At 40.7% G+C, this 144,179-nt stretch overlaps 2 protein-coding genes across 2 annotated transcripts in view; both read left to right on the top strand.

The window, feature by feature from the left end:
* The window catches only part of ABCA6 (ATP binding cassette subfamily A member 6), a 58,668-nt gene extending 2,841 nt beyond the window's left edge, over nt 1-55,827 (top strand). The window contains exons 3-39 of the mRNA XM_042915860.1: nt 245-446; nt 1,456-1,617; nt 3,337-3,440; nt 3,845-4,071; nt 7,309-7,450; nt 8,242-8,427; nt 12,697-12,844; nt 14,418-14,583; nt 18,675-18,733; nt 22,062-22,172; nt 22,575-22,750; nt 22,966-23,085; nt 23,342-23,480; nt 24,006-24,096; nt 25,017-25,156; nt 28,584-28,700; nt 29,639-29,822; nt 30,210-30,376; nt 32,562-32,695; nt 33,465-33,602; nt 36,224-36,331; nt 37,240-37,413; nt 37,633-37,746; nt 41,307-41,426; nt 43,061-43,138; nt 44,654-44,745; nt 45,450-45,570; nt 46,652-46,769; nt 48,079-48,170; nt 48,654-48,820; nt 49,287-49,362; nt 49,440-49,534; nt 50,189-50,308; nt 50,687-50,827; nt 52,460-52,539; nt 54,546-54,601; nt 54,733-55,827. Of these exons, the coding sequence (XP_042771794.1) occupies nt 245-446; nt 1,456-1,617; nt 3,337-3,440; nt 3,845-4,071; nt 7,309-7,450; nt 8,242-8,427; nt 12,697-12,844; nt 14,418-14,583; nt 18,675-18,733; nt 22,062-22,172; nt 22,575-22,750; nt 22,966-23,085; nt 23,342-23,480; nt 24,006-24,096; nt 25,017-25,156; nt 28,584-28,700; nt 29,639-29,822; nt 30,210-30,376; nt 32,562-32,695; nt 33,465-33,602; nt 36,224-36,331; nt 37,240-37,413; nt 37,633-37,746; nt 41,307-41,426; nt 43,061-43,138; nt 44,654-44,745; nt 45,450-45,570; nt 46,652-46,769; nt 48,079-48,170; nt 48,654-48,820; nt 49,287-49,362; nt 49,440-49,534; nt 50,189-50,308; nt 50,687-50,827; nt 52,460-52,539; nt 54,546-54,601; nt 54,733-54,834 (4,767 nt within the window). The 3' untranslated portion in view covers nt 54,835-55,827. The remainder of the gene's footprint in view (nt 1-244; nt 447-1,455; nt 1,618-3,336; nt 3,441-3,844; nt 4,072-7,308; nt 7,451-8,241; nt 8,428-12,696; nt 12,845-14,417; nt 14,584-18,674; nt 18,734-22,061; nt 22,173-22,574; nt 22,751-22,965; nt 23,086-23,341; nt 23,481-24,005; nt 24,097-25,016; nt 25,157-28,583; nt 28,701-29,638; nt 29,823-30,209; nt 30,377-32,561; nt 32,696-33,464; nt 33,603-36,223; nt 36,332-37,239; nt 37,414-37,632; nt 37,747-41,306; nt 41,427-43,060; nt 43,139-44,653; nt 44,746-45,449; nt 45,571-46,651; nt 46,770-48,078; nt 48,171-48,653; nt 48,821-49,286; nt 49,363-49,439; nt 49,535-50,188; nt 50,309-50,686; nt 50,828-52,459; nt 52,540-54,545; nt 54,602-54,732) is intronic.
* A 21,956-nt stretch (nt 55,828-77,783) lies between these two features.
* On the top strand, nt 77,784-140,156 carry ABCA9 (ATP binding cassette subfamily A member 9). The gene is made up of 39 exons (XM_042916227.1): nt 77,784-77,900; nt 83,227-83,328; nt 85,197-85,404; nt 86,873-87,037; nt 87,880-87,983; nt 88,577-88,803; nt 93,104-93,245; nt 93,518-93,703; nt 94,549-94,696; nt 95,321-95,489; nt 96,256-96,317; nt 97,471-97,581; nt 98,210-98,385; nt 99,411-99,530; nt 99,744-99,882; nt 100,516-100,606; nt 103,333-103,472; nt 106,213-106,332; nt 108,442-108,640; nt 110,440-110,606; nt 111,249-111,382; nt 114,004-114,141; nt 118,684-118,791; nt 121,668-121,841; nt 122,029-122,142; nt 124,932-125,051; nt 127,256-127,324; nt 127,806-127,897; nt 129,122-129,242; nt 129,858-129,975; nt 130,718-130,809; nt 132,979-133,139; nt 133,961-134,036; nt 134,111-134,205; nt 134,763-134,882; nt 135,084-135,224; nt 136,067-136,146; nt 138,933-138,988; nt 139,120-140,156. The coding sequence occupies exons 2-39, from the start codon at nt 83,233-83,235 to the stop codon at nt 139,216-139,218; spliced, it is 4,878 nt and encodes a 1,625-aa protein (XP_042772161.1). The 5' UTR covers nt 77,784-77,900; nt 83,227-83,232; the 3' UTR covers nt 139,219-140,156.
* The last annotated feature ends 4,023 nt before the right edge of the window (nt 140,157-144,179 follow it).

Raw genomic sequence — 144,179 nt, 5'->3', positions numbered from 1 at the left:
TTTTATGATGGCCTCTGCAGTAGTTCATGATTTAATACAAAAGTTTAGTTCTAGTGTTGGAGAATGATCTATGTGGCAACTATCTCGGTGTGCATCTTTTGTTGGGTTCCCTTTGCTCTGAAGAGTTGAGAGCAAAGAGAAGCCAACTATGTGGCAAAATCAGAATTTATCTTCAACCGTTCTTTGGTATTGGCTGAACCTTTTAAGGGAATATAATCTAAATTCGTTCTTCCTCCTGTTATAGGAATGGATATTCCCAATACTTCTGGCACTGTACATGGGACTGTTTTCACATTTCAGAGAAAAGACATATTTTCCTGAAATTCCTCCCCAAGCTCTGGGAAGGGCAGATAACTTTAATAACTCTATAGGTGTTGTGTATACACCCGTCTCTGATATAACACAGCAGATAGTGAATAAAACGACATTTGCTCCATTTGTGAAAGGTAGGTGTACTAATCTTTTTGAATTGATGTATACATGTTGAATTCGAACTGACAGTGATCTATCATGCTAATTATTTAGGTTATCAAGATAGCCTACAAATTTGGTTAGTTTTTTCTTTCTCTCGCAACAATTAGCTTTTTAAAGACTTTCAGCTTGATGGGGGTCCAATTAGGGAGGTCTGCATTTCTATTGGAATTTACTTAAAACAATAAATTTATAATTTCAGATTTGCAGAATAGTGTCTAGGAGAATATGCCATTTGTGGGAGCGGGTGCCCTTAACATGGAAATACAGTGATTAAGATTTACAACACAGGGAAAAAAAACATCGAAATAAAAGAAATTAAATCTAGCTATTAAATTATAATGTCAGAACTATGAAAAGTAAGGATGGCTAATCTAAAGATACTCTGTCTGCATATGGTATACTTTGTACACATCTTTAAAGGCCTTCACTCTAAATGAAATCACTATGTAACTGAGATAACTAAGATCAAATGTGTATTTCACTCATGGGCAAGGTGGGTGCAGTTTGGTAGTCTGCTCTTTAACCCTCGATTTCTCACAGGTGACTTTGCTGGCTGTGAGAAATACACTTACCTGGCAATCTTAGTTCCCACATAAGGCAAAAATCAGATGAGGTGTCTTTGCTTCAGTAAATCTGAAATCTGGAATCCCCTGACTCTACAGTTACTACTCCCATTTACTTCTATTTTTGTATCCTCGTTCTCTTATGCATACTTACCCTAGTATAATATTTCTCTATACCTAAAATTTGCCATAATACTTGTCATTACTAAAAGAAAACACTCAGTTCTCACGCATGTCTCCTGAGTCTAGAATCTAAACCATTTTTTTCAAAAGGCCCTCCCTGCCTTTTGGGATAAGTTTCATTTAAGTGGAAAATGATTTTAGTTTCATTCCAATCTGATGACACCGTTGGATATCACATTCCGTTGCGGTGAAAGTGTGCAACCCTCTATGTCTATTTTTACCTTGTCATCCACAGAAAGAAGAATCATCGGAGTGCCAAATCGAAAATCCATGGATAAACTACTTTTAGACAGTTTTGCAGACCTGGTGGGAATCATCTTTAATGACGCTTTCTCTTATAAGCTAAAATTTGTTCAGGGATATAACATTCCATTTTTGAAGGAAGATCTTTTCACAGGTGACTTTCCATATAAAATATCATTGTGGTATTTTTCATGTTTTCCACATAAGGAATAGGTTGGGATTGGCAACAGAGATGCTTTTGATAGAACATGATAAAGTAGATAGAGCACATTGTATCGCCGAACTTATTCCGAGGGCAATCATATCTTCTCACGATAAAACATGATGGAGTCATCCAATGGAGATAAAGTGAGCACACAGGGGCATGTTGCAAAGGATGCGGGGTGATCCAGACGGAGAGGTCCTGGCCTCAGGTGAGGTTCCAGGTCAGCAGGAAAGGCAGACATTGATGAGTTCATGACAAGTGCAAAGAGAGGTGCTGAGCGGGTGGGAGACTTAGACCAGGGGTTCCTAATAAGCTGTGAGATGAGAGAAGTCTTACGGGGCGAAGTGATGTTTAAAATGAGAAGGACTGGCACATGGGGGTGGGAAAAGCGTTGCATTTCAGACAGAGGAAGGGCAGGTGTGAAAGTCCTGAGGTGCCAAGGGCATCCGTTTGTATCCATGGAAGAAGATGAGTATAGCTGAACAGAAGACATGGAAAGGAATGTGACAGGAGACTGAGGCTGAAGTTAACCCAAGGGCTGGACCCCGTGACGTCCTACAAACCTAGGGTGTTGGGGAGCCATTGAGGTACTTTAATTAGGGCAGAGAAGAGATTAGACCCCCAAGCCTAAGGGAGCTCTCTGGATATGGCCCAGGGCATGGGTTGCAGAGCGGTGGGGGAGAACACAGCCAAACATACCAGGGAGCCAAAGGCAGCTCGGACACGACTGGCGGCAGCTGAGAAGGAGAGTGAATGGGTCCGAGGGCCTTTCAGGAAGCAGAATTGATGTGACTAAGAGAATCGGTTCTTTCCCATTCATTCTCTGAGTGTCTTCTTTGTGTCCTGCACTGTTCTGGCCCTGGGGATGAAAGTGAGCAAAACACAGAGGGAAGCCTGTTTGCACGAGTCATTCCAGTCGGGGACAGGGGATGGGACAAAAATGATGCACTCTGCCAAGTGGTGATAAAACAACAAAGTAAAATAGAGCAGGCTTGCAAGATAGAGCCCGAATGCTCTTCCGGATATTTTTATTTATGGTGGCCAGGGGAGGCCTCTGTGCTGAGATCACTTTTGAGAAGAGATCAAGATAGAGGGGAGGAATGAGCCATGGATCCATGGAGCCATGGATAATGGATCCATGATCATATGGAGCATATGAGCATATGAGCAAAAAAAAGTTCTAGCACAAGAGCGCATTTAGCATTTTGAGGCACGGCAGGGAACCCAGCATGGTGGGAGTGGCATGTTTGTTTCATCTTCTTTCAAGTATTTATTTATTTTCAAGAGAGGGGAGGAGGGAGGGGGACAGAGGATCCGAAGCGGACTCTTCGCTGACAGCCGCGAGCCCGATGGGGGGAGGGTCGAACTCTTGAACTGTGAGATCATGACCTGAGCTGAAGTCAGACGCTCAACTGACTGAGCCACCCGGGGGGCCCCAGCTTTCACCTTCTTTTCATGTCTAACACTTCCTACGCATACTACAGTCTCGGAGAATAAAATTTGCCTCATTAAGAACTTTATTTGGTTTTTTTTTTTTCCTATGTGGTTATAAGTTCTGACTGGTGGAGACTCCTCTAGATTGTTTTCCCTTGGGTTCTCATTTCTTATTCTCTAATGACGTCCATCTGTTAACGTCGCTTATGGTATCGCCTCCCTTTGTGCTTGTAGCTCATTGTTGGAATATGCATGGTGACTTTTCCTGTTCTCTGGCCAAATACTGGAATAGAGGATTTGTGACTTTACAAACTGCCATTGACGCTGCTATCATACAAGTAAGAAAAGTTCTAATAATTCACGTAAACTCGTTCCACAGGTATCGAGATTTGGGTGAAAGGTGATATATGCTCAGGTTTTCATACGTTTGTACAATGAAGTAGGGATACAAAGGCTGAGATTGGATTTAGGCGAAGGAACACATTGCTTTTGTTTTTAACTTTAATTTTCAAGGAGTTTCAGAGTGATGGGAAAGGAAATGGCAAAAACCAATGTACATGGAGGTCCACGTACCCACCACCCAGTTACTCCTAACGGTAATATCTTTCATAACTGCAGAACAATATTAAAATCAGGGAATTGATGTTGGTATAGCCCTCACAAGCTTGTGTGGATTTCACCATAGCCTGTTCAGTTCCTATTTTTTCAAATAATGATTTTCCTTGTTTAAACCCCACTTTAGATCGCAACAAACCGCTCTGTGACAGAAGAGTTGATGTCAGTTACTGCTATAAATATGAAGACTTTACCTTTTATTCATAAAAACATTCTTCAAAAGGAGATGTTTATTTTCTACTGCCTTCTTTACTTTTTTCCATTGATACACTTTATATCGCTCAACGTTACAAAAGAGAGGAAAAAATGGAAGGAGTTGATGAAAATGATGGGTCTACAAGATTCAGCCTTCTGGTGAGTAACTGATTCAAGCAGTGTGACGAATAATCAGAAATTAGGAAGCGGTAAAAACGTGTCATTATTTCCAGAACTGTGTGCCACCGCTGAGACTCCAATGCAGCGGTCCCGATGGCACCCCTCCTACTTGGTCTGCCCATGGTTATCATTTGACTTCTCCGCACTTCCTCATACTTGAAGAAAGTATGATCCTATAATGGCTAGCTTGTGTTCAGAGGTTTGATCAGCAGGGATATATTTTTTTGCAGCACTAAAGTACCATGTGTTGGACTTGAGATGTCCTATAAAATATGCCCAGTGCATATAGCACTTAGGGTGACATGTTGGAAGGGCTCAATAAGGACATTTGTTCATATATTGATACCTTTGTATCTTGACTCATTCAGAAATGATTTAGATGTTTTTAAATACATATATTTAAACACACGTATATTTAGGTATGTGTCTGTCTATGTGTGTGTGTGTTTGTATTATAATAAAAACAAATGACTGAAGAATAGAAACAAGGATCTCACAGAATGATAACGGGTAAGACTAGAAGAAAAAAACACAAATCATACAAGCTCTAAGCTTCCAAGAGGTCGCCTGGATGGCTCAGCTGGTTAAGCATCCGACTCTTGATTTCAGCTCTGGTCATGATCGCACCATTCATGAGTTTGAGCCCCGTGAGTTCTGTGCTGACAGTGCAGAGCCTGCTTGGGATTCTCTCTCTCTCTCTCTCTCTCTCTCTCTCTCTCTGCCCCTCCCTGTCTCTCTCTCTCTCTCTCTCTCTCTCTCTCACACACACACAAAATAAATAAATAAACTTAAAAAAAAAACCTAACATTTTTCAATACTGAATCCTGGGAAATGTGTCTTTGTATAGTCCCCACAGCAAGAAAATTACTCTTTGTGGCTATGCAACTATTTGGAATGGGTGAGGAATTATTTACTGAACAATCATCTGTAAGTCACATGTTCCCTAAAATAACATTATGGTCTAGGAAATTTTAAATTTTCTATCAAGTATATTTGATTAACAGAGAGAGTTTTGATTCTAACATACCTTAATTGTGAAACAGAAAAAGAGGAAAATGTGTTTCTGAAATGAAAAAAAAAAAAAAGAGTGGTTTGCAGTGAAACTTTGGCAAATGCAAAGAAATGAATGGAGTCTGTTAGGAGGGTAGTGAGGGGGACTCTGTGTAAATAGGACTGTTTTTTAGTTCAGAGGATGTCCTGTGGGGCAGTATCCCTGTAGTCACCTGAGAATGGGGGGGCACAAGTCAATTCTGGATTAAAATCAGAAAGGTGTTGGATATTTACATGTGGATTCATCCTCAGGGTAAATGCTTCTTAGTATGCATGTAATGTAAAGTTAGCAAAACGAATATATATATATATATATATATATTTTTTTTTTAAGGAATATATATATATATATATATATATATATATATATCTCCTTAAAACTAAAAAGGAAAAAACAAATCTGAAATGTTTTTGCCAAGTACAGGGTGTGTATTGGAAATAAGTTGTATCACAACCTTTTTTTTTAAGTAATGTGAAATAACTGTGAAATGTCATCAGCATTTATTATTTAAGTGTGATGACTGAATTGCTTTGTTTTTATCATGAAGGCTTTCACAGCTTTATTAACATCCTCCCCATGCCCCCCCCGCCCCATCGCCAAACTCCCTGCAATGAGTTCCCTTTTCTAGGTAATGTTTTAAGTTCCTTCATTTGTAATTCTCCTACTGTATAGACTTTTAATTCCCACCTGTAGCAGTTCCCTTCTGTACTCAGGAAGTGGATTCTGCAGAATGCCATATGCTTTCCAAAAATGCTGATGTTTCCAACAAAGGCTGAATCACTGTAATGCCACGACCTTTAAAAAGAAGTCGAATAAGCAGTAATTAAACCAGTTGTTCTGGGGCATATTGATGCAAGTTCCTGGTTTTAATACTCTCACTATTTTTTTCAGCTGTTGAATTTTTTTTTTAATTTTTTCTTTAAACATTTATTCATTTGAGAGAGACAGAGTGTGAGCAGGGAAGGGGCAGAGACAGAGGGAGGCACAGAATCTGAAGCAGGTTCCAGGCTCCGAGCGGTCAGCGAAGAGCCCAAAGCAGGGCTCCAACCCACAAACCGCAAGATCATGACCTGGGCCAAAGTCGGACACTTAACCGACTGAGCCACCCGGGCGCCCCGGTTTCTTATTCCGTTGGGCAATTTCGTGTAGAGGCAAGAGGACTGAGCAGAGTGCGCACTGTCGTCTGGGCTTGGCTATTGATTTACTCGGTGGGTCTTGAATAGGCCCATGAAGTAACAGTAGGACCTACAGTTTACTTATCTGTAAAACAGGAAGCCCGGACTCAAACACCTTGTGTGGTCCTCTTAGATCTAAGACTGAATACTATTTCTTACTAACCACCTGATAAAAATGCGAACCCCAGCACATCTAAAACAACACAGAATGAGCACTTAAGGCTGTACCCTCATTTATATCAGCTTTCAAAAAAGGAAACATGAACAGGAATAGCAAGAAAAGAAAGGGCCTGGAGGAATTATGAAATTTCAGTTTTCTACTACTAGGGAGCGTGGAGGTCCGGCCGGCTGAAATCCTCAAGAACGGTCCAATTCTCCTCTGCCCCCGGGGCTTCTGTGGTTCCCTGATTGATCAGCAGCTTAGTTATATTCCCTCCCATTTCTACGGTCAGAACACCTCGGTAATATGTTATAACGCTGACGGCACAAAGAGCTTAATCTCTTTACTTCAGCAGTTACCCCTTTGAGACACTTTTGTGCATTTTCCCAAAAAAGACAAGTACGAGAGTGGTCTCAGCAGCAGCAAATAAATAAAAACTGGAAGTAAAATTGGAGACAAAAATTGGAACAACCTAGAAGTCCATGGGCAGGAGAACATTAGGATATAGTCATACGATGAAATATTATTATACAACAGTGAATAATATCATATATGTCCATTGATGTAGACGAGCAACAGCAGAACACATACAAGATGATGCTATGTATGCAGGTGTTTATTCTATTTATACAATAAGTGGGTGCAGAGCTGATGCTTAGCCAGGAGTCAGCAGCACAGCCCTACCAATGTAATATTAATAACATTTTCATTACTAACCTAAGTAGGCAGATAGAACGGTAAACATTGTATCATTCTTTAGATTTTTGGTAGGTTTTAACTATTTCCTAATGAAGTTAAAATAATTGAAATAACTTTTTGTCTTCTTTTAGGCTCTCCTGGGGCTTAATCTATGCTGGCTTCTTCTTCATTATTTCCATAATCATCACAGTTGTCATAACATCTACCCAAATTATAGTCATGACAGGCTTCATGGTCATATGTACACTCTTTTTCTTATACGGCTTGTCCTTGGTAAGTGCATACATTTATTACCACGTTCTCTGCTTTAGGTCGTAGCTAGATGTAGTAAAAATGAAGTTCTCTGGAGGTCATTACAGTTCGTTATTTCCTTCGTGTCTGCTTTGTGTGCAGGTGTGTGCGTACTTGCTTGAGAAAGTCTCTAGGAGTTGTTGAGAAGTTGATCTAGTATGAAATACAATTGGACCTCTCTTTTGCATAAAGTCTGCATTAATGCAACGATGCCTCAAAAAGAAAAAAAAAAACCTTGACTCTAAAAATATTTTGACTCTAAGACTTTTCTAGACAGTTCATGAGGATGCGCTTGAGGGGCGGACCTGTCTCTTCGTCCCAAAGGTTCCCCATAACATGGTGGCTTGCACAGTATCTCCCTCTGACACTCCATCTTGCCCTCTCTTCCCATGTCACCCCTCTTCCTTCATAAAGCAAGAGCCTCTACACCGCCCCCCCCACCCGCCTCCCAGGGTGTTTCCTGGAGAGGGTACATAGGTGTTCTTTCTTAAGACATTAATGTGGTTTCTTTGGGTGTTTCCAAGTGTGCACGTGTATCCTTGTCCTCGGCACGCACAGCTTGCCCCCTGCCCTTTCTTCAGCAACTAATGCCTAGCAGTTGAGGAGAGCAAATAAGGATCCTCTTTACAAAGGGGTTGAGGGAAGGACTGAGCATTGTGATGCCTTGATATCTTCATCATCGTCTCGCTGATAAATATTTATGTTATGATCTAGACATCTCTATTTATTGTGTAATGGCTGTTTAACGGCTAGACGTCTTCTCTCTCTTTCAGATAGCTTTAGTGTTCCTGATGAGTGTGTTGCTAAAGAAAACAGTCCTCACCAATTTGGTTATGTTTCTCCTCATTGTCTTCTGGGGGGGCGTGGGATTCGCCGCATATTACAGACAACTCCCTTCCTCTCTGGAGTGGATTTTGAGTATCTGCAGCCCATTTACCTTTACTGCTGGATTGAGTAAGGTAGGAGCCTAGTTAATTGCTTTATTATTGAACTTTCAAAAGAACTTGGTACTTCATAACTCTTCATGGTTGCAAGCACTCTTTCTCTTTTTTTAATGTTTACTTATTTTTGAGAGAGAGAGAGAAAGAGACAGAGTGTGAGCAAGGGAGGGGCAGAGAGAGCTGTCAGCACAGAGCCCGACGTGGGGTTCAAACCCACGAGCTGTGGGATCATAACCTGAGCCAAAGTCGGATGCTTAACCAACGGAGCCAACCAGGCGCCCCTAAGTGCTCTTTCAAATTAGGAGCATTTATGCTAAACAATTCTAGCCTAAGACTAGATTTGAGAATGTTATTATTCCAGTGTAGAAAAATCATCATCACATAAGGAAGTTTGAATAAGAACATCTTGAATAAGACAGAGTTTCCCCTCTCGGATGTATTTTCATTCGGAAGCATTTTCTTCTTGTTTCTCATATGCAGCTATTCACCTTTCTTTTTTTCATTATTTATTTAAATTCAAGTGAGTTCACACACAGTGTAGTATTGGTTTCAGGAGTAGAACCCAGAGATTCATCACTTACATATGACACCCTGTGCTCATCCCAGCAAGTGTCCTCCTTAACGCCCATCCCCCATTGAGCGCACCCCGCCCTTCCACTTCCCCTCGGGCACCCTTCAGTTTGCTCTCGGTATTTAAGAGTCTCTTACGGTTGGCCTCCCTCTCTGTTTTTATCTTATTTTTCCTTCCTTTTCCCTATGCGCGTCTGTCGCGTTCCTTAAATTCCACATACGAATGAAATCATACGATATTCGTTTTTACTTTATATAATGAAGGCATTCTCTATTAAAAATTGTGTAAACCGCTTTTGGAAACCTCAAATCTGCAAAGCTGTCAAGACTATAAATACAGAGCGTAACAAATAGGTACTAAGTATCAAAACGCTCATGAGCTAGATCAAGAAATAGAAGGATGCCACAACTCCACTCTTTGCTCCTGAAGGTAAAAGTTTTGTGATCTTCACTTCCTCATCCCCACCTAATGTGTGTTCCTAAGCCTAATTTTTTAGTGTTGCCTGGAAATCTTTTCCAGTTTTTGACTACTATTAACGCTGCAAAAAATCCTTATGCATCTACCCTAGTGAATATAGGCATTCAGTTCTGTTCGGTATAGACCTCGGAGTTGGATAGTAGGATCTAGGATACATATATCTTAATCTTCATAGCTACTACCAGTATTTTTCCAAAGTGGTTGAAACAATTTACTTTTGCCCCAGATGTTTCGAGTTACAGTCGTCCCGAATCTTTACCAGCATTTGGTATTATTAGTCTGCCAAATTTTAGCCATTCTGGTGGATCTGCAATAAAAATCCTTGGGGTATTAATTTGCATTTTCCTGATGTTTGATGAAATTTCATTCTTTTTCGTACGCTTAGTGGCATTTTGGATTTTCTCTTTTATAAAGTGTCTATCCAGGTTTCCCCCCACTTTTTTTTAACTGACTTTTAGTCTTTTCCTTATTGCTTTGTAGGAATTTCTTATATACGCAAGCTATGAGACATTTGTTGCTGACATTTTTACTTGCTCAATGGTGCTTTTAATGAGCATTTTCTTTTCTGTAGAGTGCTTTTGTATCTTTAAGAAATCATTGCATTCCCCCAAGGTCATAAAGATATTCTCCCAGGGGTGCCCAGGTGGCTCAGTCAGTTAAGCCTCCGACTCTTGATTTTGGCTCAGGTCATGATCTCTCGGTTCACGGGATCGAGCCCTGCATCCGGCTCTGAGCTGACAGCACAGAGCCTACTTAGGATTCTCTCTGTCGCCTCTCGCTGCTCCTACCCAGCTCACCGGTGTACATATGCGCATGTGCTTTGTCTCCCCAAATAAATAAATAAGCTTAAAAAAAATTTTTTTTGAAGTTTGTCTCCCATGTTCTTTTCTGGAAGCTCAATTGATTCTACTTTTACATTTGGATATAAAATCCATTTCAAAATAACTTTTGGATATCTATATGTAGAAGCAATATTAATTTTTCTACATGAATATCCAATTTCTTCCACTTAATTTGTTGAAAAGACCATCCTTTCCCTGAACAGACTGCTATATTTCCTTTGTCAGAGCTCAACCAATCCTGTATTAACCCATCTGTGTACTCTTGAACTGTTGCTACATTATCTTAAAATTGTTTTTGCTTTATGTGTCTTGATATGTGGTGGTAACAGTTTGACCACTTGATTTTCTTCTCCAAAGAGAGACTTTTCTATTCTAGGTTCTTTGAATGGTGTAAATTTTAGAATTAACTTATTGAGTGATACACACGCCTATGTATGTGTGTACAAAGCTGTTCATGTTGGGATGCAGTTTGATTTTTTCAATCAGTTTCAGGGAAATTGACACTTTTCTTTTGATCATGAATAGTATGTCTTCACATTCATTTGCTCTTTGTAATTCGTTTTAAGTATTGAGAGCCTTGCACATTTTTTTATTTATTCCAAATTTTAAATCCCTTTTTTAATACGTTTGATGCCATTATAAATAGCATCTGTGTTTAGATTCTTATTTTTAAATGTTTGTCATAAATGTAGAGAGATACAACTGATTTCTGTATATTGGCACTGTATCCAGTTTCCTTTTTATATTCTTTAAAACTAAGAGCGCCTGGGTGGCTCAGTTGGTTAAGCAGCCAACTCCTGATTTTGGCTCAGGTCACGATCTCATGGGTTCGTGAGGTCAAGCCTCACATTGGGCTCTGTGCTGACAGCACAAAGTCTGCTTGGGATTCTCTGTCTCCATCTCTCTGCCCCTCCCATGCTCTCTCTCTCTCTCTCTCTCTCTCTGTCTCTCTCAAAAATAAATAAATAAATAAATAAACTTTAAAAGCTAGTATTTTTCTAGGTTTTATCTTGGGATTTGCTTATGCATAATCATGTTGTCTACAAATAAAATAAATAAATAAATAAATAAATAAACTTTAAAAGCTAGTATTTTTCTAGGTTTTATCTTGGGATTTGCTTATGCATAATCATGTTGTCTACAAATAATGATAGTTTTTTTTTTCCTTTTGCAGTTTTTAATGCTAGTTACTTATTTTTCTTGCCTTATCGAGGAGACTGGGACCTCCAGTACAATGTTGAATAGAAATGCAGGCAAAGGAAAAGCTTTCGACATTTCACAAAAAGATGATTTTTGGTATTGGTATGTGTACATCTATTTTGCCAGGTTTAGGAAGATCGCTTATCTTCTCAGTTTGCGAAGAGACTTTCTTTATTATATGTGGGTATTGAATTTTATCAAATGCTTTTTTCTGCACCTATCTTACCAACCAGTTCACTTTCTCCCTCAATCTGGTTTATGTTGAATTGCATAGAGTGATCTTCAAATGTCAACCCAGACTCGCATTTCCGGAATAAACTCAACTTTGTCGTGAAACAACATTTTACACAAGTGGAGTTTATGTCGTCCAGTGTGAGGAACTGGGCTTGGGAGCTGGACTTCATGTGTTGAATTCAGCTTTGCCACTCCTATGTGATTTTGACTTTGCTTGGTTAAGCCACTCAGTTTCTCTGTGCTTCAGTTTCACCATATGTAAAATGCACATAAAAATAACACAGCCTAGGGGCACCTGCGTGGCTCAGCCAGTTGAGCGTCTGACTTTTGATTTCAGTTCAGGTCATGATCTCATGGTTTGTGAGTTGGAGTCCCGCGTTAGGCTCTGCGTTGACAACGTGCAGCCTGCTTGGGAATCTCTCTCCTCCTCTCTCTCAGCCCCTTCCTCTTTCCCTCTCTCTCAAAATAAGTAAATAAACATTTAAAAAAATAATAAGGCCTACCTTATGAGGTTATGATAAGGATTAAATGAGATATTATAAAAAGCCTTAGAATAACATCTAGAACATTATACCTATTGTCACATGGCAAAATTATAAACATCTTTATTTGTAGTAATAACTAGAAAAAGTTCTCGTATCATTATCCAACTAAGATGCTTCAAATAATTTTTCATATTCTTTCAAAAACTTGTGTTCTCTTTGCTGCCTAGAACAGATATTTTGCAAAATTGCAGTGACTTTATGAAAACAAGAAAATGTCCTATTCTTAGAACATTTTTTTAAATTGGTATTTCCTTCCAGTATTCCTTTGTTGTCAGATACAAATAGTTTCACCAATCACTTCATTATAAGGGCTTCTTGAAAAACCTGTTTAATAAAATGATAAATCTTGCTGTCACACTGGATTATTTTTGGGTTTAATTTAAATAATTATTAATTATTGTTTTTGCTTGAATCTTAGATTATCCACTTGGATAGTACTATGAATGGTGTAATTTTTCCTGACCCTTCAGGAGACTCCTATGTACTGATAGCAACTTTTTCTGTGTTGGCTTTTGATGCGCTTTTCTACCTGGCATTGGCATTATATTTTGACAAAACCTTACCCTGTAAGTAAAAATGGCTTTTCTTCGACCTCTGCACATGTTGATCACACTGTAGGTTTTTACTTAAGGTTATGTAAATGTACTTAAAGAAGTAAAGAATAACAGGGGCGCCTGGGTGGCTCAGTCGGTTAAGCATCCGACTTTGGCTCAGATCGTGATCTTGCGGTCCATGAGTTCGAGCCCTGCATCGGGATCTGTGCTGATGGCTCGGAGCCTGGAGCCTGCTTCGGATTCTGTGTCTCCCTCTCTCTCTGCCCCTCCCCACTCACCCTCTGTCTCTCTCTCTCAAAAATAAATAAACATTAAAAATTTAAAAAAAAGAAGTAAAGAATAACAAATATTTCCTATCACAAACTGAATGAGTTCTTTATTCCTGCTTCATAGTTTTAGCAGTTTGAAGGAATTTTCATGGGAAAACAATTAGTCTTCTGCTTTTAATAATATACATTATGAATACTCAGTGATTAAATAATGGTACTTTTTTCAAGAATCCCTGAAAGTGTTTTCAAAGAATGATATGTAAGACTTGTTTCAAAATGAGCTGCAATAAATTAATTCCCCACATGGTTTTGGCAAGTGTCGATCTATCATATGGTGGAAGGTGTTTAGTAAGTAGTTCTTACAAGAATGTGGGGCAGATTGTGAATTGAACATCCAGAAAGGGCCCCGGGTCTGGAACAATCAGGTTCTCCCCTACTCCCTCTTCTTCTTGGAGGACCACTTCACAAGGTGACATGTCCATCCTTTAAGGAAGTAACAAAATAAAAATGAAAGAGGACGTTTTCAGCCTTATTCTGAAAATTTTTTAATCAGTTGTTCATATTTACAGAACAATATTACCCAGTTAAATCTTCTCTATCTTACCAACAACCAAAAATTTCACAAGTGCAGACTTCCTGCCCACATGCTAGAATCAGAACACTTTTTTTTCTTGCACAATCTTATTTATTTACCTTACTTTGTATGTTCTTTCCACTTTGTATTTAACCCTGTCTTCTACGCTTCTATGCAATTATTTTATATATTCCTATCTTTCTGTCACTTCTGGTTCAATATCTGAAAGCCCTTAGCAACAAATACTACTTCTGTGTTTTACATTTGGAAAATGACAGTGTATTTATCCTGAACAAATATAATTTCTTCCTGTACTTTACATACACATTCCATAGGGACTTCAGTAGTATGTCCAGTCGTATTGTTGCGATCAAGGGATTTCTGAAGTCCACAAACATGTTTCCAGTTATTTTTATGTGCCATATTAAGGCCTTCCCCCCTAAGTGTTCGGTTTCATTCATTCTAAATATATTTTGGACCACATTTTATTTAAGCCTTTGTATATGTATATTTATTGAAAGTTCTATGGTACTGTTTGGCTTTTGTGATGATATGTTATTTCCTTTGAATTTTCATTGTTTACTTCATGACCAGTTTTCTTTTCAATAATAAGAAGTTATAATGAAAACAATTTCTCTATGATGCTTAAGTCTAAGACACTCTGCACTATTTTGAATAAGGCTTCTTTGCTCTTGGTTCTAATGTTAATGATCCAATATCGTATCGCCTCTTGATGAATTAGGTGGAAATGAGCGCCATTACTCTCCATTATTTTTCCTGAACTCGTCTTGTTTCCAACACCAAAGGACTAATAATAAGGTCACTGAGAAAGAAATAGATCCTGAGCATCCTTCTGATGATTGTTTCGAACCCGTAGCTCCAGAATTCCAAGGAAAACAAGCCATCAGGTAATCACACTTATATGGGTGCAAGGCAAACTTGAACAAAATATTGAAGAAGAAATTTGTCTTTGTGAATGTCACTTTGAATTCTTGCACATGACCACCAACGGCTCTTGATTGCTCCTTGAAAGGAAAATTCTCTTTGCTTCGCTCCATATAATGTTGCCACATCACCCGCCATCTTGTCTCCCTCCTTATTTCTAACTTTTGTCTCATGCCTCTCTTTCATGCTTCTTACTCTTTTCTTTCTCCAAATTCCTTCCTCTATAGTTTGTCTGGCTTATGTGATATAATGGAAGAAGTAAGAAACTTGGACTCAAAAACTTTTAGACTTCAATACCACAATTCCCTCTCATCTGATGTGTAATCTGAGAAAAAAAATGTGTAAGTTTCTCTGGATCTCCCGCCCTGTAATGAACAAGAGTAATATTTACTTTGTAGGATTGTTTGAAATTCATATAAGGAGTTCTGAAAATATCTCTGCCATCAGATCCTACCTCAAGCGATTCTAATTCAGGGAGTATGGGCTTACGCCCAAGAATTTGCAGATTTTAAGAAGCCCGATAGGTTTTTCTAATGTGCCCTAAAATTGAAGAACCAGAGGGTTCTAAATATAAACCACTTATTTAGCCGATATTCACATAGTGCCTACTAGGAACCAGACACGTACTTAATACTCAACCAAAGCTTGTAAGGTGGGCACTTCTATTTGGCCCATTTTATAAATGAGAAAGGTGAGGTTCTGAAAAGTGAAGTCTCTTGTCCAATGTCATGCATTCATAAATGGGGAGCCAGGATGGGAATCCAGAGTCTGTCTATTCTCTTAGCGTCTGGCTACTGTAGAGATGTCAGGAGGTGAAGGAAGAGGAATAAAGTGGCACTATAGCTAGGAAGTGATCTATTTCTGCCTAAGACAAAGAGCATAAGGTGAACTTACATACCTCAACTTCATCCTTCTAATTCAGACCCTATTTTCTGTTAAGCTTCCTGAAGGGCCACAGCCCCTACCGACCTCAGCTCTATGAAAACATCTATCTGAAAGAGAAAGGCCAAGTGAGGAATAATCCCCCAAAACTCAATGTCCTCAGTTCCTCTTCACTGGTTGAGAACACAAAAAATAAAATTCTATTACTGTTCAAATTATAATAACTTTCAGATGTAATCTTCCAAAAAAGTCTTGAGGTTAGTTATGTAGATCAAAAGATGTTTGTTTTTCTACTTCTGCAAAATAGAGAAGAGTAAAATGTCCTCACCCGCCATCTTTGTTCCCCTTACCTCCCAAACCTGACCCATCTATGCAATGTTAACTCTGGAGGTCCCTGTCTCTTGGTCTGGATTCTTTACTAAAGTGGAGGAAGGAGCCACTAACAAATCAGGAAAGAAAAGTCATCTGATCCAAGACCTATAAAGTGTTTGACTCCATTGCAGGCCAACTCACCCCAGATCCACACCAAAGTAGCAAACCAGGCTTAGGTGCCCAACCTTGTAGCTCTTCAGTGACAAGGTTCTGTACATTTCAGTCACCAGTGAAGCAGGTTCTGGGGCTTCAAGACGGCCTAAAGTTGACTGTTTACCACCCAACATTAGACACTGTTCCCAGTGCATAAGTCTTAACTCTTCTTTCCTCATAGTGACCCTTTCTTAGGGAAACCCTTGCCTTCCCCACCACTAGACAAGTGTCAACACTATCACAATCAATCCCAATATGTTGTATGGATCTAGAAGGTACTACTGTAATGATTCCCTTTTTCCCAGGTGGTCTCCCCTTTATATGCCAATGGACACTTCCTCTTTCCCTAGCAGCCTGGAAGCTATACATATTTGAAAGTATAGAGCAATTCATGCAGAGCTCTAACCAGAATCAAGATCATGGCTATGTAAAAATATCTATATTTTATTCAAAACTGGCTCCCTCTCACCCATTACTGCCTCCTCCCAATTTTTCCTCCTCTGGGATCACTTGTATGCACAACTGTCCATTCCTATAACATTAGCCCATTCGTGCAACATTCCCAGAGCGTAGACAGGATGTCTGCCCCAAATGGCTATCTTCATCTCTGAAATCCAAAAACAACTGGCTACTCCTAAAGGGACGTTTCTTTAGTAAAATAAAACATTAAGGGGCACCTGGGTGGCTCAGTTGGTTGAGCATCTGACTCATGATTTTGGTTCAGGTCATGATCCCAGAGTTGTGGAATCAAGCCCCATGCAGAGCCTGCTTAAGATTCTCTCTCTCCCTTCGCCCCTCTCCCCTGCTCATGGATGATCTCTCTCTCTCTCTCTCTCTCTCTCTCTCTCTCTCTCTCTCAAAAAAAAAAAAAAAAAACCCACACACACATTAAAACCCCACTTCAATGGGTGTCCCACTGTGGTCCGATTCAGCACCATTTTAAGCCTTTCTCTTTTATATTTCCTGACTCTTTGGTGTAACCCCACCCACTGCCAGTGTCCTGGTTGAATAATTGTCCTTACTTTAATTTTGATCCATGCTCAGAAAAGCGGTTGACCAAATTATTTCCCTTTGAATTAAAGATGCCACCGTACATGATCTTATGTAGTCATGACATCTCTAACTTGTCGGAGCCTGGTTCCTGCCTCTTCCTGCATTAGTTCCCTTTGGGATTCTAATGTTCATTCAAGTTTGGTCATTACCCATTTAGAGGGGTGTGTGTGTGCGTGTGTGATATTCGAATGAAACCTTTAGATGTGGTAGCCTAATGCTGGGAGGAAAGGATAGGGTTAGCATTAGGTTGGTGTAAAAACCATGAGAATCAATGAGATCACCCATCAAGAGAGTCAAGAATGGGAAGACCATCATGTACCTGGAGAACACTGTGGAACACCAAGATAATGTGTCTGGCAAAAGAAGAGGACCTTACAAGGAAACCGAGATGAAACATTTAGGAAAATAGGAAGAAAGCCAGTAAATCCAATGTTACCTTGAACGTAGACACTTTCAACCAGCACACCGACACCAATAGCGACCCATAATCCAATAAGTAAGGAAAGAGAAGTCTTTGTTGCATTTAATAATTAGGGGCCACTAATGATTTCAGTATGAGGAAGTTCACTAGAATAGTGGGTTCAGAGTGATCGAGGAGGAAGTGAGAAAATGGACATGGAAAGAATTTGCTCCTATTTTTAAAAAAATTTTAAAACATTTTTTCATGTTTATTTTTAGGGGGGGTGGGGGGCGGGTCCAGAGAGAGAGAGGGAAACAACAGAATCCAAAGCAGGCTCCAGGCTCTGAGCGGTCAGCACAGAGCCCACTGCGGGGCTCGAAGGGGCTCAAACTCACAAACCAGGAGATCATGACCTGAGCCGAAGTCAGGCACTTAACCAACTGAGCCACCCAGGTGCCCGGAAAATATTGTTTTTAATAAGACGAGGAGAGGAACGCCTGGGTGGCTCAGTCGGTTAAGCGTCCGACTTCGGCTCAGGTCACGATCTCACAGTTCGTGGGTTCGAGCCCCATGTCAGGCTCTGTGCTGACCGCTCAGAGCCTAGAGCCTGCTTCTGATTCTGTGTTTCCCTTCTCTGTTCCCCCCTGCTCGCACTCTGTCTCTCTTTCTCAAAAATAAATAAAGATTTAAAAAAAAATTTTTTTTAAAGAGGAGAGAAATCTGATTGTATCCAAAGCAAAGTACAGGCCAAAGAGAAGCTATCAGAGAGGAAACTATAGAAAATGCAGGTGACAGAGGGTCTGATTAATGAACAAGTTTGAAAGGGGTGGGAGGGGATGGGAGGGCATGGGAGAGGGTGAGAGGGGAGAGTTAAAGAGTGCAGATTAACGAGCTGATTGTGTACAGAGTAGAAAACATCCAAAGACAGAAGGTGAGAAACATTCTAAAGTGTTCTGCTTCTCTAAGCAAAACATTAATAATTTAACTGTAACTTTCTAAAGCGACTTTTATTTTCTCTCTTGGGGAAAATGCTTACTCAAAAGCAAGTCTCTGTCTTTCTGAGCAGACTGGTTATAGCATCCCTTATTTCACATAAGGGGGTTGGTGTATCTGTCACCGTGACTGGGGTTGTTCCTGACCTCTGCTACTTCCGCTTCTGCGTTGGCTGAGTAAACACCACTTCTGTCATTGCAGAATCAAAAACGTCAAAAAAGAATATACAGGAAAGTCTGGAAAAACAGAAGCACTGAAAGGTAAAGAGAAACGTTTCATTGTTTCATTGACTTCTTTATTGCAAAAAATGGGGAGAATTCCACGTGAAAAATTAGCGCATGCACACGAGCAAAACAGAAAAAGAAAACAATACAAACAAGCTAACTCCCACCATTTGGAGATTAACTGTGATTGAGAACTGGCTATAAAATCCTTCTAGGTGTTTCATGGATTCAATAATTTACAGGAATAGGGTCATGCAATGAAAGGTATGATTTCATTTTGTTTTTAAAGACGGCTTGCTAAAAACAATATTGTATTTTATTTGCACTGTGAGGAAAGACCATCTAGACTTAAAATTGATATATATTTTTTTATACTAGCCAGGGAATTTATATAGTTTCTAAGTACTGGTGAGATTAACTAAAACAAGGTGAGTACAAACTGGGGATTGCTGGAGGGGAGGTGGGCGGGGGGATGAGTTAAACGCGTGATGGCCATTAAGGAGGGCACTTTTGGGGAGGAACAATGGGTGTCATATGTAAGCGATGAATCACTGGGATCTACTCCTGAAAGCAAGACTACACTTTATGTTAATTAACTTGAGTTTAAATAAATAAATAAATAAATATTAAAAATAAATACAACAAGGTGAGTAACCCCATTGACCATGAATGAAATTTCACAAGTGACCATCTCCACGGCAAACACAGAAGTTTGAATGAACCAATGTATCTGATACTAAATTCCGACAAATAGTTTTCTGTAACAAATACTTAAGTAAGATCCAAGTCAGTGGCCTCATTTTATAGAGGACAGCCTGTGTTTGGTAGTAATGATTTTTAGGAAGAATGTAACTGATGTTTACAAGAGACGGAAACCTGAGAAGTTACAAAAAGAAGAGCCAGAGACCTTCCCTAAGGTTCGTGGTTCTCTGTCCAGTGCTTTAGTATTGAGTTTACTTTTTAGTCCATAGTGTGCCTTAACTCAGTCTCACTTATCCCTCTGAGGTCATTTCTCACTTTGAGAATTTTCTGTACCCGTGTCAGCAAATTTGTTCTCCACCCCGTCGCCTACCCCCAGGTTTTTCCCATCCAAAACCATCTCGATCTGTGGTTTCTTAATTGAATTTTCGCCAAGGATACATTGAAGTCTTTTTTAAATTTGTCATTTCAGTTTTCCAGCGTGCATTATGAACCACTTTTGTACTCGTCAATAACCATGAACGACTTTTTACAACACCTTCAAAAAAAATTACAAAATTAGAAGTGATGAAAATCACTGCGTAGAGACACTATATGAAATCAACAGTTCCAGGGGCTCTTGGGGAAGTGATGGGGAGTTGCACGCTCTCGACCTTCTCCCCTCGCAGTTACTTCCTGTAGCAACTTTGGAACACCTTTGGGAACACGCTTTGAAGTCCTTACCTGCAGCCCGGCTGTCAGTGGCTAAATGCGATTCCCATGTGTGGACACCTCAATTGACTGACGCTAGTGAATGAAATTTGGCTTGTTTCCAATTTTGTCCTTATCATAAAAAAAAAAAAAAAACAAACAAAACACTAGGGGGTGACTGAGTGGCTCAGCAGGGGCTCAGGTCCTGATCTCAGTTCTATGAGCCTCACATTGAACTCTATGCTGTCAGCACAGAGTGGCTTTGGATCCTCTGTCTCCCTTTCTCTTTGCCCCTGCCCCACTCGCTTTCTCTTTCTCTGTCTAAAAAACAAATAAATTAACATTAAAAAAACCCCACCATAATGAGCCTTCTTATTTAATCATTGTGAATATAATTGTGGATACAAATTTCTAAAAGCAGATAACTCAAAGGGACTATATTTTTAAGATTTTTATACATATTTCAAATAATTTCCCTCCAAGGTTATAAAAATGTATACACTTGTGGGAAGAAGCAATAATTAAAAGCAACAGCAGTAATAATAGGAACACTTAAAGTTTATTGACTTCCATGGAAACAATGATAAGTGAGTTACACTGACTTTTTCACTGAATCCTGTCAGATAAATAGTATCTCTCGCATTTTGCAGATGAGGAACTGAGGCTTGTATTTCTTTTTTTCCAGTTAATATGGGTCAGTTCCAGGACAGAGATCATCAGTTTTCTCTTACTTTTGAAAACGTCATTTTTTCCATTTAAAAACAGTAAATGTAAAACTTGTTAATGTGCTTGTTTAGTTCTCCCAATATTATTTATTAATTAATTCATCTTTTTGATGAATTTAAAAGCCTGTTTCATTAATCTTTATTTTTTCTGTTTACTTTGGTCCATCTTAGGCCTCTTTTACATTCCATAGTCAGTGTGTCCTAAAGCAGTAACATATTATTTTAATTATTTATCCCACTGGTGTTACTATATTACTAACATATTACTTTAATTATTATAGTTCTCCAATACTAACATATTATTTTAATCATCAATAATTTTAATATCATGTGGCCAAGACTAATTTCTTACCATTCTTTCATTTTTCTTAATTATGGAGCTTATTTTTCCAATGATTTTTAGAATCTTTGAAGCGAATTATAAGTGAGGGTTTTAATGGATTGGATTACAGTAGGAAGAATTTTCCCTTTACGTGTCATTATTATTCCTAGTACATTTAATGGTTGAGTAAAGTGAACCTCATAGTGTTTAGTTCATCCAAGGTCATCCAGATAGAAAATGAACGAACTGGAATTCATCCCAGTTGTTAATTAATTTCAGTAAGGTCTGAAAGTAGGTCACAAATTTAACTGAAGGAACCTGATCTTTTAGACTTAATGTATTACAAAATTCTTAAGAATTTCATCCAACGACTTTCCAAAACAGAATGTAGTTTTCACTTGGTGGTAGAGAAAACAAACAAAAAATAATAATGGAAAGGATTCTTAGGTGAATGACTTTCTTCTACTGACCTGTAAGTGCAAAAGGTTTGTAATAAAAGAATAGAAAATTTCTAACAGGGGAAAATATAATTTTTGGTTGATATATTTTAAAAGGTAATTAATGTCATGAGAAATGTGTATCATTTAATAAAGATTAAATAAAAAGATTAAATAAAAAGAATACAGAATATGATCAAAATCTGTATATAGATTTACATGTTCACATAGGCACATGCATATACAATGGAAGTAATTGTGTTCCAATGTTAATATTTGAAATTGTAATTAATTTGGTCTTCTTTGGTGGTTGTATGTATTTCCAAATACTGTACAGGAAGCATGTTATTTTAGCAGCCAGGAGAATATTGGATAAACTATTGACAGACTTGAGAATATCCAACTAAAATTAATTTTTTGTTCTATGTTTAGAACCAAGCCCTTTCTAACGCCCTCTTATTTATAATGTTAATATTCTATTCTAAAAACAGACTTACTCCTTGACATATATGAAGGGCAAATCACAGCAATTCTGGGTCATAATGGAGCTGGCAAATCTTCATTACTAAACATCCTTACTGGATCGTCTGTTCCAACAGAAGGTGAGCAAAAAGAAATTTCTCAAAGGCAAGATGTGCAGTGATAGAATGAGGTCATATGTTGCCTTTCTTATTTTAAGGTTAAATCTGACTGTGTAAGAGCAAATAATGTTTGTTTATCTAACATTGCTTGCCAGACTCCATGATTTTGAATATATCTCATGTTTCCCAGGTTTTCATGAAAAGCATTATCCTTATTCCATTGCTATGTGATATTCCAGGGAAAATATAGACCACCCTGAACATATATTTATGTTAAGGTTAATCCAGAGTTGTTGATAACTTACAAAGTCATTATTTTAGATATTTGTGGACATAATGCCAATGTTTTCCTGTAGAAGATCTTAAGCATTAATAAACACTCTCTCTTCCCAATGTTAAATTATTTTTAACTTCTGTGTTTAGGATCAGTTACCATCTATAATAGAAATCCCTCTGAGACACAAGACTTGGAGGAAATCAGAAAGATGACTGGCGTGTGTCCTCAATTCAATGTTCAATTTGACATACTCACGGTGAAGGAAAACCTCAGGCTGTTTGCTAAAATAAAAGGGATTCGGCCACAGGACGTAGAACGAGAGGTAAAGGAGCATGCCTTGGATTAACGGGGTAAATAAATTTGCCAAGCTAAATCGTGACCACAGAATTCCCCTCAGGGATTTACTTACCCTGTCAGGAACAAAATTTAGGCAAAGAAGTCCTAGTAAAAAATACAGATGTACTGCTGTCGTGGACGGTTAAAATCGTATAGTCTGCATCATCTTGGATTTTAAGTGTTGTGTGTTTTCTTGCGTAGGTACAAAGGATTTTATTAGAATTGGACATACAAAACATTCAGGACAACCTCGCTGAACATTTAAGCGAAGGACAGAAAAGAAAGCTGACCTTTGGGATTGCCATTTTAGGAGATCCTCAAGTAAGTGTGGCGATGCGTGCCGTGGAATGTGGACTGAATATTAGTAAAAAGTCAGGGTCTCCTTTGACCCCTAAAAGTAGCAGAGGTGTCATTGTAATGTGTCAAGAGAGACTCCGCTGGTAAACTACGATTGCAAGCATTCTGGAACATAAACGCTGGGTAGTTATTATTATTTGCTGTTTACTGTTCTCCATGCTACCATGTGGAAATAGTTACCGCGGGAGAGAGAGATTTTATACGTTGTCATCCTCTGTAGATTTTGCTCTTAGATGAGCCAACTGCTGGGTTGGATCCCTTTTCAAGGCATCGAATGTGGAGCTTCCTCAAGGAGCACAAAGCAGGCCGTGTGATCCTCTTGAGTACCAATCTCATGGATGAGGCTGACATCCTGGCTGGTAATTGTTGGTGTTATCTCAGTATTACGATAAAGAATTGGGGAAATGTGTATCTCTAGGGCAAGCGTTGTGCTCCCGTGACCTCGGCGAACCTTCCATGTCATGGCCGTCTGGGGAGTCTAATACCCTATAGAACTCCACACCGACTGGATTGTGACCGCTCATGAAAAAAACCGTGATTGTTTTAGCTTTCAATGAGTCCAAACGTTGAAATCAATATACGTGGGGTTGAAACATATCCACTTATTGTTTGGCCTCCAGAATAGAAAATGGGCCAATGTAATTTCTGGGAATTGTTTTTTCAAGAATTATTGGAGGGCACAGACATAGACTAGAATTCAGAATCTCATTTTAAATGCATCAATTTTAATGGGTATTTCAAATTTTTAAAGGCGTATTCAATATATTCATTTCCTGTGGAACACTTTTCCTTTGGAAATCTGAGCTTTGGTTCCTCGCCTGTATTTTCTAGTGAGGGAAGAAATGACTCCCAACATCCTTTCTTTCTTGCTTCTTTTTAATCAGATAGAAAAGTGATCATGTCCAATGGGAGACTGAAGTGTGCAGGATCTTCTGTCTTTTTGAAGAGAAAATGGGGTCTTGGATATCACTTAAGGTAAAGACTTTGGGGTAGATTGGATGTACGCATATCTATGTTTTCAATGCTGGTATATCAAAAAGGCAGACCATTATGAGAGCCAACTGTCCTTGTGCTCCGTATTTGCCAAACTAGTGACTAGTGCTCCCCAAATGCTTTTCTTGTCTCCTTGTATCTCCAGTAATGCTAATAATATGCAAAATTGCAAGATTAGAAGCCCAGGCTGACAGCTCCCAGGAGGGCTGGGCCACTTTCCAGGTACCTGCTCTGTGCATCCTAAAGGCATCCTCAGCCTCTGTCTTCTTCCCACCCTCCACTTCCCCCCGGCTGATTCATACAATCCTGGAACATATTTTCATTCTTTCATTGGGCACAAAATGAAATAGTTTCAGAAGCTAGTATCAAACGTGGGAATAAATCTGGTGGCAGAGAGGAAGAGTACCGTGTCTAACCAGAAAGTGTGTCTAGGTAAAAAGAATTAAAAAAAAAACAACAAAAAAAAACCCAAACCTAAAAACCTTATGCCCAAACAAAACACACACATAGGCCAAACCTCTCTGTTAGTCACTAATTCCCAATACCTGCACAGTCTGGTGTAGTAATTATTTTCCCTAAGCAATTCCTTCTGCCTAATGTTCTCACCTGTCTCTGCTTATCTTCCTACTGGAAGTATAGTTTCAATTACAGCATGTATTTGTTTGTCTATCTGTAGTTGTTCTGAATTTTTACGCCTTCTCTGTATAGGTCATAAGACTTGTCAAACTGATGGTATTGTTGTTATTATTACTTTTGTTGTGGTTATTATTATTTTACTCATTTCGTTTGTCCCCTAAAGCCAAGTAAAGCAGTACTCAAAGGCTAGGTATTCAATAAAAGCTCTTCTTTTGTGACAGCAATAGAGAAAACACAAATCAATGATCTTTTCTTTTAAATATTAGTTTGTACAGAAATGAAATATGTGATCCAGAAAAAATAACATCCTTCATTAATCATTACATCCCTGATGCTAAATTAAAAACAGAAAACAAAGAAAAGCTTGTGTATACCTTGCCTGTGGAAAGGACAAATAAATTTCCAGGTAACTTTAGTACGATTATAGTGGAATGAAATTTGGGAACAAGTCTTTACCCCATTCTTACAGTTTTCATTATTTAAGTGGATTTGGATTTGGTTTCTCTGAAAAGCAGAACTCGAGATGAAGACTTTAGTGCAATACGCTTGGTAATTGATGTCTAGAAACACCAGCAGGAAATGGGACGTGAGAGAGGGAATGGAAGGAAGCTAGGGAAGTTTGCATTATTGAGTAGGTGTTTGCAATAAGAATGTGAGATATAATATCACTGGCATAAATAAATGAATCGACGAGCAAGGGGCTAGGAGTTATGTCACCAGAGGGGTGACAAAGCTGGGGTGTTTATTCACCGCTCCCTATCCTTCATCAGTGAAGGGTTGCTTCCAGGAGCATTACGTTTCTAACCCATATGGCTTGTGCTCAACATGAACTGAACATACTTCAGAGCCCAGAAAAAAATGCCATCAGACAGGTGTTAATAAGGAGATTTACTGCATCTAAGTGAGTACAGAAGAGATAGGGGTGGGGCATCGGGGTGTCTGCTATAGATTCCCTTTTGTATTTTAATTTAATTGTGCATAGATTTACTTTGCAGGAAGAAAAAAACCCTGTAGTTTATTTGTTCCACAAAAGTGTTCCCCCTGGGTTCTGTGTGTTGGGTAGCAGTCCCAACCTAGGATTTGTTCCATAAGTAATTCTAATAATCGCTAACTCTTTCTGCAATGTTTACGGCGGGTCAGGCACTATTCTACTAGTTTTGGACATATCAACTATTGAGTTCTCACAACTATTCTATGAGGTGGGTGCTAGAGTTTTCCCTGTCTTAACAATGAGGAGATATATCTCAGTCTTTTTTTTATTTAAGCAGCTTCCCTTTTGTTTAAACATTTAGCTTATTAAAGGTTTAACTCTCTGCGGGGCTGATTTAAACAGACTCATTTGGGTGACTGGATCTTATTCAGCAAATACTCAGGAATTCAGATTTAGTCTCACCCCCCAGATAAGACAGCTCTCTGTGTCCTTGTAGGAGCTGGAAGATGATGTTCTCACGTCCCCAGACTGTACTATGTTATTCTGTTCTGGGACTAACGTCCAGTGAGATACAACTAACCTACCTTCTGTTTTGGTTGGGGAAGGAGAAGAGTGAGTTATGTGCTGACGCCACCATGAGAACATGTCACACCAGAGTCCCCGGCCTCTGCAAGTCCAATGGCTCACTTATTTCCTGTACAAAATATGGAAGAGATAAATAATATATATTTATTGGGAACTACTAAAGAAAAGACACTTCTCGAGGCACTAATGATGCAGAATTAAATAAGACATAGGAGTCCCTACCCTCACAGAGCCTACATTCCATTCGATGGGAAGAAGTGGACACACACAATAAGCCAAGCTATGTTACAATTTTATAATACAATAAGAAACAAGGCCATATGGGTTACAAAGATGACGAATGTCAGTCTGGGGTTTATATAGTGTCAGAAGTCCCAAAGAAGAAAATGATCAAAAGCATTCCAAGCAGAGGAGGGAAAGAGATGTTGGAGTGCAGTGAGTGCAGGAGGACACTGGCAACTGGGGATGGGTAGGATTGTAGGGGTAAATAGAGGCTCGCTCATATAGAGCTTTAGAGGTTGTCATGTGGTGTTTGAATTTTATTTTAAATGCACTGAAAAACCACTGGAGGTCATTAAATGGGGGATTGATGTGATGTGACTTATATTTTCATTCTCGGGCTGTACAAGAGCACTCTGGACATAGAGGAAGAAGAGTAGACACTGGGAGACCAGCCATGTGACGGGTGAAAGATGATGATCATTGGGCTACCATGGTACTGGTTGAAAGATGGATAAAAGTCAGTGGATTTGAAACACACATATATTTTAAGTTTATTTACTTATTTATTTTGAGAGAGAGAGAGACAGCATGAGCAGGACAGGGCCAGAGAGAGAGGGAGAGAGAGGATCCCAAACAGGCTTTGCACTATCAACGCTTGAACTTAGGAAGTGTGAGGCCATGACCTGAGCCAAGACCAAGAGTCAGGCACCCCTGAAACATATTTTGAGATAAAGTCAAAGAATGTTGGCCAGTCTGTGGAGCATGAGGAAAAGTGAAAAATCCAACGGGACTTCTAGAATTTTGGTTTGAATCACCAGGTGGAAGGTGGTGTCATTTATTGTAAAATGAGGAGAGAGACAGTTGGATAGGATGAGAAGGAGGAATTGATGTTCTGTTGTAGCAAGTTTGCTTTGAGATGCTTTTAGACTTCAAAGGGGAGAGGTCAAGTGACTATACATTTGATTATAGGATATTGGACATCAGAAAACACTCAAAGTAAGAATTGAACTTGGGAATCATTAGCATACAGATGGATTTAATGCAAAGGGATTGGATTTGAGTGTATGGAAAGAGAAGGTGACCTCGGACTGAGCCCTCAGGACAAAGTAGAGGAAGAGTCAGAGAATGGTGGAAATCAAGAGCCCCCCCCCCCCATGAACTTGAAGGAAAAACAAAAGAATATGTACATTTTTACTAACTCAAAGGAAACAATGTTTGTAGAAAGAGGAAGTAATCAACAGCTGTGAATGTCACTGAGCTGGACCAAGACAGAGACAGAGAAAGAGATGGAGCAGGGAGAGTTAAAAGAATTTTTTAACAAAGCTTTTGTCCATTGACTTTAAAACGTGGAATCACTGATGGCCTTGGAAAGAACAGCTTCTGTGGAGGGATAGGGATAGCATTTGGATTTGAGGAGTTCAGTTCAATAGGATGTGACAAACTGAAGGTGGTAGAGTAGACAAATCTTTGAGCCATGGGTACACATGTGTGGTGGGGGTGGGGGAGTGGGAAGAAGATTAGGTTTTTGTTGTTGTTGTTACTTGTCTTTATTTACTGGATGGCTTTACAGCATTTTGCTTGCTGTTTGAGATGGCCCAGTAGATGTAGGAGAAATTGATGATACAGGCCAGAGAAGGGGAGACGATTGCTTTAGGAAGTCTTCAAGATGCCCGAATGGGATGGAACTGGGAACACAAGTCAAAGAGGTAGCCTTGGTGGGAACAGCTATACGTCTTCCACCCATACAGAATGAAGACCCAGAATATGGGTAGAAATACACATTGATTTGTGGTGTAGAGGGGAGAAGATAAGGTTCTTTCTGATTGCTCGTATTTCTTCAAAGAAGTATTCTGGAATTCATGAGCTGAGAATAGAAGGTAGAGTACAGATGGTTTGAGGATAGAGGGGAAAGTTCTGACATACTCATTTCAGAGAAGAACATTCTAATAAAATGTTGCTTTTGCTTACTGTGATAATCCAAAGACATATATTTTCTGAACAACATTCTGGATCATCTCCTAAATAAGCATTAGTTTACTGGGTTTTGTTATCAATGTGGTATTTAAAATGTATCTATTCCCATCTGTTGCCTTAGACCTTTTCAGTGATCTTGATAAGTGTTCTGACCAGGGTGTGATGAGTTATGACGTTTCCACATCAACTCTGAGTGACGTCTTCATGAAACTGGAAGGAAAATCAACTATCGAACAAGGTAGATTCGTTGTATAAATAACAGAAACTCAGTTTCCAAATAATCATGTATTCATTTAGTATTTGATAATGTCTTATGCATGATTTACACTAAAGAATGTGAATAATTCCACATTTGACTCTGCTGTTTGGGAAAGGCTGTCATTATTTTCTAACATCATTACTGGGACTGAACACAGATCCCTTCTTGGAATATACCAAATTTCCCTTTGCGGACAACTTCCTTCCCATGTCAGCAGTTTTCCCCCATCCCCCAGACGCTCGCTGCTTCTTGGATATGTTGAGGATGTGAAAGTGTCTTGACCAAGGTCATGAAGTCTGAGCAGATGTCTCCCCAAAATTGTTCTTAGCTTGTCCGTGTACAGAATTCCACCAAGGTCTTAATGGGGAAAAAGCTAGGATCATCTCCCATGTATTTTGATGGGTGATAATAATAAAAGCAGTCATTTATGGAGATGCTATGCCAGAAAATTGGATCAATGTGTGGATATAGTGCATTAGCTTTCTACAATAGCCTTTCCCCAAAAAAATGCGATTGGCATCATTTTACATAGGAGAAAACTACACCTAAGAGCACTTGAGTGATTGGTCCCAAGTGATGATACTTCTTGGCCAACATGTAGGCATCAATGATTGGTTATTTCTATGGAGAATATTTCTTGAGATCCCTCAGAATATTGTTACATATGGAACCTTCTATGCCTTATCAAAGGCTTGGCATAATGAGGTCACCCTTTACTGAATGCTTTTTTGGGTATGAATTTAGTTATATTTTATCACTCAGTTCATTGAATGTGGATGTCATAAATATAATTCGTTTCTTATATTGTTTCCTTTGTAACTATCATAAAACAATTTTTAATGTTACTAAAAAGAGAAAACTGTGATGCCCAAGGATGGCATTAATAATGTGTTGTGTGTGTGTGTGCGTGTGTGTAGATTTTGAACAAGCAGAGGTGATAAGAGACACAGAAAGCCTACATGACATAGACCCAGCTTGGTCTTCCTTCCCTGAAACGCAGAAGAATATGAGCGAGTTGGGCCTCTGGAAAATGCAGATTTGCGCAATAGCACGGCTCCGTTTCTTGAAGTTAAAACATGGAAAGAAAGAGCTTTTGACCTTGTGAGTATCAGAGTACCATAGTTTTGTTAGTGAGCTTCAAGAGAGGGTTGAGTCAGAAGAGAATTTAAAACTAAAACATGGTACCCAACATTCCTGCCAGAAAATGGATAAATACAACATTTCATTTTACTGACAGCAGTAGAAAGGCCTGCATGGCAGCACTTGATTGGCCTTATACATAGGTCTGTTTAATTTTTATGGTTTGACAGCCTGGTATTTATACAGCAACACCTTTTTGTACTGTGTGGCATGCTAAGGTCTGACTTTCAAAATTTTAGCGGCCGTAATCATGGCTGGCATAGAGTTGGTACCCAACAAATATTTGTGGAATATCTGGCGGCAAATGAAATTGCTACAGATACATGGTTATTTTTTCTTTATTGGTAGACTCTTGGTATTTGGAATTGCAGTGTTCCCGCTGGTTGTGGAAAAGATACTTTATGCCATATTATTTCAAAAGAGTGATTGGGAATTTAAACCTGAGCTGTATTTCCTCTCTCCTGGACAACCCCCCGAAGACCCTCGTACCAGCTTGTTGATCATCAATAACACAGGTGAAGAGAAACACAAGACTTTAATCCAGAACTGAGTTATTTTTATGGAGAGGGGAAAAAAAACAAAACGTAAGACAAGAAAATGTGCACTTAGACTTCATTTATAGAAAACAGCTGAGGAACTATGCATATTTGCTCTGATTTTGGAGATGATAGTGATGGTGGGATAAGACAGAAAGAATGTGGGTCACTAGTTAACCTAGTTCAAGAAGAACTACCTATCTCCCCGACTACCCCAAGCTATTATGTGAGAGGGAAATAAACTTATGTATTGATTGAACCACTCTATTTGAAATCTCTTCGTTGCAGCAGCCTAACCTGTTCCATAAATATTATACACACTGATTGACATGAAAAGAAACACTTTTATACCCTATGCCCCTCCAATAGGATCTAGGAAGATTCCTGAAGACAGCTTGGTACCCAGGCTCTTATTTATTCTAAATTATGGGTAATTGGTTTTGTCTAACTTCTTATTTAACTTTGAGGAAGCTTTTGTTTCTGCCTAAGATGTCAAACACACACACACACACACACACACACACACACACACACACACATTCAGCATAAGAGTCCTGTCTTGATGAGTAACCCAGTCCATTCCAATATTCATATATGTCTGTGACCTGGGGTTATAGGTTCTCCTCTTTAAACAAAGGTGGCCTTTTAATTTCTGTTTCTCATTCTCTTTTCAATTTTGGTTTTAGAAAGTAAATTTTATTCACTCTGCTGCCTTAAAATGGGAAGTCTTGCTACTGGTGTATATTTTATTTCTAAGATCCAGAAATTTTCAGGCTACGACTGCCAGCCTGTTCATTTTTGTCTTTCAGCCTATTGTTATGTCATGTGTAAAGCTTCATCTCCAGTTGTTCTAAGAGCAATATACTTGGATTAACTTGTTTTATTTTCCTTCCCTGGACTCAGTTGTGAGGTATTTTGTGATTTAAGTTTGAGGCTTCTATGCCGTCTTGTTCCTCTTTTCTCAAAATATGATGATTCTTGGTAAGATGTTCATCTTTAAATCAAAGAAGCCCTGTTTGCCTAAGTGAATGTGGGTAACCGTTAAGGCTTCCTTCCTTAGGTGACTGTGGAAACGGAGTGTTACACTCTCAGGATGCATGGAAAGCTTATTTTCTGTGTACACGTTTCCTTTCCTACCTGGTGGGAATCCTAATTCATCTGGGGCTTGACCCAGATGAATTTTCTGATCCCAGAACCCCTTCTGAGTCCCAGTGTGAACTCCATTTCAAAGTCCAAATGAGCAAAAAACGAGAGTCCCCCTTTGTTTCTTTTTCCATTCCATCCTGTCCTTTTAATTGTCTGGAGTTACTTTCAATCTTGCCCTGCAGTTTTCCCCAAATAGTATCTCTTAACACGTAAATCTGGGGACTTGTCTCCTGGGGACAGCTGCTCCATGTGGAACATGGGAGAGGACTGTGGGCACTTTGTTTCAGGTGGGGTTGACCAGTTAATGAGCATGACTGTGGCTTCAGAGCCCACTTTGCCCCCTTGAATTTGTCCACCCTGACATATATATATATATATATATATATATATATATATATATATATACACACACACACAAACATATATATAATTTTTATTTATTTATTAAAAGCATATTAACATATTTTATATTTATACATATTTAATATATATTAATATATTATATAAAAGAGATCTTAATTTATATAATTTAAAATATAATATGTACTCCTGAAATATATATATATAGGTAATAGATACGTACATAAAATATACGTATATGTTAACATACACATAGTATATATTTACTTTTCTGTTTTTTGAAGAATAAAGCAGAGAGGGAAGTATTATTATTATTATTGGCCATTTTAGGCTGGCTCATCTGAAGTACTGATTGTATTTGCACAAATTATTGAGTTCAAGTGTATTTTTTTTAGCCAAGAGTCATAAAATAATCTTGTTTTAATAGTTACATGTTAACTTGCCCTAAAAAGAATTGTAAAGCTAAGTCATCGCAGCACAAGATTTGATAAATAGGAAACGGTAGAGTGGGCTAATTTCATTATCGTGATGCCCAAAGAGACATGCCTTCGCATAATGTTGTGTACGTATTGACTTTAAATTGTGTTGTGGTTTATTTGAAAGACTTGACATGTATGTTCTTGTGTTCTGTGGGCTTCTGTTATTGATTTCATACTAGAGTCAAATATTGAAGATTTTATACAGTCACTGAAGCATCAGAATATACTTTTGGAAGTAGATGACTTTGCAAACAGAAATGGCACTGGTGACCTGTCATACAACGGAGCTATCATAGTTTCTGGTAAACAAAAGGTATGTTTGCCTCTTGTCTCTTGCTTTTACTTTCATGAAAAAAAAAAAAGACAAAAACAAAGTGCTACATTTTTAACTGTTTTAAAAACGGCGTCAACCCAGCTAGTACACTCAACTTGATTTAAAAGCATTTGGGGATCATTACTGAATAAACTGTGAAATGTAAGTGAGCTTTTGTAAAACATTTCCTATCTTAACTTTGGAATTAGATGATTTCTACGTATGAAAGTAGCTAAATGTAATTGCATTATTCGGGTTCAATAAAATGTTAGACCTTATAATCACCAACCATGACTTTAAGGAATCCTATTCAATGGCTAACTACCCTGAAGATGTTTTCATGTACAGTTGACCCTTAAACAACATGGGTGTTAGGGGCGCCAAGCCCCTGCACAGTCAAGTATCCATGTATAACTTTTGACTCCCTAAAAATTTATCTCCTTAGAGCCTACTGTTGACCAGAGCCTAACTGATAAGATAAAGAGTCGATTAGCACATACTTTGTGTGTTCTATGTATTATATACCGTGTTCTTGCAATAAGGTAAGCTAGAGAAAAGACAATGTTACTGAGAAAGTCATAAGGGAGAGAAAACACACTTACACTACTGTATTATATTTATCGAAAAAAAATTCTCGTGTAAGTGAACCGTGTAGGTTAAACCCGTGTCGTTCAAGGGTCAACCGTATTGAGAATATTAATATGAAAACGTTTTTGTTGTTCTTTAGTGATTTGGAATTAGCGTTACTTTGTCTTTGTTTTATTCAAAGGATTATAGATTTTCAGTCGTGTGCAATACCTTGAGGCTGCACTGTTTTCCTATTCTTGTGAATATTGTTAGCAATGGACTACTTCGAATGTTTAATTCTACACAAAATATTCGAATTGAGAGAAGCCCATATCCTTTTGTAAGTATTGGATTCAGTCATTCTGAACAATTAGGAATTTGGCAAGCAACCGGTGTGTTCCCTCTTTAGCTTTTAAATATTCATAATTGATTGTTAATCCTAAGGTGGGTTTTTTTGTCCTAACATTTTAAACATCGTATCTAACAAAATAACAATTTGTTTTCTTGTTATTATCAGGGAGTGCTCATGGGGGAACTTGTCAAGACTTCGTCATAGTCTTCTAGAGAATCTCCTGCAAAGATACAGATTTGATCGCAGAAGTGTATTGGAGAGAGTGTGAGTGAGGGTGTGTGTATGTGTGTGTGTGTGTGTGTGTGTGTGTGTGTATGCTGAATCGGAAATCAAGAACACTTGTAAAACAGCTTTAGAATCTTGTAAATCTCATATAATTTGTTGGTGGACCCCCATTGACTAAATGGATAGTAGCTGGATCTGAAGGAGAATCAGCCAGTTCTTGGGCTATCTGCCTCCTGATTAATTCCTTCGTCAAGCCATAGTTGCTCTGCATCCCAGGGGTATCTGATGTGCACAGGCTACATTTCCGTGGCTCCTTGTCAGCTGGCTATAGCCTGGATTTGGACAATAGGAAGCAGTAGCGGGAGAGCAAGAGGACCCTGCAGCAGGGGGTCCAGTCTCCAGTCACATTGCTTCCTTCCTGTGCCCCTCCAGCCCAGAAGTGACGGTGTCTTCTTGCTTTATCATCCTTGTTGGCTTCTCTGCTCTGTCCACCCATGTAACCAGTGCATGATTGTTTTCTTTCTAAGTACTGAAGGTGGTAATGGTTTTCTGGTCAGACTTTGATACTCAAGAGGGATCTCTTAAGAGCTGACTCAAGCTATTTCGAGCCAGGAGACTGGAAGCACAAAAAACAGGATTCGAAATGGAGCCACCGATCAGTCGGTTAAACATCTGACTCTTGATTTCGGCTCAGGTCATGATCTCACAGTTGTAAGATCGAGCCCCGGGTGCTCTGGACGTGGAGCCTGCTTGAGATTCTCTCTCTCCCTCTCTCTCTGCCCATCCCCCAACCGCTTCTGCTCTTTATCTCTCTCTCTCTCTCAAAAAAAAAAAAAAAAATGGAGCCATCAAAAGGGGAAGCCCATTTTGTGACAAAGGGGTTGAATTCAGTTTTGGCTTCTCTGCGTTAGTGGTGCTGGGGGTACGTGCAAAGAGAAGATGGACAGAATATACTTGAGAGGCCAGCGGTGGACGCATGCATCTATGAGTGAAGCCACCACTAACTGTGAGAGCCAGCACAGTGCAAGAGTAGGGTGGTCTGAAGGGAACACTCCAGAAAGTAGAATCAACTGGCAGTAGAAAGAGATAGATGTTATCCCCTCTTGATCTTTTAGTTTCTAAATGTCAGTACTTGTTTATTCAGGATCAGAATAGACAAGGCCCCAAGGTCCCTCTCCTAGGCATCCCCAGCGGCACATACCTTTCTTCTCTCGGCCGTTCTAATGAAAACAGTGAGGCATTTTCCCACCTGGTGAAATATTTGAACGGATGGGCAAAGCCCCTCAAGCCTTAAGTAAAGTGGAGAGTGGTAGAATTATTCTGAGTTAGCCTACCGTACCGCTGAACTGTCATTATACCCAAGAGGCAGGCCTGTACCCCGCCTGAGCATAGACCCAGCCCCAGGCAGACACTGGTTTGGGGACGGCGACTCAAAGTTCATCTCCTGGCCCACTGGCTTGGTGGCACGAAGGGCCATCTTCATCTTCAGAACACATCTGAGTAGACGCTGGTGTCTTCACACATCTATCACCGGGTGTGCTGAGAAAGACGTGCGACTCAGAACGGAACAATCTGTGTTTCCAGGATCGTAATTCCCAAATGATTATTTTTGGTATCGTGGCCAAACCACATAACATAAAACTCATCACCTTAGCCATGTTTAAGTGTGTAGTTCAGTAGTGTTAAGTCTATTTGCATTATTGTGAAACAGATCTCCAGAACTTCTTCATCTTGCAGAACTAAAACTTCATCCCCATCAAACAAGAGCAGCCCATTTTCCCCTTCCCCCAGGCCCTGCTAATCATCATCCTCCTTTCTGTTTCTATTAATTTATTGCTACTTTTGATACCTGATATAAGGACAATCATGTAGCATTTAGTTTTTCGTGACTAGCTTATTTCCCTTAGAGTAATGCCCTCAAAATTCATCCATGTTGTAACATGTGACAGGATGTCCTTCCTTTTAAAGGCTGGATAATATTCCACTGTATGTATATATCCCCCACGGTGTGTATTCCTTCTTCTGTTTGATGGACATTTGGGTTACTTCCACGTCTTGGCTATTATGGATAGTGTTGCTATGAACATGTGTGGGCAGATCTCTCTTAGAGACCCCTGCTTTCATTCTTTTCGATGTACACCCTGACATGGGTCCTGAGTTATATTTTGCTTCTTGTTTTCTTCTAGCAGGTGAAGCCTCACGTTAAATGATTGGAAATCGTTTCCCCTCCCACCTTCATGCATAGATATTGCTGAATTAGGCATACACTTTTATTTTGATTTTCTAAGACTTCGAAAAGCGTATTCTGGATGATAATTAGCATTTGTTCCTTTCTTTTTTTAAAAAACATTCACCAGTTTAAAGTGCCTTTTTTACATTTGCAGAATTACGTGTTATTCTGGATTGGGCTGCCAGAAGGTTCCATGTTCTTATTTTGGGTGGTGTGCAGTATGTCCCCTTACATCTCCATGAGCAGTGTCAGTGATTACAAAGTAAGAAAGGGGGTGGGGGGAACTGCGGGGACTTCAGAAATTGTGTTTTAAATGGTGTGTGTTCAAAATGTTTCCCTGTGAGGAAAACATATAAACATGCATTTAATTTAGATAGTATAGTTAAGCATTATTTCTATCAAGTCAGAAAGTTTAGTTCCAAAACACAAAGTATCTTTTACTTCAAAATTTCAGGAAAAATGCAATAATTTTACAGGGACTCAAATTAATTTAAACTTTCAAAGGGGATTATTATACGACTTTCGACTGCGTTATTTCCCAAGGAAAAGGAAGAAATCGTTGATATTCACGCTGAGGACCAGATTGAAGACTTACGTCCCCTTTCTACTGTGATAGACACAGATATCTCTTTGAGACCCTGCTTTCAATTCTTTTTGGTGTAGACCCTGAAGTGGGCCCTGAATTATATTTGACTTTATATTTTACAAAGATAAAATTTGTGGTTGTATTTGTATTTGTTCCTGTCTGTGATCCAAAGCAAAACAGTTAAATCAGATTTAGCCAATGGGCCAGATGAACTTTGAATCACCATCCCTATTCTGAGCCTGGAACTCCCAGAACATACTTGGGTAATGGGTATTGTCCTTCAGGTCACAGAACAATATCTCTCTTGAAGGAGGCCTATGCCTTGATCATTATGAGATCTGCTTTTCTATTCATTAGGCATGTGTTAAAGTGGGAATCTAACCTATAAAATAAAACATGTTTTTACAATGGCCGCCATTATGGAATTGGCTCTTTAGACCTCGGGTTCTAAATAGTATGTGCATAATTAAATTATTAGAAGATCTACAATAACTTGATTACATTTATCTTTAAAATCTCCCCCAGTGTGTTTGTTTTGGATTTGGATTTCAACTGAATCTGTGTATCTCCTGTTTTCTCATCAGAGGAGAATTAAGTCCCAGCTATGGATCTCTGGCCTCTACCCTTCTGCCTACTGGTGTGGGCAGGCACTGGTGGATATTAGCCTCTTCGTTTTTCTTCTCCTTTCAATGTATTTAATTTTCTACATCGCAAACATAACGAGCATTTATATCACGAGTCGAATTGTGTTTGCTCTGGTAAGTGACACACCATATAGACAATATCTTATAAATTATAATGCTTGATATTTTCTATAAGGAAGACATACACATTTTCATTTTGTCATCAACTAAAACCAAAAAAAAAAAAAATTCAAAGTGCATGTGCAATAAGACATTTTAAAAGATTTGTAATTTCATTTTTCCCTCGGTTAATACTTCAGGGTTTGACCCTGATACTGTTTGTATTATCTTCAGGCTGTGATTACACTTGGTTATGCAGCTTCGCTGGTCTTCTTGACGTATGTGATATCGTTTATTTTTCGCAAGAGGAGAAAAAATAGTGGCCTTTGGTCATTTTGCTTCTTTATCGTAAGTACACGTACAAACCTATTGATAGAGAGACTGTTATTTTTTAAACTTTCACTGTCACGTTAGATATGGTCACCTTTGCCTTGAGAAATGGGAAAAAAGTAATACCTTTCGATTACACTGTAGAAAGGAGAGGAAATGTTACATGTTTCTGAGTCAGTGACCTTCCTGAAGAAGTCACGTACAACCCTTCGACTAGCGTTTCTGGAGAACCTTACAGAAGACCGGAAGTGCAAGGTGCTACTATTGAGTTTATGGGTTCTTCAGAATACAGGGCTTCCTGGTGACATTAGAACAAAAAATGGCTTTGTAACATTTGTCAGCAGAAATGGACTGTACTGTCAAATGTCACAGTCCATTTCTATGGGCTTCAAGAAGGTATCCTTGAACCTCAGACGCTAATAATTTCCAAGATTGGAGATGTTTTTGTACCTACGCCAGAGAACTTATTGGTCAGTATGAATGAAAGATTACTGAATGCCCAAGATTGCTGAAAACGTGGACAGAATTTTGTCAGCCAAGTTCTAGGATTTCGAAGGGTATCATTTCTTTTTTTTTCTTTCTTTTTTTTTTTTTTTTATTTTTGACAGAGAGAGAGACAGAGCATGAGCGGGGGAGGGGCAGAGAGAGAGGGAGACACAGAATCTGAAACGGGCTCCGGGCTCTGAGCTGTCGGCACAGAGCCCGACGCGGGGCTCGAACTCACAGACCGAGAGATCACGACCTGAGCCGAAGTTGGACGCGCAGCCGCCTGAGCCACCCAGGTGCCCCCAAAGGGTATCAGTTCAACAGAATATGAAGGCTTTCCAGACTCGATACACCAGAATCTGCCAGAACAATAGCTCTCACTGCTTGGCTTAGGGAGCGGGGAAGATATAAATAATGAAAGTCTCGTGAAGGCAAATTTCCTTCAAAACATGGTAGAAGGCAAAATAGATTCCGCATTGTCATATAAATTCTTTTGCATAATTTTTCAGCTGTAAGTGAATAAATGAACGAATGAAGAAATTTGACTCTGCTCTTTCTAAGCAAAGTCATGCTAATGCAAATCACCTGTCCTATTAGGATTGTGGAATAACGTGATGGTTAAGACATTCACACTGTGATATGAACCAACTAGTAAATAAAGGGCTACAGCAGATAATTGAACACGCAGCTCTAAAACAGTTTTTCAAATAGAAATATATTTACATATGATTGGGTGGCTTTTTCCTTTGCTGCCAACTATTTTTGAATTATTACAGAGTAAAATTAGATGAGGCAGTATTGCAGAGTCAAAGTAAATTTTGGAAAATAAGGATTTCTTTGTCCAAGATGTAAAAAATATATATATACTCTAGTATTCCAGTATAATACAGGTTTATACTTTCTGATTATTTTCCCTTTTCCTTCCTCATCTGTATCTATTTCAGTGTGTTGGTCTCTAACATTTTATTTTTCTATCAGTGAAAAGAAGCTACATACTTATGGAATATTGGAACGTCAGATTTAAAAAAAAAAATTCGTTATCTGGTATCATTCGCCTCATTTTATAGAGGAGGAAAAATGAGTCGCTTGTTTCCAGGTCACACACAAACTATTGGCGACTCAAGAATAAAATTGACGCCTCCAACCTCACGCACATCATTACACATGTCACAAGGTATGAGGTAGCAGCAGGGTTGACAATATTAATTTAAAGTCTGTTCTGATCAGCATCTTGATTTGGGCGTAACTCTTTGATTTGCCATGCACCGTCCATCTTCGCACAGACCTCAAGCTGTTTTGCAATACCTTTGTGCCTGGTACAAAGAACTTATCATTTTATTTGAAATATGTGTTGAGGCAACGTGTATTGCGAGAACCGATCTTGCACGACGCAGTTAGTATCCATTTAAACCACGCCAGGTCATTCATTATCACTCACAGATCATATATAGAAATGTATCGGACGATGGGCAGTGCAGCTGTCCTTTTGTGATCTTGGGTATATTTGCAAAGACAGTGTAGGCGAGGCCTCTCCATCACTGAGTGAAGCCACAGTCAGTTGTCAGTTTGTTTCTGGAGTCCATTGGATTCTCATAGCCCACAGGGTGTGGTACCTCATGGGTATCTTAGGTCCCTGTCTAATAAGGAAGCACCTGTCAGCCCATGATGGTGCCCATGATGTCAGCCCAAGAAGGGAGGTAACCTCTCTTCTTTGCACACTGAGTCTTAGCTTATTGGTTGTAAAATGAGAAAATGTTTTTGAAATTTTGCCATCTAAAATGCTTATTGTGCTCTTACTGAACCCTTGATTACAACTTCTTTAGTTGTATTCCCAATTGTTTTTTATGTGTAGATTATCCATTCCCCCCAAACTCTAAATTCACTGAGTAGCCATTCAACATTCCCTTATGTAACCCACTAAACAGTATAGTTTTCTGACATAAAGACTTAGGCATCACACACACATAGGGTTTTGAATTCCGACTTTGTCACTAACTGACTGTGTGGTCTTGGGGATGTTAGTTATGGTCTCCAAACCCTGGATTTCCCATACAAGGAAGGGATAGCAAGAATGACCACATTATGGTGTTGTGAGCATTAAAACAAACAACGCATGCCAAGTTCTTAATGCCTGGGGTTTGTGTGATATTCAGCGAATTTAATAGCTACAACTTTTACTATTTTTATGATAATTCTCACACTAATAAGATCCAGAAAAGGTTCAATATCGTGCTCAATACACACTGTGGACTAATAAACTGATCCTTAAAACAGAACAATGAAAAATCATCTTTATCCCTCATCCCACATTTACCAGGATTTTGAAAGCAAATAAGTCCATTGTAATCAAAATGCAGAGTCTCAAAATCAATCAGTGTAATCAAAATGCAGATAAAATTATCTGTTTGGAATGGGGCGTAAATGGAGCAGGAATGACATTGAGAAAGCATTAGTCTAGGTAGGAGGCAGTATGGACTTTTTAAAATAACTACCCATAGGGGACCCTGGGTGGCTCAGTCGGTTAAGCATCAGACTTCAGCTCAGGTCGTGATCTCAAGACTCGTGAGTTTGCGCCCCGCGTCGGGCTCTGTGCTGACAGCTCGGAACCTGGAGCCTGCTTCGGATTTGTGTCTTCCTCTCTCTCTGCCCCTCCCCCACTCACACTCTGTCTCTCTCTCCTTCAAAAATAAATACAACATTACAAAAACTTTTTTAAAGAAAAAAATAAAACAAAGTAACTACCCATATAGCTTCTCATCTTATGCAGGTTTTTATACATTCACAATATTGTTACCTTAGCTGTAAAAGGGTGATTTCTCTCTTTATCTTGTCTTAGACTGCACTTAATGCACTCTCAGGAAGTCTTTGCCTTAATCTCCAGGTTTTTATGTAAAATGTTTCTGTTGGGGAGCTCACAGTCACGTTCATTCTCATTAACTAAAACCCCTCCCTTCCCTTCTCCATCTGAAAGTGGTAAATCTGTATGTGGGGAAATTCTGATATAGATGATAACATTTACATTTTCAATATTTTCCCCAATATCAATGGACTGTCTATGTCTGACATGCAATATGTCTTCACTTGCCTTGTAGACTTCAACCATCATGTTTGACACCCTTGTAATGAATCACTTCAACTTACCTGTCCTGATTTCCAGCATGATATTAATTCCCTCATCCACCATGGGTGAATTTCTAGCTTTTTTGGCAGAGGTAAGAAATATTAACCGTTAATAGGTCATTAATTTTGAATATGCAGCCTATTCAAGTGCTTTGCCCCAATTCCGTAAAGACAGAATGCAGGCTAGTGGTTTCCTGGGGTTGGGTTGGGTTGGGTTGGGAACGGGGTTTGATAGCAAATGCATATGAAGTATCTCTTTGGGGTGATGAAAATGTTACTAAGGTGAATTGTGGTGATGCTCTCCCAACTCTGTAAATTTACTGAAAATCCTTGAATTGTATACTTAAAATGGGTGAATTTCCTGGCATGAAAAGTTAACCTCAATAAAGTTTTGCCATAGGCACTTTGCAAAACATAAGCATTGTCAAATGCTATTCAAATCTAATGCCAGATTGAAAACCGTTGCCTAGTTTAATAGGTATTCATTATCCATTGTGAGGATAAAACCATATACAGGGTCATTTATTCATTTGAAAATACACATTAACCAGTGGTCTGTGTTGGACCCTGTGCTGGTCTTTGGGAAACAGTATTCTGTGTCAGGTACTGTGCGGGTCATTGGGGACACCTGATGAGCAAGATAGCACAATTCATCCTTTCACCATTCACTTGGTGAAACAACTCAGTGCAAAAGGCTTAAAAGTCCCAAAAGAGAAGGGCAAAGTGCCAAGGGCAGGATACAAAGCACAGCTGACATGATCTAGAGAGTCAGATGATTCTTCTGGGGGAAGCAACGCTTCCACAGGATCCTGAAGAATGAGTCAGAATTAATTAGCAGGAGAAGGGGGCAGAAGGTAAGCATGTTCTGTGGAGGGAGGCAAAGGCACTGAAACAGGAAAGACCAGGAGGCATTAAAGAAAGTGGGATTCAAATGGAAAGAAGTGAACGAGGAGATAGATGTGCTGGGTAGCTCAGCCAGGAAGATGCTCTTTAGGGCCCCACATCATCCTGGATGATACTTCAAAGAAAGTAGGGAAAGCTGCCCTAATCCCTCGTGTTCTTGGGGCCCCTGGGAAACCCTCTGTCTGCATAAGCACTTTTCCATTGACTGAGGAACACTTAGAATTCTCAATTGGAAATCCCTTCCTTTGCTTAAAGCAATCCCCTAAAACATAAGCAGACCTGCCGAGTGAACCACACTAACTTACATCTGTCGTACGTTATTTAGGAGGAATGAGCTACTTTCTGAACGTACTGATGGATGATGGAAGAATAGCATGATGTGGCTAACTATTATGGTGGGAAAGTCACCATCAGGGTAGGGAGGGGCCCAGAAAAGGCTCTTGAGGGGCATTTGGGACAGATATTTCAATCCCTATTATTTTTCACAAGGATCCTCTCTCTGTGATGCCTTCAGTAGACCTGAAGCAAATGTTAAAACAAAAGATTAAACAACAACAAAAGATTGGAAAAGAGAACAGACACAGGTCACCTGTTCACTGGGAGACAGCATTGAGTAGCAGTCCCCTCTCTTCCCTGCAGTGGAATATTTGTCACCAGTGCACACAGAGGACTCAAGCTTGATGCTTGCATTGAAAATATGCAATTTGTGGAATTTAATTTTATTGATTGGTTGGTTGGTTGATTTTTTGGAATTTCATTATTTAAATGCAAATCATAAAGCTGATGAATTTCCACTTAGCTCTTTTTCTTTTTGTCTTTGCAGAGAGCCCAGGCGTACCATTCAGACAATCAGGACCACCATTTTGATCTGAGTGGAGTTGATCTTCTAGTATGCCTAATAGTAAGAAGGCCTTTCTACCTCTTTACCTATTTTTTTTTATAGTTACCATTTACTACAATATTTGATTTTATCTGATGGGTACCAGCTTTGAAAGCCCTTTTGATACAGTCTCAGAATAAGATAATTCAGATATGAATCCAAATCATGAGTTAGTTTTTATATGCCTGAGCGGACTGGGTAAGTCCAGAATTTAATAGAAAATTAACTTTTCATGTTTATTTATCCTTTTTATGCCACCTCCAAGTTTGAGAGAGCTTGTAAGAAACACAGGTTCAATGTAACTTAAGTCCTTTGAATTAGAGATAAAAAGGGCAATGTTGAATAATAAAAATAAAAGGGAAAGATGATTTTGTTGGTATGCTTGGGCTGAAGAAAGCTACTGTCTCTGGATACAACATGTCATTACTTTTCCAGACATAGAAGCAAAACTGGACAGAAGTCCCTGCCCCTGTAGAGTTTATATTCTGGTTGAAGGAGCCAGATAATAAACTAAAATAAATAGTATATATTGTGTCCGATGGGTAGTCAGGAAAGGCCTGATTGAGAACTAAAGATTGGAGGTGGGGCAAGAAAGCAGGCTGTAGGGAGAGCTTGGGGAAGAGCATTCCTGTAATAGGGGCACGAGGGACCCTGGCTTGTCCCAGGGTAAGCAAGGAGGCCAGTGTGATCGTGGCAGAGTGACCAAGGAGAGAAGGGTACAAGAGAAGATCTCAAAGGTCACGGGGTAAAGTGCAAAGAGGACAGAAAGAGCTGACACAGAGCATTCTGGGTCACTCTAAGGACTACCTTTTCTTTGAGTAACTGAGGACTCATTGGAGGGTTTTAAGCAAAGCAATATGATTAGACTTATGTTTTAGTTTATTTTATTGTTTTCAAGTTTATTTGTTTTGAGAGAGACAGAGACAGTGTGAGTGGGAGAGGGGCAGAGAGCGAGGAAGAGAGAGAAAATCCCAAGCAGGCTCTGTGCTGCTAATGCAAAGTGCGATGCGGGGCTCGAACCCATAAACCTATGAGATCATGACCTGAGCTACAATCAAGAGGCAGATGCTTAACCGACTGAGCCACCCAGGCACCCTGTGTTTTTTTGTTTTTAAGTTTATTTATAGACTTATGTTGTAAAAGAGTAGTTCTAGTTATTGTGTTGAGCATAGATGTTGGGGGCAAGGGGAGGAGAAGGAGAAGGGGACCGGGGAGCAAGGTGTTGTAATATCACAATAAGAAATCATGGCGGCCTGGACCCTGGAGGGGAGCAGCACAGGCAGGAGTGAGAAGCAGTTGGGTTCCGGGTGATTTTGAAGGTAGGGCAGATAAACTCGGCTGACAGCCAGGATGTGTGTTGTGAGCAGAAAGGAGGCACGGAGCTGGATGGTCACCGGACAGCCGGCTTTCTCCCCGGACTTGTAAGAACGATTCGCCTGTATTTTACCTGAAGACAAAGGCCACCGATTTAATTCAGACGCTTAAATAATATTTGTGAACTTATGCCGACGTGTAACTGCTGTTCTTTGCTCCTAGCCCTACTTTCAGACGCTGATACTGGTGTTTCTCCTGAGATGCATGGAAGCGAAATGGGGAAAGAAAATAACACGAAGGGATCCTGTTTTCAGGTTGGGAGAAAACTTAATTTCGAACTTAGTATCACATTTGAACCTTCCTACGTAGCGGCTGCGCTACTGACCTGTTGGCGTGGGTTTATATTGACAACGTACGCAGCAGGCTGATTTTCACGATGGTCGCTGGATTGCTGACTTAACTGCCTGGAAACAGGACTCTCCGTCACTCATCGGCGGAGGGAAGTTTTCAGTTCCTCCGGAATTTAACGAGTACTCAGATATGCCAGTCTCTCCTCTCAGGTGATCACGTGTCCTTGAACAGAGGAGGTGGGATGGAGTTGGTTGAGGAATGTAGCCCAGAGTGTTTCATAACAGGGACCTTCTAGAAGAGCTCTAGGAAGGGCGGACAGTAAAAGATGCTGAAGCAAATGTCAGGTGTCCTTAAGTTGGGCTCAGAGTCAACAGAGAAGACGTAGGTGACCTGATTTTGAAAGCAGCAGCAGTTATTTGCCAGCACATTCGAACGGGTCAGAGATTCTAACTGGAAGACGGGCAACAACATGGAGGGCATGAAGGGAGCAATTCTGGCCACGGGGATGGGAGCTCTTGGGGAAAGCGGAAGCAGTGTATTCACAGGGCCATGATCATCATCACCAGTTTACTGAAAGAAAGGACAATGGCACAATCACAGAGCTCCCGACTGAAGGATATCATTCATAACGAAGAAACCTCTGTCCTACATTTCGTTTTGTCCACAGAATTTCCCCCCAAAGTAGAGGTGCTCAACCCAATCCAGAAGAACCTGGTGACGAGGATGAAGATGTGAAAGCAGAAAGAATAAGAACGGCAACTGCCCTGGCCACTTCACTCTCAGAGGAGGTAGAAAAGCAAGTGACAAAGTGGATGTTAACGGCCCTATATTCAAGAGTTATCGAGAATAGAGGGCGATATGCTGGTTTTCATTGTGAAAGTTTGGAGTTCGGTGCCTTTTTAAAAAAAAAAAATTTTTTTTTAAACGTTTATTTATTTTTGAGACAGAGAGAAACAGAGCATGAGCAGGGGAGGGTCAGAGAGAGAGGGAGACACAGAATCTGAAACAGGCTCCAGGCTCTGAGCTGTCAGCACAGAGCCCGACGCGGGGCTCGAACTCACAGACCGTGAGATCCTGACCTGAGCTGAAGTCGGCCGCTTAACCGACTGAGCCACCCAGGTGCCCCAGAGTTCAGTGCCTTTTCATAATTCTTAAATATGCAAGCGCTTCTTTGGGGTGTCCTCAAGGTGAAAGGAGAACACAGAATATAATGGTTTTATTCCACTGTAAAAAAATTTTTTTTAATGTTTATTTTTGAGCGAGAAAGAGACAGAACGCGAGTGGGGGAGGGGCACAGAGAGAGAGGGAGACAAGAATCCGAAGCAGGCTCCAGGCTCTGAACTGTCAGCACAGAGTGCGACGCGGGGCTCGAACCCAGGAACCAGGAGATCATGACCTGAGCCAAAGTGGGACCCTCAACTGACTTAGCCGCCCAGGAGCCCCAGTTCTATTCCCCTTTTGAGAAAAATGGGCTTTGATAGGTAGAGCTATCATTTCAAAACCAAACATTTCCCAAGTTGGGGAATTTAGGTGAGATTTGTTTTAAAATGCTGAATAGGGATTAAGATTTAAAGGGTTACTCTTTTATCTGCTAGACAGATGTTATGACGTGCCTGTGAGCTTGGGCACTTCTGGGAAGGCAATGAGCCAGTTTCCACGAAGCTATCTGTGTTAATTTTAGAAGCAAGAAATATTATTGACATCAACGAATGCACATTACATTTGAAACAAGTGGTATTGATTTGATTACTGTCAATCTGAAATATACTTTGTTTTATGACATAGAGTAAGAAAGAGTCCAGCAGTGAGAACATAGGAACATAACATCTCTGAAGCTTAAGAGGAAAATCACACTGTCCTCTATTCCAGAAACCTGTCATAATTGCTAGCTGTCTCCACAAAGAGTATGCAGGGCAGAAGAAAAGTTGCTTCTCAAAGAGAAAGAAGAAAATAGCAGCAAGAAATATCTCCTTCTGTGTTAAAAAAGGTTTGGCAGAATCACTTAAGCTTATTCACCATTATTTTAAAAGTACCCCACTGAACATCTATGTTATAGGCACCATTGTACTTGCTGAAGCATTCATTCATTCATTCATTCATTCAACATATATTTTTTAAGCATGCCAGGGACTACTTTGGGTGCTGGAATATAATCATGAAAGAAATAGGCAAGTCCCTATCCTCATAGATTTTGCATCCTAAGAGAGGATCAAAAAACAAAACTAACTTATCAAGAAAAGTGTCAGCACAAAAGCAATTTCTTTCATATATATATATATTTTAATGTTTATTTTGAGGGGGGAGGAAGGGGCAGAGAGAGAGGGAGATACAGAATCTGAAGCAGGCACCAGGCTCCAAGCTGTCATCCCAGAGCCCAACGCTGGGCTTGACCTCATGAACCATGAAGTCATGACCTGAGCCAAAGTCTGCCGCTTAACCGACCGAGCCACCCAGGCGCCCCAGCACATAGCAAGCAATTTCTATGTGGAGCATTCAGATACGTGAAATGGCACGAGCAGCTTGGGGCTACATTCACTTAGGGTTAGGGAAGACCTTTCTAGAGCAGTAACGTTTAAGCCAAGACCTGGGTGATAAGAAGGTGTCAGTTATGCGAGCAGGAAGAGGTAAGAGCACCCAGGGAGAGAGAACATCACGGGCAGGCACTCAGACCTGGGGTTGCCTTTGGAATGGTCGAGGCACGGAGAGACTAGTGATGCAGCCGCAGACGGGAGAGAGGAAGTCCCAGTCGGGAGCAGGGCCAGACTAGGTGCCACTCTGCGAAATACAGCCACGGGTTGAGATTTTTATACCAAATTAGTAGAATGCCACCAGAGAGGTTTTAGCCAGCTTTTGGTTAGCACTTAAGCGTCGCAAAAAAATTGCACGTTGGCTGTTATTGGCTTGTAAATATGGGTGCCAGACAAGTTAAGGGGCTCTTATATCAGGTCAGATGAAAGACAATGGTGGCTTGGATGCAGGTGGGGGAATTCGGGATGGACAAAAATGTCCCTGACTTTCCAAATTTAGGGATCACTCAACCATGGACTCAGAACATCTGGTGCCTACTACCGAAAAGCACCTGGCACATTTTTCCCTGAAAAAAGTAATCTGGAAGACAAAAGACTTATTGACATCAAACCCACAAGCTTTTCACTATTATTTCATATAATTATAGGAGTTAAAGGACATGGTTTGGTGACATGAATTGCATGTATGTGATCAATTTCAAAATAGTGCCGTGCGTGGAGTTTGTGATGACTCACTTCCCAGATTGATAATCAGTGGTTCTCTTTCAGGTGAGATTTTGGGATTGCTAGGACCTAACGGTGCCGGTAAAAGTTCATCTATTAGAATGATTTCTGGGATCGCAAAGCCCACAGCTGGAGAGGTAGTAAAGAATGGAAGAATGATTTTTTATTCCCAAACTATAAATTTCGTGATAAATGCAGGCTGTATCTTCGTGAGACTCTACTTTTAGCAGCTTCGATGATTTTCTAGAAGAAATGTATGAACCGATGTCTATTGTATTCATTTTTTTAGCTTTTTAATTTTTGTCTATTTATTTATCTTTTTAATTAAGCCCTTTTTTATTGAAGCGCAGTTAACAGTGTTAAATTAGTTTCAGGTATACAATATAATGATTTCAGTATCTCTACCAGTTGCAACAGCGTGGTTGGGCGTAGAGGGTATACTGTGAAATGAGTGAAATAAGTCAAACAGAGAAAGACAAAGGCTTTATGATTTCAATCTGATAATAGTCTGTCGATGCTCAAAAACTTGCGGTATTTTTTAGCTTTGTGTCGGTGTCTTGGGGAATCGTGAGATGAGAGAAAAGGCTGCGTGTGGGTCTAAAACCGGTTTACTTTCTCAGGTGGAGCTGAGAGGCTGGGGTCATCAGGGAGACAGCATGGTGGGCTTCCTGGGGTACTGTCCTCAGGAGAACGTGCTGTGGCCCTGCCTGACAGTGAGGGAACATCTGGAGGTGTTCACTGCCATCAAAGGGCTGAGGAAAGGGGACGCCACTGGTGCCATCTCACGGTAAAATGAGGTCATCTGGTTCCTTTCGGTCCCCAGGCAGGGAGGGAGGCTGTACCACTGATGCTGAATTCACTAATAAAGAATGGAGAGGAGAAGCGACGCCTCCCCCTTTTCAGAGAGTGTCAGTGGTAGGGCAGGGTTGGAGGGCGGGAGCTGTTTCCCGCATCCTTGATTGAGGGATCTTTAAAAAACACAAAAATGCATATAATGATGGATGGTGTTAAATGAATGAATGATCACGAATAAGCATCCGTTTCAGTTCCAAGTTCGAAATTCTGGTTACCCTCCAGGACTTTTTACGAGATGAAAAGCCTTCCATGTTCCAAAACGAACTGTTCTTCTCTCCGATCGTTCGAGTTTCAGAAGAACAGTGCCAGGCTTCCCTCCAAAAGCTATTACTCTTCTGTGGGATCACATTTTCCAAACATCCTCTTTTGCGCTGATATTCTCATCCTTTTCCCATCAGGCTGGTGGATACTTTCACCCTGCGCGAACAGCTAAATGTGCCGGTGCAGAAATTGACGGCAGGAGCCACTCGAAAGGTATGTGTGATGTGTGATGTTCCTCTGAGGGCCGGTATGATGGAAGCAGCGAAATGAGGTGCCTCTCTGCTTTTCAGTTGTGTTTCGTGCTGAGCATCCTGGGAAATTCACCTGTCCTGCTTCTGGATGAACCATCGACGGGCATGGATCCAGGAGGGCAGCAGCAAATGTGGTGAGCATTATCATAACCCTCAGAGCCAGGAGTATAACCTTTATGCAAAAGTTGTGTTTTTAAACTGATCTCGGGACACCAAATCCACTCATTTCTAATCTAGTGGAGATAATCCGTATAATTGGGAAAATAAATATTTAACACATAGATTCTCTGATGTATCATCTTCATGTGGTATTCACATTAAAAAAAGAAAAAAACCCTTGGGGCGCCTGGGTGGCTCAGTCGGTGAAGCGTCTGACTTCGGCTCAGGTCATGATCTGGTGGTTTGTGAGCTCGAGTCCCACGTCGGGCTCTGTGCTGACTGCTCAGAGCCCGGAGACTGCTTTGGATTCTTGTCTCCCTCTCTCTCTGCCCCTCCCCTGCTCATACTCTGTCTCTCTGTGTCTCTCAAAAATAAATAAATGTTAAAAAATACTTAACCAGAATACCGTTGGCATACCTAAAAACATTAAATGTTAATATCAAAGCGTTAAAAATATTAAACACTTCGTATTATCAGAAACCTAATCGATATTCACATTTCTGCTTTTTTAATTAGAAACTTGGCTGATAAAAACGATTCCTAAACTGTATTTTCTTTCTACAATTCTCCCTCCATTTCTCTCTTTTTTTCTACCCTTTTTTTAATGATAATTTTTTGATGTGCTTCAGGCAGATGATCCAGGCAGCCATTAAAAACACAGAGAAGGGGGCCCTACTGACCACCCATTACCTGGCTGAAGCAGAGGCCATTTGTGACCGCGTCGCCATCATGGTGTCTGGAAGGCTGAGGTGGGTGTGTTTCTGGAGTCTGTGCTTGACCCTCAGAACAAGATTCCCCACAGGAAAGGCAAAATCGCTGTGAGCGCCTAGAGTTCTTTCCTTCAGTTCGCTCAGGGATGCCCCTTTCCCTCCATCTGAAATTTAAAAATAACGTAAGAGTGGCTCAGTCAGTTGAGAGTCTGACTTCAGCTCAGGTCATGATCTCACCGTTCGTGGGTTCGAGCTCCGTATTGGGCTCTGCGCTGACGGCTGGGAGCCTGCTTGGGATTCTCTCTACCACTCTCTCTGCCCCTCTCTCTCAAAAATAAATATTAAAAAAAAAAAGGAATAATGTAAGAAATTTAAGGAGTAACATTTTTTCCAACATGTTTTCCTTCTTGCCCATAGGTGCATCGGCTCCATCCAACACCTGAAAAACAAACTTGGCAAGGATTACGTTCTAGAACTGAAAGTGAAGGAATCGTCCCAAGTGACTTGGGTCCAAGCCGAGATTCTGAAGCTCTTCCCACAGGCTGCACAGCAAGAAAGGTGAAGGAGCTTCTGATTATGGAAAAACCTGTTGGCATTACCCACTCAAGTGGTTTCTTTTCTGCTCTGTGAGAACTTCAGGATGATTTGACTTCATCATAATAGTTAGGGACCTCAAAAACCGATTTACAGACTCCTCCAGATTGTAAGAGGTTGGAGAGCCACCCAGGAAGCTGTGTCCCCTAGGAAGGCTTGAGGACACCTTGCATGAGCCTCCTCAGCCATCCAGGGCTGGCCCCAACCCAGAACAGGACTTGGAAAAATTGGGGGAAAGGAACTTCTCCTGCATGGAACCCACACGGGACCACGGTTGGCCCCATGCGCCTTCCACAGACCTCCCTGAAAATATTTAAAAGATGTAAATATTTACAGTTTAAAAGATGTAACGTATTTAGGGTGAATTCCCCTCTAGGAAACAAACAGCAGTCGAGATCATCAAACATTCTCCCTCTAATGAGTTTTCATGCCTCAAAATGGAGAACAGAAAGGCGCGTGTGTGGACCTGTACGTCCGCGTGTGTTTGTGTATGCCTGCCAGTTGGTGGGGGATGATGCGAGGAGGCGGGACAAGAACTGAATTTGGAACTCCTTGGAGAGAGGAGCACACCAAAGAAGCAGGGATAGCAACTGCTATTTCCATTTTAGCCCAACATGAATATAACGGAACTCTCTAAGGCTGTGCCAGGGCAAGTAACCCAGTCCTGTTTCCAGCCTCTTGGTGTTACAACTCCAAGAAGCGATTTTGATCTAGGTGGGATGGCCATGGGTGGCAAGGCTGGAAGAGGAAGGGCTGGGCTGAAAGGGGCCGGGCCTGGAGGTGTGAGCAGCTCTAGGGCCAGCTGGGGGCATCAGACAGCCATTTGAGGATGAGCTGAGACTAGACACGAAGTCATGCAGCTGGAAGTAGCAAGTGGAAACAAGACGCCACGAATCCAAATCCATTCCGGCTCTTCCTGTCCTCAGAGCTCAGGGAAGTTTATAGTTAAAGCCTTTTGAACTTTCCCTAGTCTGTCCCTCTCTCTGAACCTCACATCCCCCTTCCCTTAGATTTCTAGTGACAAAGATGAAATATTAAGTTAATTAATTAAAACCTAATTAAATTTTTTTTTAATGTTTATTTATTTGTGAGAGACGAGACAGAGCAGGAGCGGGGAAGGAGCAGTGAGAGAGGGAGACACAGAATCCGAAGCGGGCTCCAGGCTCTGAGCCGTCAGCACAGAGCCCGACACGGGGCTTGAACTCACAAACGGCAAGATCGTGACCTGAGCCCAAGTCGGCGCTTAACCGACAGAGCCACCCAGGCGCCCCTAATTGCAACCTAATTTAAACTAAGCAAAGGGATCAGTTCAGATGCCCATGTTCAACAACAATAACAGAAAGGTTTACATACACTGAGCATACATGCAGATAAGCTGCATTATTTCTAGGAGAATTCGCTCCAACAGCCAGCCACCAAAGACCTTTTAAGGATTTTCCATCGGTCATGTTATTTGTTCTATACGTAAGCCATACGTTAACTGGCATTATTTTTATTTTCTTCAGAGGAAACCGACGTCAATATCAGTATTTATTTTGATGGTCATCTTCTCCCCTTGAAACTCAACGTCAAATATGACATTTTTCGTATTCCCAGGTGTTCGTCCTTCTTGGCCTATAAGATACCTTTGGCGGATGTGTACCCTCTATCTCAGACCTTTCACAAATTAGAGGCAGGTAAGAGGTATCCTTGTAAAATAAAATTTTGGAAGAATCTGTTCAGACTTAGGTAATAATTTCGTGGTAGATAATTGTGTAATATGTGTAATATATTTTTCTTTTGTTTAAGTTTATTTTGAGAGAGAGAGAGAGAGCGCGCGCGAGCATGAGCAGGGGAGGGGCAGAAAGAGGGGGAGAGAGAGAATCCCAAGCAGGCTCTGCACTGTCAGGCTGGAGCCTGACACAAGCCTCCCATCCCACCCACCATAAGATCATGTGACCTGAGCGGAAAACCTTGCCCCCATCCATCAGGAGGCCTGCCTCTGTGCCTGTGTGTTCTGCCTTCCTGTCACAGTGAATGAACCGTCCGTGTCTCTTGCTCAGTTTGTCCCCTGCATTGTGCATGGCTCCTCTTGCCACTGGAAATTCTCTGTTCTTCCTCTTCATTGGCTTTCAGCAGACTGTCATGGAGTAATTTCTCACACAGCACAGTGGTGAAAACCCCCAACTCCTGTGCCAGCCCCTCTACCTTGGTAAAGCCACTGGATCTCTGCAGGTCTAAGATGACCCATCTCTAAATGAGGGGTAAGGGAGCCCGGGAGGCTCAGTCAGTTGAGCGTGGGGCTTCAGCTCAGGCCACAATCTCCCGGTGCATGAGTTCGAAACCCCCATCGGGTTCTCAGCTGTCAGCGCCCAGAGCCTGCTTCAGATCCTCTGTCTCCCTCAGTCTGCCCCTCCCCTGCTCTCTCTCTCTCTCTCTCTCTTTCTAAAAAAAATAAATAAACATTTAAAAAATTAGAAATGAGAGGTAATATCAGTGCCCACCTGGCAGGGTCATTGGGAAGATTAAATGAGTTCGTTTGTCAAGTGCCTAGACCTGTACCTGGCCCATCGCGTTTGAGAGAATACGAATCCCAGGTTTATTCCCTCCGCTCTGGACACCCTGACTTCCCAGTACTTCCTAAATGCTACCAGACTTGCACACTCCTGCCTCAGGACTTTGCACTTGCTGATTCTGCTTCGTGAAATTCTGTTTCCTAACTACCCACCTTGCTTTCTCACTTCTTTCAAGTTTCTGCTCAATTCTTACCTGGTAACTATGGCCAGCCCCAGCCATCCTGTAAAAAAAAGAGTGCTTGGCACTTCCTGTTTCCTTTACCTGATTTATTTTTTCTCCCTAGTAGTAGTCATCATTTATTATATATTTAAGTCCCTATTTATTTAAGGCCCATACTCCTGCCCTTAGAGCGCAGGGGTTTTGTTTTCGCCCCTCCTTTGCCTATGGTACCAAGGGTGGCTCACACACAGAAGAGTCTCACTGGGTGAGTAGTGAACTGTGAACGCTTGAATATGTAAATTCGATGACCAGTCTCACGAGGATTTCCCGGTGGGGATGCCCAGCATAGAGCTTGGTACAGCAGATAAACTGGCTGAAGACAGTGACACAGAAGTATTGGGTCCTTTCAAAGTGGAAGGGATGGGACTGAAATTTTCCTTCTGTGTAAGAATGTACCAATCAATTATGTAGTTCCTCAAGGAATTTATATGTCTCCCAAGACATATATACTAAGTAATAAACCACATCAAAATGTAATATGAGAAAACTCTACTATCAAGATTCATTTAATTTGCATTTGTAAAAATTTATTTATTGTCAAGTTAGCTAACATACAGTGTAGTCTTGGCTTCAGGAGTAGATTCCCGTGATTCATCGCTTACGTACAACACCCAGTGCTCATCCCAACAAGTGCCCTCCTCGATGCCCATCTCCCTTTTCCCCATCCCTCTAATCCCCCACCCCCATAACCCTCAGTTTGTTCTCTGTATTTAAGAGTCTTAATTTGCATTTATATTAACACTATGACTTTTCGTGATTCCATTCTTTCACCAAGCGTTTTTTTTTCAGCTTTATGTTCTATTTATTTTAATTGTGTGTATTTTTATTTTGTATGCCTTTGAAAAAATTCTTAGTAATAAATTGTAAGCATCTGCTATTCGTCTTTTTTTTTACCCCCCCCCCCCAGTGAAACATAAATTTAACCTGGAAGAATACAGCCTCTCCCAGTGCACATTGGAAAAGGTGGGTCAGCTTTGATGGTTTTGTATCATTCCTGTAAATTTCACACGCTAGTACCATTTATATTTCTTATTAATTTGGAAGACAATAAACAACTTGATATTCTTTTTCCTTCTGCTATGTCTCCTTTTTAGGTATTTTTAGAGCTTTCTAAGGAACAGGAGCTGGGGAATTTTGAAGAAGAAATTGATACAACCATGAGATGGGAACTCCTCTCTCCTTCAGACGACTCTTAAAAGCTCAAACCTATTAATCCTTTGTGTCATATAAGCTTATGTTATATGTTATAATTGGCAGTATGTATAATTTTAAAAATCATTAACATCAATATCAGGTATGTTTTGTATGTTTAGTTAATAAATGAATAAATTTCAAGATCATTCTTCCTCTTAAATTTAGGAATGATAGAAAATCTGGGATAAAGCCAATACAAAGTATTGATAAAGTTACTTAAAGACCAGGTACCAGGTATTGTGAAAATATGATCACAAATTTGGAATTTTTTTGAAGTATAACTTCAAACATGGCATATAACATTGAAATATGACATTTACTAAAAAATTCCCTTGCTGAAATATGTGCTACACGCCCATTTGGAATGCACGAGGTTTATGGGTTTGCTATAAAACACAAGTAAAACCCAAGAGTCTTCCTCTGAAAACTTTTCAGAAATTGTTTTGAAATTCACAGAGTGAGGAGTCCCTTGGACTCACAAATGAACAAGCACGTACATCGGAGAAGCAGTTCAAACATACTTTTTGAAAATAGGGGCATCACAGCATTTGTTCAGATTTTAAAATTTTTGAGTATGTTATTTTGTGATTATGGGAGGTGTTGATTTATCACCAGCTCATTAGCAGTTTTCTGTGTACAGTTGATCCTTGAACAACATGGGGATTAGGGATGCCAAACCCCTATGTAGTCAAAAATCTGCATATAACTTTTGACTCCCCTAAAACTTAACCACTAATAACCTACTGTTGACTGGAAGCCTTCCCAATACCAGAAACACATATTTTGTATGTCATGTTTTATATGCTGTGTTCTTGCAATAAGTAAGCTAGAGAAAAGACAATGTTATAAGAAAATCATAAGGAAAAAATACATATTCTGTACTGTATGATAAAAAATCCATATGTAAGTAAGCCTGCACAGTTAAAACCCATGCAGTTCAAGGGCCAACTGTATTTTCTGCTATTTTAAAATCACTTCCCTCTTACATATGTATATGTACATGTGTTTCTATCTGTATACACACATACATGTATCATTTTTATTACTAAATTTTAAAAAATATGTGTGTGCTTTACCCGTAATTTTATTTTTTTTCCTTAAGCAATAGTTATTTCATTTTGAATATCACCAGAAAATTTTTTGGGTACCAAGCAGTATTCTTGATGTCCTTTTTTTTTTTTTTTTTTGGTGATATGTTATATAACTTAAAACAAATTGTGATACTCATTGAAGAACATTTGCATAATGGAGAAAAATATAGAAATGGAATAAAATTGAATAAAAGAATCACCACACTTTCTCCACACCAAAAAAAAAAAAAAAAAATCAACTTCTTTCTTTAGTGAACTCTTTTACAGGGGTGGAATCATTATAGTATACATAACTTCTTAATTAAACATATACGCATATTTGCTGATAAAACATTGGAATTGTTTTAATTTACTTTTAAACTTATGGTGGAGTTCTAGCTTTCTATGTTTGCATTTTATTTTGTGTTAATTATTTGTATTCTTTGTTCATTTACTTTTGTACTTTAATCTTTTTCATATCCATTTTGTAAACTTTCATACAATTAAATATTTATCTGCATATATTACATACATCAAAATTATATCTGGAACATTATATTTCTAAATCCATGATAAATGATCGTACTGTTTATTCAGGATCCTTCGCACCCTGTAAAGACAAATTCATATCATAATGACAGTTGCATTTAAATTCTTTCTAAAACTCAGGCAATAAATTCTCCTGTCTTGCTCAGATGTACAAGACCACAACATACATAACCATTCACGTAATGAATGATATGATGAAATCTTTGCTTCTATTCATTATAAGTTATAAATGTTCTTAAGTGTTGTAGAAATACGTTTACAAAGTACTGAATAACCAATATCAGATGATGTATGAATACTTTAAAAGATTAAACTGGACATGATTTGCTAAAACCATCATAATATGCTTGTTTTTGAAAACTTGGGTTTTTATTAGGAATATGTTCAAAAGCAGATACATGGGTATGAAAATGGAAGGAGATCAGAATAAAACAAAAGGGATTTTTTACAAATTTTTTAAAAAACTTTTTTAACATTTATTTATTTTTGAGAGGCAGAGAGAGGCAAAGCATGAGCAGGGGAGGAGGAGGAGAGAGAGAGAGAGAGAGAGAGAGAGAGAGAGAGAGAGAGAATCTGAAGCAGGCTCCAGGCTCCGAGCTGATTGTTAGCACAGAGCCCGACACGGGGCTCGAACTCACAAACTGCAAGACCATGACCTGAGCTGAAGTCGGACGCTCAACCGACTGAGCCACCCAGGCTCCCCTAAAAGGAACTTTTTTTTAAAAGGAAAAATAGTTGTATCATCTCGAACTCTATTGTAGACAGGTCTTGTGCTGGTTTTGTTCTTTATTTTCCTACTATACCCTTTCCAGGGGAGGCTGACCGCTGCGGACTGTATCACCAATTCCCGCTTTCATGGTTGGCTTCCAATTGGGTCTGACCAATCCAATAGGAAAGAGCAACAATAGATGCAAAGGTGGAAAAGGAGAGAGATCAGAGGATCTCTTCCCTCTTGCCCTCGTTTTCATTCCAGATGTCAAGCAGTAGATGTATCCTTCCATGCCCATAGCTTTTGCCCTCTGCCAGTTACATGCACCTGCTTCTGACCCCTTTAATACTATTGACCCCAGGAACGTCCTATTCTCACCTAATCTTCACTCAGCCTCCAACAATTCATCAAATTACCATTTAAGGTGTTTGTTCCTACCAGTTCTTGGCTAATCTTCACTCAGCCTCCAACAATTCACCAAATTACCATTTAAGGTGCTTGTTCCTACCAGTTCTGGGCTCTACTGGCTTCTGCTTCAGGTAAGCTGATCTTGGCTACAATTCTCTATATTTACTTGCAAAAAAAAATAAGAATAAGATTACATATAGAATGTCTCGGCTCCCAGTTCCTTCTAACATTTGGCCTTGGACCCCAGTTCCTGACACAGAGCTCCTAAGACCCTTGGAATTTCTTGGATGATAGAAGTATCTTTTGTTCCAATAAGATGACTCTGGTGGGCTGTAAGATCAGCACTGGTCACCAGAAAGACCAAACCGTGATTAGAAGCTTGGTATTTTCAGCCCTACCCCTATTCTCCAGAGGTGGGAGAAGGGTTAGAAATTGAGTTAATAGTCAATCACACCTATCTGATGAAGCCTCCATAAAAATCCCAAAAGTATAGGATTCAGGGAGCTTCCAAGCTGGTGAACACATCAATGTGCTGGGAAGGTGGTGGGTGCATCCTAGTTCCTGGGTGACTGAGGCTTCTGAGCTTGGAACCCTTCCAGAAGTTACCCCATGTATCTCTTCATCTGGTTATTCATCTGAATCCTTCATCATACAATTTATTATATAATCAACCAGTAAACATAAGTAAGTGTTCCCCTGAGGTCTTTTATTTAAAAAAAATTTTTTTACACATACTTATTTTTGAGAAACAGAGTGAGACAAAGCATGAGCAGGGGAGGGGCAGAGAGAAAAGGACACCCAGAATGTGAAGCAGGTTCCAGGCTCCAAGCTGTCAGTACAGAGCGTGATGTGGGTCTCGAACCCACAAACTGTGAGATCATGACCTGAACCGAAGTCGGATGCTCAACCGACTGAGCCACCCAGGAGCCCACCCCCCCACTGGAGGTCTTTGAACTGTGTTAGCTTGTCAAACCCAAGGATGGGGTCATGGGAACCCCATTTAGAGCTGGAAGGCCAGAATCAGAGAAGGCAACATGGGACTCGGGGAAGTCTTGTGAGACAGGGCTGTTAACTCGTGGGATCTGACACTACAGACAGATCGTGTCAGCACTAAATCAAATTGTAGGACCCCCAGCTGCTGTTGGAGAATTGGTCAGTATGGGGGGAAAAATCCCCACACATTTGGTGGCAAGAAGTGAAGTATGAAAGCAAAAGAAAACACGAAAAAAACAAACAAACCTGCTTTTCCCAGACATTTGGTATCAGTGAAATGGAATTTGCTAGAACAGCTCTGCCACATATGGAAACATGGTTTGGAAAGGGAAAGAAAGAAGGGCAGGGATGAGGAACCCTGGTCCCTGAATGGCTACCTAGGCACTTGTGGTATAAAACTGTAACGGCTCTTTGATCAGTTACTAAGGGTAAAAGTTACCAGTGGAATTAGAGATGAGAGCAGACCCAAGGAAATGCAAAATAACAAGCATGCTAAATACGCAACCTCTTGGTTATCCTTATCTGTAACAGCTAAAATGAGAGAGAGTTCTGAGTTGGAACTTGATGCTGGACCAAGTTCAAATTTGGATCAGCCTGAGCTTTGGCCACTAGCCTCAAAGCTGCCCACAGAGGGGGAAATTATGCCAGGAAACTACCTCTAAGCCCTCTGATCACCAAAAAGGTAGTCAGTGTGGTGGAGAGCAAAACCAGAAAACTACTAAAGCCGGGGGATATGGTGTGGAGGAGATGTCTCATTTCGTGGATCAAATTATCATCTTCCTGAGGAACGTTTCCTAAACTGGACTGCAGGGATAACTAATTTGGGGGCTATGTCTTTGGTTTCGAATGGTGCAGAGTGGAGGAGCATGTTTGGTTTGATACAGGACCTGTAGTCCACCATTGAACAACCCCGGATGGTTATATGTGATTCAGACATGCGGAAGGTTATTCCTGAGGAATCGATTCCTAGGAGACTGGATAAAAGCCACCATGAGGTGTGCTTACCTGAGACGGAGGGCTGCCCGATTCCCCCTCCAATTGCCAAGTGGAACACTTCAGATGAAGCGGCGAATGTGCTTTGTGGGCAAGCCACGTGGGATTGGCTTTATGGTGACTAGGATAGTCACCCACTAAATATGCCCGTTACCAGGTTATGGTAAATGCTGTGATTAAGGGTGCCCCTTGTCACATGGGCATCCCATGTGACACTACTCTTGCAAAATCAAATGGTCTCAGAAGTTTTATCAGTTTTGCTCTCTCAGCTGCCCCATTTGGATCTTACCGATACCAAGGTCACCAAAGGAATTACAAAAGAAATGGGAGAGACAGAAAGGAGAATCAAGGGACTCCACCCAGCAGTGTGGACGTCTTAGATGGTTATTGAAAAGGGGGATGAATGTGGTGGACATAGTGTTGAAACAAAGATGTTGATGCAGCATTATGGAAGCTTGTGTGGACCAGTGAGACTCCCCATGGGTCCCCAACATTAGAAGGCCCCCAGACAAGTTCTCTCCATTTACCCCACTTGGAAGGCATTCAAAAGCCAGGCGGCAAAGATTATGTGAGAAACGCCACCCAGAATCGCCTGGGGTATTGGGTAAGCAGATTAATCCAAGTAAATATTGGAGAGGCCAGAGTCTTCTGGCCAGGTCTGGTGGGGACCCAAGACCACCCGCACATGTATGGATAAAATGGCCAGGGAGCTGAAGGGGAGGAGAAGAAACCTTTTCTGGGACTCCTTAACACAGGAGCCAATGCACTGTGATTTGAAATCTCTGGGTAATGCCTTCACAGCAGCTTAATTTAGATCAGGAAGATACAGAAATTAAAAGGTGGATGGGATTAAGGTGAAAGTTTAGGGGAAAATTGGGATTTTTGAGCAAACTTTTTGTGAGGTGGCTGGTTCCCCTCTACTTGAATGTATCACTGGGGTGGCTATTACGTCCAACTAGCAATTACTTCCCCTACCTAATATTGTAAACAGAAGGCATGACAGTCCCCCTTGGGCACAGTAAATGGAAACCACTAGAATTTCTCGGGCCCACACAGGTGGTTAATTTAAAACAATGCAGAATACCTGGTGGGCAAAGGGATTACCTCTTTAATTAATGACATGTTAGCAGCTGGAGCACAGGTATCAATGAATTCTCTGTATAATAGCCCTGTGTGGCCTGTGGAAAAGTCTTTATAGCTCATGGAGACCAACAGTGGACCACTGAGGCTTAAATAAAGATGTACTGTCCAATACATCGGCAGTTCCAGACATGGCTTCAACCACCCACAAAACACAACAGGTATCCCGGGATTTTTTTTTTTTTCCAAATGTTTTCTTCTCTAGCTCAGTCTTGGAAGAGAGCCAACCATAGTTCATTTTCCCATGGGAAGGATCCCAGTTCACGTTTACTGTGCCATCACGGGTCATCTGAACTCAGCAGCTCACTGCCATGACTTGGTCGGAAGGGATTCGGACCTGATACAGGTCTCCAGGGTAAAAATACACCGTCTTGGTGATGTGATAGTATTGGAAACTGAAGAGAAGCCTTGGGACTGATTCGAATGCAATGGTGACACACAGACGCAACCAAAACTGGTTAATCAATCCAGCGAAGGTCCAAGGACCTGCCCTGATTATAAAATTCTTAGGAATAACCTGGGCAGGAGCCCCATGGAATGCTCCATAAGTGACTGTTTCTTCCCACTCTTAGGACCAAAAAGAAGCCCAGTGTTTGGAGCTTTATTTAGATTTGGGGGAATGCGTATTTCACATCTAAGAATATTGCCAGCTCCTTGAAAGAAAGCCATATTTGCGCGGGGACCTAAATACAAGCATGACATATCTGAATTGTAAAAAGTGGTAGGTCTCTCCTAGGATTCCAGATCTCAAGGCTGTGGTTTGCCCTGAATCCTCAATCTCCGATGGGTCCAGGAAACAAAACTGATTTTCAGTTTGTTTGGCTTTTTCTTATTGTTAGAAGCCAGATGACTTCAAAAGTGTTTGACGTGTCAGAGGTAAAGAAACTTAATTTTAAATCTTAGCAGTTTAAATCTTAAAATTTAAATTTGAAGACCCACCTCAGGCTAGTGGCTACCATATTGGATAATGTGTTTTTAAAATTAGTCCGGATTTCTGGCCTCATCCTAAATGATAAGATTTCAAGGGAACTGAGTTCTGATCATCCCTCTCTCTTCTTCCATATAATTGCTGCCTCATATTTTAGTCCCTGTTGTGACTAACATGTCCCTCCCACCCCAAACACGAGTTAATCTTTGTCGTCATTACTTTGCACAATCATATTTATTTAGTTTATCAATATAATTATTAGTTTTCAACATCCAACTACTCCCTTGTGTGTTCAGTCTTTTTCTCCTTGAGGGGTGTTTATTAGTTCCTTCAGAGATATGTATAAAAGAGAAATCTCAGGGGCGCCTGGGGGGCTCAGTCGGTTAAGCATCTGACCAGCTCAGGTCATGATCTTGTGGTTCATGAGTTCAAGCCCCACCTTTGGCTCTGTGCTGACAGCTCAGAGACTGGAGCCTGCTTTGGATTCTGTGTCTCTTTCTCTCTCTGGCCCTCCCCCACTCACCCTCTGTCTCTCTCTCTCTCTCTCAAAAATAAGTATTAAAAAAAAATAAAAATAAAACAAATTAAAATTTAAAAAAACCACAATCTCAGATTTTGTTTAAAGATATGACGTTTTATCCTTACACGTGAATTATATTTTAGCTGGCTTTTTCAATCAGCCTTTGCTAAACCACCTAAAATTTAACTGGCTTAAAATAACAATCTTATTTTAGCTCTGTTTTCCTGTCTCATTTCTGGCATCCGGGTGTTTATTTTCGTTTGAATTTGATCTCTATTCTTGTTATATTTTATTCATGCATTTTAAGTCTTTGTTGAGGGAACAAACACATCAGCATCACCCAACTATTGGTAGAAATCTTGTGATGGTCTTTTAAAATTATACCATGTGCTATATTGATGCAAATGATCAATTAAAAGGTAGCTGGTCCAACATTTCCTCCAGCTTTTTAAGTGTTACACTAAGCAAACCAGGAAACTTGCAAAAGTACTCCAGGGGCCGGTTTAGAAGAGTAACAATTGTGCGTTGTAAATACTTTTAGGTAACAGAACAGATTTTTGTTTGAAGTTCTTGCCGACTATTTTTTACAAAAAGGCTGAGCACCTGACCTTCTTCCATAATAGTAAATAACTTCTGGATATTTGGATGTAATCACATATCTAAATCTATATACATGAAAGACTTGTAGCCAAAAATGTTGTGGTTTGAGGCTTGGATCTTTCTAATCTGTAAGAGAGAAGGAGACCAGATTCCCCCGGCTCCATTCAGGCATTCTGCACTGAGACTGGCATCCACCATTACTAACACACCCCCTTTTCACATCCTCCCCTGAGATACTCCCCCACTGTCGACAAAGTCAAGGAGAAAATCAATGGCAATATTGCTCAGTTCTTTCAAACCAAATGAGCTGTGTGCAGCTCTGAGTGATGTACTTATAATTGATGATTATGTCCAAAAAGCCCCAGATGTAACAGGCTTATGTAAAATAAAACAAAAGAGGTGGGCGGGGGGGGGGGGGGGGAAGAAACCTGTGTAGACCCAACGACTTTATAAATTCAAAATTGGTGAATATAAATAAAAACAGGAAGTCGTATTTAATTATACAGTAAGCAAATTACCTTTTGTGAAAAGAATGACATCGCAAAAATGTTACAAAATTCAACACTTTTTGTATTGCTATTTTTGTCACTGAGACGCTAGCACGGTCACTCGTGTCCTGAGTTTGAATAACTCATCTTGTTCAGTAACGAAGTTTTTTCTTTCTTGCTCATGTTAAGCATCTTCAAGTCTTTAGGTAATTCATGACTTAGTCAGTTTCAGTAGCCATCGATAACCTTTATCGATCCACCAATGATTTTAGTCATTGGTAAACAACTTTCGAAAATACGCTATTTGGGGCCGTCAGTTCAGAGGCAAACTTCACAGGCTTTCCTTCTGTTTTAAGGAGTCCTACCAACCTCTGCAGAGCTCTCAGCATGACTTGAAAATTGCTAACATGCCTAAGGAAGACGTCTTCCATTCTTTTGACAGTGATGTCAAAACTCCTAACACCATCCTCAGTGGCCAAGCACATCTGTCGGTCTGTTCTTAGAATTCGCTTTCCACTTCGCAGAAAAAAAACCTCAAGTCTGAGTCTCATCGGGTTCTGACCCAGGCTCTCCTTTTCTACCTCCCACCAAGAAAAAGCAATGCTCCCTCTGTTACTTGATTTCTCCTGGATTTTTAGCATCTCCATTTTTCCTTTCCCCTCCAAAATACCATCTTTTAAAGATACCTACTCTTGGCCCAGACAATTCATTTTGGCTACCCCCCAACCAATGGCCTTTCTTTCATAACCAGGCTTCTAGAAAGAATCCCTGAGAGTTTCGTTTTGTTTTTGCTTCCCTATCTCACATCAATATTCTACATCTGAAACTCAAAATATATGTATTGAGCAACTTTCATGTTTTAGGCTCTCTGATATGAACCATGGTGAGGATTCCACAGTACCCCTAAGATTTTTACAGTCTATGGTGGGAGAGAGATGAGTATAATTAAAGTACTAAGAGGTACATATTACCAAGCCCTGGGAACATCTGAGAAGGGCATCTATCTAATCCACATGTAGGACGGTCAGAAAGGTTCCTCCAGGAGGAGGCCAGACCCAAGACCTGAAGGACAAGTAAGAATTAGACAGATAATTATCAATTATTACTTATAATTGTCAGGCCTTATAATTAACTTTATAAGGTTATTATGGGAAGATCAGTTGAGAGGAGGAGTTAATTCCAGGAGAGCAAATAAAGGTAAATGAGAATACAGTGCATGAATTCATTTAAAAAAAAAAAATCACGTATGGGGCACCTGCGTGGCTCTGTCGGTTAAGCGTCCGACTTCACTCTGGTCGTGATCTCGCAGTTTGTGAGTTTGAGCCCCACATCAGGCTCTGCACTAACTTCTCAGAGCCTCAAGCCTGCTTCAGATTCTGAGTCTCTCTCTCTCTCTGCCCCTCCCCTGCTTGCACTCTGTGTCTCTCTCTCTCAAAAAATAAATAACCATGTAAAAAAATTTTTTTCAAAGATCGTGTCTAAATTATGACTGGAGTTGGAGTGAGGGTTAAGGCACAGGCAGGCTGGAGAGAGGAGCACTGACCGATGATAAAAGCCTTGTGTATTTTTGCGAAGAAGCCAGTGAAGGCATGGATGGGAGTGACATAATAAAAATTGTATGTTGGAGTGATGTACGTGGTATGAAAATGGATGACTTTCCAGTTTTAAGACAGTAGTTGGGCCAAAGATAAGACAAAGACAATAGATCTCAAATACCCAACAAACTTCCAGAAAAAAAAAAAAAAAAAAAAAAAAGAATGGAAAGGCTAAAAGGGAAGCAGTATTGGGCCAAAATATTAGCTGAAAATTTCCCAGAACGTAAACAAAACAAAAACTCCAGTTCTTTGATTACAAGTGACCACAGAGTGCCACGTAGGACCAAGAACCAAAACCAAAACCAAAACCAAAACCTACACCTAAGCACATCTGCATGAAACTTCATATACTTCTGACTAAAGAGAGAATACTAACATATCCTAGTAGGAACAACAAAATAAATGAATGAGCATCAGAGTTCTAGAAGCATTCTTTTTTTTACATGTTTATTTTCTTTTATTGAGAGGGAGGGAGAGAGAATCCCAAGCAGGTTCCGCACTGTCAGTGCAGATCCTGACGTGGGGCTCCCTGCCACGAACCGTGAGATCGTGGCCTGAGCCGAAACCAAGAGACAGACGTTTAGCCAACTGAGCTACCCAGGCGCCCCCCACAGTTATATAAGCATTCTTATCAGCAAAACTAGATGTGAGAAGGCAATAACATGGTTTTGTTTTGGTTTGGGTTTTTTTGCATTTTTAATTTTATTTATTTATTTATTTTATATTTTTATTTTTTGGTTTCAGGAGTAGAACTCCGTGATTCATCACTTACATACAACACCCAGGGCTCAGCACAACAAGTGCCCTCCTTAACACCTTAGCCCACCTCCCACTCACCTCCCTCCATCAACCCATAGTTCTCTATCAAGAGTCTCTTACAGTTTGGTTCTTTCTCTTCTCTTACCGCCCACCTTCCCAAATGTTCATCTGTTTTGTTTCTTAAGTACTACATATGAATGAAATCGTATGGTATTTGTCTTTCTCTGATTGACTTATTTTGCTTAGTACAATACATTCTAGCTCCGTCCACATCATTTCAAATGACAAGATTTCATTCTTTTTTGATGGCATTCTTTTTGATGTGTGTGTGTGTATGTATATATGCATATAATGGAATGTATATACGTATATTTACACACACACCACATATGTATATAAACACACCACATCTTCTTTATACACTTACCAGTTGATGGACATCTGGGCCCTCTCCATAGTTTGGCTATTGTTGATAATGTTGCTATAAAAATTGGGGTGCACGTACCCCTTCACATCTATATTTTGTGTCCTTTGGATAAACACCTAATAGTGCAATTACTGGAACATAGGGTAGTTCTATTTTTAATTTTTTGAGGAACTTTCATACTGTTCTCCAGAGTGGCTGTACAAGTTTGCATTTCCACCAACAGTTCAAGGTTCCTTTTTCTCCACATCCTCTCCAACATCTGTTGTTTCTTGTGTTGTTACTTTGAGCCATTCTGACAGGGGTGAGGTGGTTTTTCATCGTGGGTTTGATTTATATTTCCCTAATGAGGAGTGATGTTGAGTATCTTTGCATATGTCTGTTAGCCATCTGGATAACTTCTTTGGAAAAGTGTCTGTTCATGTCTTCTGCTCATTTCTTAACTGGGTTGTATGGGTTTTGGGTGTTGGGTTTGATAAGTTCTTTATAGATGTTGGACACTAACCCTTTGTCAGATATGTCCTTTGCAAATATCTTCTCCAATTATGTAGGCTGTCTTTTCATTTTGTTGATTGTTTCCTTCGCAGTGCAGAAGCTTTTTATCTTGATGAAGTCCCAGTAGTTCATATTTGCTTTCATTTCCCTTGCCTTCATCATCGTGTGTAGTAAGAAGTTGCCCTGGCCAAGGTCAAAGAGGTTGCCACTTGTGTTCTCCTCTAGGATTTTGATGGTTTCCTGTCTCACCTTCAGGTATTTCATCCATTTTGAATTTATCTTTGTGTATGGTGTAAGAAAGTGGTCCAATTTCATTGCATGCCGCTCTCCAGTTTTCCCAACACCATTTATTGAAGAGCCTATCTTTTTTCCATCAGATATTCTTTCCTGCTTTGTCAAAGGGGAGTTGACAAACTTGTATTCTGTTCCATTGATCTATGTGTCTGGTTTTGTGCTAGCATCATACAGTCTTGATGACTACAGCTCTGTAATACAGCTTGAAATCTGGAATAGTGATGTCTCCAGTTTTGTGTTTCTTTTTCAGAATTGCTTTGGCTATTTGGGGTCTTTTGTGATTCCATGTGAATTTTAGGGTTGTTTGTCCAAACTCGCCAAAAATGCTAGTTTGATAGGATGGCAATGAATGTGTAGTTTGCTTTGGGTAAAATAGATATTCTAACATGTTTATTCTTTCAATCCATGAGCGTGGAATGCTTTTCCCTTTTTGTGTCCTCTTAAATTTCTTTCATAAGTGTTCTATAGTTTTCAGAGCATAGGTCTTTTACTTCTTTAGTTAGGTTTATTCCTAGGGATCTTACTGGTTTTGGTGCAATTGCAAATGAGATCGATTCCTTGATTTCTTTTTCTGTGGCTTCATTATTGGTGTATCGACGTTGTATTGGTTGTACAGATTTCTGCACATTGATTTTTATACCCTGTGACTTTGCTGAATTAGCAATTTTTTGGTGGAATCTTTCAGATTTTCTACATAGAGTATGATGTCCACTGCAAATAGTGGAAGTTTGACTTCTTCCTTGATGATTTGGATGCCTTTTACTTCTTTTTGTTGTCTGATTGCTGAGGCTAAGACTTCCAGTACTATGTTAAATATAAATAGTGAGCGTGGACATCCTTCTCTTGTTCCTGACCATAGGGGAAACGCTCTCCGTTTTTTCACATTGAGGATATTAGCTGTGGCTTTTCCATATATGTCCTTTATGATGTTGAGGAATGTTCCATCTATCCCTACTTTGTTGAGGGTTTTTATCAAGAATGGATGTTGGGGCTCCTGGGTGGCTCAGTCAGTTAAGCATCTGACTTTGGCTCAGGTCATGATCTTATGGTTCGTGGGGCTCTGTGCTGAGAGCTCAGAGTCTGGATCCTGCTTCAGATACTGTGTCTCCCTCTCTCTCTGCCCCTCCCCCCACTTGTGTTCTGTCTCTCTCTCAAAAATAAACATTAAACATTTTTTTATATAAATATATTTTTAAATTTTTTTAATGTTTATTTGTTTTTGAGAGAGAGAGAATGCAAGTGGGGGAGGGGTAGAAAGAGAGGGAGACACAGAATCTGAAGCAGGTTCCAGGCTCTGAGCTGTCAGCACAGAGCCCGCCATGGAGCTTGAACTCACAAGCCATGAGATCATGACCTGAGCCAAAGTCGGACGCTTAACCGTCTAAGCCACCCAGGTACCCCTATAAAAAGAATAGATGTTGTATTTTTTTTTTTTTTTGTCAAATGCTTTTTCTGCATCTCCAGGATCCTATGGTTCTTATCCTTTCTTTTTTAATGTGGTGTATCACACTGATTGATTCGTGGACATTGAACCAGGCTTGCAGCCCAGGAATAAATCCCACTTGATCATGGTGAGTAATTCTTTTAATGTGTTGTTGAATTTGATTTGCTAATATCTTGTTGAGAATTTTTGCGTCCATGCTCATCAGGGATATTGACCTGTAATTCTCCTTTTTAGTGGGATCTGTGTCTGGTTTTGGAGGCAAGGTAATGCTGGATTCATAGAGTCAGTTTGGAAGTTTTCCTTCTATTTCTATTTTTTGGGACAGTTTGAGAAGAATAGGTATTAACTCTTCTCTAAAAGTCTGGTAGAGGATGAGCACTGGGTGTTGTATGGAAACCATTTTGACAATAAATTTCATATATTGAAAAAATAAATAAATAAATAAATAAATAAATAAATAAATAAATAATAAAAGTCTGGTAGAATTCCCCTGGGAAGCCATTTGGCTCAGGACTCTTGTTTGTTGGGAGATTTTTTTTTTTACTTTATTTATTTATTTTGAGAGAGAAAGAGGGAGTGCTCACACAAGTGGGGGAGAGGCAAAGAGAGAGGGAGAGAACGAGAATCCCAAGCAAGCTCTGTGCTGTCAGTGCAGAGTCTAACACAGGGCTTGATCCCCAAAACTGTGGGATCATGACCTAAGCCAAAATCAAGAGTTGGATGTTTAACCAACTGAGCCATCTAGGCACCCCTGTTGGGAAATTTTTGATTACTGATTGAATTTCTTTGCTGGTTATGGGTATGGTCAAATTTCCTATTTCTTCCTGTTTCGGTTTTGGTAGTTTGTGAGTTTCTGGGCCTTTGTCCATTTCTTCCAGACTTCCCAGTTTGTTGGCATATAATTTTTCATAGTATTCTCTTATAATTGTTTTACTGTGGTGTTGGTTGTGATCCCTCCTCTTTCGTTCATGATTTCATCTATTTGGGTCCTTTCTCTTTTCTTTTTAATAAGTCTGGCTAGGGGTTTATCAATTTTGTTAATTCTTTCAAAGAACCAAGTCTTAGTTTTGTTGATCTATTCTACTGGGGTTTTAGTTGGTTTCCATATCATTTATTTCTACTGTCATCTTTATTATTTCCCCACTTCTGATGGCTTTACACTTTATTTGCTGTTTATTTTCTAGCTCCTTTAGGTGTAAGGCTAGGTTGTGTATTTGGGAATTTTCTTGCTTCTTGAGATAGGCCTGAATTGCAATATTCTCCCCTCTTAGGACTGCCTTTGCTGTATCCCAAAGGTTTTAGACTGTCGTGTTTTCATTTTCATTTGTTTCCATGTATTTTTTAAAATTTCTTCTTTAACTTATTGTTAACCCATTCATTCCTTAGTAGGATGTTCCTTAACCTCCATGTATTTGAGGGTTTTCCAAATTTCTTTCTTGTGGATGACTTCAAGTTTCATAGTGTTGTGATCTGAAAATGTGCATGTATGATCTCGATCTTTTTGTACTTGTTGAAGACTGATTTGTGACCCAGCATGTGATCTATTCTGGAGAACGTTCCATGTGCACTTGAACAGAATATATATTCTGGTGCTTTAGGATGAAATGTTCTGAATATATCTGTTAAGTCCATCTGGTTCATTGCGTCATTCAAAGCCATTGTTTCCTTGTTGATTTTCTGCTTAGATGGTCTGTCCATTGTTGTAAGTGGGGTGTTAAAGTACCTTACTATTATTGTATTATTATTAATGAGCTTCTTTACATTTGTTATTATTGATTTATATATTTGGGTGCTCCACATTGGGGGCCTATATATTTATAATTGTTAGATCTTCTTGATGGATAGACCACTTGATTATGTTATAATGCCCTTCTTCATCTCTTGTTACAGTCTTTGGTTTAAAATCTAGTTTGTCTTGGGGCACCTGGGTGGCTCAGTTGGTTAAGCTTCTGACTTTGGCTTAGGTAATGATCTCACAGTTCATGAGTTCGAGCCCCACATGGGGCTCAGTGCTGACAGCTCAGAGCCTGGAGCCTTCTTTGGCTTCTGTGTCTCCCACTCATACTCTGTCTTTCTCTCTCTCAAAAATAAATAAACATTAAAAAAATAAATAAATAAAATCAAATCTACTTTGTCTGATATACATATGGCTACTGCAGCTTTCTTTTGATGTCCATTGGCATGATAGATGGTTCTCCATCCCCTCACTTTCAATCTGCAGGTGACTTTATGTCTAAAATGAGTCCCTTGTAGGCAGCATATAGATAAATCTTGTTTTTATATCCATTCTGATACCCTATGTCTTTTGACTGGAACATTTAGTCCATTTATATTCAGAGTAATTATTGGTAGATATGAATTTACTGCCATTGTGTTACCTGTAGAGTTGGTGATTCTGGTGATGCTTTCTGGTCCTTTTTAGTCTTTGTTGCTTTTGTTCTTTTTTTGTCTTCTCCACTCAAAGAGCCCCCCTTAAAATTTCTTGTAGGGCTGGTTTAGTGGTCATGAACTCCTTTAGTTTTTGTTTCTCTGGGAAACTCTATCTCTCCTTCTATTTTGAATGACAGCCTTGATGGATAGAGTATTTCCTATTCAGCACGTTGAATATATCCTGCCACTCATTTCTGGCCTGCCAAGTTTCTATGGACAGATTGGGTGCAAACCTAATCTGTCTTCCCTTGTAGGTTAAGGACTTTTTTCCCTTGCTGCCTTCAGAATTCATTCCTTGTTTGTGTATTTTGTGAATTTGACTGATATGTCTTGGCAATGGCCAGCTTTTGTTGAACTTAATGGGAGTTCTCTGTGTTTCTTAGATTTTGATGTCTGTGTCCTTCCCCAGATCAGGGAAATTTTCAGCTATAATTTGTTCACATAAATCTTCTGCCCTATTTTCTCTGTCTTCATCTTCTGGGACTCCTATGATATGAATGTTATTATGTTTTAATAAATCGCTGAGTTCCCTAAGCCTGCCTTCATGATCCCTGAACTTTGTTTTCCTCTTCTTTTCAGCTTCTTTATTTTCCATAATTTTATCCTCTATATTTAGCTGACTCGCCCCTCTGCCTCATCCGTCCTTATGTTTATGGCCTCCATTTGTGTTTGCCTTTCGGTTACAGCATTTTCAATTTTGGCCTGACTTTTAGTTCTTTTATCTCTGCAGAAAAGGATTCTCTGGTGACTTCTATGCTTTTTTCAAGTTCAGCTAGTATCCTTATAATCATTGTTTTAAATTCTAGTTCAGACATTTACTTTTATCTGTGTTGATTAAATCCCTGGCCATTATTTCTTCCTGTTCTTTCTTTGGAGATGAATTCCTCCAGCTTATCATTTTAGAGGAAGAAAACAGCAACAACAACAATGAAAATAATGATAATAATCATAATAGAATGAAATAAAAATTTAAAAATTTAAAAAAATCAAATAAAAGAAGCGAGATCCTGGGTGTGTTTTGGTCTGCTTGTTAACAGAAGCTTGATAACAAAAAGAGAGAGAGAGAAAGAGAGAGAGAAAAGAAAAAGAGTGGGAAAAGTTTTTAAAGAATAAGAAATAATAAATGATAAAATAAAATTTTAAAAAATTAAAAAAGTTTTGCTCTTTCTGTGTCCAAGAAACAAAAGAAAAGTAAAACAACAATAAAAACAAAAGCAACAACAAAAACGAACAAAAACAAAACAAAAAAACAAATAAAGCTAGATCCAGTTTCTCCTAGAGCTGAAAGTTTGCAGCACTCTATGATCAGTAGACTAAGTGCATGGAAGGGATTTGCTGGTCTTCTGGGGAAGGGGCCTGCTGCTCTAATTCTCAGGTGGACTTGCCTTAGTGGAGGTGAGCTTGAAGGGCACAGGGGTGTAGGGCTTGGTACAGTGGCTCCATTCTCCACTTGATGGTGGAATTTAGCTCACCGGGGTCAATCAGTGTTGGTGGGCAACTGGTGAAAATGACTTCACCCCACTCTCCAGAGCAGGAAGTTTGCGCCCTCATGCGTACATGATCAGTCACCCCTTCTATGTCCCCTGTTTCTGTCTCTCTCTGTTTGTGTCTGAGCTGTCTGTCTACCAAGCAGCATCTCCCTCCAGAGTTTCATCACAGGCATGGTTATGTTTCAATACACCCCATTTGAGAAACCCCTGCAGCTCAGACCCGTAGTGATCTTCTGGGGGAGGGTGTCATCATGCTGTGGCCGGCTTCTCCCAGGAAATGGTCATGCCACCATGCAGTGGCAGCAGCTCAGAGTTTATGGTAAATCACAACACACAGCCAGAGCCAGAGTTTGCTGCCCTCAGCTGGAGTCTTTGTGTGGGTAGGGTGGCTTGATGGTTGGGGCCTGCTGGGTCTTTGGCTCACAGAGAGGCCATATGACCTCTACCGGGGTGTGCTTTCTTTCACAAGCTGGATGAGCTACTCTGTCTCCCCTCTTTATTTCTCCTCCCTGCGAAAATGGCTCCCTCCCCTCTGTGGCATCCCGTCTCTTCTCTCTCCAATTGACCTCTCCACACCATGTCCCTGCCGCCTTCTCTCCCTCAAATTATGCAGATTGTTCCATTAATCCTCAGATAGATTTCCTAGGTGTTCAAAACGGTTTGATGTTGATCTAGCTGAGTTCGAGAGACGAGACAGGCCCAGGGTCCCCTTACTACTCTGCCATCTGAACTCCTCCTCGTAACATCTTATTTTTAAAATAAATGATTTAAGACATTTTCAGTCTTAGTCAAAAACAAAGGCATAAACAAACAAACAAACAAAAATCCAGAATGGCAGAGCAACAGAAATACAGGCAGAAAAAACGAATGAACTTATTAATCAATTTACAAATGGCCAGAGATTGTATTAAAATATGCTTGACGTCACAAGTAACCTAAGAGATGTACGGTAAGTCATTAAGGTGGTATTATTTTTTTTTATCAATCAGATTAGTAATTTTTAAAAATGACTATAATTTCCAGGGTAAGATGTGTGAAATAGACAGAGGGGATTAAGAGTACATTTACCTTGATGAGCACTGAGTAATATACAGAATCGTCACATCACCATATTGTACACCTGAAACTAATATAACACTGTATGCTAATTATACTTGAATAAAAAAATACCCATAAGTTCCAGTTTTGCCAAGGCTCTGGAGAGTATAATAGCTAGCATTTTACTGAGTGCTCACTCAACACTAGATGCTGTACAAAATACTTTACGTGTGTTGTTTCCTTTAATCCCTACTCTACCCCCAAATTCTAAAGTTTCAAATCCTAAAAGACTCTTTTGCATAGTAGCGTACTCTCTGTCTCTTACAGGTGAGTCACTTGCTCGGCATTGCACAGCTGGTAAGGAGTAGAGCTCAGGTGTCAAGGTCAGATATGCTGGCAGACTTATCCATATGGGGTGGAGCATAGGCACAGAAATAGCAGGTCGTCGGGGGGAAGACAGTTAGAGACTTAGGTTGATTTTTTTCCCTTGCCAGAGTAAGGTAGGTTCACGTATGTTTGTCAGCATTTAAGGGTGATCACTAGTAGAATAAAAGACTAGAAACTTCTTACCTGGGGCTTTCCACATGAGACGAGAAAAGGACAAGTGGAACCTAAGAAAGGGAACAGAGCACAAACATGATCAGTGTAGACATGGGGAAACAGGAAAACCACAGGAAAGCTTAATTTGGAGACTGCATAGTGAGATGACTGGATAAAATGACTTGGTTATCCCAGGGACTTACATCTCTCACAGAAAGTAGAAGATTCGCAGACCAGTGAAAAGAAAAATAAAATTCTACTGCTCCAAGAGACATCCTGTAGACAGATAAGAGAATTAGGAAAAAATATATCTGAGAAATGCAAATGGAAGTAATCATCGAGGGCAGGAATATATCACACAAAGGATGTTTCAAGGCAAAGAAGAGAGAGCACAAAACAGAACCAAGTTTGTTTCTTATATTTAAAAAAAGACAGAAAGTTTTGGAGAGTATTTGCCAAAACTCAAATACAGCCACGCAGCTGGGTCCAAGGAAGGACAAAAAACAACAGCAAAGTCCCTAGGAATCAAGCAGATGTTCTCAGCTTCTCTCTCTCTCCGTCTCTCTCTCTCTTTCTGGATTCTGGGCGGCTCCACTCTTCATTCTTTGCAAATCGGGTTTTTTTTTCTTGCTTTTGCACACAGTGTTGAGGGCTATTATACACAAGTCCATGGCGCTATAATCAGCGAGGAAAGAATTCAAATAGAATGCTTTACACCACGTGAAATCTATAAAGTTTCTGGCACTGGAGAATATTGTCGCCAAATATATGAAGCAAAAGGCAAGGCGAGTTGTAAAATGTGTGCACCTAAGGTGAGAATCATTTTTTTAAATATAATTTATCGTCAAATTGATTTCCATACAACACCCAGTGCTCATCCCAACAGGTGCCCTCCTCAATGCCCCTCACCCACTTTCCCCTCGCCCCCATCCCCCATCAACCCTCAGTTTGTTCTCACTATTTAAGAGTCTTTTATGGTGGGGTGCCCGGGTGGCTTAGTTGGTTGAGTGTCTGACTTCGGCTCAGGTCACGATCTCATGGTTTATGAGTTCGAGCCCCGGGTCGAGCTGTGTGCTGACAGCTCAGAGCCTGGAGCCTGTTTCGGATTCTGTGTGTGTGTGTCTCTCTCTCTGCCCCTCCCCCACTCACACTCTGTCTCTCTCTCAAAAATGAATAAATGTTAGAAAAAAATTTTTTTAAAAAAGAGTCTCTTATGGTTTGCCTCCTTCCCTCTCTGTAACATTTCCCCCCCTCCCCCTCCCCCATGGTCTTCTGTTAAGTTTCTCAGGATCCACACATGAGTGAAAACATATGGTATCTGTCTTTCTCTGCCTGACTTCTTTCACTTAGCCTAACACTCTCCAGTTCCATCCACGTTGCTACAAATGGCCAGATTTCAGATAAAGAAGATGTGGTTTATATACACAATGGAATACTACTTGACAATGAGAATCATTGAATACACACACACACACACACACACACACACACACACACACACACACAAATGAGACATCAGAGCACTTGTTATTTAAGCCACAGACTGGAGATGGTCCGAGCTTTTACCCAGGATCTGCTACTCGCCAACTGTGTGCATTTGGGTACATTATTTAAACTCTCTGGGCTTCATTTTTCTCATCTGTAAAATAGCACCTACCTGAGGAGACTATTATGTGATTGTGTTCATATTTAAGTGTGCCCTGCGTATTGTAGGTGCCATAGGTGGCTGCTTAGTAATTACCTTTTGCATAAAATCGGTGCCATTCCATCTTCCAAATGCCAATGGCATGATTTGGTTTTAATCGGCCGGCTGATCCTAAAGCTTATTTAGAAGAGTAAAGACGTAGGGTTAATCAAGAACATGTTGAAAAGAAGATTAATGAGGGTGCTGTTGCTCTGTTATAGAGGTAGAGAGATTACGACGTGGCCGCATTAAAGGAAGAAACCAAGATTCTAAAGGAAAAAAATAGTGTCTGAAGGAGAGTGGGAGGTACGGGCTCCCACTTATGGAATGAATAAGTCACGGGGATGAGAGGGACAGTATAGGGAATAAAGTCAATGGTATTATAAGAGTGTTGTACGGACAGATGCAGCTACATTGTGATGACCACAGCGTAACAGATAGACTTATTGAATCGCTATGTTGTGCACTGGAAACCAATGCAACATTGTGTGTGAACTATACTTCAACTAAAAAAGGGGAAGGAAGGAAGGAAGAAAGGGAGGGAGGGAGGGAAGAAGGAAGAAAGAGAGGAAGAAAGAAAGAGAGGAAGAAAGAGAGTCCAGAAGCCAACAAGTTTTTTCTTAGAAAAAAGTTACTTGAGAAACATTTCCTAGGGGTGCCTGGGTGGCACAGTTGGTTAAATGTTCAACTCTCGGTCTCAGCTCAGGTCACGATCTCACAGTTGGTGAGTTCGAGCCCCACATCGAGCTCGGTGCTGACAGTGTGGAACCCGCTTGGGATTCTCTCTCTCCCTCTCTCTCTGCGCCTCCCCTGCTTGTGCGTGCTTTCTCTCTCTCTGTCTCAAAATAAATGAGTAAACTTAAAAAAGAAAGAAATGCATTTCCTAAATGATACTGTCTGTTTACAAAATGCTGGTGAGGTTATTGAAAGTGATAATTTTGCATCTTCTACCGAAGACAGCAGGCTTGCAGAAACACTCAGCAAGTTTTTTTTTTTTTTTACTTCCATAGTCTCATGCATTAATGAGTTCGATCTGCGTTTATTTGGCTGGCTGAACAATCTCTGGACCCACAATTAGCCAAAGAGTACACATGATTGCATAAACATTAAGGCATGGGAAGTAGGTGAGGAAGATTTCATGTGATTATCGTGGACAATGGGACGCATACGAGCCCATTCAGTTTAAGAACTGCGCGCACAGCACATTGTTTCTCCTTCAGTTGTGTATTCAGAAAGCAATCACAGTGCAGAAGCACCCAACGGACTTACGGACTGCAAGCAGACAGAGTGTGGTCCTTTTTCACTTTTCTTCTTCAGCCAAAAATAGACTCCGTGCGTTACAAGGAGTTTCGGAATTGCCTTGTCTTCAACCTAAATGAAACGCTCAAAAAAGATAGAATGGCGCCTCTTACCTGTTAAAAATGTTTCTTGAAAACTATGGAGGGGAGCCTGGGCGGCTCTGTGGGTTAAGTGTCCGACTTCAGCTCAGGTCACGATCTCACGTTTGGTGAGTTCAAGCCCTGCACCGGGCTCCCTGCTGTCAGCACAGAGCCTGCTTGGGATCCTCTGTCCCCTTCTCTCTCTGCCCCTCCCCAACTCATTCTCTTTTTCTCTCTCTCTCTTCCCCCCCCCCCCAAAAAAAAATAAATAAGCATTAGAAGAAAAGAAAAATATGGAAAACAGGACATACTAAAAGCCAGCAGGTGGTTACAGAGAAAGGGGTTTGTTTGCTGGGACTTATAGAAATAGCAAGCTTGTAGATCATGAGAATTGCAGGTGTTTTTATAGGATGTGCTCAAAGGATTTTCCTATTTTGCCCTCCCAGGAAGATGCTGTAGATGGCTGGCACGCAGCTGGGATGCAGATAAAAGTTCATTGTTTTACCCTGAAAAAATTACATCGCTTCACAGCCATCTTTCCGTATCTCGGTTTTAAGAGCTAAATTTCAGTGGAAGATTTTGAGTTGCTTTCTGACCGGATTGTATACTTACAGCTATCATTTTTTAAAACCTTTTCTTTTTCAACCTCTCCCGGCTCTGCTTTTCTCCGAACTGTCTCTTTACTTGCGTTTCTTTAAAAAGACTGTGCTGGGGGCCAGCTCTCCCATTAGGGCTTTGTATGAAAAAGCTAATTGAGAAAGACTAGATTCTCTTTGGTCTGATAGTTCCTAATGTTTTGATATGTCCAGCCAGCCATCTGCAACTACAAACTCCCTGCTGAGGAGCTGGCTGGGAGACAAAGAAATGGAAAACTGCGGAGAAGTCACCATGTGATGTGAGCAGAGAGTTTTTGGCAGGCTGGCTGAATTAAGACCATAATCCTTTTCGGAAATCATTCTAAAACGGAACTATTCACAATAAACATGAAATTAAAAGCATGATGTAGTAGTGACCCAAAAGGAATGTGAATTCTTCTCCAGGACATGCAGAGACATGTGGATGAACCGTTTCTAGATTCTTGCCCCAGCTTTCCTGAGAGTAAGTTAATCTCTAAAATTGTGATTGTTTTGCATATAAAACTATAACTTACGACTTCGAATAGGGAATGCCAAACATTTGGATGAAAACTATTCAAGGCAGTAAGTTATTTGTTGTTTTGATTTTCCCCCAATCAGCTGAGTGTTTTCTATTGTATGGCTAAATAACCCGTTGGGGAACTAAGTGGTTTTGTTTTTTTTTTTTTCGTTTTTACCCTATGACTAAAGCATGTTTGGACAAATAGCATATATTATCTAAAAGGTATTAGACGGATTGAAAGGAATCACTTTCTGTCATTTCTTTGCAAATATGGGCTGCTTCCCAAGTTATTAGAATTACTTACTCTTTTTTGTTTGTTTTCAGTTTTACTGCCAGAGGATTTGTAAACATGGGGGGAGGGGGGGACACACGATTTTCTGAGTGAGTTTTGAATTGTTTTATTGCCAGAGGATTTATAAGCATGGGGGGGAGCACATGATTTTCTGAGTGGGTTTTGAATTGTTTTAGCTGGCTGCGGATTTTCAAGAAAACTTAGGGCAACATTTTCATTGACCTTGTTTATATACTACATCTATAGGAGTCTTGATCTAATTTGTCGTGCAATGTACTTATTTTCTGAATATGAGGAATTCTTTCTGGCAGGAGGTGACTGGCTTTTTACAGAGCCACATTATTATTTCTAGATCACACAACTTCCGATTCGGAGCAATGTAAGCTAGTTAGATGTTTCGTGCTACTGTGGTGAATAGTAATTTTTTTCCCCCCTGACATTTACATCAGGATGTGTAGTGGGAAAAAAAAATCAGTCTTAACAGTCCGAAGGGAATACCCACAATCATGACAATTAGGTCATGTTAATTTCTTGTATTCATCAATATTTTCTAGCACATGCATTGCTAAAGAAAGAAAGAAAAGTGGGCATGTAGGCGATGTATTTAACCCTCTCAGATACCATGGCTTACCGGGGTACTGGTCTCTTAATTGGTGACATCGTAGTGTCATTTCAGTTGGGATCTCCAGGCCGTCACAGCCTGCTCTGGTGGTGCTATCTATGGTCAAGAACTCATCCACATAGCTTCTGGATTCCTTTGTTAATTTTTGGACAGTTTTTGAACATAAATTCACGCCCTCATTTGTTCCACAAACAACTCTTTGTGTCCTAAAGCCCTCGCCTCCGTCTTGTTCTCGGTTTTCACGCTCTCAGACTCCCTTTTGTGCTCCGTGTATTAATTTTCATTGCTGCTGTAACAGAGGACCATGAACTTTGTGGTGGGAAACAAAACAGATTTATCATCTTACAGTTTGAGAGGTGAAAAGTGTGATGTGAATCTTACCGGATGAAAATCAAGCTGCTGGCAGGGGGGCCTTCCATTCTGCAGAGCTATTCTGTTTTCTTGCCTCCTACGGCTTCCAGAGGCTGCCGTATTCCTCAGCTCATGCCCACCTTCCTCCATCTTCAAAGCCAGCAACAGGTTGAGTCCTTTTAATATCACCTCATCTGATGGCCTTTTTTACCTCCCTTTTCCACTTTTCAGGACGCTTGTGATTACTTGGGTCCACCCAGATCATCCAGGATCATCTCTCTGATTTTAAGTCAGTTGATTGGCAACCTCACTCCCATCCATTACCTTAATTCTCCTTTGCGGTATAATGTAATATATTCACAAGTTCCAGGATTAGAAGGGAACCATTATTCTGCCTACCACGTTCCTCTTCAATTATTCCGTGACTTTCAGACTGAAAGAGCAGATTCACAATACTCTTTACAATACACAATGATTAGGTTTTATCTCTGGCAATGCCTCCCAAGGCTGCCTTGAGTAAGTGATCTTCCCATTTGAGTTACCTCCTAAATACCAGTAGGGACCAGAATATTTGTGGCTTTGCTCTCACCCCATGGATAAGATCAGCATTAGGCCATGAATCTAGTAGTCAGAAACAACCTCATTACTCATATGATGGAAGAGACAATACAACTCTATGGTTTCCATCCCTTTTCAATATAGAGCCAAAGGAAAGGAGAACACGACCACCCCGAAAAGCCAGATCTTATTGGCCAATCAACCTTGTGCTCTAAGCTTTGTGCCAAGGCTCAAGCCACTACCCTTGGACCATTTCCTGGACCAACTCCCACTCCTAGAATGTTGGGTTCTATTAAGTAAGGTTATGCTTCATGGTTTCTTTATGAACTAAGATAATTCATGAGCATTCATGCTTTACAAGTCTCAGAGAAATTTTGTTATTCTTCCTGATGGGAAAATAATGAGATAGACCTCTTGCAATTCAATTATGTAACTCATTCTGGTAGATATACTAGTAATTCTTGGGCTCCACTAAGACGACCATACAGTTATATCATACTACCACTACCAGACTGAGTGTTATATCTAGAATCTGCTGCCTTCACTAGGTTTGAAAGAGATCATTTAATGGCTGTTGAGCAGATATGTCCTGAATTATTGTTATATAGGTTCTATGTATATGATGTCCTCTGCAAACAATTCTATAGAGTTGCTGATAACTTGGCCTACCTATTGGAAACCAACAGCCTGGCTGACTGGTAGACCTGTGCGTAAGCCTGAAGGCTAGTCCTCTCTCCCTGTGAGCCTAAGCCCTTGTGCGGATTACCCCCAAGGCCAAGGTTGAGCCCATAAATAGGAGGAAATGGAGGACTTCCACTGACAACAGCAGAGTGCCTACATGGGTGCCTACAAATAGGTGTATGTTGCCTCTGATAATATACTATTAGAATGAGCTTCCAACTCAAGGAACTCCAACTACAAATTTATCTGATTCATGTGTCCATTGTCTGCTCACCCCTTATCCCTATTTCAACCTCCCACCTATCCACTTGTACGCATGGGGAAGTAAGAGAACATCATGAATCTGAAAATTATTTTAGGTGCTTCTTTTCTACTGGCAACAAAATGGGTCCCACCACATTGCAAGAATCAACTTTGTCTGTAATGACACCATACACACCCCTTTACCAAACAGACCTTACCACGATAACTATAACTTTCTGTCCATACCTTTCCAACAAGGAGCACTTTCACACCACCGGGTTCAGCTCTGACAAGGTCTCAGAAATCTAGACAGCACGAGAAGGCACAGAACTTCAAAGATTCTCTCTACTGTTCAGGACCTTTTTTACCTCTTTCACTTTTTTTTTTTTTTTTTTTTTTTTTTTTTTTTTCCTGAGAAAATCCAATGTGGCTGTAGGGTGAAGAAAAATTGGTTAGGCTATTTTTATTCTTCGCATTTTAGACTCTTTTAGATTCTACTTTTTGCATCCCACACGTACATCATCTAAGGTTTGATTTTTTCCTCCTCATCTCTGCAAATACCCTTTGCCGTGGACACACCTTGTCTCCCCACCCACACTCAGATTGTTTTTCTTGACAATTCAGTTCGTCAAAGTCTTCTTGAGTCTGTTGGTTTTTGTTCATGCCATGGGACTGTGGTTCTCATTTTGTTTGGGTTATTGTTGTTTCTATCACTGGTGTAAAGATATTCCACATTCTTCTGTATCCCGGCTGTGGACTTGAAGAAAACAACAATACTGTATTCGTGCAGATTCTCATCACCTTCCTTCACTTCCCACGAGGTGAAACCAGCTGCCATGCTTCTGCCATGGCTTTTCACCCTACGGGTCATTTCAAGGGAAAGAATACTGTGTGGGTTTCAGGGATCTCTTAATAATTTAGATTCAGTTAACTTTGTCAATTAATTTTTGATTCATAAGCACATTATGGTACTCCTTTGTGTATATTTCTTAATTTGAAGCAAAATTTAATAATTTGGTGGGGGAGTATCTGTGGTTTGGGGTTAAATCATTCTAGTTTTATCGCAAATAAATATTTCATCAGTGTTCTTTGTTTTTGTCCCTTTGGGTAGATTTTTCAAAGGAAAGAGAGCAAATCATTTTCTCACTTCCACTTGGAACATATCAGGCTGGTTTCTGTTCCATTATACATTGTTGACTCATTCCTTCCTGAATGACCACACCTCTATGCTGTCAACTTGATTCCAACTTTCCCCTCTATCCTTTAATTTTAAAAAATCATTATTTTTTGATATTTTCTGTCATTGTATTTGGTACTTGGAGAGCTTTTTTGGGAAATACACATCTTTCCACTACCTTGAAAAATTAATTTCCATTGGACTTTTCACAATGTTATTTTCTTCAATGTATTTTTCTTGCAACTGTGTTTTCTTCTTTTTGGGTATCTCTTTACCAAATACTTTACTTTGGATCCTTTGTTTGTTTGTTTGTTTGTTTGTTTCTACTTCATGTAGTTTTATCTCTCTCATTGTTTCTAAGTGAGTTTTAATTTTCTTTGAAAAATTTTTCTCTGTATCATAGGAGATTTTATATTCTTTACTGACTTCGATGGGAATTTTAAGTAGGATTATTGGCTTTTCATTTCTTCTTACCTTTCTCCTTGAATTTAACTATAGTTCATTACATGGAAGATTTAAAACCTTGTCTTCTGTTTATTGTAATAAAGCTGTCTTTTTAAAAAAATCGTATATTTTCTCTGCCTTTTGCAGAGATTACTCTGAGAGTAATCGATCTTTCCTTATGTTCCAGCATTTGGGGGTTCCTGATAATTACTACACAGAGCAAAGCCCGTGGATAAGTAGTCTGAGTGGATCCCTCCTAGAGCTCCTTACCACCTGTCTGGTGAAATGTGGGAAATTCCCTAGATGAATTTCTTTAAAAAAAAAATTTTTTTTTAATGTTTATTTATTTTTGAGAGAGACAGAGAAAGACAGAGCACAAGTGGGGGAGGGGTAGAGAGAGGGGAGACACAGAATCTGAAGCAGGCTCCAGGCTCTGAGTCATCAGCACAGAGCCCCACGCAGGGCTTGAACTCTCCAACTGCGAGATCATGACCTGAGCCGAAGTCGGACGCTTAACGGACTGAGCCACCAAGCGACCCCCTAGATGAATTTTGACAACAGCATGGCACACTGGTTAAGAGTGAGGTCTCCAGAAGTTGGTTTTCCGGAATAAAGCTCTGATTCTGCTGTCCATCATTCGCTGTGTTTGGCCACTCAGCCTCCGCGTGCCTCATTTCCCTCATCTTTAATATGGGGAGACTAATAGGATCTACGTCAAAGGTTTATCATGGGGATTAAAATAATTGACACGCTAATTAGCTTCAACTTCCCCTTGTATGTTTTTAGCTTTCTGGCTCCCTTTTCTATACCTGCAGTTGAGAACAGCTGTTACAATGGTTTTTTTGGTTTGATTGCACAACGTTTCCTATAGCAGACCTTCACACTTACTTACTTTACTTTCTTATTTCAAAATACACAGGGCAGAATGAGCAAGAGGCACATAAGCGTGGGTCAGCAAACGTGCGCCCTTCTCTGCAAGAACTTTCTTAGAAAATGGAGGATGAAAAGAGAGACCTTGTTGGTATGCTTCAGCGTCTTCTCATGTTTCAAAGAGGAAACTGGGAGTTTTCTGGGTGGTACACACTTTATCTTCATTATTTAATGTTTCATACACACACACACACACACACACACACACACATGTGTGTGTGTGTGTGTGTGTGTGTGTGTGTGTGTGTGTGTATATATATATATATACTTTTTAACTACCAAGCTGGATTTCTTTGTTCAAATTCTGGACTTTGCTATTACTTTAACTGAGAGTCCTTTAAATATATTATTAGTGGATTTCCTACTGGGGGCATTCTTTAAATAACTGATGTTCAGAAGCTTCCTGAAAAATAAAGCCACATCGGTACATTGCAGAGATCATACTTCTTAACATCTGAACTCATTTGAAACTCATGAAGGAATAGGTATAAAAGCTCAGGGTCAAAGTCAAAGAAAGAGGTAAATTTAATCCAAAATTAATGCAACAAATAATCCACAATTTAAAAAACCCAACAACTCAAAGGAGACATTGTAGCACTTCCTACACAAGTGCGCTTTGGACACAGACAACATCAACTGCAAAGAAATAATGGGTATATAAAGAAACAGGACAAGAAAGTGGCATTTGGAACTTTTGCTCTATTAAGAGAGTATTTTCTTCCAGTGAGAATGATCAGATGGGCTTTGTATAGAAAATTACGTAAACTGAGAAAAACATAATAAAAAAATTAAATCACCCATTAAATATCCATAGTTCAAGGTTTAATCTATTAACATTTGATTTTATGACCATTGTGTGTGTGTGTGTGTGTGTGTGTGTGTGCGTGTGTGTGTTGTTTCAACAAGTATGTATTGAAAGCTTAGATTGGCAGTAAATAAAGCATACAAAAATCCCCGCGTGGAGTAAAGATTACATAAGTCTAAATATAAAAGTTGGATTCTACTTTATACAGGTGTTTTACTTCCAACCTTTTAACTGTTTTTCACATAAGCATTGTGTCTATCAATTGATCCATCTAGACAGATGCATTTGGTGTAGGTATAGACAACACATATACTAAAAGAAGATCAGGGGTGCCTGGGTAGCTCAGTCGGTTAAGCATCCGACTCCTGGTTCCAGCGCAGGTCATGATCTTGTGGTTTCGGGAGTTCAAACCCTACATTGGGCTCTGCGATGGCAGCACGGAGCCTGCTTGGGATTCTGTCTCCCTCTCTCTCTACCCCTCCCCGACTCGTGCTGTCTCTGTCTCTCTCAAAATGGATGGGTACACTTAAAAAAGGAATTTTTTAAAATAAGATCAGATGGTAAGATATATACCTCTTTTAACTCTCATGTGTTGAGAATTGAAAGGAAATAGTGAAGTGTGCTCTTAATGCCAGACTGCAAATGCATTCTGCTGCGTTTCCCATTTCGGAATGTTGTCACAAAGACAAAGGTTTTTAACGTTCTTTTTATGAACGGTTTTTTAGGACTATCTTCTTCCACATGCAGGGTGGCAGCAGATAAAAATATGACCTTCCTCCTGTTGATGGAAACTGGTAACCTATTTCATAACATATGACACTTCTTTATCACGGACGCTCGGGTTTCAACATGACCATAAGCCCTTAGGCCATTCATGAAGCAATCCAGCCTCTAACACCCACATGAAAGTGTGATTAAATGTAGATTCTCAGTGATAATTGGGACCCGATGCCATAACTCTGTCTTGATGCATGGATGCGCATATTTCAAAATATGCAGAGTAAAAGACAAAAGAAAATTGAGACACTTGGAAACTGGGAGAGAAAACTGGTCAAAGCTACACAGAAAATTAAGTGTTTTAAGTTGTTCGTGGATGACTTATCTGTGGTTGAACAGCTATTGATTTGCTTTATTTTTCTCTCATTGCTGTGTAGGAATGGTTTTTCTCATTTCTTCTAGTATTGTTTGCATACCGACTTTCCTCCAATTTACATCAAGTTAATGACTTTCCTCAATTGCCCGCAATGGATCTGGGACGTGTAGATCATTTTAACGATTCTAATTATGTGATTGCGTTCGCACCCGAATCCAAAACAACCCAGGAGATCATGAACAAAGTGGCTTCGGCCCCATTCATGAAAGGTATGTTCTCCTGCAGTTCTTTGCCAAACACACCCCTTTATGTTGGGATTAACTTTTATCCTCATTAGAGTCCGTATCAAAACGAGACAGTCCAGTATTATTCAAATGTATATTAGTGAGAAGATTCTGGAAATGTGGGACAGCACATGGTTTTTAAATCTCTTCAAATACATAAAAAAATATATATTCCGAAGCCGTTATATATGGAAAGTGAGATATACCAAATAAGTATTTATGGAATAGTCTCTTTCTCTCACCTCCGTGTCCTGGTAGCCCAGGAGTCCCAGCTCTGGCAGAAAGGAGATGAAGAGGTCTTGGACGGGATATTTACAGGGTGAAGAATATTGTCACCCCAGATAGAAGCCTACGAGGAAGAAAAGGTTCTGTCAGAAAGGCTCAGTAGTCAACTGGAAGAGACTCCCCCCGGTCAAACCCAGCATACTCTGAGCTCCAACGGGAATAAAAAATGCAATGACTTGAATCACATCCAATGTATACATGAAATCCAGGCTTTTGTAACATATTAAAAGGAAAAAATGTTGCTTTGGGAGGATGGTACAAAATCAGCTCCTATTATGAAAATCTGCGTATAAAGGGAAAATACCAGCGTTTATCCTATATGAAGTGTATTATTGGATAATCAAACAGATGATGGAAAGTACTGTTCCATAAACATTTTCCACTAGTAAAAAACATATGATGGGAATATAATATCACCATTTTGAAAGGGCCATTGAATCATTGGATCTAGGCACTGAGCGCCCATGGCTGCTAATATCTCAAATAAACAACAACAACAACAACAACAACAACAACAAAACCAACCAGATATTCAGAAATCATGACACTCTGAAGAAAGAATACACACCACTTATAGTCTTGATGAAAGTATTGGACCTGAGTCTGATAAGCTTCTGGAATGCAGCTGCCAGATTGCAGGAAATCGCGTGGTTTAAGTGGCCTGGGTTTGGTCAGTAACAGTCATTAATTTACATTATATCTTTGGAATAAACAAATTATCTTGAGAAAACATTCTCCAAATTTAATAACTTTACACTCTCTTTGGAAGTTTGGCCACAGGGACACCATTGTCAAACGAAATTATATATTGTAATTATAGCATGTATTTCCACTTTGGATAAATCTGTGTATATGTGAGTGGTGGTGCTACTGTTCCAAATTCATTGTGTTTTAAGCCATTGTTTTAAAAGTGTTTTTGCAGGGAAAGTGTGATCTATTTGCGATCAAAGTGATTGCCACATACCTCCGGTTTTATCTAGATTTTAGACCCCCACCCCCAGTACGACTGTCTTATTTAGGACCAGCACAGCCTTTAGTGAATAAAGAATTTTCACCTAAAATAACTTAAGCATAACTGAATATGGAATGCTGTCTTTGGACCACGTAGAAATCTTCTTACTTATTAGCTATCTCCTTCTTTCATATGACTCTTTCTTTCATATGACAGGAAGAACAATCATGGGGTGGCCGGATGAGAACAGCATGGAAGAATTGGACTTAAACTACTCAATAGATGCAGTGAGAGTCATCTTCAATGATACCTTCTCATACCATTTAAAATTTTTCTGGGGAAGTAGAATCCCCAAGATAAAGGAACACAGAGACCATTCAGGTAACTTTCCTGCTAGAAATTTTTTGTTGTTGTTATTACGTCATTAGTCACTAGAGGTCGCATGTGATAGCTGAACTCTGTGCCCAGCATGTACTTTTCATTTCTGAACATAAATGAGATTCATTCTTCCCATTATTATTGTTAAAGCTTATTTATTTATTTTGAGAGAGAGATCATGTGGGAAGGGTAGAGAGAGAAGGAGAGAGAGCGAGAGAGAGAGAGAGAGAGAGAAAGAGAGAATCCTAAGCAGGCTCCACACTATCAGTACGAACTACAAACCGTGAGATCATGACCTGATCCAAAATCAAGAGTTGGCTGCTTCACCGACTGAGCTGCTGAGGCGCCCCAAGATTCATCCTTTTTTAAAAAATTTTTTAACGTTTATTTATTTGTGAGAGAAGAGAGACAGAGCATGAGTGGGGGAGGGGCAGAGAAGGAGGAAGTCACAGAATCCCAAGCAGGCTCCAGGCTCTGAGTCGTCAACACAGAGCCCAACACGGAGCTCAAACCCACGAACTGTGAGATCATGACCTGAGCCCTAGTTGGACGCTTAACCGACTGAGCCACTGAGACACCCCAAGTTTCATTCTTATTAAATAAAGCCTATGTTTCTAGGTATGTTGTTTTATTAAGAAATTGTATTTGCTATTATTATTCCTATGTTACTGCTAAATATAACCTGAAAGAGAGATTCTTGTTCAGTGAATACCAAATGTTTTAAAAAAAAAAAAAAAGTCAGCACTTTCTTAGCACAAGCAAACAGAAGAGCAAAACTCAACAAAACATTCTTGGCTAATTGAGAGAATGACATTGTAAATGGTGGTGTTCTTCTTTCACCAAAGCTCACTGTCAAGTAACAGAAGGAAAAACCACATGTGAAGGTTCAATGTTCTGGGAGAAAGGCTTTGTAGCTTTTCAGGCCGCCATTAACGCTGCTATCATTGAAGTGAGTATTAAGTTAAAGTAGGCTCATCGTGCTGTAAGTTAACTTTTGATGCATGGTGCTATAATGGGTTGTCCTATCTTATCATTGAATTTATCCACTTAATTTATTTGGCACAATGCACTGAACAGCTGCTGTATTTAAGCCATAACACTAAGCCCTGAGGATCAGGAAATAAGTACAATACAGGCACTTTTCTCCAGGGATGCTGGGTAGTGAGGGGATAGAAATATGGATATGGAGTCGTCATAAGAGATTAGGTTCTATCAATTGTGGAATTATAAATGCTGTGCAAGGCAAACAACGAAGCAGGAGATACTCTGATGAGAAATGTCAGCGGAGATGACTAACAGAGGTGACATTTCAGTGGTGACTTTGAGCAAGAATAGAATTGTGTCCCTTAAAGATGGTAAATAGACATGCTCTAAGGAGTCAGGACAAAACTTGGAGAGTTCCAGGAACTACAAGGGGCCAGATCACGAATGAGCATGGATATTTAAACGTGGAATGCACACAGTTTCGTATAACTGAGAGACAACGTGCAAGGTTATAATTAGCTCGATGATAACAATTTGTTCACTGATACCTTCCCTTAGATCACAACAAATCACTCAGTGATGGGAGAGCTGATGTCAATTACTGGCATAAATATGAAGATACTGCCTTTTGTTGCCCAAGCAGGAGTTGCGACTGATTTTTTCATATTCTTCTGCATTATTTCTTTTTCTGCCTTCATTTACTATGTATCAGTCAATGTTACACAAGAAAGGCAATACATTAAGTCATTGATGACAATGATGGGCCTTCGAGAGTCAGCATTCTGGTAAGTTACATGGTAAGTTAAGTGCAATCTATCACGTGACCTGAATAAACACAGCAAGCTAGCCAATTGGATTCCCTATACAGTATCCTATTTAAACTTGATTCTTCCAGAAAGCAGTGCATTATAAATGAATGGAATAGATTCAAGCAAGTTTGGTAAATGAAACTTTTCCTACTTCTTTGAATTAAAGAAAGCCTGATTCCATAGATGTCTGCTGATACCCGGGTCACTATGCAATAGAAATGATGGCTCTCAGTCCCTAGTTGCCATATGTGAGTGAACCCAAATGTGTAAGAACTTGAGGTTTCTAATGTGTGAACCTAGATATGTAAGAACTTGAGGTTTCTAATGTTTGATGAAATATACATTTCAGAGGTCTCATTAGATGGGATGGTTGATATCACCCCTGCGTTGAATGAACCAACACTGATGACACTGAATGAACAAGCCCATTAAGCTCTTTAAGCACAGAGATTTCTGAGTGGAGGAAGTTAGAACTGAGGCCTGGGTGGCAGGAAATCACGGGTCTTCTCCTTCTGAGCGTTACCACCCCGAGCAAGCTACTTAATCTCTTTAAACCTCAGTGTTCTTTTCTGTGAAATATTGGTCGTAGCATCTATTTCCGTTGGCTGTGAGGATTACAGAAGGGAATGTATTTGAAGTGCTTTGCATTGAGCTTAACAAAAAGTCAACTGAATATTAGGTGGCACTTGATAGAAATTTGGGAAGGATCACAGTCTGAGAGGGCAGTAGATGTAAGTGAAGAAACCAAGGAGTGAATCCCCAGTGAACAACAACAAATTTTTAACGAGTTTCACCAAGGGGTGTATTTGAGATACAGAATAGTAAAAGCATGAGTTCTGGACTGAAAAAAGTCATGGTTTGAATTTGCTTTTTTTGCACACTGATGTTATTCTCAATAGTAAACAAGATTTGTAGAATATACAGAATAGATCTAGACATATGCCGTGTAGTCTTTAAAAGAATGTTAGGCACTATTCAGTTGAGTAAGAAAATCCCGCATATTTTTTCTTTTTTTTTTAATTTCAATTTTAGTTAACATACAATATGCAATATTGTATGTGCAATATGAGTTTCAGGAGTGGAATTCAGTGATTCATCACTTACATGTAACCCCCAGGGCTCATCCAACAAGTGCCCTACTTAATGCCCATCTCCCATCTAGCCCATCCCCCACCCACCTCCCTCTATCAACCCTTAGTTTGTTCTCTATTGTTAAGAGTCTCTTGTGGTTTGTTTCCTTCCCTCTTTTCCCCTCTTTCCCATATGTTCATCTGTTTTGTGTCTTATATTCCACACATGAGTGAAATCATATGGTATTTGTCTTTCTCTGATTGACTTATTTTGCTTAGCATAATACATTCTAGCTCTATCCACATCATTGCAAATGGAAAGATTTCTTTTTTTTATTTAAATTCAAGTTAGTTAACATATAGTATAGCATTGCTTTCCAGAGTAGAATTCAGTGATTCATCCCTTACACATAACACCCAGGGCTCATCCCGACAAGTGCCCTCCTGAATGCCCATCACCCATTTTGCCCATCCCCCGACCCAACACCCCTCCAGCAACCCTCAGTTTGTTCTCTGTATTTACAAGTCTGTTATGATTCGCCTCCCTCTCTCCTTTTATCTTATTTTATGTTTCCTTACCTTCCCCTATGTTCATCTGTTTTGTTTCTCAAAGTCTACATATGGGTAAAATCATATGATATTTGTCTTCCTCTGACTGACTTATTTCGCTTCGCATAATACACTCTAGTTCCATCCATGTTGTTGCAAATGGCAAAATTTCATTCTTTTTGACCACTGAGTAATATTCCTATATATGTATATTCATATATATCATATATATCATATATATATATATATATATATGATATATATGATACACACACACACACGCACACACACACACCACATCTTCTTTATCCATTCATCAGTCGATGGACATTTGGGCTCTTTCCGTAATTTGGCTATTGTTGATAATGCTTTTACAAGTACATGCCCCTTCAAATCAGCATTTTTGTATCCTTTGGATAAATACCGAGTAGTGCAATTGCTGGGTTGTGGATTAGTTCTATTTTCAATTTTTTGAGGAACTCCCGTACTGTGTGGCAGAGTGCATTCCCACCAACGGTGCAGAAGTGTTCCCCTTTCTCCAGATCCTCACCAAAACCCGTTGTTTCTTGTGTTGTTAATTTTAGCCACTCTGATCAGTGTCAGGTGGTATCTCATCGTGGTGTTGACTTGTACCTCCCTGGGGATGAGTGATGTTGAGCGTCTTTTCATGTGTCTGTTCTCTGGAAAAGTGTCTATTCATGTCTTTTGCCCATTTCTTAACTGAAGACCCCACGTTTTAATGCTGCCAATTGATACCAATTCTATTTATTTATTTCCTCCAGAAATGTTTAAGTGAGTACAAAAGTGGAGAAAATGGATTGCTGGTTGGGTCTAGAATGGGAGTTTTGTCTGGTGTCTCTCTTTTTGTACGAAAATTGTGTAACTCAATACTGAAGGAAACTTTGCTCACTGTGTTTTTAAAAGAATAGAAGGGGCACCTGGGAGGCTCAGTAGGTTAAGCGTCCAACTCTTGGTTTCAGCTCAGGTCATGATCTCACAGCTTCATGAGTTAAGCTTAACCATCACATGGTCCCACATGTGGCACATCAGACTCTATGCTGGTGGCACAGAGCCTGCTTGGGGTTCTCTCACTCTCCCTCTGCCCCTCCCCTATTCACTCTGTCTCTGTCTCTCTCAAAATTATAAATAAACCTAAAAAAAAGAATAGGGGCACCTGGGTGGCTCAGTTCGTTAAGCATACGACTTTGGCTTGGGTCATGATCTTGTGGTCCGTGAGTTCAAGCCCCATGTCGGGCTCTGTGCTGACAGCTCAGACCTTGGAGCCTGCTTCAGATTCTATGTCTCCCTCTCTCTCTCTCTCTCTCTGCCCCTCCCCCACTCATGCTCTGTCTCTCTCTTTCAAAAATAAATACACATTAAAAAATTAAAAAAAAATAGAAATCTACAGTCAGAGAAAAGCAAACAATATGCTAAAAAGAAGAGAGAAACCAAATAAATCCAATTAGGAAGGGGGTAAAAAAAAATCAGGACTTTTCCCCCATAGGAAAAGGCTGTGACATTCTATTAATACCGCATACAAATGATATTTAGAAGTTTGTAGGACATGGAGAGATGAAGAATTTCAGATGAATAGAGTGATTGAGCAAAGGGAGTCATTACAATTAGGCAAGACTTCTCAAAAACATGATGGCATTTTAAACTTTGAAGAAAACCAAGTGGTCATTGTGGACTCATTATGAGCCAGTTACCACATTAACCACATAACGTACAACACTTCCCTTAATTCTGTTATTATTTTTCAACAGACAGTGAGGAAGTTAAGCGAGATTAAATAGCTACCTCTCAGGATCATATAGATACAATGAACAGAGGTAACAGAGAAACCCTGAACCCACATCTGTATGATTAGAAAGCTGGCTCTCTCCCCTATAAAGAATTTTCTTCCTGTTACTTTGCCGTTGATAGCAAGAAAAATGTATTTTCATATCCATCTATGTTTCTGCATCTATCTATGTCCTATGCGTGTGTGACTATCTGTATCTATATCTAGTCATCGATATCAAGGGTTAACAAACCATGGCCCCTTAATGTACCATCTGCAAGCTAGGAATGGCTTCTACGAAAATGCCTTAAAAAATCAAAAGAACAAAAATATTTTATGGTACACAAAAGTTTATATGAAATTCAGATGTCAGTGTCTACACATTGTCTGCACGTTGTCCGTGCTGTTTCGGTCCTGCAAAAGCAGACCTGAGTAGCTCTAAGAGACCGTATGGTCTGAAAAGCCTAAGAGATTTACTACCTGGCTCTTCAGGGGAAAAGTTTGCTGAAACCTGCTTCATCACCTGCTTTTTTGTCCACGGGGTTTACATTTTACTGAAAGAAGAAGTCCAGAATCTATACATCATCATGGCGGTCTTCCCAGAAAACGTCTCCCAATTAACCTCATTATATCATCCAGTCCGTCTCTTTCTTCTTTTGCAATTAGCTACCCATTTTACCTGTTTACTTGTTCATTGTCTACCTTCCCCGGTCGCCTATGACCTTTGGGAACAGAGAAGTTTTCTACTGTCCTAGCTGTTGTATTCCCTTAACTCTTGATTTACGGTAAGCTTCCCAAATCATCTGCAGAGTACGTGAATGAATAAAGTGATAAAGTAGCAGCCCTCTGAACTGATGCTAAGTTTCTGTGCTAGGCTCTGCTGGGGGTTGATGTATGGTGGTTTCATCTTCATTGTGGCCACTTTGATGGCTCTTATTGTAACATCCGCCCAAGTCGTCGTCCAGACTGGCTTCGTGGTGATCTTCACTCTCTTTCTCCTCTATGGCCTGTCTTTGGTGAGTTGGTGAATTTAATATCTCTCTCTCTCTCTCTCTCTCTCTCTCTCTCTCCCTCTCCTTCTCTTTGAGAGAGTCATTTCCCTCTGATTCTGATCACACTTGTTTCTGTTCACGGTATTTGAATCTTTGCATGGGACAGTGTCGGGGTGGTGGGGGAAGGCGGGGAGGAGGAATGGATATCACATACTTTTGTATTATGATTTTTTTTTTTATGCTGGTGATGATTCTCAGAGAATTACATACTATCTGAACTTTTTCTCTCCTCTCAGATAACTTTAGCTTTCCTGATGAGCGTGTTGATAAAGAAACCTTTCCTTACGGGTTTGGTTGTCTTTCTCCTCACTGTCTTTTGGGGGAGTCTGGGATTCACTGCATTGTACAGAGATCTTCCTGCATTTTTGGAATGGACCTTATGTCTTCTTAGCCCTTTCGCTTTCACTGTTGGGATGGCCCAGGTAAGAGTTAATGTAGCTATTTCATTTTTTTGTTTTTTACAAACATTAAAATAATTCTCTCTGAGGAATTCATGCTGTGTGTTCTAAGCATCAAAATTTCCATCCACTTCCAGATACATCTAAGAAATGGGACAGGTTTTATTTTTCTCTCTCAGCATAAGTGGCTTGGTTTTAAGTCGCTAAATATAGACTGATCCTGTATTATGGATGTGGTCCAGCTTGTACTTTTCATGGGCTGTCCCAGTGGACATTTAACTGACTTAATGCTCAGGAAACATGACCTTTAATATTATCGCAAGTATTTGACAACAGGAATTCAGTAGAAATAAATTTTTCTTTCTAATTGGCCTGATGTATACGAAACTGAACCTCTTCTCAGCAAATCTGATTCCAGGTGTGACGTCATAACCGTAAAATGCTACGTGTATCTCACGATAATAAGAAAAACTTTCTTCTGTCTTCTGCCCAACTACTGAAGTGCTTTTCACTCCTCCGTGTTTCTATTTTCAGATGGTGTCCCCTGCCTAGAGCACCTCCTTTGTCCACATCCTACACCTGAAGGAATTCTATAGGCAGCCAGCCTCTCCTTTGAGTTTTTACTTCTCAGAGGACTTGCCTACTTCTGCCCATGGATCTCTAAGCCTTTAGTACCTCCTTCCACTGACTTCCCAAATCGCTTTTTAGTTAGATGGTTTCATTGCTATGTCTTCCAATAGATTAGAGCTCTGTAAAGACAGGAAATATGTTTATCTTTTCAATCCCAGTGTTTAGCAGAAACAAGACAAAAATAACTCTTAATACTCTATTTCCCCTTTTAAAATTCAATGGGTGTATCTTTTTTCCAGCTTATACATTTGGACTATGACGTGAATTCTAACGTCCATCTGGATTCTTCAGACAACCCGTACCTAATAATAGCGACTCTATTCATGCTGCTTTTTGATGCTCTTCTCTATTTGGCCTTGACATTGTATTTTGACAAAATTTTGCCCAGTAAGTAGTAACATAATTGTAATTCAATGCAATTTCACTCAGTGCGTTTCTTTAAAATATCTCTCTACCACATGTCGGATAGCAATTATCCAGCATCGTTTTCAAAATTTCTAAAATGAGCCCAGAGGTATTCCGCGCTTTGTTTAGAGAATTGCTTTCTAAGATCTTGTTCTACCACAACACTTCAGATTGTTTTTGTCTAAAAAGAGAGATTCGTGGGATGCCTGGGTAGCTCAGTCGGTTAAGCCTCCGACTCCTGATTTCAGCTCAGGTCATGATCTCATAGTTTGCGAGATCGATCTCTATGTGGGGCTCTGTGCTCAGCATGGAGCCTGTTTAAAGTTACCTCAATTTTCTCTCTCCCCCTGCGCCTCTGCCCTACTCATGCGCTCGCTCGCTCTCTCTCTCAAATAAAAATAAAATAAAAAGAGACGCTTATAAGCAATTAAGGATAATTATCCTCTTAGTGCTTGTATCAGAGCAAGATGGAAAAGCTAGTGCTTGCTAGTGGGTTTAAGGGTGTCTAAATGCTTCCCAAAGCAGCTGCCTTGATAAGCTGTCCCACGGCAACTCATCCTTAAAGCGGTGACTGATCCGATATGCAATTGCCTCCTGTTCGCACAGGTGAATACGGACATCGACGTTCTCCTTGGTTTTTCCTGAAATCCTCTTTTTGGTTTCTACACCAGCGGGCTGATCATGTGGCCCTTGAGAACGAAACGGATTCAGACTCTTCACCTAATGACTCGTTTGAGCCAGTGTCTCCAGAATTCCATGGAAAAGAAGCCATCAGGTAATAAACACATTACGTGAAAGTGCACATGGGAAACAGGTCAGGGAACAGAGACCTAGGAGGAAAAACACAGATGTGACGGATTTTCCCAGGGGCCTCTTTGGGTCCACCACGCATGCATCCAGGCTGCTGTACTTACAAAAGGCCACACTCATTGTCAGAAGCAACGTTGTCACCATTTGCACTTACTGCTATCTTATGCAGAACAACAAATATCAGTGAATAAATAACCTTCATGTTTCCATTTGTCTCTTTTTGCTTTTTTTTTTTCTCTTCGTTGCGCTGTTCTCTCTCTTTCTGTGCTTCCTCGCTTTATAACAGACACTGTCATCGTGTCCCTTGTTATGCTTATCTCCTTTTTCTCTGACACACTTGGTGTCTCCCCTCCTTGCTTCCTGATTAATAAGATGAAAAGGAAGAGGCAGATGATGCGGAAAAGGGGAGTCAGGCATCCAGAGACATGGGAAGAAAACCCAAGTTAGGGTATCACAGCATGAACGTCCTCCCTTCTGAGATGATGTCCGTGTTTTATTCAATGCTGCTTGCTGTATTTCCAAACAACTAGAAATCCCTCAATTCCCCGGGTCTCTGCTCAAAATTTGTTCACCGTGCCATTTGCTGTTGTCTCCTCAGTAAATCCTTTCCGGCCACCTGGGCCTGTGTGAGGGAAAGAGCCCCCAGATTTTCTCACAGCCCCAAAGACTTGATTTCTCAATCCTCTATCTACTTCTACAACGTCCTTAAGACATTCTCTTCTTTTTTCCAGAATAAGAAATCTTAAAAAAGAATATAGAAAAGGAAACCACGAAAAAGTAGAGGCCTTGAAAGGTAATACACTAACCTCATATTTGACAAGGCTGTTTGATCTGGTGACCACGCCTCACTGTTGCATTGTCTTCGTGGGGGTTCCAAATACCACTACTCTCCTCCATTTGAACACATCATGTTTCCTTCCAAGCAAGTTAAAAACCGTATAGCAATTTTAGGGGCACCTGGGTGGCTCGGTCAGTGAAGCGTCCGACTTCAGCTCAGGTCACGATCTCGCGGTTTGTGAGTTCGAGCCCCGTGTCAGGCTCTGTGCTGACAGCTCAGAGCCTGGAGCCTGCTTCGGATTCTGTGTCTCCCCCTCTCTTTCTGCCCCTCCCCTGCTTGTACCCTGTCTCTGTCTCTCCAAAATAAGTCAATAAACGTTTAAAAAAATATATAACAGTTTTAGAAAGTCAAGGTGTGCCATAGATACCTTAGGGGTTTGAAAGATGTATGACTATGTCATGATACGCTTTACTTTCACCTCATCCCCTCCCTAGCCCTAGTATATGATCTTTATTTTTTTTTTCAATTTTTTAAACATTTATTTATTTTTGAGAGAGACAGAGTATGAGCAGGGGAGGGGCAGAAAGAGGGAGACAGAGGATCTGAAGTAAGCTCTGCACTATAAGCACAGAGCCTGATGTGGGGCTTGAACCCATGACCATGAGATCACGACCTGAGCCGAAGTCAAGAGTCAGCCGCTTAACCAACTGAGCCATCCAGGCACCCCTAAATGATCTTTATTGTCAGCCCATTTTGAATGAGAAAAATGCTCTTCTCCAAAAAGTCGTTAATCACATAATAATACACCTTATTTATTTTTTGAGACAGAGACAGAGACAGAGAGAGCACGAGCTGGGGAGGGGCAGGGAAAGAGGGAGACACAGAATCCAAAGCAGGCTTCAGGCTCTGAGCTGTCAGCACAGAGCCCGACGTGGGGCTCGAACTCATGAACCACGAGACCATGACCTGAGCTGAAGTCAGACGTTTGACCGACTGAGCCACCCAGGTGCCCCAGGAGATGCCATTTTAAAGGGAAGAATTTGGGGATGAATTTTATTTTGAATACTGCTAGCCAAATATGCACATGCTATAAGAAATTATAAAAATTTTGGAGAATGTAAGGTTAATATGTAGCTCTGAGTGGGATTTTTTTTTGTAATAATGCCAGGTCTGGTATTTGACATATACGAAGGCCAGATCACTGCCCTCCTTGGTCACAGTGGAGCCGGGAAAACGACCCTGTTGAATATGCTCAGTGGACTGTCGGCCCCAACGTCAGGTGAGACACAATTATGGGCAAGAACGTGGGCAAACGAATGAACGGTGCATTTCATTAGCTAATGCGTTTTGCTGGTTCATTTCAATAGTTCGTAGTTTCATTAACTACTAGTCACAGTCGGGTACTTAAGAGAAAAGTTTTACAGGTTTCTTCAAGTTATTCTTTTAATAAATGTATGCCCTATTTATTAGGAAAATCTTTGTGGTGTAAATATTTCAAGATAAATAGCTTTATATTTACTAATTGGCATTCCGACTGGCTCAAGTGAATTTTGAGCGTTACATTTTTAGTCAACAGTGTAGTCCTTATAGGGAAATCTGCATATAAGACTCTAGTGAGGGGCGCCTGGGTGCCTCCGTCAGTTAAGCATCCGACTCTTGATTTCGGCTCAGGTCATGATCCCAGAGCCATGACATGGAGCCCCATGATGTCATCAGGCTCTGTGCTGAGCGTGGAGACTGCTTCAGATTCTTTCTCCCTCCGCCCCCGCCCCCCAAAAATAAATAGAAGATTCTAGAGATTGTTTTCCACTTGTTTTTCACTTTAAAACATCTTAAGTGAACGTGTTGTCCTGATGCTAACTGTCAAGTGTTATCCTCACGCTAACCGTCAACCTTTCTACTTCTAGGTTCAGTCACCATCTATAATCACAGCCTTTCGGAAATGGCGGACTCGGAAACCATCAGCAAGCTCACTGGAGTCTGTCCACAAACCAACGTACAATTTGGCTTCCTCACCGTGAGAGAAAATCTCAGGCTTTTTGCCAAAATAAAAGGGATTCAACCACGTGAAGTGGAACAAGAGGTAGAGGGACATATTCGATGTCACACAGCCATGAACACGAAATTGTTTATCTAGAAAACTCTAGATGTATACGTGTTATTCCTACACAGTTCATCATCTAAATGGCAAAAGGCCCTTAGCGACGAACAGCAAAACGATAGTGGTGTTTTTTTGTTTTGGTTTTTTGGTTTTTTTGCTGCTGTTTTATTTTAATTTTTATTTATTTTTGAGAGAGAGAGAGAGAACACGAGCAGGGGTCAGGGAGAGAGAGAGGGAGACACAGAATCCAAAGCAGGCTCCAGGCTCTGAACTGTCCGCCCTGAGCCTGACGTGGGGCTCAGGCTCAGAACTGCGAGATCATGATCTGAGCTGAAGTCAGACACTTAACCAACTGAGCCACCCAGGCACCCCAATAGCGTTTCAAAACAAACATGTTGGGTTTTAAACTAAACATCCTTTTTTTCTTTCCTTCTTTCTTTTTCTCTTTCTTTCTTTCTTTCTTTCATTCTTTCCTTCTTTCCTTCTTTCTTTCCTTCTATCTTTCTCTTTCTTTTCTTTCTTTCTTTCCTTCCTTTCTTCCTTCCTTCCTCCTTTCCTTCCTTCTTTCTTTCCTTCTTTCTTTCCTTCCTTCCTTCCTTCTTTTTCTCTTTCTTTCTTTCTTTCTTTCTTTCTCTTGCCTTCTTTCTTCTTTTCTTCTTTCTTTCTTTCTTTCTTTTTCTTTCCTTCTTTCTTTTTTTCTTCTTTCTTTCTTTCTTTCCTTCCTTCTTTTTCTTCTTTCTTTCTTTCCTTCTTTCTCTTTCTTTTTTCTTTCCTTCTTTTTTTCTTCTTTCTTTCTTTCTTTTTTTTTCTTTCTTTCTTTCTTTCCTTCCTTCTTTTTCTTCTTTCTTTCCTTCTTTCTCTTTCTTTCTTTTTTCTTCTTTCTTTCTTTCTTTCCTTCCTTCTTTTTCTTCTTTCTTTCCTTCTTTCTTTCTTTCTTTTGTTTCTTCCTTCCTTCTTACTCTTCTTTCTTTCTTTCTTTCTTTCTTTCTTTCTTTCTCTCTCATTAGGTACAACAAGTTTTAAGGGACTTGGAGATGGAAAATATTCAAGACATTCTTGCTCAAAATTTAAGTGGTGGACAAAAAAGGAAACTAACTTTTGGGATTGCCATTTTAGGAAACCCTCAGGTAAGTGGGGCCAAAACTACTGGTGAATGAGATTGAGGAGTCTGGAACTATTGTATTCAATTGGACTGAATTTGCAAATGATAAATGCAAGAGAACTGTTCAAATGGAAAATTACGGACTAAGGTATTTCTCCCAAATACATTTACACGTCTATTCTTTTTTTAAAAATGTTGCCTGAAAGGGGAAAATGATTTACATTTCTCTATGGTGCAGGTTTTACTATTGGACGAGCCAACTGCCGGATCAGATCCTTTGTCAAGGCACCGCGTATGGAACCTTCTAAAAGAGAGGAAATCTGATAGAGTCATTCTCTTCAGTACCCAGTTTATGGATGAGGCTGACATCCTGGCTGGTAATTCTTTTTTTTTTTTTTTTTAGATTCCCCATATAAGTGAGATCATATGGTATTTTTCTTTTTCTGTCTCTGACTTATTTCACTTAGCCTAATGCCCTCAAGTTCCATTCATGTCATTTCATGGTGGTTCTTGGTTTTCTTTCATGTATCTTAGTGGGAAATTAGGGAGGATGTGCACGGTATGTGTAGATAAATTCCAACACAACTGCCTTGCGTGTGACTGTCATGAACCAAGACAGGAGACTTGCTGTCACCCTTCTGAGCATCTACATCTCCATGCACCTTGTCCCATAGATGGATTCTGATCCTGTTGCAAAATAACTCATCGGTTGTAAATATATAGCATGCTCTTAAAAATATCTTCTGTTTTATTCAGTAGGAATGTCAGGTGGCTTGAAACAGAGCCTCTCATCGTGTGATAACTTTTCTAGAGAGATTAGAGAATAAACTAATGTATCATTTTAGTTACTGGAGGATAAAGAAACTGGCTTACCTATGACTAGAATTAGAATGCAAGTATCTGAGTGGATCGTGCTCCTAAAATACACTATCTATTGATGGATCTGTTCTTTGATAAACAATGAGAGAATTACCTTGTAATGCAATTTCTTGTTTTTATTTTCTGCTTAGACAGGAAGGTATTTATATCCAACGGGAGGCTGAAGTGTGCAGGCTCTTCCCTGTTCCTGAAGAAAAAATGGGGCATCGGCTACCATTTAAGGTACAGCCTGTGTTGCTGGGGACATGTTGGAACATGTCGGGGGCAGGAGATCTCAGTATCGGTAGGTTAGAAAAGGCTACAAAATTATGAAGACCATTTCAAGAGAGCTGTGTTAGAATGACCCCACAACTGACCGTTCTTAGCAAGAATGAAGCAACAGGTAGGATCGTAGACACGGATATAAGGATGAGTGAGCTAAGTTTAAACAAAATTTTTGGAAAGTGTTTTCACAACATATCACTCGCAAAGAGAAATTTAGTGACATTCCAGGCCTTCCTGATCATTTTCCAATGCTTACTTTTGTTCGCTGTGACAATCTCAGTAGTCTCCTCTCTGTTCTCCTTGACTTCATCTTCCCCCTCATTCATTTCTATCTCCTTCTCTTCCTGATAATAATTAGTATGCTTATTTAGTAATGTCTATCACTTGGCTGTATTCTGCATTCTTGCTGAGATAATTTATGTATGAAATAGTCATATAATCATATTTAATCCCTCAGATAACTGTAAGAAGATGGCATTATTAGCCTCTGACATGTCAGAGAGTTTTGATAATCTGCCCAGTCTCACATCATTTATAAGTGGCAGAATCTTTGGACCAAGATTCTAGGTGTGGCGTGAATCTCTTCCTATACTTCCCACTAAAAATACTAATATTTCTTAAAGCATAATTTAAATCACTTCATCCTCAGCGGTTAAATGTGCTTAAATTCCCTCCATTATTTAGTCCGAGTGTTTAACCTGTTCAAATCTACTATTCCATCATGATTGCTTAGTATGATCCAACGGAATCAGTACTTTCCAACTAAAATGAACCACTTGTGGGGCACCTGGATGGCTCAGTCAGTTAAGTGTCCAACTCTTGATCTCAGCTCAAGTCTTGATCTCGAGGTTGTGAGTTTAAGCCCCGCATTGGGCTCCGTGCTGGGCATGAAGCCTACTTAAAAAAATAAAATAAAATAAAATGAATCACTCGCTGTTTTCTAAGTATGTTCCATAGTTTTGTTGTCTTCTCTCCGCTTAAAGTGGGATGTCTGTTTGACATGTCCTCCTGCGACCCATTTTAACCAAGTTCACATCTTATCCATTCTTTTATTTATTTACTTAGAGAGAGAGAGCGCACTTACAGGAGGAGCGGAGTGAGGGAGAGACAGAATCCCAAGCAGGCTCTGCACTGTAAGGAGCCCGATGCAGGGCCTGAACTCATGAACTACGAGATCGTGACCTAAGCCCAAATGGAGTTGGATGCTTAACCGAGTGAGCCACCCAGGTGCCCCCCAATCTTGAAGGTCTTTTCTGAATATTTTCTCCTTAATAAGTATTCTCTTTTCTGGAGCCCTGAAAACACTATTTTGAATTGTCGCCTTAGACAATTTACTTAACTTCTTTGATCCTCAGTAATTTCATTGACGTAATAGTGGTAATAATACCCACATTGCAATTAAGACTAAAAATATTGAATGAATGAATACCTGACAAGGTGCCAAGTGCTTAACTGACTTAGCTCAACTTCCCTCACTCACTTCTTCTATAATTTGGTGCTTTATATTACTGTTATGTTCCTAACTCCTCTAGGGAATGTACTGTATTCTTTCTGTTTGGGATCCTGGATAGCATATCACATAAGGGCCTTGTAAACACAGAATAGTTTTAATTAAAATGGATTTTTCAGGTTTATGTCATCAAAGTCAACTGTGATGCCCTCACCATTCGATAGCCTCAGGAAATTTCAATGGGTGTGACTAAAAATGGTGTTTCTAAAATCCAATGATGGGGCGCCTGGGTGGCTTAGTCCCATAAGCATCTGACTTCAGCTTGGGTCATGATCTCAAGGTTCATGGGTTCGAGCCCCATGTCGGGTTCTGTGCTGACAGCTCAGAGCCTGGAGCCTGCTTCGGATTCTGTGTCTCTCTCTGGCCCTCCCTCGCTCGCACTGTTTCTCTCTCTCTCTCTCTCTCTCTCTCTCTCAAAAATAAATAAAACATTAAAAAAAATTTTTTTAATATGTAAAATCCAATGATTCATGAAGAACTTTATATGTTCTCACCACAAAGGCAGATCACCTTTGACTTGAGTAAGTTTTGGACCAAAAAAAAAAATATATATATATTAGATAACATATATTGAGGGTTTACTTGGTGCAAGGTTTGGTATGATCACACGCATGCTTTATTTTATTCTGTCTTTCGAGATTCTTTGAGAACTGACTATTGGAAAACTGCATGGAATTTTGATGGAAATTTGGAAACTTGATGCTGGAAGACATTAAGCCTGAGTTCTGGAATGTATATCAGTGGGACATAGGACCATGTTCTTAATGACCGTACCACACCACCTCTGTCTTTGTTTTCACCATGTTCGTGGTTTTTGCAAAACCCTTTTGTTGCAAAGGGAAAATTCAAAACTGAGCTTGTGGATAGATGGAGACCAAATCAGGCACTTCTTCCACTTCACCCCAGCCGACATCTAGCTGATATATCTCTTGCCTCCAAATAATAACCCTTGAGTTATTATCCCTACACCAGTGCCTCTAGATTATACAGTTTGGACTATATCATTGTGGACTCTATCTGGACTACATATTTTTAAGTCTTGCTTATTCCATGATCCTAGATACATGTACATTTGTGTCTCATAAATATTAAGGAAGTGGCAAACACGCTACAGTTGTTTGTAGAGATGGTGGTGGATAAAAAATGGCTTTAACACACTCTTTTTAAATGTCAGTTTGCACCTGAATGAAATGTGCGATCCGGACAGGATAACATCACTTGTTAAGCAGCACATCCCTGAGGCCAAATTAACAGCACAAAGTGAAGAAAAGCTCGTATATATTTTGCCCTTGGAAAGGACAAACAAATTTCCAGGTAACAGAACGGAGACACCGCGGGATGGTTTTCAATGATGTTACTAACAATAACAGCGGCATTCAGAATGATGGCTGACATCTTTATGCTTGCTAAGTGCATGGAACTGTGCATTAATCATTTAATATCCCCCAAAGTCCCAGCTAGTATTAGCCCCTGATATCCCCAGATCACTTATTAGTAAACTGAGCCCAAAGATACTCAATATGCTTCAAGTGGAAGTATGTGCAGTTAAGGGGGGCAGGAGAACATCAAGGTAAAATTAAGAATATTCAGGACATTTGTTTCAGGAATGAATGAGAGAGTGTGGTCTGGACAAGGAGAGGTCTGTGAAAAGAGGGCAGAGTACTGAACGGGGCCTAAGGGAATAGCATGCCAAATGCAGATAGATGGTTTTATGATCAACATCGTGACATAATGTTATAATCTCAGTAAATGAATAGTAATGATGATCCACCAGTGTGTTGCCAAACATTCCAAATTCACCACTTTGCTGCAAGAACAAAAGCCCGGAAGCTCATTGCTGTTCCCACTTTTCTACCTGGTCTCCCAATATGCTTTCATTTGCCAAGAATTTTGAGGTAGATTGCATTTCTTTAAGTGTAACCATAAATATGTGTGTACTTGGACTTCAAGGAATTTGCCAACTTTTAATGGAAGATACTGGCTCCATTGCTACCTGCTTGAATCAATACGCCTGCATCAATAATCATGGCTAATATAGAAATATAGCATCAGACAGTGGAGTGCAGTGGTTGAAAGCTGGAATTCCAGAGCCAGACTGGGGAGATTCAAATCGCAGCAAGGCTGTTCCTAGCTCTGTTATCCTGGACAGGTTATATCACTCTTCTGTACCTCAGTTTCCTTATTTGTAAAAAGGGGATAATGATGGTATGAGCTTTATAGTTCCTCAGTTATGAGGATTAAATGATTAATACACTTAAATTGATTATTAAAATATTAAATATAAACACAGCACCTGGAAAAACACCTGACATGGAACGTATGGTAGTTCACAGCATCTAAGACAGCTTCAGCTGTAGGAGGTGCTGCCAAGAAAGACACGGAAGGAAACAATGCTGCCACAGATGACCATAGGGGAAGGGAAGGAAAAATAAGATGAAAACAGAGAAGGAGGCAAACCATAAGAGACTCTTAAATACAGAGAACAGACTGAGGGTTGATGGCGGTAGGGGGTGGAGGGATGGGGTATACGGGAGATGGGCATTGAGGAGGACACTTGTTGGGATGAGCAGTTGGTGTTATATATGTAAGTGATGAATCATGGGAATCCAGTCCTGAAGCCAAGACTACACTGTATGTTAGTTAACCTGAGAATAAATTTAAATAAATAAATAAATAAATAAATAAATAAATAAATAAAATGACACGCCAGCATTTCCTGATGCATGCTCATTTCAAATATGTTGAGAAAAGATGAAATGTATTTATCTTAGAATCAGTGAAGTAACTGTACACTTGGACGCATACACCACGTCTTGGATACATGTATGCTTGTGAAAACAGAAATCTTTATGAAACCCACGAACCCAAGCATTCCATGATTATGTTTTAAATGCATTTCAAAGGAGGGGTGCACAATTTAGAAAAAGGCTGAAAAAGAACCAACCCTTAGAACTCATTGGAAATCATGACTACATCTGTATTTTTTATTTATCTAACACAGCGTTGAGATAGAAACCTTTCATTTCTCCCAATATTTGAATTATCTTTTATTCTACTTCCAACCTTCCTGAACTACCCAAAAATTATTCCCAGTATCTTTAAAAAAAAAAAAAAAGTAACCTTCAAAATCCCTAAAAAGACCTACCTTCTTTGAGAACTCTGTGTAATCTTCATATCATGGTCAGATGCTGGAAAAGAGAGAGAGAGTGAATGCAAAGTTATATACATTGTTTTCCCTTTAATTTATATATATTTTTAAACTAAGGATGATTGCATAGCACCTAATTATTTATATAAACATTAGTTCTTTTGCATGTGTTATTAAACTGCCTACCAGTTATTCCTAACAGCATTCTTCTCTCAGCTTTGGGGATAATATTCCTGAATTAATGGGGTTTTAAGATTGAACATTTCCTGCCTTAGTTCAGGCTGTCGTAACACATACCATAGACTGGGTGGCTTACAAACAACAGACACTTATTTTTCAGAGCTCTGTAGGCTGGGAGGTGTCAGATTTGGGTTCCAGTACAGTTGGGTTCAATGAGATACCTCTTGGGGGTTGCAAAGTACTGACTTCACCTTGTATTCCCACATGGCAGGGAGCAGGGAGGGGAAGCCAGCTTTCTTGTGACTCTTTCAAAGGCACTAATCTCATTTATGATTATACACCTCCTAATACCATCACACTGGAGGGTAGGGTTTCAACATATGGATCTATGGGAGGGACACGAGCATTCAGTCCATTTATTAAACTCCCCATAATCAAACAGAATTAATTTTTTAAAAAAGAGAGTAAACAAAACATAAGATTTTTTTGAAGAACACTGCATATGTAGTTTTCTAATGAAACACAGATGTTTACAATTTTATACTCAAGACTCAGAAACACATTGTAGTTTAGGTTATTTTAGAAATAAGAGAATGTCTGTACCATAGCTTTGTTTCTTATGAATGCTGTTGGCCTATCACACATTTTCTATTGTTGAAAAATACAGCTATTACCAATCTCATTTCACATTATGTTCTTTTGATGTATTTTTGTGCTTACTTTTAGATCTTTACAGGGATCTTGATAGATGCTCTAATCAGGGCATTGAGGATTATGGTGTTTCCATGGCAACGTTGAATGAGGTATTCTTGAAATTAGAAGGGAAATCAGCTATTGGTGAATCAGGTAAAAAAGCAAAACAAAAAGAAGCTTTCATTTTGTCTTTCTGTAGACTACCCTATCTTGAAAATACACTTTGAATGATGAGGTTGTATGCTTTTGGAGCTGCTCTGATTCAGTCTGGTCTTGGGTAAACTTAAAGCAGAGAAGAGAGGTATCTCTTCTGTCTCCTTCTTCTCTCAATGCTGGCCCCCATTCTTGAGTTCCTGATTTTTGTACCACATGTCTTACTAAGGGTATAGCAAGGCACAAGACTAGATCCTCATGGAGCAGACAATAACTATGTAATATAAGTGCCACAGAGAAAAGAAAATTAGAATTGAATGTTGACAGTTACTTTTCTCGTATCAATTCGAGTATATTATTCCAACGTCTTCAGCTTCCATCGTTGCTGTTGAAAGGTTTGCTGTCAGAATAATTGTCATTCCTTGGAAAGTCGTCTCTACTTAATCTAAGGCAATTCCTTATTTCTGGTTTATGTGTCATCCTACTTGGCGTACTCTTTACTAGCTTCTTTTACTTTTTTTCATTTTCTATGTTTTAATTGATTGAGCGGGTTTTTAAAATTACCACTTTCTCGGGGACCCTTGGGGGGGGGCTCAGTCGGTGAAGCCTCAGACTCTTGATTTCAGCTCAGGTCACGATCTCATGGTTATGAGATCAAGCCCTGCGTGGGGTCCAGGCTGACAGCATGGAGCCTGCTTGGGATTCTCTCTCTCTCCCTCTCTCTCTGCCCCTCCTCTCCTCCCACATGCACGCTCTCTCTCTCTCTCTCTCTCAAAAATAAATAAACTTAAAAAAAAAAAATCAGGATGCCTGGGTGGCTCAGTCAGTTAAACATCTGACTTTAGACTTCAGCTCAGGTCATGATCTCACGGTTCATGTGTTCGAGCTCTGCTATGAGCTCAGAACCCACTTGGGATTCTCTGTCTCCCTCTCTCTCTGCCCCCTACTCTCTCTCTGTCAAAATAAATAAATAAACTTAAAAAAACACCTCTTTTTTCCCTTTTATCCACTTTTGAAGTTATATACTTATGGTTATACTTAACTTTTAATAGACATATATTGTTGCTTTCTAAAAGTCTAGAGTAGATCAGTTGCTCTAGGCTTGTCTTCCAAAAGAGGTCACTTCGGTTTTTAATTTTCAATCATGACTACTAAAAAAAGTATTGTCTCTACCAATTTCGTATTTTTGGGGCTGGGGGGGCGGTGCCTGGAGAGGGTTCTATATATACCAGGTTTCCCACCTCAGTCAGAAATACTAAATAGCTTATCTTTTTGCAATGAGTAGATTTTTCCAGGCTAAATATGGATTTCTTTTCATTGATTTCCTTAGAATGAACGAAGTCCTTTAAAGCTGTAGACACAAAGCTTTTTTAAAAGAAAATACAAGGGGTGCCTGGGTAGCTCATTTGGTTAAGCATCCGACTTCAGCTTAGGTCATGATCTCACTGTTCATGAGTTTGAGCCCCATGTCCGGCTTTGTGCTGACAGCTCAGAGCCTGGAGCCTGCTTTGGATTCTGTGTCTCCCTCTCTCTCTGTTCCTCCCCCACTCCCATTCTGTCTCTCCCTCAAAAATAAATAAAGATTACAAAAAGAAATTTTTTTAAATAAAATACAAGATTTCTTTTATTATGTCATTAGTTTTCCTTCTTGTATTATACCTTATTTATTTACTTACTTATTTTGCTTTGTTTCCTTTAATAGTTGCTCTAGGGGTGCCTGGGTGTCTCAGTCCATTAAGCGTCGGGCTTTGGCTCAGGGTACGATCTCGCAGTTCGTGAGTTCAAGCCCCACGTTAGGCTCTGTGCTGACAGTTCAGAGCCTGGAGACTGCTTCGGATTCTGTGTCCCCCCCCTCTCTCTCTCTGCCCCTCCTTTACTCACACTCTGTGTCTCTTTCTCTCTCTCTCTCTCTCTCTCTCAAAAGTAAATAAACATTTTAAAAAAAATTTTTTTTAAGTTGCTCTAGAAATGCCATGAATTAGGTTATTCACATCTTTGCCCAAGATTTCTACTCTGACACCATTTGGTGAAAAGATACGGTCATAGAGACACATAAGTAAAGCGCATCTAAGCTGACGCAGCATAAATTCCTGATTTTGTGTTTTATAGATACTGGAATTTGGGGAGAGTTACAAGGTCCTAGGACGAAAGACACCGGGAGCCTTGTTGAGCTAGAGCAAGCGTTGTCCTCCTTTAACGAGACAAAGAAATTAATCAGTGGCGTGGCTCTCTGGAGGCAGCAGCTCTGTGCCATAGCAAAAGTTCGCCTCCTGAAGTTAAAGAGTGAAAAAAAAACTCTGTTGACCATGTGAGTACCTGAGGGTTTCAGATATGTTTGGTCCGTGCTCTGAGCCCTTGCTTACGGTCTTTCGCAACACAGAAAGCAATTTCTAATTGCTTTGGTGGGTATGTAATTAAACCAGGTTAACCGATTGGGGGGTTTCTGTTAATTTCACACAGAACCTGCTCTCCCCAAAGGGTTGAAATAGTGTTTCAGAAGCGTGGCAGTTAGCACGTAGGTCCCATCCTCCAGACTTGCCTCTTGACCCAAGGAGCCCTGTGCCAGCCTGTGTCTTCGCCCCAGCTTCATGCTGCTGTCTGGAACCCGCTTGATTTTCCTATAGCTTCGGGCTCTTTGCTGAGTAATAGGTCCTTGCAAAAACCCTACTCTCCAGGCGGGACTCATTCAGAGAAAAAAACATTTGTTAGCACCTCTGCCTAACACGCTATGTTTGCATATCTGCCACACTTATCAAAATAAATCAGGCGTGAGATTTGGGTCTGGGGGGGTGATTAGACGTACACTAAAAACCACGCTACAAGATTAGGCAATATCAGCAAGCAGAGTGTTCAGTATGAGAAAGATGATGCTCCAATATGAGCATCAGAAAAGAACAATTTTCTACGGGGGAGAAATTGAATTTGGTGTAGGAGAACGTAACGGTTAGTTAAGGGAAGAAAGAAGGATGGAAATTCAGGCAGAGGGGGCAGTACTGAGTCTGGAGCCACCTGAAAGGTCAAAAGGTCGATTGGTATCGAGTTAAGTGAATTACAACATAAAGTACACAGAAAAGTAAAAATAACTTTGATGCTGTATTACATACAGCTGAAGAGCTGGGCTTTGTGAATAATGAGGAAATACTGACATTTTAGTTTTTATTTGGAAAGGTGATTGACATCATTAGCACAGATTGCCAGGAAACCTAATTGGGCAACAGCACAAAATGGTTTGGAAATAGAAGACTCTGGAGACAAGAAAAACAGTCATTGAGGACAATATTGAAAGAGGTCAGGAAGGAGATAATTAAGGTCCAGACTCGAAAGGGGGAAGAGAAAATGTTTCTAGGCATGTAATAATGACAATACGATAGACATTTTCTTGTTTCTTTTTTTTTTACGATAGACATTTTCAACCATTCAGAAAAGGGACTTTACCAGAGACAAATGAACAGAAAATGATTGGTCCTTGGAACTTGGGTTTATGAGAAAATGTTGTAATTGGGAACAGGAGGGGGAAAAAGTTCAGAGTGTAGTGATACGTCTGGGCGTTGGTGATTTGCCAGCAACGGTGGTCCAGAAAAAGGGAGAAATGCAAGAGGGAAACAGAGGCAAGAAGTGGGAACTGGAGAGAGATTTAAGAGTCCTACTCAGCCAGGGGCGCCTGGGTGACTCAGTCACTTGAATGACAAACTTTGGCTCAGGTTGTGATCTCATGGTTCTTGAGTTCGAGCTCCCATGGAACTCTTCGCCATCAACGAGCCCACTTCAGATCCTCTGTCCCCCTCTCTCTGCCCCTCCTCCTCTTGAGGTCTCTCTCAAAAATAAATAAGAGTCCTACTCAGCCAACATCATGAGCTTGAATGACATTTCCAAAAGCGGGGGAGGCTGGGGGGAGGCATTTAGAGAGAGAGAAAGACCAAGCATAAATATGTAGAAGCCATTTCATTTTAGAAAGAAGAAACGGGGAGGAGGTGGGAAGCATGATTCATTTGTTTGGTTAGTGTCTATAATGTATTTCTATTATAATACCCATTATCTACTCAAACTGAAAAGTCTACAAAGGTCGCTATAGGTGAATTTTTTTCTTCTGCGTTCTCCTCCATGTAGATTGTTGCTTTTTGGCATCAGCTTTTGCCCTCAGCTTTTGGAACATCTATTCTATGAGTTATATCAAAAGAGTTATTCTTGGGGACTGGCTCCTAATATGTACTTCCTCTCCCCGGGACAACCACCGCAAGTTCCTCTGACCCCCCTACTGGTCATCAATAAAACAGGTAAACATGGGGCTCAAATGTAACTTTTCCGCGTCGCTCCTGTTGAAGGATTCCCCGGGCAGCATAAACCATGAGGGGAAAAATAAAGTCTTGTATGTTTTAGAAAACACATATGAGGCCAAACAAGAAATTAATTTAAAAAGTGAAAAACTCAAGATTGGGGAGTTTCTTTTAGAAACACGTTTTGCGAGGTTACTTAAATCCTAAAGTGTATCACATCAAGCAACAAAAAGGGTGGTTGGTAGGTCACTGACTGATCTCTGAAGTCTTTCCATAACATTTTTTAAGTGTTATGCATTCTTGGGGTCTGGGGGAAAAAATCTGTTCTAAATTTCTAAGAACACAGAAGATCTTTAAGGATTATGATGTTAATTTTGAGTAGTATTTCTACATGAACAGAAATTATATGTCAATAGCTAGACTCTAGGTAAAGTAATCTTGTCATACTTTCAATATGAGAATGGATTTGGGTATCACAACATCAATTCTGCCTTTCTAAGGAAATCCTTAGATGGTCGTCATGGTATGCTTTGGGTGACATCATTTAGTTTAGTCTTGTTTTGTTTTGTTCTTTTTTTTAAATATTACTTAACCATTGTTTGACTTCACTTTGGCTTCTTTTGATTTTTACCTTCATGGTAGGGTCGAGCATTGATAACTTCGTACATTCACTGAGGCAACAGAACATAGCTTTGGAAGTGGATGCCTTTGGAACTAGAAATGGCCCAAACGAGCCATCATACAATGGTGCTATCACTGTGTCAGGTGACGACAAGGTATGTTGGGCTCTGATCTCACCAAAGATGGGGGATGAATGCCATTTGAATAACACCTAACAACTGACATACAAGGCCGATTTAACACAAACAGGTGGGATATCTCTTATTTTTAGAGGAGAAGCTGTACTATAAATATTTACACAGCAACATATAATGAAATGCTATTTGATTTCATTCTTTATTAAATTGTATGCACTATTATTAATAATGAGTTTAAATCTTACCTACTGTGCTCCATTCGAATCACTAATTTAAATTGTATTCTCAATTGGATTTCAACTCAAATGTCATTTTGATGAATCCTCTAATAATAAATCTGATTAATATCTATTATGAACTTCAGTTTTGTTACCAAAAAAAAATCAGTGCTCAATTTTTTACAGTAGGCTTTTGTATATTTTTATGGGAAAAAATCTCAAGTCTTACCTGCTGAACTCTACACAAATGGGTCAAATCTTCAGATAAGTATTTATGCTCAACTATCTGATATTAAAAAAAAAATGCCTTAGTTTCCTGCAACTTGTGGTTCATGAATCAGCATCAGCGGATCACTTAAGAGCTGGTTAGAAATGCAGACTCTGAGACCCCATTCCACACCTACTGGATATCTGCACGTTAATAAAATCTGCAGGGGATTAGTATGCTCATTAAAGTTTGAGAAGGACCGCCTTATTTGGCAATATTTAAGAGTGGTGTATTTCATATAAAAGTTGAACTTTCTATGGGGCGCCTGGGTGGCTCAGTCCGTTAAGCGTCCGACTTCAGCTCAGGTCATGATCTCACCGTTTGTGAGTTGAAGCCCCACATTGGGCTCTGTGCTGACAGCTCAGAGCCTGGAACCTGCTTCGGATTCTGCGTCTCCCTCTCTCTCTGTCCCTCCCCTGCCTGTGCTCTCTCTCTCTTTCTCTCTCTCTCTCAAAACTAAATAACCATTAAAAAAATTTTTTTTTAGTTGAAATTTCTGGCTACTCTTGAAAAAACCCTTCATGTGCTAATTCTGGCAGTCTGCATTTGGAATTGCGAAACAGTTGCCCAGTTTAGACTTGGACTTCATTCGTCTGTTACTCTTTCTCCACACGACTTCACTTATGTGTATTATCTGCCTAGACCCCATGGGAGTTTGGGGAGAGATCCTTGTAGTAAACAAATGAAAAAAGACGAAAAGACAATGTTATATGTATAAATCACGGCACGTAAGTCTCACAAAGCCTGACCATTGGCAACTTGTCAGAGTTAATTTTCAGAAATAATTTCCATGCCAATAATAAAGTTAAAAATTACCTTCAGGGCGCCTGGCTGGCTCAGTCGGTTAAGTGTCAGACTTTGGTTCAGGTCATGATCTCAGAGTCCATGAATGTGAGCCCCGCATAAGGCTCTCTGCTGTCAATACAAAGCCTGCTTCGGATCCTTTGTCCCCCTCTCTCTCTGTCTGCCCCTCTCCCATTCACTCTCCCTGTCTGTCTCAAAATAAATAACAAATAAACTTAAAAACATATTTAGTAGAAATTACCTCCGATCAAACTAGTCCTTAGTACGTCTTAATCGAGTTAGTTACCAGTGTGCTCAGAAAAACAATTTTTAAAAAATGGCATTCTTAATATCAATAAACATTGCTTTAAGTAATTAGATAAGATGCAAGTCACATAATTTATTTATGATTGCAAAACTGCATGCCCAAATAATAATTTACTTATTTTTTTTGCCAGAGTTTTAAAAAATGTGTGTATATTTTTGAGAGAGAGAGAGAGTGTGTGCATACAAGTGGGGGAGGGGCAGAGAGAGGGGAACAGAGGACCCAAAGCGGACCCTCCTCCCCCCGCACTGATAGCAGAGAACCCGATGTTGGGCTCAAACTCATGAACTGAGAGATCATGACCCGAGCTGAAGTTGGATGCTCAACTGACTGAGCGACCCAGGCGCCCCTCGTATATTCTTTTTATCTGGGGGAGAAGTAATTATGTTATGTATATGTATACATATGTCCTATGTTTTTTTTAAAGATAGATACAGATACAGATGTAACTTTTTTTTTACCTTATGTTTTCCCCCAGTTTTATTAAGATATGCTTGATATACAGCACTGTATCAGTTTAAGGTATACAACATAATGGCTTGACTGACATACTCGGTGAAATGATTTTAAAACGTCATTTTAAAAGAGATTTTACATGCGACGTTGCCACCGCAGGATCCGTAGTTGTGAAAACCTACGCTTTCATAACGATAGCCGCCTGCCTTCTACCTCCAAGTATTCACCCGTTCGTAATTTATAAAATGAATGTGTCGCATTTGGAAAGAAAGCCTAATGTCATGTTAAAGACACGCTGTTCTGTGGACTTTTATGGTGACGTTGCTAAAAATCACCAGAGGGATTTTGTGTTGTGAGAGTTGAGGCATCAACAGCCACCTGGCTGATGCCGTGGCCAGTAGAGAGCAAAGATGTCCCTCGTGGTATATCAGGAATTAATCAGATAATATGAGGAATGGTGACGTTAATCACTTCCGGTGCCTTGGCTTTCTCGTGTTGTCAATAGGTCAAATGATTTTCTACCATATACCTTCGCTAAATTTTGTGTTTGCTTCCTGAGGACTTAGAATGCATGTTTGTTATATCGTAGGGTCACAGGTTCTCGATAGCATGTAACACCAAAAGGCTGAACTGCTTTCCTGTCCTCATGGATATCATCAGCAATGGGCTGCTTGGGATCTTTAATTCTTCGGAGCGCATTCAGACCGACAGAAGTACTTATTTTGAAGTAAGTATAATATTATCTCATTTACCTTGAGCCCTAAGAAGTTTTCAAGAAGACCCTTGAATATGCTGACATAATATGTTTGTTTGTTTGTCTGTTTTTATAATGTTTATTTATTGATTTTCAGAGGGAGAGAGAGAGAGAGAGAGTGAGAGAGAGAGAGAGAGAGAGAGAGAGAACCCCAAGCAGGCTCTCAGCTGTCAGCACAGGGAACACAATCTCACAATCTGAGATCATGACATGAGCCAAAATCAGAGTCAGATGCTTAACCAACTGAGCCACCCACGTGCCCCAATATCATGTTAATTTTTGTGAATTTGTCCTTGAATATGTGTATGTTTTAATTTTTTTTTTTTTTTAGTGTTTTAGTTATTCTTGAGAGAGAGAGAGAGCGCACACACATGCACAAGCAGGGGAGGGGCAGAGAGAGAGGGAGACACAGAATCTGAAGCAGGCTCCAGGCTCCGAACTGTCAGCACAGAGCCCGATGCGGGGCTCGAACTGACGAACCGTGAGACCATGACCTGAGCCAAAGTCGGACGCTTAACCGACTGAGCCACCCAGGCACCCTGAATGCATGTATGTTTTAAATACGTATAGTTTACGTTTCTGCGTTCATGCATACACACACATATATGCAGACACACACTATCTAGCAATGATTATGTAACATTGCAACCTGAATTGGGTGGCTTAGAGTCAATGGAACAGCAGAAAATATGATTAATTGGGAGAAGGAAATGACAGCCTCTCCTCTTAGATCTGTCACCACCTGTCACATCTGTGGTAATGGGACTTCATTGAAACAGCCAGTCTTAAAGGCCAGACTCTGTGGACTTTGTAACAACTCGACTTCCATAGGCTTTGGGTCAGCAATCCACAGAAAAATACAGATAAAAATTTCATCACAAGTTTTCTTGAGAAGTGAATAAGGCAATGCAAGCAGCAGGTTCAGTTGACCGAGTTATTGTAAAGACCAATAATAAGCACATAAACATAGAAAACCACAGGCACTCAGTAAATTGTGCTTATTAACGCAACTACTCTTAATATTACTTTTCTGGGGAGTGCACCAAGTTTCCATTAAAGAACGTTCAGCTTTGACTAGATCAGAGGCCAGGCTGAATTAAAACTAGAAGCAGATCTTGTGTAAAATCTAATCTCCTGGGGGGCGCCTGGTGGCTCAGTCAGTTAAGCGTCCAGCTCTTGATTTCAGCTCAGGTCAGGATCTCACAGTTGGTGAGTTCGAGCCCCACGTCAGGCTCTGCACCGTCACCATGGGAATTCTCTCTCTCCCTCTCTCTTTGCTTCCCCCCTGCTTGTGCATGTTCTCTCTCTCTCTCAAAATAAATAAATAAACTTATAAAGAATAAATAAAAATTAAAAAAAAATAAAATATAATTTTCCAGGTCTGCTGACATCCTGAGTCAGAATCTCCACGGTGGGGGGAGAGGGGGGGTGTGTGGATCTAATACCCCGCCATGTTGAATCTCCCTTCACCTTCTTGATATGATACCTTGGGAATACTGTGTAGTTTCCTGGTCGCTCTTTGTTATTAAGAATGATTCCAGTGCTGTCCAAAGCTTCAATGTCCTTTCCAATTCAAACACCACGGGGTCACTTTGTTGACCTAATGGATGTGGACTGGCGTGGGTGAGCTGCGGTGGACTTTGGCCTTTATTTTCCCCTTTTATTGTTTAACATCTTGGAGTAGAAAGGAGAGAGTTGATCTTGCTCTGGACGCCCTGCCCCACCCCCTCTTTCTGCTCCCTTCTGAGTAAAATGTTGCTGGCGCTGGAAGCCACGAGGAAGGATGGAGAGATTAAGACAGAAAGAAATGGTGCCGTGGAGACATCACTTCCTTCTCTAGCTGCATCTGCCACTGGTAGCTTCTACATATGTTGTCACCACAGCCTTGGTGACCTGTGTGATTGTCTCCGGTAGTGCTTGGCTTTGACCCCCGTCCCTTCTGTAGATGAAGATGTGCTCGATGTTGCCGAGCAGAATTTCCCTTCAGCCGCTGCCGAGATGTCCTCACTGCCAAGCTCTCTCCAGTTTCCCTTGTTCATTGTTTGATGTGCCCATCATGCAGGTAGTTTAACAACTTCCACCTCTGCTGTAACCTGTGCCTCTTCAGAAAGAGCTCTGAGGACTGTTGAGTGCCTCTTGCACGCTGTTGGAAAGCTATAGAGATTTGGGGTGTGATGAGGGCTGCCCCACGTTCCTCATAAGCACTTTACGGCATCGTTTTCTCCAACCACATCACAAGAGTCTTTCCTCCTGAAATCTCTTGAGAAGAAACAACTGTCTCCCTGTTCACAGGATGTCATAGACTTTGGGTCTAGAATTTCTTGTCTTGCTAGACAAGAAAGCGGGATGCAGGATTAAAATATGAGAGCTGGCTAATGTCCAGGAGAAGACAAGAGCCCCGATTAAGGGGCCTTGCTCCATTTTTATTAGGATCATGCTTACAAACATGGTGATGCACGGGCACAAAGAGACAATAAATCTGTGAACACTAACTGGTGGGTGTGAGGGAAAGGGGGTTTGGAAGATACACGGTGTTAGGCGTTTGGGTCAATACAAAACAAAATCCTGCCGCCGGGCAGATGGTTGTTAACAGCAGACAGGAGGCGCCATGTCTGTTTATCTTAGCCAGCCTAGGGGATAAGACAGATAAAGCAGGTAACCTCAGGGTCAACAAGGTACCTTTCTTTTGCTAATTAGCTCTGGGCAGCTTCACCAGGCAGAGCCAATAGCCCTATTTACCTGTTTACCCGATTTGGTCCTTTCTTCCAGTGAAAGCAGCTTTCTGCTATGGTACTAAATTGCGGGGTGTATCCGTCCAGAATCCCTAATCTTCTTTACCTCATATACCCTTGCATTGGGGTCTTTGCCCCGCCTTCTCGATACCTATTTACTTAATCTTGTTTACCCAAACTTGGGTGTGAGCATCCTGTGGCTTTGTAATTCTTTATGCCTTGTGAACCCATCCACGTGGGGCTCAGAGAATTCCTAAACTTATTCCCCACAACAGGAGGCTCCAGGTTAACCTCAGATACTTAGAACATTTACCGTGTGATTTACATGTATTATCATATTTCAATGTCTTAATAAGACTTTTAAGATGGACAGTATTATCATTATTATATTACACATCTAATGAAACTGCCACATAAAGAAGTGATGATATGTTTCCTTGGCTATTATGTTTGAAGAGGCTAGTGAATAATCTGGATAGGCAAGAGGAGAGCACTCCCAAGAATGAACAGATAACCCGCCCTGAGTTCCTGCCTTTACAAAGATGCCTTAACTACAAAGTATTTGCTACCCACCAGCCCAGCTGACCTCGAGTTCATGGTTGATAAATTCTCTTTGGGCATCCCCTGCTGATTTCCCCACCCAGCTTCTGGCATTCTCCTACAGTTCTGCAAGCCCATCCCCCTTGGATCTAAAGCACAGAGCTCGACGTTCCCGAGTGTTCTTAACCAGCCACTCCTGCATGTCCTCAACTGACCAAGTGACCCAGTGACGTCCGGTGTCCCTGGGGGTCCCTCCAGGCTGAGCCCCTACCAAACTCTGACTTTGGTGGGGTATGATCTCACATGGACATAGCATGTCGTTTACAAACCAAGTTGTGAGGAAGGAGGCTGGCTGTTTAGACTAATTGCGATTTTTCCATTCCCAAAGATCTCCCAGATCTGGAAAATCTACAAGGGTGACCACAGGGAAAGATATGAAATGGGTCCTTGGTGTCTTCTCTACCGTGTCCGGGGCTGAATCTCTGCATAAGCATCTTGAGCAGTTTTTATGTGCTCAGAAGGGCACTGAGGTTTAGGAGGGGCTAAGAGGAGAGGGAAGTAACACATGATACCTGACCTCAGATGACGTGCTGTGTAGTGAGACAACCAATCCCATATTAAACTAAGGCTTCTAGCAAAGCGCAAGGCCCTCCTTACCCTGCGTAGGATTTTTAATTGTTTAAATTCACTGCCCGTATGTAGAGGTGTGCTGGCCATTCTTCTCCCAGCCCCACCACCTATTTCCTCAAGAAATCTATATCTGCCAGGTCCCTGAAGGCATTTGAACTTGCCACTTCCACACCTCGTTGCGCTAAAGGAACGATTCTTTGCAAATGTTGGACTGAACTGATTTGGCCCCAGTTGCTGAGCGTAGCGAGATAGCTCTTCCACTGAAAGCACACCCACTCTGATGTCTATTAAAACATCGGCTAAATGTTGCCATCATGATGAGGTCAGAGGCACAGAGGCTTTGTGCCTGCCTCACGAGTTATTAACTGTGGGACCTTAGCCAACGGGTACAACTCCGTGGAGTTTGCTTCTTCCCCAGTTAAGCAGGATATATGTTCAAAATGCCCAGGTTCCTGCACCACGGGATTGAAAGAGTGTGGGTGAGAAGTTGCAAATGGGACCTTGGGAAGTGCTCTGGGGGGTTCGACCAGTTCACTTATTTGAATGGTTTAGTTAAGTACAGATGAACCATACATCCAGCTGCCATTAGCTCATGTGTTCTGCACGATTTCAGGAGCACGTGTCTTATGACCACGAGTACCTGAGTAACGCCTTCTTCTGGATCCCTGTCGCCGCCTGCTTTACTCCTTACATTGCAATGAGCAGCATCAGCGACTATAAAGTAAGAAGAGTTAACAAAGTCCTTATGTGTTCCTGTTACTCACAGACCCCTTCTCCACTATGATCGTTCCATTTACACGGAGGTGGTGAGCCCAGTTTGTGTGCTTGCAACAATGAATCGCCAGGCATTTTAAGAAAAGGTTGACAAGGGGCGCCTGGGTGGCTCAGTCGGTTAAGCGGCCGACTTCGGCTCAGGTCACGATCTCGCGGTCCGTGAGTCCGAGCCCCGCATCAGGCTCTGTGCTGACAGCTCAGAGCCCGGAGCCTGTTTCAGATTCTGTGTCTCCCTCTCTCTGGCCCCCTCCCTGTTCATGCTCTGTCTCTCCCTGTCTCAAAAATAAATAAAATGTTAAAAAAAAAATTAAAAAAAAAAAAAGAAAAGGTTGACAAATATGAAGCAAAGGTTACTTCTCTTAAACAAATTTGGGACCTCAGGAAGCTTGGGAGGTACCATCAGCTAACAGGGAACGGCAGCTTTCATCTGGTTCATCACTGAGGTTGTTATGGATAACCACAACCTTCTGACATCATCACAATGCCCCACTCAGGGATGGTTTTCACTTTCAGAAACTTCACCAAGTTAGTCAAAGTCCTAACCAACTCAGCACAGCACTTTGCCTTATTGTTGGAAAAGATGGCCCCTTTAAAGGTTCATTCGAGCTTCCTTCCGTTGGAACATACTTGCACTAAACATTTTTTTTTTAAGATATTCATCTAAAATTCAAATTTAATTGGCAGCCCCATGGTATTGATACGGCTTTCTCCTTAACCTCCACAGCCGGCCAATGGCGATGTCACAGAATTTGCTTCTGAAATACGTTTAGAATCTTTCCACGTTCCCCCACCCTCTCCTTCAACACCCTAGTCAGAGCCACTAACATCTCTCTCCTGAACGAGCACATCAGCCTCCCGCTGTTCACTGTGTGTGGATCCCCGTTAGTCTTCATATCCACTCTCCACACCGTGTGACAGAGCAATTAGTTAAAAACACACATCTAGCCACGTTGATTACCTGCCTAAGTCCCCTCTGTGGTTTCTTGCCAAACCGAAGGGTAAGAATGAAACTCTTGCTGCCTAGCTTGAAAAGCCATGCATGGTCTGGACCCGGATGTCTCTCTCCATTTTGAGATGACATCACTGTCACCCTGATGACTATGTCTAGCCTGCTGGCTTCTCTCCAGTTTCCCGAGAGCATCACCTGTACCCACGCAAGTCTTCTCTCCTATTCTCTCTGCCTGCCATGCTCCCTACCAGTCACCTGTATCACTCCCACTCACTGCTTAGATCCTAACTCGGGTCCTTCTCAAGAGAACCCTCTCTGACAGGTAGACTAATTACAATTCACCTCCCTTCTTTTTTAAAAAAAATTTTGAATGTTTATTTATTTTTTAGAGAGATGGAGCATGAGTGGGAGAGGGGCAGAGAGAGAGGGAGACACAGAATCCAAAGCAGGCTCCGGGCTCTGAGCTGTCATCACAGAGCCCAACGCGGGGCTCAAACTCTTGAACTGTGAAATCATGACCTGAACTGAAGTCAGACACTTAGCCAACTGAGCCCCCCAGGTGCCCCCAATTCATCTCCCTCCTAAAGGCTCTCACGTGATCCTTATCTTAACACTTTTAATTTTACTTCTTAAATTTTATTTTATTTTATTTTATTTTATTTTATTTTATTTTATTTTATTTTATATTTGAGAGAGAGCGGGAGAGGGGCAGGGAAAGAGAGAGAGAGAGAGAAAGATTGAAAATCCAAAGCAGGTTCTGTGCCCAGTGCGGAACCCAATGCAGGGCTCCATCCCATGAACCTGGGATCATGACCTGAGTCGAAATCAAGAGTCAAACGCTCAACCGACTGAGCCACTCAGGCACCCCACTTCTTAAATTTTAATGTGAACAATTTTGATTATGTAGCTTTTGCTACATTTATTTGCATGTTGCTTTTATCTACCTTCCTCACTGCAACTCAAACTCCCCAAGAACCCCATGACCAACACAAAGTCAGGCACATGGTGTGCTCAGTAAACAAACACATCAACGAACAGAAAACGTCCAGCTCTCTAACACGCCCTCACTATTATTCTCTCTCCTGCTTTTTTCTGGGTACATTCCCCTTTCCGGAATATTTGTCTCCATTCCAACTGTTTTCCTAACGAATGTCTTTACATAGACTCAATGTTAGATTTAAAATTTTTTATTACTTTTGTGCTTCACTGTTAGGAACATTCAAGTAACATTTTAAGCCTTGTGTTAAGACAGTCACTGCAACAATGTAGCTTATAGTGGGTCACAATATCAAAATCAACTTCCTCGTTTTCCTATGTAATAGCGAACGATGTGGTTTACTTCAAGGCAATAAATCAAGACCATTTTTATGTTATTAATTTTAGCAGACGTCTTCTTATGCCAACCTAAAGAGCGTGTAATGAAATTGACTTGTTAGAAGAGCATTCCATGGACCTAAAATAAAATGCCAATTATAAATGGACTGTTCACATCCAGCATAAATTTTAAGAGTCTTACGGGAAATTGCAAACCTACATCTTTTGCATCTGTGTACAATTTGTGTTCTCGCAAAAGGAAGGGTAGCATTGCAAAGAAAAGAACAGGAATTTTCTCACTGAGGCAATGCCCAGTCATGTGGTGGTGGAGCGTGAGCTGGTTATGTGAGTGCATTTCTCTCTTGGATGGTGACGTCACCATACGGTCCGGAGCACCACTGATCCCCCTGACAGAGGAGTATGGCAAGTGACCGTGTCAGTTACTAAATCGGTGTGATATATGAAAGGGACACAGGACAAAAGTGAATGATTTTGTGACCACGTATTTGCAATTTCTCAACTGTTCAGCAGTTTTGATGATGCCTCCTTTCCTTTACCAGAGCAAAGCTCACTCCCAGCTCCGGATTTCAGGCCTCTACCCTTCTGCTTACTGGTTTGGCCAGGCACTGGTGGATATTTCACTCTACTTCTTAATCCTCCTTCTCATGCAAATAATGGATTACGTGTTCAGCCCAGATGAGATTATATTTGTAATTCAAAACCTGTTAGTTCAGGTAAGTGGTAAAAATTATGAGATACTTTTATTAGACTGCATTTCATGAATGCCGTAACATGATTAATCTTAAACTAAAGAAATTCACGTTACCTTTCCTATAGCATGGTTTGGAAAGGTGAGGCTTAAGGCTGACTACTTTCCTGGAGAGTAGTTATGTTATCCAACCTTAACATTTCTGTTTTCAGATCTTGTGTAGTATTGGATATGTCTCTTCCCTGGTTTTCTTGACATACGTGATTTCATTCATTTTTCGCAATGGGAGGAAAAATAGTGGCGTCTGGTCATTTTTCTTCTTAATTGTAAGTACGCATTCAGTACACATCATTTTATTTTTAAATCATTTTTAAATAATTTTAAGAATATATGTCTTAAAGGCAAAATCAACGGGGCGGGGGGAGGGGGGGAGAATATCAAACTAAAAAAGCTCCTGCACAGAAAACCAAACAATCAACAAAATGATAGGGCAATGTATGGAATGGGGGAAATATTTACAAGCCATAGATCTAGTAAGGGGTTAATATCCGAGCTATGTAAGGAACCTAAATAACTCAATAGCAAAGTAAGCATCACCGTCATCATCCGATTTTAAAATGGGTAAGGGACATAGACATTTTTCTAAAGAACGCATCCAAATAGCTAACAGGTACGTGAAAATAAGCTTAATGTGACTAATCATCAGGGAAATGCAAGTCAAAACCACACTGAGCCATCACCTCCCACCTGTTAAAAAGGTTATTATCAAAAAGAGATAAGAAATGCTGGCAAGGATATGGAGAAAAGAGAATCCTTTACACTGTTACCGGGAATGTAAATTGGTGCAGCCACTGTGGAAAACAGTATGGAGTTTCCTCAGAAATTAAAAAAAAATACAAGTACTATATGATCCAGCAATTCTGCTTCTGGGTATTTATTCGAAAGAAATGAAATCACTATCTCTTAGAGATACGTGCACCCCATGTGTATTGTAGCATTGTTCACAATAGCCGAGACGTGGAAACAACCTAATTATCCACTGACAGACGAATAGCTACAGAAAATGTCGTATATACATACCATGGAATATTATTCAGCCATAATAATCCTGCTACTCGCAGGATTAACCTTGGGGAGATTAGGCTAAGTGAAATAAGTCAGACAGGAAGAGACAAATAGTGTATGATTTCACATATATCTGGAACCTAAAAAACCAACCTCATAGAAACAGAGAAATGAATGATGGTTACCAGGGGCTGTGGGTGAGGGAAATAGGGAGATATTGGTCAAAGGGTACAAATTTCGTTATCAGATGAGTAAGTTCTGGGGATCTGATTTACAGCATGATGATTATAGTTAACAAGGCTGTACCATTTACTTGAAAGTTGCTAAGAGAGTAGCTCTTAAATCTGCTCATTGTCACAACAAAATGGTAACTGTGTGAAGTTCGGGATGTGGTAACCAACCTTATTTTGGTAATCATTTCACAATATATATGTGTGTCAAATCATCCCATTGTACATCTTAAATTTATACAATGTTATATGTCAATAATATCTCAATAAAGCTGGTGGAAGAAAGATGAACCATTTAAGGATGAAATTAATCCAACCAAGAAATAAGCTAAAATAAAGAATTTAAGAAAATAAGAAATGCTACAAAAGCACTGGTCGGGACCACTGAATTCTGTTAAACATCCATGAAGATTGCATAGCTTTGGGAATCATGGTTATAACATATTTATATTTTCTTTTTTTTTTTCTTTTTCTTTTTTTAATTATTTTTTTTAACGTTTATTTAGAGACAGAGAGAGACAGAGCATGAACGGGGGGAGGGGCAGAGAGAGAGGGAGACACAGAATCGGAAGCAGGCTCCAGGCTCTGAGCCATCAGCCCAGAGCCCGACGCGGGGCTCAAACTCACGGACCGCGAGATCGTGACCTGAGCTGAAGTCGGACGCTTAACCGACTGAGCCACCCAGGCGCCCCAAACATATTTATATTTTAAAAATCCACAAAGTGTAATAGTTCCTTTTATAAAGCGAGCATAACTTTAACAACAAATCCTAAGAAAGAGCAAAAAAAAAAAAAAAAAAAATCAAATTAGCCTGGAGAATCAAGGACAGTTCCCTAAACAAAAACATGACAAAGAAAACCCAGAAGGAATTTAAAAGAAGAGGAAAAGCAGGCCAGTGATTTATTTCAGATTGTGATGATGGTTCAGTATGAGCAGCTATCAAACCAGCAGAGGAAAACAGCATGAATTAAGAAAACACCATACAATTCCTTTAAAAATGCCCAGTAAAAAGTATAAACACTGGAAGGACAAATTACTAAAAACCAAACTAAAAACAAAAAACATAGTAAGCTTATACAGCTGTTTGCTTAATATCAGCAATAAAACAAAGACACCTGCAGGAATCAATTGTAGCACCCTGTGTCAGTGAGGAGGCATAAAATACACACGGATTCATGGTTTATAAGAAAATAGAGTGTCGCCATCGTTTTGAAAAATTATCTGTTAGTAACTGTTGAAAATTCGAATTCACATAAATGTTAACCTGCATTTACACTTCTCAGAATCTCAGAATGTTTCCTTGAAGACGGTGAGTGTCGATCTACAAGGGTTTGTGTAGACCATCATTTACAGGGGCAGAGACATGGAAACAACATACTTTCTGAAGGCAAAACCGTGGAATCCTTGCACATCCCGTCAAGGAAATACTGTGCAGCTATGAAGGTGAAATAGCTGGTGTGCCTAAACCCAGACAGGTGTCTATGACCTGCTGTGAAATGGAAAAAAAATCCAGAGTAATATGTAAGAAATAGCCCTTTTGTCAGAATCCGAATTTCAGCAAGGATTCCAGCTGATTTGTGCACGCGCTGAATTTGAGAAGCCCTGTTGTGTCTTACAAATGTCAGTCACTCCAATACAGAATCGTGACACAATCTCGTGTCACAAAGAAAAAAAGAAAGCAAACGTGGTGGCAGTATGGCCTTAGGAGGCAAAAGTTGAAAATGGGAACCTTTGTGAGATGAATTCTCACTCTCTCGGAAAACATCCTAGAATTCAGATTCTTTCACGTTAGTGAAATTAGGCTGCACTTTATTTTTTAGATCACCATCTTCTCGATAGTTGCTACGGATCTAAATGAATATGGATTTCTAGGGCTATTTCTCTGCACTATATTAATACCACCTTTCACACTGATTGGCTCTCTATTCATTTTCTCCGAGGTAAGTAATTTCACACCTGCCATAGGGTCATGAAATGCGTGGCCATTGGAGATAGCTTAGAATATTGTAAAAATGTAGGTGGAGTCCTTATCTGTACCATATTTGAAGCCTCTGTCTTTGGAGAGATCATTCTCTTATCATAGGCAAGGGTCATGTTAGTCAATAAGGAAGTTCTGCCTTGGTTCATGAAGGTCAAAGGCAACTCCACAGTAGTGGAATGTTATAATTCTCATGATAACCCTCTCTCCTGGGAACAAATGACCCTAGTGGGAGGCTAATGAGATGTGCTTTTTCTGTTCATTTTAGACATATTAGGTTTAAGGTTCCTAATAGGCATGCGGTGGGAAATATGTAGCCGGTAGGGTGTTGGAGTCTGAAATTCAGCATGTGGTTACTGAGATTCATTAGCATATAAGTGACATCTAAAGCCATGGGGCCAGATTATATAACCTCCTGAGTCAGTATAAAAACTGGGCCAAGGGTTTGGCCTTGAACTCCAAAATTTAAAGATTGGGAAGAGGAAGAGTCAGCAAGTCAGGTTGAGAAGGAGCCCATGAGGTAGGAGAAAAAAATGGGGGACCGTCGTGTGCCAGAATCTCTTCTCAGAAACCCTCCTTAAACACTAAAAGCATCCGTACACTGGGTTGTGTGCCAGATGGCAATAAAGAATGTTTCAGGAAGGAGGGAGTGATTCAGCCATTAACACAGAGGTCTTAAAAGTTGACAACCGAGAAGAGACCGCTGGATTTGACTACATGGAAGCCATTGGTGATATTTACAAGATAGAACTCAACGGAGGTTGAACACAAAACCCAACAAGAGGAAGCTTAGTCGATAATGTGAAATGAGGAAGGGGTACAGGGCCTAGAGACAGCGACTTCTGGTTTTGCTGAAAAGAATAACAGGGAGATGGAAAATAGTTGAATGAGGAGAATAGTAAGCAATCATTTCAGAAAGTAGTCAGTAGCACTGACAGGAAGTACTAAAAGAGTCCTTGCCCTACTTTTCAAGTGAAGTCAGCAAAGTTGATGTCTTTGTTGTTGTTGGTTTGTTGTTATTGTTTTATCACAGCCTCCTCCTCGGATGCAGTTCAGGGCAGGTGGCATTGGATTCAGTCAGGGTTAGTGTTTTGCCACGTGAGTCCGACAAAGAAAAGGATAAAGGAGCAGCAGTTCTGTATAAGGAGGAATTGTAACAACAGACCAGGGAATGACGCAGTTAAGGAAATTAGGAGGTTTGTGGACAGTGAGAAAGGGGTTGGGTCGGTGGGTTGGAGGGTCACCAACTCCAAATCACGGAATAAGGCTAGTAGAGCAAGGAAGCTGAAAAAATAAAACATGATAGACAGGGCAAAGATTAGGGGGTCTGAAGTTGATTTGGGATGTGGTCCAGTTATTGAAAGTGGGTGACCAAGGCACGTGGGAGAGCAAGATCATCTGAAAGAATGCCAGGGTCCTGGCAAACTGTTCAATGAGAAAAAAAAAAAAAAGTCATCTTTTCTAGACAGTGGATGGCGGTGACGGTGGATGGCGGTGGTAGAGATTCACTATCTTAGCTTAACATTTTCAGAAAAAGGTCCTGGGAAACACAGCTCAAGAAACAAAATTGGCTCTTTACTCTTTATTTACTAAAGATTTGGGGGATGTTTCAAAATGTATTGTGACTCTCATGAAAATCATGCACTTAAGTATTATGCCTGTGTATTATGTATGCACATAAAATTATTGTGTATTGTAAATCTAATGACAACCATGGAAAACTCCAGGCGAATAGCTTTTGTCTTTAGCATGAGGGGTTGTCAGGACTATTCTCAGAGCCGGTGGAGCAAGGGACAGAGCAACATAATGGTTCCAGGGCCGTTGGACAAGAAGAGACAGAAGGAAAGCAGATGTAGAGAGCAAGGCAGGTGAAATTAGGGGAGAGGGTTTGTCTTAAGATGAATCCTGCCCATGGCTTTGATGGGTCAGGACAAATCCTGCTGACGCAGTGTATAGAAGCATCTGAGCTTAGAGCCAAGCACAGGATAACAGGACACTGAGTGACCTTGAAACCAAGGAAGACACATTACGCAGAAATTGACTTTTACCTGATGCACAAGAGAAAACTCTGGCAAGGTCATTTAATGGACATTCGTTTATCTTAGATGAGATGAGATTCAAGAACAGATAGAGGTTCATCTAAACATGCCTTGCCTCATTTTGCAGATTTCTCCCGACTCCACGGATTATTTAGGAGCTTCAGAACATCAGATTGGATTTCTGGCCCTGCTAATAGTAAGAATACATTTCCATTTAAATGTTTTTGCATGAGAGGGACACATTTGGATGCTTAGCATTGAGTTAAAAAGTTTGATATTGGCCCTTAAAAGTCCAGCATTTTAGGCGTCTGAAACAACACCACACACACACACACACACACACACACACACACACACACGCATGCACGCACACGTGGGCTTTAAAATCTGGACCATATGTGTGTAAAAATCATCTGACACTGAGTATGAAGTCCAAGTTCGCGATGGCACGAATAGCCTAGTACCAACTTACTACTATCTGGTCTGTTGTGGTTTCTCTGAAAAGTAGTGAAGTTAGCTCTGAGAGTTTCATTGGGCATTAGATTCTCTTTCAAACTTGTGAAAATGTTATCAGACCTACCTTTGTACATATGCTCAAACTCCTTAAACAAATTCCAGCGCTGAAATTGTTGTTTTTATGGCGATTTCTAATACTAATTGTCTTTTTCTCCCCTTAGCCTTACCTTCACTTTTGCATTTTTGTTTTTGTTCTCCGGTGTCTGGAAATGAAGTTCAGGAAGAAATTAATGAGAAAAGATCCTGTGTTCAGGTTGAGAAAATTCAAAGAAAATTTCATGTTTTATTTTAATACTCATTGCGGAAAACATTTTAATATGCCTAAGTTGATTACGTAAAAATTACTGCACGGGATTGTTTTGTAGGAATTGTGTACTATACAAAATTATTATAATTCATGCTATTTTAATGAGCTTGCTACAGTGAGAGAAGCCACATTAGCACACATAAGACGCCAAAAAATTAAGGAATACCGTAATTTCACTTACATACTAGAAGAAAGTTATATATGAGAGGTCAAATCTCGAAAATAATGGCTAAGTGTAGCCAATCCAGGAAGATAGAATAGTCTGAGCAAAAGAACAAAAGTTGATATAAACACCACCTTCCTATAGATTTGAGAAGGCAGCTGGAAAGAACTTTACATTTGTGTCAAATGATAATAGAAAATTAAGTTGAAGCTAAATTTTGGAGGGTTTTGGAATAGAGAAGCATAGAGGAGATTTTGCAGATTGCATAACGGGAAACCGAGACCGGTGTGGTTTGGAAACTTCGCCTAACTTACAAAATATGCATCAAGTTCAAGTGCGAAGTAGGTGTTAGGGCAGGAGTATGACAAGATGACAGCCATGTTTTAGGAAATCTGTTTACAGCAGTAATTTGTAACAGTATGAAGGAGGGAGCTGAGAATCCACAGTCCTCAGTGGTGGGGATGATGAAGCAAAGAATTGAATTGAATTGAATTGAATTGAATTGAATTGAATTGGTAACAATCAGGAATGGGGGATTCTGACCTATTCCTACGAAAAGACAGTGCTCACTTACTGGTGATTCTGTGCCCTGGATTTTCTGGGATGCATCCCTGATTCCAACTGTTTTAATCCACAGTTCTTGCAAGGTCTTCAGAATTCCATCCATGTCAAAATTACAGTTGCTAGGTGCCTTTTTCGTGCAAATGGTGGCCCCAAATCTTTTGCCAGAGAGTATGTACTATTTTATTATTTTTAAAAAAAGCCACAACTGACGAGGAAAATTAAACCTAGGCAGAAAGCAAGGATGATGTAAGAGTAGCCTCAGTTGCCTCATTGATGGAAACCAGGCTGTTTGCAAGGCAGACAGTAGAGAGCAGAAAAATGGAGCCTGCGTTGTACTCAGAGATCATCTATTCAAATGATCGAGCAGTCTGCAGAATGTTCACTATTTTTGCGACAAGCTTTTCAACTGGAAACCTGTTATTAACAGACTGTTTTGGTTTTAGAATTTCTCCAAGAGGCAGCGATATTTGTCCAAACCCTGAAGAACCCGAAGGGGAGGATAAAGATGTTCAGATGGAAAGGATGAGAACCACAAATGCAGTGACGGTTGCAGATGTCGAAGAGGTCAAGCCACTACACATCTTCATCCAAGAAAGGGGGCTACTTCCCCATCTCAGTCTTTTGAGAAACACTTTGAGGTTCTTTCATCGTCACCCACGTAGCTCAATACTTGACATCAGTGACTAAGCAGTGCCCACAACGATAAGAGAACAAGGGAAATACACACACGTGCTCGTGGACACAGATTTGTTAATTTAGTTTTCAGGGTCGCAGTTTGGGGAAGCAAAGCTAAACATTACAAAACCTAAGTCAGACTTTGTGAGTTTTGTGAGCTGAGTAAAGCTTGCTGCAAGACGAGACGGTGTATCCGGGGCGTATGTGTGTTTGTGTGCATGTGTGTACGTGTGTGTGTGTGTCTTAACAGCCCTGTTGGGTTGGTGGATGTGTCTATTCCTATTTCCAGAGGAAGGGCGAGGACAGATCATGCGATACGGTGCAAATGTTATCTCCTACAGGGCGACAGCCTGGGAGGGCTCACTTGAAAATGGCAGTTTCTGGGAAAAGGACCTGTCTGAGTCATGACTCTGCACAGGGAAAAATGTGGCTGGAGGGAGTGTGGAACACTCCCTCATTTCAAGGTGAGAAGAAAGGCCCGTTGTTACTTGACTGTCTCTGCAGAAACCAGTCATCATTGCGAGCTGTCTGCGGAAGGAGTATGCGGGCAAGAAGAGGAACTGTTTTGCCAAGAGGAAGAAAAAAGTGGCCATAAGAAATGTCTCCTTCTGTGTTAAAAAAGGTTGGAGAAAGCAGTTTCAACTGTTTGCAGAGCTAGCTTGACCTCTGGAGATGAGTTCTTTGGGAGGGAGTAATAGTTCCTGAATATGGGGCCCTCTGTTGATGATTCTACAAAGCAGCCAGCTCGTCAGCAGGCACAGGCACATCCATCCTCCTTAGAAGCCTCAGTGATGATATAACAGTGGGGTTTTTTTTTTCTTTGCCTAAGAAGACAGCTATGTCTGTTCTATTAAAACAGGCAAATAGACAAAAAAGCGTAACAGCAGGAGAAACAAACAAAAAACAATAAAACTCCAAAAAACAAAAACAAAAAGAGGCAGTCTTTCTATTAAGAAGGCTGGGGTAGCTTTTAAAGTAATATCATTTATTTCATCCAGGGATTGTGGACAGGAGGGAACTCACTGGGGCCCAGCAGTACATTGTGCATTCAAGCAAACAACACATTTTGGACAAGGGCCCCTTAAATGCAACAGACTCTGGGATCAAAATTTGTTTCAATTCCAGCTCGGCATCTTACTGGCTTTACGACTATGGGCAGCTTACATATCCCTCCTGAGTTTCTTTGCCATAAAAGGAAGCCAATAACAAAGCTAGGTGTGTGTGGGAGGGAGGAGGGGGATAGGTGAGATACTATATTCGTGCACTTGACACAGAGCTTGACACATCGTGAGCCCTCCAGTGGTATTTGTCTTTGTGCTGTAATTATTTGAAGCAATAACTCTGAGCCCACCTGTCTCTTTCAGGTGAAGTCATAGGGTTCTTAGGACACAATGGAGCTGGTAAAAGTACAACTATTAAGATGATAACTGGAGACACAAATCCAACCTCAGGGCAGGTCAGTAAACACACAGAAATCTGGTCATTAATGCCGCCTAAAACAAGCATTAACTAATGAACACCGATGACAATCTTAAAAACACGTAAAGGATCCTTTCTTATTAATCCATTGATTGATGCACTGAATGAAGAGAACTAAGTAAAAATTTCTCTCCTTAATTCCAAAAATAGTTAGGTGCTGAACAAGGGCTACATAGTATCTCTAATATCCTTTTTATCGAATGAAAGATAGCGACACTAAAAGGAAATGTTTGGGTAAGTAAAGCTGAACACTAGCTTTATTCGTGGTCAAATGATTTGGGGTGTTTTGGTTTTGGTTTTGGTTTTGGTTTTGGTTTTGGTTTTGGTTTTTTTTTTTGACTTGTGTATCCTGAGGACTTGTTGAATTGAATTGCCAAGATCCAGGGCCCAGGGAGCAATCATGAAGAGAGGTTGTGCAGTGGTGTGGTTTGCCACAGAGGTTTCCAAGTTGTCTTTCCATTTCTACGCTTGCCTCACACGGCCGCCGAAGCAGTCCTGAAAAGATGCAGATGAGATCATGTCTCTATCCTACTTAGCATCCTTCAGGTAGATTTGACCCCAAATCTTGGGGCGCCTGGGTGGCTCAGTCGGTGGAACGTCCGACTCTTGATTTCGTCTCAGGTCATGATCCCAGAGTTGTGGGATCGAGCCCTCCATGCTGAGCGTGGAGCCTGCTTGGGATTCTCTCTCCCTCTTCCCCTCTCCTGCTCTCTCCCCGCTTCTCAAAAAATTAAATGTAAATAAATAAATAAATAAATAAATAGGAAGATCCAAAATCTTTACTATGACCAAAAAAGGCCCTGCAAGATCTGGGCTCAGCTCACCCCTTACTCAGATTGGCCTTTGGTCACCTTCCCTCTCTAGGATCTTTGGGTTTATGTTTCCATTGGCAAAGAGTGCTCTTCCTTAGGCTTTGCATAGACTTGGTTACCTCCTTCTTGCGACCTTAAAATTCACCTCCCCAAAAGGACTTTCCCTGACTACACTCGTAGCTACGATGGATCTTCGCTTTTTATTCTTTATCACATTTATTGCCTTGAAAGCAGCAAGCGGGGGCTAGAATTCATCCCCATATGTGCTGACGTGCTTTTATTTCCCATTTCTCTCTCTAGATTGAAAGTTCTGTGAGCCCACATTAACTAGTTGTCTCCTCTTTTGTACTGGGGAGAGAGAATATAGCATCAAGGTCAAGGGCTTGGATTCTGAAGGCAGATCCCGGCTTTAACCCCCGGTTTACCTTGTGTGACCTTCTGCCCGGGTTTTTAAATCGATGCACACATTAGTTTTCTCCTATGTGAAACAGGGATGATAAAACTAATATCTGAGTCAAATACAGTTTTTCTAAGGGTAAAGTACTTCGAAACACATAAGATGCTCAGATTCTGGCACCTAGTAAGCCCTGGTACACACGACCTGTTAATGCGATCATATGGCACAGTGACTAGCTCATAAAAATAAAAAAGTGCTATGTATCGGTATTTATGGGTTCCTGTGGGCCAGACTAGTGCCCAGGACTTTTCGTTTATTACCTTAGTGCAGGATTTCTCAAGCCTGGCACTGGTAACATTTTGGACTAGACAATTTTTATTGTGAGGGACTGTCCTCTGCCTTGTAGGATATCGAGCAGCCTCCCCAACCTGTATGCACTCGATCCCAGCAGCACCCAAGTGTAACAACCAAAAACAGCTGCAGACATTACCAGATGTCCTCTGGAAGGAGGATTGCCCCTAATTGAGGATCACTGCCTTATTTTACGACAAACTTGTGAAACAGATCCTATAATTATAGCTAATTTGACATTGGGGAAATAGAATCCTCGATGAGTATCAAATCCTTTGAATGTTTGGATCAGTGAAGGAAGTCAAGCAACGGACAACCAAGTAAGCGACCCTGAACTCAATCAAGGTAATGGACTTGGTAATAAAGTCTAAACTACAGTAGAGGGATACGACAATGGGGGATATCTTCCTTTTGATTTCTGGCGTTATTACCATCTTTTTCCTAGAGCTAAGTGATCCCTTATTTACTTTTGCCCTCTTGGCTGCCATGGGTGTGAGAGAAGGGCATCCCTGAAATATGCCCTCACGTGCACATACACAGGTATACACAATTTTGGACTGAATGTGAGAATGAACTTTCTGTGCAGGTGGTGTTGAAAGGGAGTGGCGAAGGAGCCTCCCTCGGGTTCCTGGGGTACTGTCCTCAGGAGAACGTGCTCTGGCCCAACCTGTCAGTGAGGGAACACCTGGAGGTGTTTGCCGCCATCAGAGGGCTGAAGAAGGGGGACGCCACTGTCACCATCACACGGTACATGGGGGGAGACACGCCCGTTCACTCCTGGAGGGATGTGGTAGGAATGACGTTGACCCAGAATTAAGGAAGGATTAAGATTCAGATCCGAACTGATGACTCCATTCTTGTGGGAGAAGACTTTGTCACCAAGAAGCCAGTCCAGTGTTGTCTTCTCACACATTAAGCTGGAGAGAAAATTTTCATATTATTCTCCTTTTAAAATATAATTTATTGTCAAGTTGGTTTCCATACAACACCCGGTGCTCATCCCAACAAGCGCCCTCCTCCGTGCCCATCACCCACTTTCCCCTCTCCCCCAGCCCCCATCAATCCTCAGTTTGTTCTCTGTATTTAAGAGTCTCTTATGGTTTGCCTCATATTATTCTTAATATGGAAAGAAGTCATTGAAAATATGTATTTGACCGCCAAGAAAGGTTCATGAAGTATCCTAGGTAGTTTCGATTTTATGATCACTCAGAATACTTTTTTTTTAAAGAAACTTTTTTTTTAAGTTTATTTATTTATTTTGAGAGAGAGAGAGAGAGAGCATGAGCAGAGGAGGGGCAGAGAAAGAGGGAGAAAGACTCCCAAGCAGTCTCCATGCTGTCAGCGCAGAGCCTGATGTGGGACTCGATCTCACAGCCGTGAGATCATGACCTGAGCTGAAACCGAGAGTCAGATGTTTAACCGACTGCACCACCCAGGCGCCCCGATCACTCAGAATACTCTTTTTTAAATGTCTCTTAATATAGTGGTTGCTCTGATTTGCCTATTCGTCTACGTATATTCCCCATCGTGTGGCGGTAATATGGATTGACTTGCTCCTCTTCCTTCAGGTTGGCGGATGTGCTCAAGCTTCGGGACCAGCTGAAGCTGCCCGTGAGGACCTTATCCGAGGGAATAAAGAGGAAGGTAAGAGGGGGGGCTCAGCGTTCCTCTGCACACCCCACATGTCGGCCCCAGACACGCTGTTCCTCTCGTTCCAGCTGTGCTTTGCGCTGAGCATCCTGGGAAACCCATCGGTGGTGCTTCTGGACGAGCCGTCCACGGGGATGGACCCCGAGGGACAGCAGCACATGTGGTGAGGAGGTGTCATGAGTAACCCTAAGTGAATTTATTAATCCTATAACAACTGACCTTCACAATCGTTGTTTATAAGGTGAAAGACACCGCATTATCAGATAATGCAATACTAAAGGGGGAAGGATCTAATGTCTTATCACAGCCAGTTTTTATTCAGGAGAAAAAGATCATTCTAACACCTTAATACTCAGTGAATTTCGTTTTCCTGGTAGGTCTTCTGGGTATGCGTGGCCCTTTTTATACTCAACCAAACCCACCTATTATTATTCAGGCTTGATTTCTGCAGCATCACCTGATACACAGTTCTTATGGAGGAAAAAAAAAAAAATCCCAAGTCCTTAGGAATATTCTAAGATCATTCAGCCCCAGCCGTGCTCTGAATGATATACTCTACCCAATAGTTTGGTTATTTACATGACTGTTGTCCCTCCGAAACTCCTTGCTAATCTGAATTCACTAGTTGCTTCATGGGTGCCAATGGAGGTGCGTTTATAAGTCTTTTCGTCTTGCCCTGAGCGTTTCCACTAGGTAACATGCCCCTTGACCTAACTTTAGGCAGGTGATCCGGGCCACCTTTAGGAACACGGAGAGAGGCGCCCTCCTGACCACGCATTACATGGCAGAAGCTGAGGCCGTGTGTGACCGCGTGGCCATCATGGTGTCTGGAAGGCTGAGGTGGGTGGCCGGCCACACCCACACTTGGTCTCCAGTGGGACCTGAGCAAAGCACATTTCCCTGCACCGGGTTATCCCCATACAGGGGCGGGAGTGGCTGCCTGCTCCCCCTCTGCATGGCTCTGGCCTCCCGAGGCTGAAATTCACCGGCAATAGATTCACCTTCTTCTCCTGCGTGACTTTGTCTTCCTCCAACCTCCAGATGTATTGGTTCCATACAACATCTGAAAAGCAAATTTGGCAAAGATTATCTGCTAGAGATGAAGGTGAAGACGCCCACCCAAGTGAAGCCCCTCCACTGTGAAATTCTGAGGCTTTTCCCCCAGGCTGCTCGGCAGGAAAGGTAAACATAGGTGTTAGTTTGTTTCATCGTTTTGTTTTTCTGTTCTCTCTTTCTATATGTTGTGTTTTTTTATTATGGTGAAGAGAAACAAAAGCTTTACTTGAGCTTTTATTTATTTATTTATTTTTAACTCTATGGTCATTGCGAGTACTTTAATTATTAGAGAAAGGTCCAATTCCAAAGGATACCCCAGCAAAGAAATAAGAGAACAATGTGCTGATTTGGAAGCTGACTGTTGTGAGGGAATTCACATATGTTCCTGGTGGTTCTGTCACGTGCCGGGTCCCAATGCACGCGAGGACCTAGGTCATCGTGATCCTTTCTAGAGGGTAAAACCATCCCCATTAAACGCATTAGTGTACAAAGCCCATGCCCAGTACTAGACATCAGTCAAAGCTCGGTGAGTGGTGGCTCTTAACATTTTTGTTATTATCAGTAATGGCATTTGAGGCTCAGGTAGGTGAGATAATGCCAAATCCTAACAGTGGAGCCTGGAGGTGAACGAAGTCCTTTTTACTTAAATGTGGATTCTCTTCTCACGAAGAGGGATGGTACGTAATCCTGCTCCTTCCCTTCTTGAGGTGTAGATGCTGCCGGTTTCCTCCTTTCTGTCTCCCAATCCCCCCCAAGAGGAAAAGGGACCCTTATTGTAAGAGCCGCCTCATGCTTCTGCTTTAGTAAAGTGACTTCTTGTTGATTAAAGAGCAGCCACATGATGGCTGCGTCCACCTGCAGATGCACACAAAATTGGGGATGACATTGTTGCTGCCTTTTCCACATGCGTTCGTCCATGGTTATCTTCTTGAAACCTGAATCTCAACCTCACTCTCTCTTTCTCACAGGTACTCCTCACTGATGGTCTATAGGTTGCCTGTTGAGGATGTGCGACCCTTATCACAGGCTTTCTTCAAATTGGAGATAGGTAAGAGTGACTATTGAGAGATAGGACTCGGGAAAACAGAGAAATTCAAATCTCGTGTAAGACCAGCATAGAGTTACACGGACATGAAATCATACTGTCATACCATAAATAAAGGATTAAGACTTTTCATCCAGTGGTTCTCACCCACGAGTGATCTGGCAATGTCTGTGGATATCTTTGGCTGTCACAACCGGGGGTGGAGTTGAAGGGTGTGACTGGTAGGTCACCCCCAGGTCAAGGCCAGGGCTGATGTTAAACATCCTGTAATGCACACAGGTCAGCCCCTCCCATTGCAAAGAGTGATCGCACTGAGATATCATTAGTGCCAAGGTTGAGAAATCCCCTCCTAATTGAATGAGGCTCTAGAGGGAAGAGATCGTTGGCATCTGGGGCTGGAGTGTCCACAAATTCTTACAAAAAAATAAAAACAAACAATATATGATTGCTTTTGTCTGTAGGTACTCTTAAACAGCACTGGATGTTGATAAGGAGGTTCCTCTCTGTTGATATGGGCTAAGCCATAATTCTTTTCTAGACTCTTGGATGGTGATCTTTATATACTGCTTTGATCTACCATGGGCTCGGTATTTGCCTATCATGCCAGTGTACGAAATCTGATAAAAAGCTGAACACCCTCCCCCTCTTCTTGATCTGTGCTTTCTTGTCCCCTGTCCATCATTAGAAGCCCCAGGATTCTAGTTCTTAGAGAAATGTTTCTCCTTGACACAAGGTTAGGATTGCCCCAGATAGCTTTTCTCTTCACTTTCTCCTTCTGCCGGTCACCCTTGCTCTAGGGTCTATGTATCCATTTTCACAGTGGGCCATTTTGGCCTAGTGATCAATTTTGCATCATTCCAGCGGGAGGGAATCCCACAGCAGACTCAAACCAACATGAAGTGTTTCATAACCAATTAGGGGCAGGGAGGGGGATGTTCCAGGAACGCCGCCTCCCTGGAGTACAATGGAGCCTTTTCTTAAGAGCCTTCTAATGTTTCTGCTTTTAAAAATGTTCCCTCCCACCTCGAGTTCCTTCTGCCGTGTTTAGTTTGCTAACAGTAAAGTTCTCACTTGGAGGAAAAACCCAACTTTTTATCACAGTTTCCCGCTCCCCTGTGTCATGGAAACGTAAGTTAGCATTTTTTTTCTCTCCGAATGTTAAGTTACACACAGTCACATTCTCAGCTGCAGTACATGTATTCAATGAGGTGGGCCCAATAGTGTGCAAGCACAACGCATGCCCATGACCATTCCTCTGTCGTGCTACACACACTCATTCTCCCACGCCATCAGATCACTCTGGGGTTTTGCAGACTGCAATACTCCAGCCTCCCATGCCCACTCCAGGTCGGAGCTGCTTAATATTTGGAGACCCGAAGCTAGGGAGTCAGGATGGTTGGTCTTAACTCCCTTCTTATACTTTTCCCTCCTCTGCTCGTAAGCTGATGTTTTAAGCCTCTCCAGTGTGGAGTGTAAGGGGAGGGAAGAAGAAATAATATGACAGCAATGCTCGATTAGATTAAGCTTTGCTTAATCTAAGTCCCTTTGAGCTGTACAAAGGTACCGGGGCCTCCTGTGCAGAGATGATCAATCACTGGTCCTTTCACGGGGTGCCTTTGTGAGTTCCTTCAAGACTCCCTCTCCCCTCCCGTCTGCCACCTCTGACTACAGCTTCCATTCTGGAGTGGGCGATGCCTTCTCCTCTTGGTCTCTGCGTGTCTTGCAGCCTCCGGGCCACTTCTTGGTACCCCCTTACCCTTCCAAGAGATCTCTTGGGGTACCCCCCATGGGATGCACCACCTTTGCCTCTCCACACTCTGAAAGTGCAGGGCCATCACCGTCCACAATCCTTTACATGTTCCCAGACATGAGTCAAGGACCCCACCCCACGTGCCCAGACTGCAAGCCGATCCTACCGCATTCTCTGTCCACATCCGGTAACTGTCCACAAGAAACCTTTGCTTTCTAGTCTTACCTCTCTGTTCATTATTTTCTTCCTTTTACGTGTCTGCTCGTTTGAGGTCTTAATCACAGTCTACACGGATAACAGTAGGTAAAAAAAAAAAAGGGGGGGATTAGACAAAGTTTGGTCTATGAAGGGACCATTTGCAAAGGGGCAAGGCTCAGCGTAAGTACCCAAGGCTAGAAACGGGAAAAATGTTGCCATTCTTAGGTCCGAAGAGACTAAGAGAGGGAGCAGTGGCTGGAATCCAGGAGTAGAATCATGTAGAATTTCCACCTTGTGGGAAGCAGGGACTTTCAATCACGGCGCAAAGTTGATGTGAGGGAGGGAGTGAAGGAAGGAATAAAGGCCTTGAGCCCCCCTCTCCTCTGCCCCTCCTCATGAACTGCCACTGGTAGAAAACACCAGAAAAAGCCTCTTAAGTCAGCCTGTGGAACAAAGATCAGAGTAAAGAAGAGGGAAGGTGGACATAGAGGGGCACATGCTGGTGTTCTAGCCCAAAGGGAACCATCTCTTAGCTTACCCTGCATAGGTGACCTGGAGCCCCTTACGTTGTGTTCCAGTCTTGTGTGGCCCTGCCCAAACTCTAAGACAGCGGGAGAGTATTTCCAGCTTGTTACAAGACCATAGGGTGAATCTGCCTCTCCGTGTTCAGTATACGTGCTTCCGAAGCAAGCACGTGCCTTTCCATATTAATCCGAGAATATCTATTACCTTATATTTTAGATTTTAAAATCTATTTGCATGTACATTTTTGTACATAGCTTGGTAAAACTCTCCAGATAAAAAGGATGTGAACTCCTCATGTGCACCCATCTTTCTGCAGTTAAACAGAGCTTCGACCTGGAGGAGTACAGCCTCTCGCAGTCCACCCTGGAGCAGGTGCGTCCGTTTTAGGGACTTTGTTGCATCCGTGGGACAGAAGTGTACAAGCTGTGCCCGTGCTTTGCACTCGCTTGGAGCTGCGGGAGGCAGCGTGACCTCCCCGTCTCTTCATTTCTCGCCCCTCTCAGGTGTTCCTGGAGCTCTCCAAGGAGCAGGAGCTGGATGACTTTGACGAAGAACTTGACCCCTCAGTTAGATGGAAGCTCCTCCCCCAGGAGGACCCTTGACGCGCCAAACACCCTATGTTTCTCTTTAAGCTTCTGCCTCGTTTGAAAGAGAATATTTTATATCATTAATATATCTTATCTCAGACATGATATAAAATGCTTTTGAAACTCATGCCACCATTTTTCTCAATAATATTACATATAGTGGGACTAAGGAGCCAAGTCAGTGAGAACAGTCGTGAAACCAGACCACGCGGCTTCTATACCAGCAACGAAATCCCACATTTCATAGGGTAGTCAATTAAAAATGCATTTATTATAGAATGTTTGGGTTTCTGAGGATGAGACAGAGATAGTTTTATTTTCTGTCTTCAAACATCAAAATACTGACTATCTTCTTATCCTTTTGAATGCAGTACATAAGTACAAAGTAAGACCTAATCCTGATTTTGGGGGAAAGGGAGGCAGTGATTATTCAACAGCACAGTATTTGCTTTAAAAAAAAATTTTTATTTAAATTCCAGTTAGTTAAACATACAGTGTAATAGTAGTTTCAGGTGCACAATATAGTGATTCAACACTTGCATACGGCACCCGGTGTTTATCACAAGTATTCGCTTTTGGTAATTCAGTTGATTTGGGTTTTTGTTGTTGTTGTCGTTGTTGTTGGTTTTTAATACCTGCATTTTCCTTTTCTGTCATTTTTCCGATTTTCTATTGCACAGTCTATATTTTGTCCGTTGTGACCGTACAGGAAATTTGAAACCTATTAAGTAATTTCAGTAGGAATTTCAATAATCAAGTTGACGAAAGTTTAAAAATTACATATCTTACATACAATCTTGAAACATATTTCTGATTTTGCATTTTTTTTTTTATGATGCAAGCGTCTATCCTCATGCAGATCTTAATTTCTCGTGTTGATGTACGTTACGACTTCTCTAACTGGTGACCCTGTAGACAGCTTAAAATCAATGCAATATACTTGTATACTCTTACTTGGGTGTTTTGTTGTTACTGTTACAATTATTGTTGCCAGCTGTTACCGTCTGAATTGTGTTTCCCCGAAATTCATATGCTAACGCTCTGAACTGTGTGACGGTATTTGGAGATGGGACCTTTAAGGAGATAATTAAGGTTCAGTGAGGTCATAAGATCGGGGCCTCAATCCAATAGCACTGGTATCTTTATAAGAAGGGGAAGAGACGCCATATCTCTGTGCACTCACAGGGAAAAGATTACATGAAGACACGGCGGGATGGCTGTTTGCAAGCCAAGAAGAAAGATGTCGCCGGAAACCACATTTCCTGGAAACTATCTTGGGAGTTAGCATTTGGAGATGAGCTGCTTACAGAACCATCTGGACTGCACAGGACCGAGCCATGAAACACACACCACATACTCTAAAACAAAACCAAAAAATGGAACCACTACAAAATACTTTCTGGTATTGTGCTACCAAGATTAATGAGTTTATCGGGTTGTTTGTTACAACAGATAGTCACTTATATGTTCACTAACACAGATCGTGCCAGGAAAGGGGTGGGGACAAAAACCTGGAGTAAATTTGATCAGGACACTGATGCAATTGCCAAAGACCTTGAACTCGTCTAAGCTGCGTGTCCCCAGTCTTTGCCTGGATCAAGATCCTGCAAGGGTGACCCCGTCTTGACTCTCAACCCATTTGGGCCACACCATCCTCAAAGTATAGCCAAACAACAGTAGCTTCCAACCCAAGATATGATGCCTTGGGATCAGTCTACCCTTCCCCATATTGTAAAACATCAGGAAGGATGACCTAACTTAGATGTTATATACAACAAAGTTATATTGAGTGAATGTTTGCAGTATTTGAAGTGGAAAGTAAGCATAATTTATTCCAAGGGCTTGATAAGTGAATCACTACAGGGATTGTGAATAATTAAAAAAAAATTTTTTTTAACATTTATTTATTTTTGAGAGACAGAGACAGAGTGTGAGCAGGGGAGGGGCAGAGGGAGAGGGAGACACAGAATCAGAAGCAGGCTCCGGGCTCCAAGCTGTTAGCACAGAGCCCGACATGGGGCTCGAACCCACAAACTATGGGATCATGACCTGAGCTGAAGCCAGACACTCAACTGACTGAGCTACCCAGGTGCCCCAATAAATAATTTTAATGACATAGGGTTCATTTTTCTCATACTAGATGTGCGTTTCTCACATTTTATGCCAGATAATTCTTCGTTGGGGGGAGGGAGAACAGAGGGGCTGTCCTATGTATTATAGAATATTCTATGGCAATCCTGACCTCCACCCACTAGATGCCAGTAGCAGTCTTCACCTCAATATAACATTCAAAAACTTCTCCAGACGTGGTCCAGATCACCCCATCGCATTACAGTTGTAAGCCTTTAAACCAGCGGCTTGGTAATTTTACCATTTTGGAATGAAGTAAAAAATGAATGAAAAACAGTCTTTTTCATTTGGGGGATGTGGTTTCTTGCATTGAATACTCGGGACTAACCTGCAAAAATTGTTCTTTTTGCAGACATCTAGAAAATCAGCATTAAAAATGGTCAGTAACACATTTTAAAATGTGTGGGCCTTGGTGTAGCTTCTGTTTGAAGTTCACGTCTCTTTGTACTTTTTAGAGAGCACAAGCTTCAGTGCTGTGTTGCACAATGGTCTGTAAACTATTTCAGGGAGGGAAAATAAAGAACTCAGCACCCTGGTATGTCCTGAATCAGTGCAGCCTCTGAAAACACAAGCGTGGCAAAAAATACTGAAAACTAAATGAGATTCCTCTGTTTGGTGTATTTTAATTTATTTTTTTTAAGTTTATTTATTTTGAGAGAGAGACAGAGACAGAGAGAGGAAGGGGCAGAGAGAGGGGGAGAGAGAATCCCAAGCAGGCTCCACACTGTCAGCACAGAGCCCAAAGCAGGGCTCGAACTCATGAACCATGAGATCATGACCTGAGCTGAAATTAAGAGTCGGATGCTTAACTGAGCCACTGAGGTGCCCCTGGTTTGGTGTATTTTTTAATATGCTTCCCCAGGTATAGATGGAAAGCCTTTCCTTTGGGTGGTATCTTGATAGGAAAGGTAAATTTTGAGGCAGACACATCACCATATATGGAAAAATATCCTTACTCAGCACTGACTCCTCACCTGGGGTTTAAAAGCACATTTTAACCATCAGGGCAAATTAACAGTAAAATTCGGAGCTGAACATGACCTCAGAGATCCTACCATCATTTGCTTATTTTATAAACGTAGGAAGTGACAGATTACATGGCTTGCTTATAGAGCATTCAGAGAATTTGATCGTTGGTCATCATAAATTTTTATAGACTTAACTTTTTGAAAATGCATGATAGGATGAAAACTCACTGTTTATATCACTAATTCTATATAATGGAATATAGGATTGTACCGGTAGGTTGAATTCTGGTTTGCAGCTCTTCTCTCACTAATGGACACCAACTATATTGTAACCTGTTTGGCTACAAGAAAATTCTTCTTTATGGATTACTTTGGATGTTCAGTCTCTTCTGCGTAGTTCGTGCTGATCTTGAACTACATTGCCCGGTTTTCACAAACTGACAAAACCGAGTGAAGAAGTTGAAAACCCTTGATACTGAACAAAATTTTAAGGTGGAACCCATTGACTTGTGATGTTGAGTTCAGAAAAGGATGGGCTGGAAAAGTGACAAAGACTGTCCCCAAAAAGAAGGAAAAAGTAAGCAAAAAAAAATATTCCTGTCCCTTAAGGCAGATTTTCTATTGTCCTTCTCATCATTCATTTCCAGCTATTGGAACTCAGGTGCTATCTATCACTTTGTTTGATCACCTTGTTCTATATTTGCTTATTTTCTCACTATTTTCAAACCCTGTCCTAGAAATTCTCTAGGTCATTTATTTGGATGATCATAAGATAATGTATAGTTTCAAGGCCCGCCCATACTTTGACCTGCCTTCCACCCACCCCTTTCTTTATCATTTGAATCACATTCATTGGGCAGTTTTCCCTTACAGCCATGCTCTCCTAGCACACCCATTCTAAACTCCCAAACCTGGACCCATGAGCCATCTGGGAGACTGAGCACTGCCAGAGAAAATCAGTTACTTTGCTCACCAAATGCAAGAGAACAGTGTGTATACTCATTCCGCTTATGTCCCTCAACATACTGTAGACTCAATATTCTTGGGCATTCCAGACATGTAAGAAAATTGCATATTTTCATGTTGTTTTAGCGTTGAAAAAATAGACCCTAAAATCTTGTAAAAACTCCTCATGGGTACATGTTTCTCAACCAGGACTTTGATTAAAATTTGGATCTATTACTCGAATTTAAAATCTTTCTCAATACTCTAAGGTGCTCTATGTTCCTGATTAGAAGACTGATACCCTATATATATATATATATATTTTTTTTTTTTTTTTTTTTTGAGAGATAGAGAGAGAGGGTGCGGTGGGGGGGGGGGGGCAAAAGGAGAAGGAGAGAGAATCCGAAGCAGGCCCCATGTTCAGTGCAGAGCCTGATGTGGGGCTCAGTCTCATGACCGTGAGATCATGACCTGAGCCAAAATCAAGAATTGGGCACTTTAACCGACTGAGCCACCCAGGCGCCCCAGAAGGCTGGTATTCTTAATGCCCAACTGAACACGTGCTACGTTTATGAACAGTAAGATAACGAAGAAATAGAAAATATGCCCCACTTCTACCCGAAGGAAGACCGAGACCATAGGGAATTTTAAGAACGCCTCTGGAGTCACATGCGCTGCAGGTCAACGCTGTTGCTGTGGTGTCATTACTCTACTGCCACGAGACACCTAAGACAGTCCACTCAAAGGCAGTAATTGAAACCGACTACAGATCAATACTTTCCGAAATACCAAAACATGTTATGAGAGGTTGTAGAAATGTTAAATTTCTATAAAAGCTTCTAAAGCATACTCTCACATCCTTTGCTATTTTGACCTTGAGTAGTATCGCCTAAGTGCATGACATACAGTGCTTGAGGATGGTGTCTATAGCAA

This window comes from Panthera leo, chromosome E1 (genome assembly GCF_018350215.1).
Source record: "Panthera leo isolate Ple1 chromosome E1, P.leo_Ple1_pat1.1, whole genome shotgun sequence".
Taxonomy (NCBI): Eukaryota; Metazoa; Chordata; class Mammalia; order Carnivora; family Felidae; genus Panthera; species Panthera leo.
Note: the sequence above shows the minus strand (reverse complement) of the source record. Positions and strands in the feature narration are given on the sequence as shown.

What these genes read in the sequence shown, in the direction of transcription:
- ABCA9 (XM_042916227.1), top strand. Translation starts at nt 83,233, where the DNA reads ATGAGCAAGAGGCACATAAGCGTGGGTCAGCAAACGTGCGCCCTTCTC. An exon ending in ACAGAAGTACTTATTTTGAA is followed by an intron (nt 114,142 to 118,683) that starts GTAAGTATAATA and finishes GCACGATTTCAG; the next exon opens with GAGCACGTGTCTTATGACCA. An exon ending in GCAGCATCAGCGACTATAAA is followed by an intron (nt 118,792 to 121,667) that starts GTAAGAAGAGTT and finishes TTCCTTTACCAG; the next exon opens with AGCAAAGCTCACTCCCAGCT.